We start from the raw sequence: 144,179 nt of genomic DNA on the forward strand, positions 1-144,179 counted from the left end.
AGCATAATATATGTCGATTTCGACAATTTTTCTGGCGTGCAATTCATTAAAACAACTCTTTTTTGAGTGCAATGTTAATTTATATGATAAATTTCTATACAGGGTGGTTAAAAGCGTATACGTATATAGAAATTTCCCAATTCCCCAACATAGAAATTTCGATTCCCATGAGCTTATTCCAGTGAATCTTCTTCATATGCACTAAAAAGAATAAATTAGTTAATAAATCATTAGAATATTTATGTTTTTTTGTATACTTATTTATACATGTATCCTTACACTTGCACTGTAATGTGCAAGTCCTGCGCGCCGGCATGAGCAACGTTGCGAATCACAGCCTGATTTAAATCCGCACCTTTCTAGCTCCCTGCAAGCTGTCCATATAGATGAAAGTGTTTACTCCCAGGCTTTATTGTGCTGCACCCAACCCCAAGAAGTTGGGGTCGGTGTGTCACACTGTAACATATCCAATTATCCATAACCCAATGACACCTTTCTCTTCCTAGTTGGATAGCGATTTTGTAAGCTGCAATGTAACATCGATTCTTTCCCAACCCAAATGAAATCCATAATTCTTCTAAACTCATAGCCTGGAGCTCATACAAAAAAGACACACACAAAACAACATCAGTGTCAACAGTTTGAACCAAAATATTTTTGGCTCCAAGTCTGACCATGTCCGAAACGTGCAACAAAATGCGTCCATCTGCCTCTTCCCATTTTAAACACGAGTTTCCGGCTAATACAGACTGGCAATTCTTTATTACTAAAATGTCACCAACATTTGTGATAATTTCCATCATAGAGCAGACTATCATAAACTCGTAATACTTTTATTACAGGTTCTTTTATTGTTTTAGGTACTTTGGCGAAAAAATTGAGCGATTTTTTGGGTAACTCTGCCAATAAAAGCGAACTATTTGCCTTGCTGGCGAAAAATCTTGTAAAATCATGGGATAATTTGGAATTTGTCACGAATGTTGGTGACAGTTTGGCCACAAAGAATTGCGAGTCTGCATTAGACGGAAAATCGTGTTTAAAATGGGAAGAGGCAGATGGACATGGATGGATGTTGCATGTTTCGGACATGGTCAGACTTGGAGCCAAAAATATTTTGATTCAAACTGTTGATACTGATGTTGTTATTTTGTGCGTGTCTTGTTTATGAGCTCCAGGCTATGGGTTTAGAAGAATTATGGATTTTATTTGGGTCGGGAAATCCACGTTACATTGCAGCTTACAAAATCGCTATCCAACTAAGACGAGAAAAGTGTATGGGCCTCCGAGGCTTTCATGCCTTCCCCGGTTGTGACAGTGTCTCCTTCTTTACCGGAAAAGGAAAAAAAGATGGAAAACATGGATGTCATGTGAGTCAGCAACAGATGCATTTACTTTTATGTCTTTTCCGAATGATCACATTTCAAGTCACATTCAAGCACTTCTTGAAGACTTTACATCAAAGATGTATGCTGCAACTACAGGAATCTCCAAAGTTGATCAGCATCGAAAGCACCTGTTCTGCAGCACTGAAAATAAGACGCTACACTTAATTCCTCCTAGCTCCGCAGCACTGTTACAACACTGCCTTCGTGCTGCATATCAAGCTGGCCAAATTTGGGGCAGATCATTGGATATATTACAGTGTGACCCACCGACCCCAACTTCTTGAGGTTGGGGGCAGCACAATAAAGCTTGGGAGCCACTTTGGTCAACACTTTCATCTTTATGGACAGCTTGCAGGGAGCTAGAAAAGTGCGGATGTAAATCCGGCTGTGATTCGCAACGTTGCTCATGCCGGCGGGCAGGACTGACTTACACATTACAGTGCAAGTGTAAGGATACATGTATAAATAAGTGTAATTTATTCTTTTTAGTGCATATGAAGAAGATTTACTGGAATAAGCTCATGGAAATCGAAATTTCTATATTGGACGTATACGTATACGCTTTTATCCACACTGTATACAAATTTATCATATAAATTAATATTGCACGCAAAAAAGAGTTGTATTAATGAATTGCTCGACAGAAAAATTGTCGAAATCGACATATATTATGCTAAAATCTGTTAATAACTAACAATTACAAATTGTCAATCGGCCATTTTGAAAATAAGGCGCCATTTTGAGTCAAACTCAAAAAATGGCCTTGCCCTCCGGGTCAAAAATCTTAGAATCACCTAAAATACGTGTGTACCAAATTTCATGCTTTTAGACCAATTTGCCGAATGATTGGATTAACGCGGCAGCTAATAGAAAAAGGAAAATATATCCTCTATTATAGATTTGTCTCCAATCTATAATAGAGGAATCACACTATCGCACCGGTATCAGTTCTAAAGCTTGATTTTCATGCATCCGTTGTGCGACGATATGGTGATACGATATTAATTTTATTGGTTGAATTGAAAGACTTCGATTGGTTAGAAAATTACGCAGTTTATAAATTTGTTGCATTTTTATGCCTCCGTTTATCGGATATACGATTTGCTTCTGGTTGGTGTCATTTTATATTTTCATTTCCATAACAATTTCGGTGTTTTACTTATAGTCTAAGAGCTATCAACGTTTTCGAGAGAAAATTTTAAGAATGCTGGTTCTTAAATCTTTTACTATGCTCTCCTGAACAGAGTGCGGAACGTCTGGCTTCCGGTAGACGTTGCGTTTAGTACTGCGCATCCCCCATATCTGTATTCAACATCAGTTCACTACTGCGTATCACAAATTCGCCCTGTATGTCAGGAACTAAGGAGGCTAGAACAAACCTATATCTAGCATATTTAGTTTCATAAAAAAGTAGCAAAATAAGGTGAAAATTTCATCCTTGTATCTCCACTCATACACAAGAAATATAACCAACGAAAATGGGATACCCTGTAGAGATGTGATGCGTAGTAGTGTACCACAGTAGTCTACCGGCAGGTAAGACGGGCCGCACTTTGGTCAAAAAAGTGTAGAGGATAACAAAAGAAAACCAGCTTTTTTAAAATTCTCGTTTTCGCGACGGTGCTAGCTCTTGTACTATTATATTTTTAAGGTTAGATTAAATTTGTCAAAAAACGTCAAAACGCCCGATATCGTACGATCTTTCTCCGTTGACGGGCTGTTACCAAGTTAAAGAGTTGGAGAAAATGGAAACAGATTCCCAGCCTCCATCTCACGAACCGGAGACAAGCTCTCCGACTGTGGTCGCCATGTATGATGAGCTATAGACTGTGTGATGAGTTATACCTCAAGAAAGAGCTATCCCACTCGTTCTACGTTCTACATCTTTCCACAAAAATAATTGATATCATACCAAAACCACCAGATTGACAGAGAAATTAGGTTGTGCAGCCCCAAAGTATTATTGTTTTACTAGATTTTGCCATTTTACAGAATAAAATATATTAAATTTTGGATAATACTCAAACATCTGGATATTGATAAAATAATGAAATATGATCAAAATTTCATTTCGATTGCCGAAAATGAATAATCTGATAAATATCAATCGACAAATCGCATCGATGCAAAACACAGTCGCAACTAACTTGTTTTGGTCGAACGCATTTAGTTCAAGTCAGCGGCATTAGTTTCAAGCGGGCAATCCTCGTCGATTTTATATTAAAAGGGTCCGTTAGGGCTTGGCCCAATTCAATTTTCAGTTAAACTGATTACTAACTTACCGAAATGTATCATATGACAAATTCAGATTAAATTTCAAACCTGTTTATAATTTTATTCCATTAAATTACCTTGAAGTCTGTCAAAGGAAAGGATGGGAAAGGATACCTGATAGCACGGAATATCTAGCTACGGGTAGCTCGATATTCTATGCTGATAGTTACAGTTGCTGTCTATTGTACGCTTTATTGGTTTCAAAAATTCTGTTTCTTACCTTGGTTATAATTTTCTGTTCCTTTTCTGATATTGAATAAAAAAATTAAGAATGGACACAATTTCCATCTACAGTGCATACAAAATAAACTTTTAGTCACGTGATTAAGCTTGACCGGCACAGCGTTGTCCACTTTTATATATTTTCTTTTAATAAAAATATTTCAGAAAACCAAAATAAATTAATTATAAATATATAAACAGTTATTATTTACATCAACAAAACTCACCTTCTTAACAGCACTTAAGGGACATAAAGAGTCATTACTACCGCTTTCCCGTTCAAAATATTCTAATAAGTTTGCAATGAGTTTTTGCATTGACTATTAACCAATCTTGTACACTTCGCACTAAAAGAGGTTCTAAAAAGAACAATGTTCGACTGCAAGGTCTGCTAGCATTTTCAGGCTTAAAGTATCACAACAATATTTTATTTAAACCAAAAACTCGTAATACAAAACTAAGGTCTCAAAACGAATGACAATGTCAGGAAATAGCATAGATAAATGAAACAAGTTTAGATTGGAAAGTGCCCATAAGGACAATGTAAACACTATTTGGCGCTATTCTTGCAACGGTCGCGGCCCAAAACTTTTGAAAATTTCGGAGCGGTTCGGCTTTTTCCGGAATTATATCGCCAAATATTGTTTATTCAAATTTACTATTATTTTCGTTTAATTTTATAAATAATATACAGTGTGTGGTATACAAGAAACTTTATTTTATATAAGGACGCATGTATGAAATACCTATGAAACATTGGAAACCGACGTTATGCCACGATCCACGATGGTTTTTGCAGTTCACAGTTCTCAGCACAGCTTTTTAAGTTTTTAATGCCACTTTTTCACAATTATCATCGGTTGGACTAAATAAAACTTGAATTAAACTCACAAGATAGCAATAATTACTTTGAAAATGGACGCTATAAACACTTTTCGGAATTTCTTTAATGAGAGCGGTTTAGATTTTGAAAGATTATAATGATTTTTGAAGATTCTGACTTTGACAAGAGAAAATTATTTCTGTTTTTATTTGCCGTTGTTCTTAGCGACCGCTATAGCAGCGCCAGATCACGTATAACGGTCGCGACCCAAAATAATTTCGCGACCGAAAATTTTTACGGGCTTTCCAATCTAAACTTGTTGCATTTATCTATGGGAAATAGGGAGTTTTTAGGCCCTCTAAATCTGTTCCGTTATACGTTATACAGAGCATGCGCATTGATACGGAAATAACCGAATACGTTAATAAGCGATAACGTACTACGCTAATTACGGACAAATATCGATAACGCTATTTGCCGGATCTATTCCAGTCCTTTAACAATTAATGAGGGATAAGTGTAAAGCAATGTGGTTTTAAGAATAGATCTATACTTAGGACGAGAGAGTGTGTACTTATGTTTTCATCAGATTAATGACATTATTTAAAATATTATTAAAAATGATCCTCCAAACATTAATTTGGCAACACCGCAAATGAATGCATCAACTGTCAAATGTCAAATCTCGCCAAATAGATAACGTGTTACGGATTGTATAAATTCAGCCGTGGCTAACGTCATATTCAAGGCCTGACTGTTTTGACAGTTCTACAGAAGTGGCCAAGAATTAGTAGTCGTAAACAATCCTATTGTTTGCATTAGCTTCGCAACTTTGAATAAGAAGACTAAGGAAGGAGCATATCAAAAATCTTAGGTACACCGCGATGGGCCTCAAATATGGCCGACTTAAATTCCGGTTTATCAGTGTCGTTCTAATTTTATTTAAAAAATGTAAAATTATGATGTAGGGTAGACGTGGGGTAGACTCAATAATTTGTTGTTTTATTTTACGTTGTGAATAAATGTTGGTAGTAATTAAATTGTTATAAAAATATATAATTCTAATAAAAATAGATAAGTTATAATAAGTATTTATTAACACAAACATCCGATACGCTACTGAAGCAGGTAAGTCAAATTAGCGTATCTAAATTCTTTGACATCTAATCTTTGACAGTAATAAATAAAAGCTAAAATGCAAGAAAAATATATAATTTAGTTAATTTAAGTGAATTTCATAAATGATCGGTTTACTACACGTAAGTATATTATATAGTCACTTACTAGCGAAAAGTTGTTCCATTATTTCACTCAGTTTTTGCCGAGATTTTACCGCACGCTACACAACCAACTATTTTAGAGTCTTTTTCGATAAATCGCGATAGTGTCACTGTTAATTTAAGTTCTGCCACAATTTCCATCTAGATTTACTACCTTTATACAACTATCAGTAGTAGAATAAATAATAAATAACATAAAATAAGCTCCATAAAGACTGACAAATCCACAAAATTTCAAATCAAATTCAAATGTGTCAAATGAATCGTCAAACAGAACTGTCAAGGATCCCCAACCTAGAGAGCTTTTATGGTGGCTTTTCCGTCCACCATGCATGAATACATGGATAGCATTATGCTCCTTCCTTAGTCTTCTTATTCAAAGCTTCGCAACAAATCTGTGTTTTTACGCGTTTCTATGGTAATAAAATTATACTAAATAATTTTGAGTGTACTCTGAGTGAATAGTGAACTATCTAGATCCGATTCATAACATCGTACCCGTGAAAAAAAACATACTTTCGGTAAAAATTATAGTAACACCGGCGATGCGGGCTGTGTGTCCAGGCTAGGAAAAAGTTGGGGAATTTATATAAAAACATAATTAATAGCGTTAGTGTTAGTGTATAGTGTTAAACCAACGTAAGTGACGTGTATTTTTAGGTAAAACAGTTTTGGTTTCTTTATTTTTTCTTTGTGAAATAAAAAATGCCGCGACATTGTTCTGTGTCTGTGCCTTGTAGCAGCAATTATAATAAGTACTCAGGATATGTCTACATTCTCTTTCCCAACAATATTAACTGTAACTAGGTGACTTCCAAAACCTACAGAAGATGCTGTGCCTACAATTTTTTCAAATAAACCCTCTTATATGACTGTGCATGTTCCCAAACATCCCGATGAAAGAAAACAAGATTTGGAAATTCAGGATGAAATAAATATTAAAAATCATTATTATTATTATGAAATATATATTATTATTATGAAATGGCAATATATTTTAAAGAAATTAGATGAATTGTACTTTATTTCAGTATTTTATATAAAAAAATGATATCTTTATCTTTTTATTTACGATATATGGAGATGGTTACTTGATGAACATCGAACTACAAATTACTTAATGATAATAGTTAATTCTACCTGATATATCCACATTTTTTAAATATGTTAGGCAAATTTTTACAATTATTTTTAATTAAACTTTAAAATGCATTCTGCCCTTATAATATACAATACATTTTCTTAACTTGTCGATAAAGTATAGTTTTCAAATTTTTTAATATTTGGAAACTTTATCACAAGGTATATTATTACTAGTTGCTAAATACTCGCTAACGCAATTTTAGGACATGCTTTTTATTATCTGGATTTTATTCTGTTCATCTTATGCTGTTGTTTATTTCATATTAATATTCGTGTTTTAGATCTAAATTTTAATGCTATTCAATTACTTTAACGCCATAAAAAGTTAATGTTATTTTTTAATACCTTTGTGTATAATATTTTTCATATTTATATCTGGCAAAACTATCAATAAATACTATTATTTATGCAAAAATTATATGCAGTACCATATGGCACAATACAAAAGCCGGACTATTGCGGTGACGCGACGCCACAAATCGATGTCTCTGGCCTGTATCTCATGTTGGTTATGATTCAGCATCAAAACGGTTTTCAGAGAACGACGTAATCCGTTATTTTGCTAAGAGTGTCCACAAGCACTGTAACGTATAACGTAGAGATAAGGTATAACAGCTTAAAAATGCAGAGGGCTTAAAAACTCTCTAATAATTAAATAAATGTGGCAACTTGACATTTTTTACCGCAGAGCTACCACCTGAATCCCTAGCGCGAAATTTAAATCCCTGTTAGTCAGCAGGGCGCCGAATATGTCAATGGTTGGCAACAAGGAATTTGAAAATCGCACTCTCGATTACGTAACTAAAAGTATAATTGATATAAAATATAGATTTAATACCTCTAAACAAGACCATTTGTAGAATAAATATAATCTCAGAAAAGTACAATACATAGATAAATGAAACAAGTTTAGATTGGAAAGTGCCCATAAGGATAATGTAAATACTATTTGGCGCTATTCTTACAACAACGGTTGCGACCCGAAGCTTATGATAATTTCGGAGCGGTTCGGCTTTTTCCGGAATTATGTCGCCAAATATTATTTATCCAAATTTATTATACTATTTTCTTTTAATTTTATAAATAAAATACTGTACGTTGCTAATAAGAAACTATATTTTATATAAGGACATGTTACAAAACACCTATGTAATATTGGCAAAACCAGCGTTATGCCACGATGGTTTTTGCAGTTCACAGTTCACACAGCTTTTTAAGTATTTTAATGCCACTTTTTCACAATTATCACGGGTTTGAAATAAAATTTAAATTAAACTCACAAGATAGCAATAATTACTTTGAAAATGGACGCTTTAAACACTTTTCGGTATTTTTTCAATGCGGGCGGTTTAAATTTTGAAAGATTTTATAATTTTTGAGATTCTCACTTTAACAAGAGAAAATTATTTCTGTTCTTGCTTGTGGTTGTTTCTAGCAACCGCTATGGCAGCGCCAGATTGCATATAACTTATGCGACCCAAAACAATTTTACGTTTTGGTGAGCTTTCCTATCTAATTTATTTCCTTTATCTACGGTACAATAAATCTGTCAAAGTCCCAATCAAATTCAAATATGTCAATTGAAACGTCAAACAGAACTTTAAAAAATTTGGGTTCATAAATTGTATAATTTTCTTTCTTAAGAACAGATTAGTATAACTTATTTTCTAATAAATATATGCAAGCATTGGCGTAACTACAGTGGTGCCCGAGGGTGCCGCCCCCCCCCCTATGTACTGCTGGGCACCCCCCAGGGAAATCTTGAATTATGACTATCTTGAATTATGACTCTTGGCTACGTATTAATTTTTATTTGCTTGTGATGTAGTAAAAATGACGTTTTCTAGTTTTGTTTAGTTAAAATTATTTTGTTGTGTTCAAAAAATGTGGTAATTTTTATTTTTTTAAAAAATTTGTAGGTATTTAAGTAATCTACATGGAACACGGTTTGATAACCAAGTCTATGAAATTTAATGATAAAGAAATTCATGTAGACGTTTTATTCAAAAAAAATGTGTTTTTTAATATTATTCTTCATTTTTTAAAGAACAAAAGACCTAGGCTCCCCTGGTCTCAACGTCATGCCCCCCCGTATAAATTGCTAGTTACGCTAATGTATGCAAAGCAACTTTTGAGAATAATACACAAACCTTATATGAAACACTGTGGTTTTCTATAATTTATCAATTTAAAAATTTCTACTTTTGTATGTCTTTTTCAGGAGGCAATATAAAAATTGGAACGGCTTCATAAATTTTATTCTCGAGAGGAACATTTTTAGAGAACATTTGCAGTTAGACTTAAAATTTTTAAATGGGAAAGGCAGTCAAGTAGAGTATAATAATTTTAGAGCATCACGAGAGTTTCTCTAAGTATATTACTACTAAAACAAACACTTAAAGAAACAAAATGCAGTCTCAATCCCATGCAAATTTTAAAAATGATGAATAAGTTTTCCCCATTTTATTTTACAGAAAAATATATTTTTCTTATTTTCTTTTTTGCAGCAGTGTGTTTACTACTCTACGAAATATATTTGACTTTCGTATGTCTACAGTGTAGTTTTTGTAACTTTTCATAGAAAATATAAAAAATATACTTTGTTTTTTTCTCAGGTAAGATTTCGACAGACGATGACAGAAAAAAGCACATAACGTCCATACCAATCCATTTATTTAACTAAAAAAAGTTTGTAATATTTTTAAATTAACTATGGATGGGTTTATATGTAAATCCGTCATGCGTGATCTCTTGTTGTTTTTAACCAGTTTTATTGGTTTATTTCAAAAACGACAGATCATAGTTCAATATTATTGGTTTAACGGAACGAGAACGACAAACGGACGCCGCACGGTGAGCTATTTTCCCAGTTTGGGTGGTCAAAAATATTCGAGGATAGTGAAGTAAATAACTTTGTTGGTTTTAACCAGAATTGAATGTAAGAGCCAAAATTTTTGCTGTTTTCAAAGATCTCAACTTTTTAAAACAAAAATGTCGAAAAAATAGGTTTTAATAAAAATATATATTCTTAAGAAAATTTGCAACTAAAAATTTAATCCGAACTTGAGGAAAACCACGAATCTTCATCTGATGAATTTTTTTCTTCACTATAACCTTCGTCGGAAGACGATTCGGTTGTAAGGGTTGTACTAGGTAACAGGCAAATTTTTGTGTATTCACCCTATAGCCACTAGAAATGACTTCAAGAATTACTTTAAACCGATGAATAAGAGATATATCAATTCCGGTAATTTTAGAGGAGACTTCTGGATCGGCAAAAAACCTGCGACTGGTGTTTCCATCGTTTGTATTTCCAAAACCTTGTTTTGGAATATCTACTAAAAGTCCAAGAGTTGTTTTAAAATTGTCCTGAATTTCAGCTTTCTTGTTTGTAACTATTTCTTTTTCGTGTTCAGTCTGAAGTCTCCATTTCTTTACGGGCAGTTTGTACGAAATATGAAGTAAACTTTCAAACAGCCTAATTCTTGCGTGTAAAACAGATAAGCCAAATTTAAACGATTCCGGATTGCTTTCTTTAGTAACATTCAGGTTGTTAAAATCCTTCGTTGTTGCTCCACAGATATAGCACTTCATAGTGGATGAATTTTCACAAGCAGCATTGCAGATTTTAGCATCAATTATTGTTAGTTGCAATACGTGTTTCACTGCAAGGGCTTTATCTTGTAAATAAATATTTGTTGGATTTAAGGAAGCAACAGCACTTTCTACGTAACAAATTTCGTCTCTAATTATGTTTCCTGTTTCTTTGATAAACCTTAATCTTATGGGTCGGCGATGCGTCGTGGCGATGATGGCGTGGGATTTTTCCAGATGACTTTGTTATTCAAATTTGAAATTAGTTGTAATGGGACAAAAGAACTTTGAAACAAATTTGCGTCTGAATCAGCGTCATTTTGAAATTTTTGTTTGTATTGCGCTTGCTGAGATCCATCACAGCCCCATTTGCAAAGAAGAATCGGAGAGCTACGTTCCTCTTCATTTAAAGTTAACAAAACCTCTTCTAAATATAAAGATAATCTTAAAACAGTTAAGTCCATTAAGCTTTGCAATTTAATTTCTGCACAGGTTTCCGTGCCTCTATAAGATTCTTTTTCTGGATAACACTTCTTTTTTTCTTGCAGCAATAAGCTGTAACATGGATAAATTTTGTTGGTTGAACTTTTGATAATTTCGTACTGTTTTCTAAAAAGACTAGCCTCAACAAACATGGATAATGCATTTAACGTTGAAAGTCGCTGTATATTTTTATTTGACGTATTAGAAAATGCTTGTTTATATTCTTTTGAACGATTTGGAATTGTGGTGATTTCTGCGAGCAGTTTAGATTCCGTTCTTTTGCCTTGTTCATTCAACTTCATTCGGGCAGCATAAGTAAGAGTTTCAGCATCAGTACTCTCTCGGATGTCCTTGGTTTTTCTTCGTTTGCCTCGTTCACGTAGCTTTGAAAATGTTTTTTGAGGTCTTCTGATTGGCCGTGTTATTCTCGGTATAGAAAATGTTCCCTCTAACCTAAAATTTTGCATTTTTATTTAGAAATATGTGTGTAGTTTTGTGACATTCTATCCACCTTTTTTTAAAATCGGCTTGCAAACGTGAAAAATTGTGCTTAATTTCTCTTTTTTGATCTTCAGAAAAAGCATCGTATATAAGAAGATAATTTTGCAAAAATGCCAATTTTTCGTCAAATACTTTCAAATTTTGTTGACTCATCAGATTAAAAAGTTGATTCCGGGTAAAGATCTTATCTCCAGCAGGTCCTTAAATGCAAAAATACCGAATTAGATGTACGTCACAAAAAATAATAAACTGCGCTAGTTTTTAAAAACTAGATTTTTTTCAAAAAGTGGCGGCATTTGGCGGCTACTTAATATCAAGTTTTGTAGAAGAGGAAAGGCTTTTTTTAAATGATCAAAGTTTTTTGTCGGGAAATGCAAGGAACCACATAACAACTTTAGGCGTTTAAAAAAAAAAGACATACAAAAAAGTGAATACCTTTCACTAGACGTAGCTTTGAAAAACCAACGAGATTCATTTGATTAAAATATGAAATAGTCCTATATTTACCTGCCTCGTCACAATCCATATTCACTTTTGGAAACAAATATATAAAAAATAAAATTTATTAATTTAAACTAAAGCAATTTTTAAGCGGAAAACACTCTGCTTGCGAAACAGACAAATTGGAACTAGTTCTAAATAAGAATACCTGTTTGTATGGCAAAAAGCAAGTTATTTTTAGATGCCTTATCTCCTGGGCTTCAAGATAACATTTTTTGTTGGTCATTAAAATTAATTTTTAAAAATAACCTTTTGGCCAGCTAAAATGAGCAAATATACCACCGTGCGCCGATGCTATGAACTCGACTTAAAATTTTTGAGAGTTGTCAAACTCTTGCCAAATTATTAAGTTATAGTTTTGTGTCAAATTATGTCAAATAGAAGTGATAAATATTTTACATTTTTGTCTTATTATGTATGTTTCATGTTTTTTAAAATTAAGTGGAGGAAAACTCAAAGGAGAAATTAAGTGTTGACCCAGACCATAGTTTACAGTTAATATTCGGTTCCCAGAGACAGTTTGCCAGGGATTATGGACAGAGAGTTGTATTAGCTACAAATAAAGTTTGTGTACTATCTTGTATATGATACCAAAAACAGGAGTATCTGTAAATTAGCAGCACCCGATAGGTAAATAATAATCATATTGATTAATAATTATCTTGATAAATGTAACAATAAATGCAGGAAGTTGCTTGAGCTTGAAACACGGCTTGAAAGCAGGAAATATTTTTATATCTTTTTTGGTATGTGGTGTTTTTTAAAATACACCCTTGGTTGTTTTGTATTAACACATATTGTAATTGTTTTTAATAAAATAACTGGATTAGATTTTTACAATTTTATGCAGTTTTTTTTTTCACAATATTTTGAAGTAATCACTTGTCACTCAAATTTTAAATATATTCATTTTCTGCTATGCGTTCCAATTGTACCAACTTATTTCTTTGTAAAATAAAATAAACTTATATTAAATAAAACTTATAATAAAATGACAGACACATCTATCACTGTTAAGGATCTTGTCATTGGACAGACTATAATTTCAAAATAATATTTGACAGATCCCTCTAGAAGAAAATCATAATAGATATGTCATATTGTGTTATAGATAGATAGATAGATAATAGTTTATTCATTCCAGTAAAAGAAATTACAAATAATGTTCATATGAACGTGGAACCCGTCTAAACAAAGAAAAACAAAATATAATATGCTATTGACTATGGGCAGAAAAAACTAACATAATTTCCTTAAATCTAGATATATCTTAGAAATATACAAATACATTTTTTTTTAATATTTAAATTAAAATCCACTTCCGACGGCTAGAGCCGCCTTTGAGCTATCTAAGAAAAAATCCTGCACTGAGTAAAACGCTTTATTTACTAAATACCCCCTTAAAGCGGACTTTAGTTTGTTTCTTGGCAAGTTTCTAATAGCCATGGGAAAAGAATTGTAAATTTTTACAGCATTAAATTTTACATTTTGTTGAATAAAGGTATAATTACATTTTTCTGATTTTAGATTTTTGTACAATCTTGTATCATGATTATGATCTCTATTGCATTGTAAAAATAAATCTTTGTTATCACTTACAAATAACACTGATTCCATGACATAAATACTAATAACAGTTAGGATATTTTTTGAGATAAATACACCTTTGCAGCTATCTTTCGAATGCATTCCATACATAGTTCGTATCAGCCTTTTTTGTAGTATCAATATCCTACTAATATCAGAAGAATTTCCCCAAAAGATAATTCCATATTTCAAGCGTGAATGTATATATGCATAATATGCACTCAATGCTGCTGTCTCGTTTATTTGGTCACGTATAACTTTCATTGCATAACAATATCTAGCAATATTTTTTGCTAAAAAATCTATGTGACATTTCCAGTCTAGTTTTTTGTCGATGTGTAAGCCCAGAAGCACTACCTCGTCTTTAGAAGTTAGATTGTGCCCTTTATATGGTATAGATATTTTATCGTTCGACCGGTTTGCAAACAGAAGAGTCTGTGTTTTGAATATTTAAAGTTAGATCATATGCATTGAAATATTCTGTTAGCGTATTAATATTATCGATCACTCTTTTCAATAATATTTCTTTGTCAGATTCGCTAAAAATCAGAGCAGTATCATCCGCGTACATGACCATATACTCAGATGAAATAGTGGGAAGTTCATTCGTGTATAGTATATACAATAGTGGTCCTAAAACCGATCCTTGTGGAACACCCTTTTTTATTGAAATTTCATTTGAGTACAACACTTTTCCATCCTTATCCACATCAAATACGCATTGTATATATAACTTGTGATTGTTATGTTTGTTTGATCAGGACCGCATTATTTTAAATTTTTGCCTAATTTCGTATTTTTCATTTTTTTTAATTTTTCATCACTCATGCCTCAAGAACGAATTCGTACAAACCATTCAAAATGGACAGTTTGCTTCATTTTACGGAGTTCTTTAAAAAGTTTCAAATAAATTTTTCTGTAAAATAAAATGGGAACAACTTATTCATCATTTTTAAAATTTACATGGGATTTCCTATGTCCAGATCGACGATACAACACACGGTATATTAATAAACGTTCATTGACCCAGTGTAAGTACATTATAAATAAATATCTTCTAATGAGGGTACAAAGACAAAATTGTTTGTTTCAAATCTTTTGTTCACTCATTAGAAAATATTTATTTAAAAATAGTTCTGTTTTTCAAAATCCATTAGATTAAACAGTTGCTATGAGATAATATATCAATATACTCTATTTTCGAAGATGATTTTTTTTAAATATTTTTCGATATTTTAATAAATAACTAGTCTAACCAAACTGAAAGAGAATCTTCAGGGCTATATCAACGTTCTTATACAAATAAAATCTCCATTATTAGTAGTTTATAAACTTTCTTAAAGAGCTAACCCTAATTTTCTAGCCCGCAACCAAAATCTAACATTAATTAAGCTTTGCCAAACTCTCACTAACTTAACAGGCTCTGCTTATAAAAACAAACTAACTTGCTGATAGATACAGAACACCGCAAGCTTTTACATTCAATTAGTTTCAGTACGCACACATCTTTATTCCAGTTTCTAAAACATGGATTTATATAGTGTATTTTAGTGTATTTTAGCATTATTGGAAATATCTAATATTTACTATACAGGATAAGTCTTAAATAAGTGTAAATATGTTTAGGGCTGGTAGATCTCGATAAAAGAAACATATTTTCTCTTTATCGTTTTTCAAATTAAGTCCAAAATAACCGAGTTATTCATGTTTGAAAATTAAAAAAAAATTAAATTAATATTATTAAAAAATTTTGAGTGCCACCGGACATTTTCTGTATTTGCATTCCTTAGTGCCGTAACTATAGTAATATCAGAGATTACCAAATCAGAGATTACCAAATTATACCGTAGGACAATTTGCGGTGAACAGGCGGTTTTAAATTTTTTTTTTAAATATACAGGAAAATTTAAATGAAAATGCACGATTTTCAAGATCTTTTTTTGCGAAAAGAAAACTCATAGACGTATTACTGGGGTCGAAATATACCACCCCTGAAAATATTTGTACTTATTTAAGACTCACTCTCTATAGGGTGATTCACTGCGATGACACGTTAGACGTTTATGGAGAACCGACGGTGATAGAATTTTTAGATTTTTACATAAAGGCACCTGCTCCATCTATCTAAAATATTTTCAGCATTACAATGTAGCCGCATCGTTTGAATAGTGGTAACATCTTACTTATTTGAAATGGAACACCCGGTATATTATTACATTTTTGTAAACTATTTTCATATCTCATAATTTTTCTATTATTACTAACCTATACCTATCTCTAATAATTTTTAAAATAAAAAATGAAACAAGTAGTGTAAAATTGACACAAACATGATTTGAATAAGCATTGGTAAAATCACGAATTGGACATTTTTAAAGTTGTAATTTGAGTTTTAACTTAACGAAGTGGTTTATTTTTTTGTGGTTTTTAACTTTTAAGTGGCTTTACTGAAGAATCCAGAAGGTTTAGATATAGCAACGTGATACATTTATAGATTAACATTATTTGTGTTTCAATTTGTTCATTCTGTTTATCCAACCAAAATAACACAATACCATGTGGTTGACAGCTGGATAACAGAGATTTTCATTTCCAAGCCAACTTGACGCCATTTTTTTTAGTCGTATAGTATTTCGTACATTAGAAATTTTAAATGCATTTATGTAAAATCCAGGCCCCAATTTAAGACAAAGCACTTTCAAAATTATTTCGAATTGCACTGATGAATTTTTAAATGTTCTATATCATTCGTACAGTTCAAGGAACATGCTCTGCAAATACAGTTAAATAAAAACTAAACTAAAGTTGCTTTTAATATCCTAATGTACCAAGAATCCCTTATTTTATTCATGCTATTTACGATTAAAGTATTGTTATATTCGAGACTTTGTCAAGCTAAACATTTCATTTATTAAAATATGTCCACAATGTCACCAGCCATAAACTTTGAAGCGCAGGTAATAAAATAACATGAGTATTTTCATACCTCGCTAGTAAACAACTTTATATATTATGGGGTTATTAAACTAATAGCTAAATCAATAGGAAATTTTTATTTTTCTGTTGTAGAGTCATAATAAATCATATTCGCTGACATGAAAAAAATATCCACTTCAGTTTTTTTGTTACTTTGATTCTATTTGACTATACTATTAAAGTTGTTTTTTATAGGCTTGGTGCATTCTTCGCCGGTGCTGCCACCATCTGATATATACAAATACATGGGTTTAAATAGCGAATACACGAAAAATTTATTATATAAGTATTCTAAAAGTGTTAGGAAGTATAATTTGTAAAAATTTTAAAAATAAAAATAAAAAAGTAAATATTTTGATATCTTCAGAAGGTCTAACTTGTTTTATAATTTATTATTTCAACTAAAAAAAACTTTTTAGATGAGTTCAACTACGGTATCGAGAATAGATATACGCACCGGTTTTGCTAGTGGGATCAAAATTGGGGCTATTTCGGCTATAACGAAATTTTTGAAGGTACATATCTATAATTATAGATATGTACCTTCTATAGATATGTACCTTCAAAAAGTCAGAAGATGTTCATAAAATATTCGATCACTAGTTGATTAAAAAAAGTGTAATGTTAATATTGCAAATTATATTTTATCCTCTCATAGTATACAGGGTGGTCCAAACTGTATTCCGGAAACTTCGGCAACATATTCTGCAGATTAAAATAAGTACAAAAGTTCGTATAAATGTATGTCCTTAAATGCTTAATTTCGGAGATACAGGGTGTAAAAATTTAATTTTTATTTAAATTTTATCCAAATAATTTAAGAAGTAACGTCAATATTTGGATGACAATTAATTGGTGTCTTTTTTGACACGAGAAATTTGATTTTCATGTCAATATGACTCCTACTTGTAGAGGGCGCCACCTACATATGCTTTAATTGGTTTGAAGAGTAATAACTTTTCATCCATATCTGTGTAAAACTACTGAGTAAAAAATATACTTTTACAACTTTTTCTACATAAAAAAGGTCTCTTGGTAAAAATCGCTACGAGTAATGGTTCTCGAAATATTTCAAATTGAAATTATTAATACCTGTCATCATTGACAAAATTAAACATGTTGACTAAATAGTTATTAGACTGAAATATTAAATTTGAAATCTTTTTGTGTCAAAAGTTCAACAAAAACTGTTTTATCATCATTTTTTCGCAGAAAAATTTATGATTAATTTAAAAAAATAAAAAATTATTATTTCAGTCAAATAACTCTATTCAACGTGTGCTAATTTTTTGTTAATGATATGTATTGACTATTTCCATTTTAAATATCTTGAGAACAGTTACTCGTAGCGATTTTTACCAAGAGATATTTTTTACGTAAAAGGTCATGAAAATATATATTTTTTAGTCAGTTGTTTTATACAGGTACGGACGAAAAGTTATTACTCTTCAAAACAGTCAAAATGCATGTAGGTGGCGCCCCTACAAATAGGAGTCATTTTGAGATCAAAATCAAATTTCTCGTGTCACAAAACTCTCAGACACCAATTTTCATCCAAATATTGACGTTACTTCAGAAATTATTTAGAAAAAATCGAAATGAAAATCAAACTTCTACAGCCTGTATCTCCGAAACTAAGTATTTTAGGACATACATTTATACGAACTTTTTTACTTATTTTTATCTGCAGAATATGCTGTCAAAGCTTCCGGAATACAGTTCGGACCACCCTGTATATGTCTAGTTTATTTTTGATTATGTAACGAGGCTTACTCAATTGTTTCGTCGAACTGCTTGAATTCATTTTTGCTTTTGATCAATTGATCGGTGTGAGAAACTATGAAGATATAAAATGTTGTTTCGGGAGAGTTGAATATCCGGGAAAGTTAAGTTATTTGTTATTGCATCCAATACAATGCCCTAATTACGCTCTCCTTTACGCGTTAACGTTTTAGGTGGCAATTTTATTAAAAATTCAAATTGTCTAATACCCGAAATAGCGTTACATCACACAAACCTCGTACCTGAGTGTTTTATAGTTTCAATAACAGCACTAGCAAAAATCTAAAATACTTTGATATAATGACAAAGCCACGAGTTCAATATTATTTAATTACGATCGACATGAACTGTAACCGGGACAGCGTGAAATACATAGCGAAAATTTCTGATTTCTGCCGTATATAGCTCTACGGTAGAATTTTTTTGAAATCAACTGAAATGCATCAAGCCTATAAGGTCTATTCACATATGTCTCATTACCTTTGTCGTACCATCTCAGTCTCACTCATTCAAAATCTGTGACCGTCATTTGTACACGATGTCCCATTTTGGTTGAAATTATACGGTATGTCATTTTTGGAAATAAATAGTTTTGTAGAAAAACGTTTGATTTAGTTTACCAAATTTTGAGTATAAATATGTTTAAGAAATTAAGACAGACAATCATGCGTATTACGTTTACATAACTTTCGGATAAATTCTTGAGAACATTTGGGCGAGGCTACATCCTCAATTTTTTATTTTTAAAGTTGGCAACCTAGGTACCCGGTGGCGTAGAGGTACAGGCTCTCGTCTACCAATCTCAAGGTAGTGGGTTCGAATCCTACACCAGGCATTTCATCAGCCGACTATTTTTATTAAAATAAAAATAGTTTGGGTACCTAGGTCGACTCAGCCTTAAATGAGTACTTGGGATTCACAATCCTGAGATAATAATAGGCGGTTGAAGCGTTGTGCCAGCCACATTACCTTCCTTGTATACCGAACGGCTCTAGTATGGCAAGCTGTACCTGCTACTCCCAAGGCGTTAAACGCTATATACGGGAGCTATTATTATTATAAGTTGGCAACCTTAATTTTATCTATACTTTTAATCTAGTATCTTTTTACAGGCTATAATTTATTAGAGAATTGTTTTTAGAAATCTATTAAATTACTAATACAACATACATCAATCAAGTTCTAGAATAGAGTGAAGTAATATTATAAATACAAGTTTTTATTTAAAATTTGCTAAATTTGAAATTCTAGTCTATTACACGAACTTTCTACAAAAAGCAATTAATCATGTCTGACCTAATTTTAAAATTGGTTCTTTTTTCTTTCGCTTGAATAGCCAAATTAAATCATAAAACTCCACTACTCAATTAGTTTTCAGACTATTTTTTAATTTTAATACTTAATTCAGGCCCTTACATTTGTTTTAGAATATAACATATGGGAACTTCAGATTAGTCTAAAAAAGACAGAATACTTATCTGTCAATTCCAACACTTGTTTTGAAGTATTCATTGATGATAACGTCCAGATTAAACAAGTAGACAAATTTAAATACCTTTGTGCTACTTTCAACAACGAGGGTTTGGGCAAAGAAGAAATACAAACCCGAATTCAGAAGAGCAAACAAATTATTGGATGTCTTAATAGCCTCTGGTGGGACCGAAAGTTGTCTGCAAGATATGCCTGTCTCTGTCTAGCCTGTCTCAAGCTATGGACTCTGGTGCAGATGCCTTAGACAAGGAAAGAAAGGGGACAGGTAACACGGCAGCTGAAAGTGAGGCAAGTTGTCACCACGCAAAATTCTCCAATGGTGTAGCATCAGAAATTAGCTTGTACCTAGACGGTACAAAATATTTATTAAAACGTAAACTAATATATCGTTCATTTTTGAGTAGTGCATATACAATTTTGTATTTTATAGTCTCACCTTTATAATATTAGAATATCTAAGTCGATAATACAAAATTTATTTAACAGTCACAGTCTTCTTATTCAAAGGTCAGAGTGGACTGATTATCAAGACAATTATTTATTTATTAACGTGTGTATAATGTATAATTAAATAATTATTTCTTCTTCTTGTTTGTTTCTTGTCTGTTTGGAAATGACCATTTCACAAATGAATATTAAAAATTACATTATTCATTGAATCCGTAAGCAAGTGTGAAGGGAATTGACTAGATTCATTATTATACCGTATAATCGAAAAAAAAACGACGTCCAGTTGGCTTGTAAATTACGATCGATGATATTCCCCATATAATTCTACATATAAAATGACATAAAAACTATACAAAACGACATCGAAAAAAGACGGCGTCAGCGATAGCTATGAAATGAAGATCGCTGTCATTTTATAAGTAAAATTATATGGGGAATGTCGTCGATCGTCATTTACAAGCCAACTGGACGTCGTTTTTTTTTCGACCATACGGTATAATAATGAGTCTAGCAATTCCCCTTCACACTTGCGTACGGATTCAATGAATAATGTAATTTTTAATATTTGTTACCTTCAATCATAAGAATTTCCTAATTTTCCACAAAAAAATAAACAATTCTAGAAGCTTTGTGTTATTTTATTTATTTTTAAATTTGTATTAATTACTCACTGAGACTATTATTATACACCTAAATTAGCAAATTTTTTGAAAGAATATTTAAAAAAATATATGTAGTAACAAGTAGCCCACCACAAGTTTGTCCACCCCCAGCAAATCTTAAGTAGGTAAATTTAAGTTATATGTAACAACTATACATATAGATTTTTTATCACTAGAATTTTAAATTTTTTTTATAGTTTACAATTATTTTACATATTTGATAACAATACTTTATACATTTTTTTACATGTAAAATATATAAAAAAAATGTTTATTGCAGAAATTGTATTTCTCTGATTATAATTCCCTACGCCACTGGAGAAATCCATGCTGAGTAGCATTATTTATAGTTTCAAACATTAATTATAATAAAGGATATTGAAAATACTACTTGGAATTAAAAAAAATAGTTTGGTTTGGATGTGGTACAAAACATATTAAAAGCAGTTTACATATTTTTACTGCTATAATGAAAAAATGTACATTTTATGACCACATAACAAAAGGTGTGTATCGATTTTTACCTGTGAAATGTAATTCCAGCCACTTTTTTCTCGCTTCGGCCTTTGCAGCCATACGCTGAACATCTCACCATACTAAACAATACAGTTTATAAATTTAAAACAAAACAGTTGTTACAAAAAACATAAAAATTCGCTCGGTGTCACCTCGAAATCTTGTCACCAAAGTATGGGCGCCGATCGAATTTTGGCCTCACAAACCGATCACGGGAGAATATGCGTGTTAGCCGTCCCCTCTCTTTCCTTGTCTAAGGCAGATGCGAAGCGCTTAATCCAAGTTGTTGAAATGGACTATCTTAGAAGAAGCGCACGATGGAAAAAAAGACAAACATCGAGGTCAGGCGTATCATGAATGCATCAGAGTACAACAGTACTAGATCGAATCGAAAAATCCAGCTTAAAGTGGTTTGGACATGTTCTGCGCATGCCGGAGAACAGGTAGCCAAAAAAAGTTTTTCAATGGGCTACCCAGGGTAGAAGAAAGAGAAGCAGACCTAGAAAATCCTGGAACGGAACGGTTAAGGAACAATGGAAGCTCGTAACCTAGAAGCTGATGACGCACTAAATCGAGACGTGTGACGTAGGGTAATGGGTAGGCAGCAATAGGCTGTAGTAGGAAATAAGTATCAAATACTTACACCAAATCCCGTTTATATATACATATACACACCGGACCACCGTAGTAGTAACATAGGCAGAACCGGACGAATTAGCGTATACCCGTCCGCCGGATAAAAACAGGCTAAAAAATGCGATAAAATAAAAATAAGTAGATATGTGAGAAGAATGTTTCAGAATTTGTATTTATTCGTGTTTTAATAGCCAAAACGAATACATAGATTCTCGCGACAGTTCTCGTGTAAATTTTATTTTTTAAGTAAAATAATGGATGTTTACGAAGTTCGTGAGAAAATTCAAATTGTAAAATGGTATTTCCAAAATTGGCCTTGTCGGGATATACAAACAATGTTTCCACAAACTTTTGTAAACAGGCCAATTCCATCTTTACCTACTATATCAGGAGTTATTTATAATTTGGAAACACATGGGTGCGTGACCCCACAAAAATACAAAAAGCCTGATGTGTTGATTAATGAAGAACAGGAGTTAAAGCAAGTGTTTATTTGTGCTACCGCGGATCAAAATCCCACGTTTTCAAGTTATCAAATTGCTGAGGTAACAGATTCTTCATCTAGCACGGTTAAAAGAGTCCTTAAAAAGAATGGATACCGATCGTATAAAGCGCGCAAAACTCAAGAAATTTTCCATGAAGACCAATTTCGGCGTATGGCGTTTTGTGAATCTGTAATGAAAAAGGCCAATTTAGATGAAAACTTTATTCGGCGTATAGTTTTCACAGACGAATCAAGTTTTCCTTTATTGAGTTGTCATAACCCTACACAAGTACGATATTGGGCTCGGGAAAATTTGCACAGATATTTTGAGGCACGCACGCAATATGCCTCAAAAGCTAAATGTTTGGGGTGGTTTTGTAGGGGAGCATATGATTGGTCCATTTTTTATAGAGGGTAATTTAACTGTTGCAAAGTATTTGGACTTGTCACAGCACAAGGAACAGGAAGGACTTGTTACAGCACAAGGAACATACTTTTCCCAACCGTTTAATTAGTGGACATGGAACTATTGTGTGGGCCGCTAGATCACCAGATCTTTCTCCCAATTATTTCGTTTTGTGGGGTTATGTAAAATCCAAAGTGTATGGTCATAATAGGGCTAATAATCTGAATGAGCTTCAAGTAAAAATACGAGAGGCTTTCCAAACTATTAGACCTAATATGTTAGCCAATGTCAGACGAGGATTTTACGACCCCCTAGGCTTCTGTCTATCACAAGAAGGTGGTCTTTTTGAACACTTGTTATAACTTTTTTTTTATGTAGAGTAATATTTTAGTTTTTTTTTTGGGTTCAGAGAATTTACTTATTTTTAGTTTTGGCTTGTAAACACACTCAAATAATAAATATTTAAGTATTTTTATTTTAAATGTTACCTTAAGTGAAGGTAAACACTTAAAATGAAAATAATAAATACTTGGCACTCCTCGCGTCGTATTCCTAGTCTGTCACGACCGACCCGTCCACAGACCCACCCAAGCACAGCGGCAACTGCGTACTGCCTGACCAGCCGAATAGCCGGCAGTGAATCTCGAGTACGAACGCAAATCGGGTAAACGCAAATTCGTCCGTTAACTTGCTATGTTACTAGTAGCTTGGTCTTCTCTGTATATATAGCCCTTAGAGTCGGCCGGCTGTGCAAAGTTTTTACTGAAATTACAGGCAACTAGATACATAATATGAGACCATCATCATCTTCAGCTTATTCAACCATTACCAATTATAGTGTAGCCCCTCTCACATATTTAGATACTATCTTGGTAGTTGGGCTCATTGTTGTCTATTGTTGGCTATGCCGTCCCCTTTTATCCCTGTTAATTCCTTAATATCGAGGTCCAAACTCAGGTTTGATCTTCTCCTAGGTTTCTTAATTCCTTGTGGTTACCATGCTGTAATTTTTGTGGTCCATCTGTTGTCCGTCCTTGGGTTTCCTTCCCATTACCACTAGGAGGATTTGATTCTGTGGATGATATCAATTGCTTGGGTCCTTTTGTCGTATCCACTCTATTCTTTTACGGTCTTTACTGGTTATTGCCAGCATATTTCGTTCCATTGGGCGTCCAGCAGTTTCCTTATAATGTCAGTTTTAGGTGTCCAAGTTGCGCATGCATAGGTCATGATTGGCAGTACACATTGGTGGAATGTTTTCTTCTTTAGATAAACTGGCATTCTAGATTGAAATATAATTGAGTTTCTTCCATAAGTACTCTATGTTAACTTCATTCTTCTGTTGATTTCTGGTAGTAGAGATCCCAAGCTGTGTATTACTTGCCCCAAATACATAAATTCTTCAACTATTTCCAGTGTTGTGTAATTTATTAGAATATCTTTTCTGTCTACTAGTTCGTTGTATATTACCTTAGTTTTTGCTACATTCATTTTTGACTTACTTTATTGCTTTAGTTCGTTAATTTGTGCTTGTAGTTCTTCAGGACTATTGGCAATTCGGACTATGTCATCAGCGAATCTTAGATGGTTAAGATATTCTCCCTATCTATTTTTAATCCTTTGTTAGCCAGTCCAGTTGACGGAAAATTTCTTCTAGTGTTGCTGTAAACAGCTTTGGGGATATCACATCATAGTAAAAACAATATGAATAGAGAAAAGGTTCTAATTCCTTCTAGTATTCTGCTCCTGTTGCTCTAGCCTCGATAATTTATTGATACGCTCGATTGGTTTTGACTCACTTCGTTGATTTCGCCACGCTTGGTTAGTACCAACCGAGTGATAAAAGCTCAAATTATAATTAATAGTTTAGTTTATAATCATCTGCAGATGATGCTAACATGGTTAGCGAAACGCGCGTCCAGTGTAAAAAGTAGAGTGTTTTGTTATATTAGGGTAAAGTGGGACTTTATTTTGCTATCGCAAAAACTGTTTTGTTTAATAAATTATAATATATTCTAACCCTTAATGTGTTTTAAATATGCTTTATCTTATAAAGGAAAAAATTGCGATTAAAAACTACTTGACCTTAATTACGCTTAGCCTCAATGGTCATTATTTTATATATTGTACTCAACTTGAAAGGATATTGACTATGTTATTTTTTAATTTACATTGAATATTATAGTAGTAAAGAAAATGTGTGTGCACTATGTTCGTATATCTAAAGTGAAACTTCTTACTAACAGCTATTAAAATTAAGGGATTTGAAGGACATGTTTGAAAAACTGACATATAATGCTGTTTTAATATGAATATTACACCGAAAATACACACGTCTATGCAAATGCCTAATAATGTTAACGCCCCTTAAAAATTATTTAAGAAAAGAAGGAATTTTGAACCTAATCAACAATTTGTGTTTTCGTGTTGTTTGTTTACATGTTGTGTTCATTATTTATAGTGATTTGCAGTAATTTTGATAAATTATACGAATATTCTCGTTTATTAATGGTTTGAAATAAATATGACAATGTCCTCCAATGAAAATGCGAGTTGCTTAACTCTAATAATTCTAATTCTGAGCTAGCAAATTAGCTAGATGCTTTATCTAGACCGTTATTCAGAAGCTACAAACCTATCGATGAAACTATGCATGAGAATTTATTTCCTAGCACACAACCAGAGGATATTGGTACACAGGTTAGGTTAGTTAACTTTAAATCAAATGTTTTTTGATGTTTCCGCAATCGTGCGATCCCTACCACTTTTCATCTCGCTAGCTCGAGTGTCACTGCCTTGAATGTTTACTCCCAGCGCGCGTAAAGAAGGTTCACTTCGAAAATACACATGGATTTTATCAATGGCGGCTTCATCAAACCATAAGTGCCCCCCCCAAAAAATATCAGAAGAAAATCAGAAAAAAACCTATTTAAATTATACTTTTTGTAAATCACTTTTCTTCATCCTAAGATATTCAAAACTATTCCGAAAAATCTTGAATTTGTCCAATTTTTGCTTGAGAATGTTTTATTTTACCCATTTTCTCTACTGCCAGTCAAAATTTCACTTTGTTCTTCGTTCCCGCTATACATACATACATACAGCCGCTACTCGCTGACGAGTATTCGACACACATAAAGAAGATGGTCACGGAACCTTTGGTGTTACATACTACATACCATTACTCAAGGCGTTTTCTTCCATGAGCTTTTATATGACTGAAAAGCCCGATACGTGATGTTATCTGCCTACCGCACTCCGGACATTCAAAAATCCCATTGCTTTGTTGCCTCTTTACTTTTTGGTTGTCGCTGTTAACTGAGTTTACAACTCTTCTCCATTGAGTTCTATTGTGAGCTGCTTTTTCCCACTCATTCTGCATGTTAAGTCCCTTTAAGTTTCCGTGGAAAATGTCCTTGTACCTTTTCAGTTGTCCACCCGGCCTCCTCTTACCAGCTCACCGTAAAGAGATTTTGGTATGCGGTTTTCTTGCATTCTGCATACGTGACCAGCCCACCTTAAGCGGGATTTTGTAACCATGACTTCAATACTCTCGCAGTTAGCTTTTTCAAGGACCGATACGTTTGAGACATGATAGAACCACCGGATTCTTAAGAGTTGTCTAAGTTGTCTCTGTTGCAACTTGTTTAATGCGTTCATGTGTCGGCGGTACGGCACCCAGGTTTCACTCCCATATAACAATGTGGGCATAATAATTGCTCGGTACACTGCAAGTTTTGTTTTTGTACTCAAGTCATGATTGTAGAAAACCCTGTCTTTTAATTTCCAGAATGCTCTTGAGGCGCTACGGCCTGTTCCGAAATCAAACTGCCAGGATAATTGAATTCCGCCACATATTCCAATAGTTCTTCTCCTATTTTTATAGCATTGTTATGATTCGTTCCCGTTCGTTCCCGCTATGTTTTGCACGTAAACTCCAAATGCCGCGGCTCGTGACGCCAACAAGGTATACTACGTATAGAAGGGTGTTTGGGAAGGCTTGAAAGGAAACAATGTTTTTGCGACGTTTCGCGACTTTATTGTCGCTTCTTCAGGCACTATAGGAGAAGCAGTTTTTTTAAAAAATATCAAAATAAGATTAACTACCCAAAACCACTTACCCAAAACATATATTAAGCCTTCCCAAACACCCACGATTTTTTTATCTGCATATTAACTACTGGGAACTAACAATAATCATAGAAGATATAATGTGTAAAGGTGCGATAGATATAGTTTATATTGGCCATTGACCGCGTCATTCATAAAAGGATTTCAGTTATATCGTTGGAAAAAATTCGCCGTTTGGGCAGTTTAGGTGTTTATAAAAACTCAAATTATAAGACAACCTAGGTTTTTGTATCGTTTATCGTGTATAATGTTTGGTTTAGTCAATATAAAGCAATATTTAAATTTTTAATATCGAAATAAATCCCATGTAGTTTTAGTTGTCGTAGCCGAGTGTTTGAGGTTTAGCGCGAAATTTGTGCAGGTAATAATTCATAATTTTCTGATTATGGATATGATGAACTGTGGTTGACTGACTCTGGAATAGATATTTAAAAATAGACAACATGGTGTTTAGTTTGTGAAATCGTGCGGTTAAAAGAAAACAATTGCTTAAATTTCGAAAAAGGTTTAGACAAAGAACGCCTCATTTACGTAAAATATAAAAAATGTGAAATTAAACTTTAAGAATGGTGTATGTGTATATATGCATTTATATTTTTGTGACATTATTATTTAAGTGTCTTTTAAATTCTACCGTGGAAAATTTGTGTAAAGAATATTAACTGGATTTTTAGTGAAATGGCACTAGACCACCTGTTTAAAAATTAGTAGGTTTCATTTTAACAGAATTTATATTTATTTTTAGATTTATTTTCCTTTAACTAAACGTAGTAAGTATGTACTGAGATGAACCGTCTATTTAAAAATAGACATATTTATTTAAATTCGAACCATTTATTTTTAAGACACTCTGTATACATAAACAAAATTATTGATTTTTAAAATATTATTCACAAACTAGGGAGAGGGAAATCAGGCGACGAACAAAGATGTTAAATAATAGCTTTTAGACTACCATTCGAGACGCATTGATGTTGTTTTGGTTCGTAAGTTTTGTGACCAAGAATGATATTAAAGGTAAAGTAAATGTTTTCTCATTATTTAAACTGTAAAAAATGTTTTCTCATTATTAACTAATGTTAACTAGAGCATATATTTAATTTTCCTGTTCTAATATTCTGTATTAAAGTTTTTCCTTATTTATGTCATCTGAGAATATATAAATATAACATGTGTATGCATTTAATGGAATCTATTTATGCTGTAAATAATTTCAGTTTAAAAGTAATCTAAATAAAATCGTTTACTGTTTCTTCGTGCCGATGTTTGTGCTTTGTGAGAATAAGGGCCTTGTTGAGTGTACTAACAATTTTCGACCGTGCATGGGCGTATATCTTAACTCGCAAAAGGGCAAACAAAAACAATAAATACAATAATTCATAGAATAATTTATAAAGATTCTAATATATATAATTTACAAAGATATTGGCACCAAAACCTTTAGCGTCGATTCCGCAACAAGGGACTTCGTACCTACCGGTGGGGACCCGTTAAACTAACAAAAAACTCTTCAGTTTTGAACGATATAAGCCCACGGCCACACAGAAAGCGTTTTTAGCGTTTTGCGTTTTTTGCGTCTCAAGCGCTTTTTGCGATTTTACCGTTTTAAGCGTTTTTTTTTTCGATTTGTGTCCATTAAAAACACGCAAAAGACGCGGCAGATCTGCAGTTTCTATCAAGATGTCGATTAGTAACGTCGCAAGCTCGTGGATTCCCGGCCCGTCCAACAATCAATCCTGTGAGAAAGAGATAGGCGAGATCGGCGCCGTTAGCGTTGAAGAGACGAAGATAAAAGATGCTGGGGTTGAATAATTGTGGACGGGCCGGGGCATATATTCGGAGACAAACACAATCTACTGCTAGTGCCCAGTGGTGTGTGTAAAAATAATAATTATTATTTGCCATTTATTTTACGATTTTTAGTTTATATGTGTATAGTTTTTTATGCTGTAGTGTTGTGGTTAGTACTTGTTATAATTATAATATAATATAATAAATAATTATAATTATATAATAGAATAGTAAATATTTCTAGTTTCTAATGCAATTTTAGGACATGATTTATGAAACATTTTAGAGTACGCGCGCTGGGAGTAAAAATTCAAAGCCGTGACATACGAGCTAGTGAGACGGCCCTGACACACGAGCTCGTTGTAACGAAACGTGTTAACAGCTTAGAAATACGTAGTGACGCGACGTGTATTTGTGAGCAGTCCACGTGTTTATCAAAAATATTGATATTTTAATACAAATTTTGTAAAAGTGAATCAAATTATTACGTGTAAAAAAACATTTGTTACACGTAAAAAACTATTTTTATTATTTTACGCGTATGAAACTATTTGTTACTGGTAGAAATCTATTTTTTACATGTATAAAACTATTTGTTACGTGTAAAAACTATTTGTTACACGTAAAAACCTAATTTTTACGCGTCAAAAACTTATTGTTTCAAAACAATTGGTGGTGTTTAGTTTGTGAAATCGTGCGGTTAAAAGGAAACAATTTCTTAAATTTCGAAAAAGGTTTAGACAAAGAACGCCGCATTGATTTAAAATATAAAAAATGTGAAATAAAACTTATAATGGTCTATGTGTATAAATGCATTTATATTTTTATGACATTATTATTTAAGTGTCTTTTAAATTCTACCGTGGAAAATTTGTGTAAGAATATTGACTGGATTTTTAGTGACATGGCACTAGACCACCTGTTTAAAAATGTAAAGGTAGGTTTCAAAATCGACGCAATATTTTGAGATATTGACCTTCCTACCATAGTGACCACGAGCTGCCACTGGATTTTATAATAAAAATATGGGATAAAAGGATAGATAAAAATTTTATATTTAAATTACTTTTTTAACAATTTTCTAAAGTAATTTTTAAAAATATTTTTATCTAGATAAAAAAATACGCCTAATTCACTTAATAATACAAACAAAACAATTTTATTTAATAATTACTCGTAAATAATAATTATTTGTAGGTTATAAAATTGATTTAAATAATATGATTCGTAATAATAAAGCCCGTTTAAATATCCATTTAGGATTATTGCATTATATGTACGTTGTTTTATGTAAATTTATTTAAATAATAAAATTTTCAAACCATACAAAATATAATTTCGATGTCATCGTTTTCATATTGTTTATTAATTTTGTGCTCTTTATTTGTTAGAAGCTAATTTTCGATATAAATGTTTCAGATATTCAAAAATAATTTATTATTGTAGTTATAAATAATAATCGGCTACAAATTCGTATGTATAGAGGGTTATTCACGGCCATGGCACGTTAGCATGTTATGGAGAGCCGCTGATTGGATTTTTTTTAAATTTGGATTTTTGCATAAATACGCCTGCTCCATCTGTCTAAATTATTTTCAGCATTACAGGTGCCGCTTCATACTAAAAGTGGTAGCATCTTTCTTATCTTAAATGGAACACCCGGTATATTATTATATTTTTCGAAACTACTTCCATATCTCAACATTTTTCTACCAACCTATACTTTTTTTTTTCGATGAGGAGGGAAAAAATCTTGCATAAGACACCCATAGTTGGATGGTGCTGGATTCTTACCGACTAAAAAAACCCTCTTCCAACTACCACTTTACACTGGAATCCGCTCGTGCATTGCTTCAGTGCAAAGGGTGTCTATAGATTTACTTCATGATGCTCGTTGTCTCTCTTCCCTCTCTTTACAACTTATTATATTTCGGACTATCCGCTATAGTAGCTTTCATTGTTCTTCCCCTTTAACTAGGTAAATCATAAATGCGGGTAAGTCAAAGTCTCTGTCGGTTTCTATACGGAATTGTTCCCTAAAGACCTGCCATCGTTCACACGCAAATAGTGTATGTTGAACATCATCATCTTGACCACAGTAGATGCATAATGCAGTATCAACCCTACGACCGCGACGATTGTATAAATATTTTCTAAAACACCCATGGCCAGACAATGCTTGACTCATGAAGTAATCGACTTCTCCATATTATCTGTTTAACCATACTTGTATGTCGGGTATAATCCTGTTAGTCCATCTGCCATATATTCCGTTATTCCATTTCTCTTGCCACTGTTGGAGGAATTTTGTCCTTGCTAGATTATTATCCATCTCATGGTATCTATTGTTGCGGATCCGTGCAATAGACACCGTAATTATTCATCGAACGTTCGAGAACAATCGAGTTCCACTGGAATGGAGGAGTACATACGAGAACATTCTAAACCTTCTCTATGCACCTAATGATCTAATGGACTATTCAAGAACTGTTTAGCTGTGGGTATATACGCCTGGGGCCTGAGGAGGACAGAAACAAATAGACGCGTACAGTCAGACCCGGCTTTGGTGATGGTTTTATTAATATGGTCCGCAAAATTCAATTTGGTATCCAGCCACACTCCTAAGTATTTTAAAGAATTACTTGGGTAAATTACAGTTTATTGTATATAAAACTACACCGGGATAGTTTTCTTTTTCTGGTCAGTAATACTGCTTCAGTTTTATGTGAAGCTACGGTTAACGATTATTCTTCATCCAGTTTACAACTACTTCCAGTTTTGTGTTATTTACTAGAATGTCTTTTCTATCTTCTGGTTCGTTGTACATTACTTTAGTCTTTGCTAAATTCATTTTGAGATGTACCTTATTTCTGTCTGTATTTAGTCCGTTAATTTTTGTTTGTAGTTCTTCTTTCTAGGACTATTGGCTATCTAGAAGATAGTTAACATATACTCCATCTATTTTTAAACCTTTGTTGGTCCAGTCTAGTTAACGGAAGACTTCTTTTAGTGTTGCTGTAAACAGCTTTGGGGATATTACGTCTCCCTGTCGTACTACTTTGTCAGTTGGGAACTCTGGGGTTGTTTTATATACACGGTAGTCCGAACTGTATTCCGGAAACGTCAGCTGTTCAGAAACATATTCTGCAGATAAAAATAAGTAAAAAAGTTCTTATTAATGTATGTCCTAAAATGCTTAGTTTCGGAGATACAGAGTGTAGAAGTTTCATTTTTATTTCGATTTTTTCCATATAATTTCTGAAGCAACGTCAATATTTGGATGAAAATTGGCGTCAGGGAGTTTTTTGACATGAGAAATTTGATTTCGATGTCAATATGGCTCCTACTTGTAGAGGGCGGCACCTACATAATTTTTACTGGTTTGAAGAGTAATAACTTTTCGTCCGTACCTGTATAAAACTAGTTAGTTAAAAAATATACATTTACGAAGTTTTTTACGTAAAAAAGGTCTCTTGGTAAAAATTGCTACGATTAATGGTTTTCGAGATATTTGGAATCGAAATTACCACTACTTGTAATTATTGACTTAAATTAAACATGTTGACTAAATAGAAATGGTTTTGTGCCAAAAGCTCAACAGAAACTGTTTTATCATCATTTTTTTGAAGAAAAATTTATTATAGTTTAAAAAAATAAAAAAATTCCCAAATTTCTCATTTCAGTCAAATAAATATCTACTCAACATACATATGTTAATTTTTAGTCAATAATGACATGTATTGACTATTTCCATTCTAAATATCTTGGGAACGGTTGCTCGTGGCGATTTTTACCGAGAGACAATTTTTACGTAGAAAATCGCGGAAATGTATATTTCTTCACTCAGTAGTTTTATAAGTTTTATACAGGTACGGACAAAAAGTTATTACCCGTCAAAACAGTTAAAACACATGTAGGTGGCGCCCCCTACAAATAGGAGTCATATTGACATCAAAATCAAATTTCTCATATCAAAAAACTCCCTGCCACCAATTTCCAAAGATTGACATTACTTCAGAAATTATTTAAAAAAATCGAAATAAAAATGAAACTTCTACATCCTGTATCTCCGAAACTAAGCATTTTAGGTCATACATTTATATGAACTTTTTTAAATATTTTTATCAGTAAAATATGCTGCTGAAGTTTCCGGAATACAGTTCGAACCACCCTGTATATTGTTTAAGCTTCTTCGTATATCTTGGCGAGAGTTTCTATGTAAGGCCTGTCAATACCTTGGTTCGCTAAGGTTTCTATTATTGCTTTAGGATATACCGTATGATCGAAAAAAAACGGCGTCCAGTTGGCTGGGAAATGACGATCGATGACATTTCCCCTTTAAATTTACATATAAAATGACAGCGATCTTCATTTCCCAGCCAACTGGACGCCGTTTTTTCTCGATCATACGGTATATCGAAAGCCTTCTCAAACTCTATAAAGGCTATGGTTAGTGGAAGTTCGTATTCTTTTGTTTGGCTGCTTGTTCTCGTGGTTTTGCAGCGTCTAGCGTGTTTTGTATTCTGTTGGTTATTATTTTTGTAAATATCTTGTATGTTACGGGTAATAGGCTTATTGATCTATAGTTTCTGATGTCTTTTTTGCTGTAGCTGTCTTTTTTATGAATTAGAATTATGTTGGCACTATTCTATTTTCTATGTTCCTTAATACATTTATTTTCAAACTAACTAGAGTAACTATTTTAGATATACGGCGATTACTTGGCGGTTTGCAAGTAGCTCGTCGAAATAATTTTTGTTTTTAATTAAACTCAAATTTAATCGTTCGCACCCACCTGGCCGACTTCGATAAAACGTTCTGATGAGTTTCGGGCGAAAATTTCATTAGGTCTTAGAGGTATCCGCCGTAGCAATTTAAGAACAACTCTCGGCACAGGAATTAGTAAAAGCTATGAGATATTAATTACTTTTTCATAGTCCGATAGAAGCGAAGTTCTTTAATTAAAGAAAAGGCGAGTAGCGAATAAAAGGAAAAAGAAAGAGAGCAAGAGAAAGAGAGAGAGAGAGAGAGATAAATTTCAACTCTACTTCTTGGAAAATGTAAGTTAGAAGAGGCTGGCACTCTAAAAAAAATGAATTCCCTTTCTCTCTACGTATCCTTTGTCTTTAATAGCAATTTAAAATTAACTTTTTTTGTGTAAGAATCTATTCTATTAGTAGAGGATCCCAAGTGAGGATTTTGGACTATCTTCTACGTCCCACTATAGTTAACTCGCATACACAACAATATTACCGTTTCTTGTACCTTAATTTAATTATTTTCAATTGTCAGCTAAACTAGAGACGTTTATTTTTACGGTTTATTTCAAAGTTTGATTGTTATTTGGTTCATTTTGTTAGAACGTTCTTAATAGTAATCAGAATACTAGATAAAGTAAGAATAAGTGAAATGAATACCAAGTTTTGTGCATTTTGGTGAAGGTTGTTTATTCTGTTATAATCTAATAATATTTACTAGAGATTTAAAATTTGTTTAAAAAATAGATTCAAATATTTTTATTTATGAAAATATGTATTCCGGGTGCGTCTCAAAAGAGGCTCACCCCTATAACTTTTTTATTTTTTTAGCTAAAGAAACAAGATTTGGTATGTTAGTATATATTTTCTGTTTCACCGAAAATGACTACAACTTTTAATTTTTAAACGGCACCCTCCGTATTTTTATACTTTATTCGATAGAAAATAACACTCTGAATAGAATGACATATCATACGTCAACTTTTGACATTTTCGCATATGGTTTATTTGAAATTATAACTCGCGGTTCGTAACGAAAATTTGACTCGAAATACCAAGTGTGTTGTATAAAATTATTCGTAAAAAAATGCTTTTTCCAAATATGCTAATGAGCCACTCTCGTTCCATTTGAAAAAATTGACATATGATTAAAAATACGATTTGAGCATTTTTTAACTGGCCAGGATAAGACACTAAAAAGATTAGACGATCAAATCTATTTTTCCAAGGCTTCTTGATTAAGAATTATTGTTTTTGACATAGTCATGGCACTCTAGATTGATTTTAAAATACGATTTTTATTAAGCGAGATTCTCAAAAGTTGACATATGATATGCCATTCTATTCAGAATGTCATTTTCTATCCAATAAAGTAAAAAAATACCGAGGGTACCATTTAAAAATCAAAAGTTGTAGTCATTTCCGGTGAAACAGGAAGTGACCAAAAACAATTGAATATGTCAGTCAATCCTAATTTATGTCATATACTAATATACCAAATCTCGTTTTTTTTATCTGAAAAAATAAAATATTTATAGGGGTGAGCCACTTTTGAGACGCACCCGGTATGATACTTTAATAAAAAAAAATTGATAAGCTACTAGATCTTAATTTTCACTGTATTTTATTCAGAATGAACGCTAGTCAAACCATCTAGAAAGATTTTTATCTACTAATTTTGAATTCAAATATTATATTTTGTATATTTTGAGACAACCATGAATTAAATTTTTCTACTGAGGAAAAGTCCATGTAATTTGTTTTAACACTAATATTATGATCCCGTTTAAAATGTTCATGTAAGTCATCTTTAAACCTACTGACAAAATCACACATAGAACATTTTTTCCATTTTTTTCTAATATGTTGTATAGGACTATTGGTATTATTTAAACCATCACTTAAAACAGCTCTATTATTATCCCTCAATCAAGGATATTAAGATCAAATTTTCCATTCTTAAAGAGGACAAAGAAAGACACAGTCAAAGTGTACGCACCAGGGGCGCCGGGTTTTATAAAACCTCGTGGGTGCTCATCAGATATAAGTAAATGTATCAAATTTCCAGATTGTTACATTTGTTGTATTTAACACTTTTTTACATATGTAGTATGTAAAAAAGTGTTTATGTATTTTTTACAATCCTATGGAGTATAATTTGAGTTATGTAGAAGTAATTTTTTAGTGCAGATACCAATTTGAGAATATACCGTATGATGAAAAAAACGGCGTCAGCGATGGCTGTGAAATAAAGATCGTATTCATATGTCATTTTATATGTAAATTTATATCGGAAATGTCATTGATCGTCATTTCCTAGCCAACTAAAAGCAGTTTTTTTTCGATCATACGATATTAATGATACCCATTACAATCGTGTAAGGACAGATACTAAAACATACAGATACTGTAGTTTATATAAAAATACAAAATGAATGAAGTTAGATATTGCTGAGAAGATAGTGGAAGGATATTCGGGATTGGACAGCTTAGGATTTCGATCGACAAATTTATCCATCAAAACTAAAAATTATCGAAAATAAACACAACATACTTCAGGTTTTTTGTTACCGATTCTGAACAATATCTGGCAGCTTTCTAGGACGGAGCGTTAGGACGGTTCAGAATCCAATAGCCAAATCAATTTTTGGCCTTCTTAAAGTAGTTGAAAATTCGCTTCCAATTTATAACAATTACAATTATAGTCTATCCAGCGACAAGATCCTTGACAGTGATAGATGTGTCTGTCATTTTAATTTCAAAGTAGTTTATTTTATTTTACAAAGAAATAAGTTGGTACAACTGGAACGCATGAAAATGAATATCTGTTAATATATTTAAAATTTGCCTGACAAATGATTACTTCAAAATATTGTGAAAAAACTGTATAAAACTGAAAAAATGTAATCGAGTTATTTTATTTAACAAAAAACGGTATGTGATAATGCAAAACAAACAAGAACAAGACACCACATACCAAAAAAGTATAAAAAGAACGATTTCTTACTTTCAAGCTTCATGAAACTTCCCGCATTTATGATTATATTTATCAATATAACTTATATACATATAGAAATTTGTAATATTCGACAGGAATAAATAAAACAACATAAATAAAACAAACTATTTTAGTAATAATAACACTTACCAAATTTTATACCTTAAAGGTTGATTAATTAACTTTAATCTTAATTTTTTTAAACCAGTACCTTTTGACATTATTTTTTCTGCAGTACCAAAAATCTGCAAAATCTTATATTATTTACCTATCGTGTGATGTCGATATTTTACAGCTACTCCAGTTTTTAGTATGTTTAGTATGATCCTTCTACCATATACGAGATGCACTTATATACGACGAGATGGTATACAAACTTTATCGATGGTAACTTTATTGGTGTATAAGACGTTCTGCCTGGGCAGCGAGTATTAACCATAAACTGTGCTCTGGGTCTACAGTTAATTTTCACTCGATTTTTCCTCCACTTGACTTCAAAAGACACAAAACACACGTAATAATTCGAATCAAAATGCATCATCTTCCAAAACGCAGGGTATTTGACAAAAGTTGACACAAGATTATAACCTATAATTTGGCAAGACTTTGACAAGCGTCAAAAATAACAAAAATCTAAAGGCGAGTTCATACGCATCGGCGTCCGTTTGTCGTTCATCGTTCCGTCAAACCAATAAAATTGAAATACGATCTGTCATTTTTTAAATAAACCAATAAAACTGGTTAAAAACAACAAGACACGACGCATGACGGATTTATATTTAAACCCATCCATAGTTAACTTAAAAATTATTAGAAACTTTTTTTAATAAAATAAATAGCTTGGTATGGGACGTCATCTGCTTTTCTTCTGTCATCATCTGTCGAAATCTTACCTGAGAAAAAAAAACAGAGTATATCATAGATAGATAGATAGATAGATAGATATATAAACTCTAATCTCTAAAAACTTTTAGAGCCCACACAGAGTCAGATTAGCTCAGACTCAGTTTAACACAGAGGAACTGTGCTGTCCAGTTTGGCGTAGGTTAACCTGTACTACACCCTGCCGCCTAGTTTTATAGTATAGTTTTATCTACAATGAACTGTAACGCACTCACTTCACATTTTTTTCTAAGTGAAAATGGCCTCTCGAGATACAGTTCTGTTTTGCATTTTGCTGGCTGATGCAATAAAGAAAAGGCAGAAAAGCAACGATTAGTTAATAGAAACAAATGGACCAAAGATTGGCTACTTAAAGGAAATAATTATTCCCATGTCAATTTCCTTGCCGATTTAAAAGTTGCAAAACAGGATTGGTTAACTACCTATGAATGGACGAGAGAACTTAGAATTTATTTCTTCGAAAAACTACAGTAATCATACTGTCACAGTTATACTGTGGTACTTTTTCATGAGTGCATCGCGCATCGTGCATTTTCCAAAGGACTTTCTACAATTTTTGAGCGACCTCTTGCCTTGCAGTGGATATGTGTCGCTTAAAGTTGCTAAACTGGTTAATTTTGGCGCTTATGTTCGTGGGTGCTCCGCACCCACTGTTTTCCTCTCGTGGGTGCTCTAGCATGAAACTGAACGAGCACCGACGCAGTCGGCGCCCCTGGTACGCACCATCATTACTAATATCCTGAATGACAATGACTACTTGACTCTGCCTCGCTTTTTTGTTAATTTAGTCAATTCCTTGTATCACTTGTGCATATGATTTTAAAAGCCGTGCTAAACTCTTCTTTGCACTAAAATCTTTATTACAAAATTCGCCGGTATATGCATATATTATCTATTTTAGTTTTTAAATGTATATATTTTTCTTATGAAAACTGCGGTATATATATTTTCTCTATTCTTAGCTATATTATTATGAATTTTGCAAAACCAACAAATGCAACGCAGTGAAGGATAACCATGTATAACGAAGCATTTAAAACTATTTTAAAACTACTTCAAAAAATGGCTTTAAAGAATTTTTGCATTTTGTTCAAGACCAAACGATAACCTACTTGAAATATCTTTAAAATATTTTCTCAAAAGCTAAACTTAGAGGGACTTCAACTAACGAATTACCTACAACTGAATAACTTCTTTTATTTTAACATAAACGAGCTTTTAAACTATTTATAGAGACTATTAACATGCACTCTTAAACAAGTTTTTTTTTACTAAAAAAAGTGTTATAAAAATTACTTTTTTAATGGCGCGGCGCTTACTGCCAGTTGGCCTTAAGAAGGTTGTAATATATTTTTATATTGAGTAAAAATTATTTTTAAATGGTGTACTTTAAAATTCCAGAAAAAAATATTTTTTTGGAAATATATTTGTGTATCTAGGAATGTTTCTATCCCTTTTTAACCTGTCTCTAATTTGTATTAGTTATATTACTAACTAGTTATTATTAGTGTAGTGTTAATTTTTGACAAGTTTTGTGCGAATTTTATTTAATTGCCCTAATTATCATACGGTAGTGAGTTGTGCAGCGTACGGTAGATTTTGGTCAAAATTCGAAGGAAGTATGGAAATAATTTTTTGGTAAATAACTATACAGGGTGTAACGTTTTTAGTTCGTTACATGTCTTTTTTATATATAATATATGATGTCTGGCCTATCATCACCGGATTCCCTCTCGTTCAGGCCGGATAGTATATTTGACGCGTAATTTTTACGTTCCCTGGTCGCCAACTCTGTTATCGTTCGACACAACCCTGTTATTGCTCTGAGGAGGCGCTGTCAACATCGCTTCTGTCAACTGTCTCCCTGCTTAACCTCACTTTGTTTTGACGCTCTGTTGTATCCCAGCTTTTGGAAATGGTGATTATTTAAGTCTTGCTGTATAATTTGAATCAGCTGCTATTTCGAGGCTACAGGTAAAGATGAGTTATTATCTTTTATAGATTCGATATTATTATTGAATATTTTTAGGGTAGAGTTACGGATGTCCCAACTTGTATTTGTGTTTTGCTGGCACGTTGACGTCCCTTTTCTTTTTGTCCTCCAGAATGTCACATGGAAGAAAGGACATGTTGTTTATTATTTATTGAGCCCTCGGAAGTATTTCGAGGTAGGTTTATTTTGTTTATTAGACCTTGTTTGGTTTTAAACAAGAGTTTCATATTTTTAGGGTCCAAGGTACGGACTATTTCCAAGATACGGACTGTGTCCAAGGTACGGACTGTGTCCAAGGTACGGACTATTTCCAAGATACGGGGAGTGTCTTATGTACAGACATTATCTTATGTACAGATGTCCTGTGGACGAGTGTCCCCAATAAGAACGATTTTTTTTACATCTAAGTGCCACAGCGTGGATGTAGATTGAGTCCCATGCTGCTTCACTCCCATTTCTAAGCCTAGTCAGTAGCTACGGCTGTAAGGATTCATGGTGTCCTCAATCTGGCCCCTTTTGTTGTTTTGACCAACAGGATCGCCGACAGACAGTACAGAGATGCTAGACCACCTCACGCTGCTACTGTTTGAAGCAAGGTTACATAAAAGAACAGCTAAGTGTATATTTAAGTTCTAGTTTTACATTTAACATCTAAAATATTTTCAGTCTTAAACAGTAACGTACATTTTAAATAATATCGTACAGACTATATTTAGTGGTTAGATTATTAAGAACATTTCTGTCGATGCAGTAGTTACAATGTGATTTAGATTTTAGGTTTCATTATATTACGCCTTGTAATAGTATTACTTTCTATAGATATTATTATTGCGCTATATTAACAGATGAATAACGAGACATAGATTCTAGAATCTACAGGTTGCAACACATCAGATTTAACACCGCATAAAATTTAACAATTTAAATAAAGTAATGCTACTTTTCTTATATTTTCTATAACGTTACACGCATTGTATTTTTTCATAGTCTTTTCATAGAACAGATTTAATATTATTTACATACATAGTTTTACTCAACAAATAACCACTATAATAATTACTAAAATTGTACAATGCTATTTACCATCAGAATTCATCATGAATAAATATAGTCATTAGTTTTAAGTATTATACAACTGTGTTTTCTTTCTCTGTACATGCCTGGCGCCCAATATCTATTTTTTTGTTTATTATTCTTAATTAGTTTTCTTTCCAGTGAAATACCTTATCCACGACTGCTCTCCGATGAAAAGCTGCCGTTCGCAGTGGTAGTTGTTTAAAAAACGCTACAAGGGTGCTACAAATTCGAGGTACGAGCATTGGTATCTCGGTAACCGCAATAGATACGAACATGGTTAAATTGGGACAAAGTTGCGCTTTGGGATGTTCACCCAGATGCCATAAAAAAAGTTTTAAAAATTTCAAGGATTGCTGAGTTTTTTGGAAAAACGGATTTTTTTGAAAATCAATTTTATTTATTTCTGTCGTTACTTTTTAGAAAATCGAGAAACTAATTACACATTTTTCATTATGGCTATCTGATCTGAATATCTGAGATCTGAGTATTTTTAGATTTTCCAATTAGCTGATAATTTGTGAGATACAGGGGCCAACTCATTTCTTTTAAATATAGACCTACATTTTTTATTTTAGATTTTGAAAGAACTCGATCTCCTGAATACAACGATATGTCATACTTAATATTTTTTTGGTTTCGGACATTTGAACACAATTTGTTTAAACCAATTTCAAGGCTGTGTTTTTTTTAATATCTAATCTATTCATTATTACAATACTGATAAGCTTTCAAACTTAACAATGAAGTGGGGTAAAACATTGAATATGGAAAATCAAATACAATAAAATAATAAAACTAATTTAAAATAAATAATATAAATATAATATAATATAATATAAACAATCAAATCATTTCCCCGGAAGATGGATTGGAAATGGTAGAGTAGTATAATGGCCAACGAGGTTCCTGGACCTCACCAAAGGGAGGGGGGACATTATTTGAAGTCATTTGTAAAAGTGAAATTAATACATCTCAACATTTACAATAAAGAGTAGAAAATGCATGGAAGTATTAGAAGAAAGTTCAAAGAGTTATAAATAAAATTGAACGAAAAATAAATTTGTAGAATAGGGAGGATGGTAACCCTTTCGAACATGTAGAGCATTAGAAACTATAGTTTGTAGAAGTTGATTTATTTATAATAACTATATACGATTAATATTATGATAATATGCATAATTTTAATCGCACACAGATTTCAAATTCACAATAAAAAAAAATTAAAAATAATATCTTTAAATTGCTGACCTGGATATTATTTATTTGAATCTTCCAATTGGCTCGATTTTCCTTATTCAATGTTAATTAGCGCTCATCAATATTGTTGCGATGAATATAATCCGATTAAATAGTTTAAAAAACCAGAGTCGGACTTGACATCATTAATAAAATTTATTGACAATTTAAAACAAAACATCCAGTTGGAAACAAATTCATCTATTTTTACGTTTTAAGTACAATTTATTATGATTTATTATGTTTAAATCATTATGTTCCTTCCTTAATCTTTTTATACAAAACTTAAAACTAAATCAGTCAGGAAGGAATTTGTTTATCTCATCTCTAAGTTAACAGTGAATATATATAGTCTATCTTGTTAGTGCTAATATCGACAGTACACCAAAATGGTCGGCAATTTCTAGTTCGAGATTTAAAGTAAGGTGTCGATAGTATTCTCGCCGAAGAAAATCATCGATCACAATTAGAAAAGGACGTCCATTGCATTGTTGCCAAACCTGAGCGGGTCAATGTTTAGCGATTTATCTTCTTTCTTCCAGCCATTAATTGGGGACAATGGAGGAGGGATTCCTAGACTAGGCGCTTCTCTTATTAATAAGAGGAAAGGAGGGAGAAATAGGGATAACAAATGGATCTAGATACCGGCGTACATTTTTTATATTTTAATTGCTTCGCTGAGATTGGCTAATTGTTTTACGAAACAATAATAAAATTTTGTTTTCTATAGGAAATTTATATCTTAAAATAGGTATTTCATATCTATACTAATATATAAAATCCTTAAGTGACTGACATACTGATTAATCACGATCCTGCTCAAACCACTCAACGTAAGAAGCTCAATTTTGGCATACAGGTTGATTCTAGGATGTAGAGGTTCGATAAGAAGGGATTTTTCGAAATTCCAGTTCCAAGAGGGTGAAACCACCCCTCAAATATTACAATATTTGTTATTGAAAAAACGGCCAAGTTTCCGAAAAAACGCTTAAACACGTATGTTTTATTTTGTTTTTTTACATATTTTAAGATTTTTTAAAAATGTATACAGGGTGTTTCGAAAAATCTGGTAATTGATTAATCACGATCTTGCTTAAAGCGCTTGACGTAAATAGCTGATTTTTGGAAAACAGATTGACTTTAGGGTGTAGAGGTTCGATAAGAAGGGATTCGAAACTCGAATTCTAAGGGGGTGAAACTATCCCTAAAATATTAAAATATTTTTTTATTTAAAAACCGGTGAGTTTTTCGGAAAAACTCTTAAACACGTATATTTTATTTTCTTGTTTTACATATTTTAAGATTTTTTATAAATTTATACAGGGTGTTTCATAAAATATGACCATTGAGTAATCACGATTCTGCTTAAACTGCTTGACGTTTAAAGCTGATTTTTGGCAAACGGATTGACTGTGGGGTGTAGAGGTTCGATAAAGAGGGGTTTCTCGAATCTCAAATTCCAAGAGGATGAAAACGCCCCTCAAATATTACAATATTTGTTATTTAAAAAACGGTTAGTCTTTCGTTTTTTTACATATTTTGTTTTTTTTTTAAAAATCATACAGGGTGTTCCAAAAAGTTGGGTAATTTCTTAACCACGATTCTGCTTAAACTGTTTGACGTAAAAAGCTTATTTTTGGCAAACGGATTTTTCGAAAGTCAAATTCCAACGAGATGAAACTACCCCTCAAATATTACCAAGTTATATAATAATATCGCCATATTGTTTTTTCTCATGCTGACATAAATTTGAGAAAATTTTATCCAGTTTGTATGTTAATGGAAATTTTTGCTTTCTTTATCATCACCATTACAAATTATTAATTCGACGCGAACGAAGTCGCTGGTACACGCTAGTAACATATAATACTTTATCATTTATGTAGCATTAGAACATCACTGCATACCACTTAAACCTATTACTAGTTCAAGGGATATCTAGCAGTTTTTTTATGCATAGAATTTGTTAAAGAAAATATAGTCCTATTACTCTGGGTACCAGTCCAGCAAGGGATGAAAAAGGCAATGAAAAAGCATACGATCTAGCTAGAAAAGGAGCGAATACTCCACTAACTCGACCAGAACCATTCTGTTAGGTTAGGTTAGGAAAGAACCTGGTAGACTCCATGCGTAACCTGGAATGTGAATCCTCCAACCATCTAAGACATTCAAAGGAATTTCTCAGGATTAATGACCGAGAAAAATACAAGATGCTGTCTCCTCAGTAAACAACTCAGTAAATTGAAACTAAGAGTCAATAGTAAATGTGGATACTGTAGGGAAAATGGAGGAACAATCACTCGTGCCATAACTTTGATACGACTGATATCGGACATGGAGAACTAACCTCCATAAAACCATCTTAGATAACTTAAAGTGGCCGGAAACCTGATTAGTCTACAAGGAACCTTGTGGTAAGTAACTATACAGGGTGCTACAAATTCGGGATACGAGCACTGGTATCTCGGTAACCGCAATAGATACGAACATGGTTAAATTGGGACAAAGTTGCGCTTTGAGATGTTAACCCAGATGCCATCAAAAAAGTTTCAAGGATTGCTGAGTTTTTTGGAAAAATGCATTTTTTGCAATTTTTTTGAAAATTAATTTTATTTTTTCCTAGAGAGAATTAACCTCTGTATAACCATCTCAGATAACTTAAAGTGGCCAGTAACCTGATTAGTCTACAAATTCAATTCAAAGACCGATTCTAGACGTGAGTATTGTCAGTTTCGTCCCTAATGGGATATTGCAATATTACTTAATTTGCAACCGTACAGGGTGGGTCAAATTCGACGCTTTTAGATGGAAACACCCTTTTCTATAGGAGATAGACGAAAACTAATATCGGTGTCTGAAGCTCAATTTTCATCAAAAACATGGTGGTGAAAACCGCACATCAATATCTGTTACCGTTTCGGAGTTATAGTGTTTTTAAAAAATGTGCATTTTTAACAAATCGCTGTAACTTTTTTGCTATGGAGAATTTTCTATTTCTATGAAAACATTTCCAAAGCACCTTTTTACGTAGAATTTAATGGTTTAAGTATATTTTTTTTTTAAATTAATAATTTAAGAGTTATCAACAAAAAAAATGATTTTTTATTTGGGACACCCTCTATATTTTTAATTAACTGAAAAGAATTTAAAATTACCTTTCCAAAAATATAGCACACTTGATATTTTGTTATAATCCCCTTCGAAATACAGAATTTTTAAAAGTTCGCCACTTTTAACTAGTAGGCGTTGGACCCCTTATTGATGATATTCCCTTAATGGAAGTCGAAAACATATTTTTCCAGCAAGACGACGGACGCACCGCCTCTGAACGCTGAAGCTATAAGCAAATTTTTGCAGCCAATTTCAAGAATAATTGAATAGCTAACCAAGATCCCAGCCGTTGGCCGTCGCCTGACTTAGTGCCCATAGATCTAATCCTATGGATATATTTGCGGAAGAATAAAGATTCCTTATTCTTCCGTTTAATCTAGACAAGAATAATTAGAAATACTTAGCAGTTATGAGAGAGTATCTTTCACCCCCACTGAGTTAATGAATTCCGCGAGAAAAGTTCAAAAACTGCGCCGTCTGTCCATAACAGAAGACGGTTGATATGTCGGACACCTATTGTAGCAAAATCTTATGTCTTGGTTTGCTATTTATTTTTATTGTTATTAGATATAGTGTAAATGTGTTGATGTTGGTTAAATATATTTTAAATTGTCATAAATTTCTGCATCTCTCATAGCAAATATTATTTTCGTTTTAATTGATGCTCACATCTAGAATTTTTTTGCATTACAGCCGGTGCCGTTCAAAGCCTACTTATTTAAAGCGGGCGAATTTTTATATACTCTATATCTCGAAGAGGAATCGAGGAAAATATCAAGTATGTTATATTAATCAAGTATGTTATATTTTTGGAAAGGTAATTTTAAATCCTTTTCAATAAATTAAAAATATATGGGGTGTCCCATATAAAAAATCAAATTTTCTGTTGATAATTCTTAAATTATTAATTTTAAAAAAAGTATACTTAAACCATTAAATTCTACGTAAAAAGGTGCGTTGGAAATGTTTTCATAAAAATACAAAATTTTCCATAGCAAAAAAGTTATGGCGATTTGTTAAAATTGCATATTTTTGGAAAAACAACCAGTAACTCCGAAACGGTAACAGATATCGATATGCAGTTTTCGCTATCATATTTTTGACAAAAATTGAGCTCCAGACACCGATATTAGTTTTTGTCTATCTCCTATAGAAAAGGGTGTTTCCATTTAAAAGCGTCGAATTTGACCCACCCTGTACATTGTATGAGAGGGGGAAGGTTAATCATCACGACCTTGTAGATTCTTTTGTCTCTTCCTTTCTTAAGTTATAACTCATCATATAGCCTGAGGGCTTTGACAAAACCCAGTCTCTCAAACGGTTTTACCGAAGGTAGTTCTCCATCTCCGATATCAGTTGTACTAAAGTTCATATCACGAATGGTCGTAGTCTAGGTTATGGTCTGGGCACTAAGTGGTGAGGTGTTTTTGTATTGGTGTTAAGTTTTTTCCCCCATTTTCCCCACAGATGCTGCATTCGCCATTGTTTCTTAGCTTCAATCTACTGAAGTACTCATTGAGGAGACAGAGTCCTGTTAAAAACCCCAAAAATCCGAAGATTGTTCTCATTTAAATCTAAAAAAGGGAATTTTTCTTTTGACTGTTATGTCTAAAACGAGATCTAGAATGACCTCCATTGCTGCTGTTGAGCAGGTTCTCATGGGTCCTGTAAAGCAGTTCATTTACAGTGAAACTTACTTAATTATTAGCCAGTCATTTACTTAATTTACTAGTCTATTGAAAGTATAGGTCCAACAATTTCAAAATCAGTCTTTGAATTAAATTCAAGTAGAATCAACTAATTTGATTACCGAATATTATTAAAATAATGCCAAATCAGTATACAATAATTTAATGCCAATTTATATTACTTATGAAAAATAATATTATGTTAAGAAGTCATGTTTTAAAAAATCGTTACAAGTCAGAGTCAGGGTAGTATTCAGGCGTGACCGATTTGAAAATCCAGAAATAATTACAACCTTTTAAACTCCACAAAGACCGCCGAACAGAATAAGGTTGGAAAAGTTTTCTATTGCCCTTTAGGGCGTTTTACATCATTCGCTTACGGGGAGAAAACCTGACGCGGAGTTAAGCGAATTACAACAAAGTTGGTTCTCATTTTACTAATAGCCATTCCGAAGAAACCTTTGACGAGCACCAAGAACGAGGTGAATGAAAGTCTCTTTTAAATTTTTTAAATACAAAAGTTTCCGGATTTGTTTTCTTTAATTATTCGTCTTGAAAGTAGGATTTAGTCGAAATAAAACCAAACGGTGTTAATTAAATTAAAAATTACACTTTATTTCATTATTCAAGGATACAGAGTAATAATTGGTATTCATTACCCTCACAAATACAGTCTCCTTCGCGCATAAAAGAGCCTCTCCTATAGCGATCTCTCATCATATATCGCTCTTATGGTTCCTGTGTTCCAACAGAATAATACTCCCATTATTCATTTTACCTTCCAGGCAACTATTCAAAAATATTTCATTAGCGGTGAGGGATCAAAACATCTTCTGCTAACACTACGCAAAGCGTCTCTTCACATTTTAGATGTAGAACCACTTCTTCTCCATTTATTTTCAAAATTTCCTCTTTGAAGTTCAGTTCAAAACATCTGCTGGTAATAATGTTCATTCCGCAAATAACTTCATCCTCGATATCTGTTATTAACACTCAATGTTGAAACTGGTGCTTCCGAGAACAAAATTAAGGTTTGCTTCTCCATGGACGACAGCGGAGCAGTAGGTACGTATTCATTGAGCTGTTTTAACCTTCTTCAATGATTTAAAAATATCCGGCCGTTTTAGTCGCACCTGTATCCAACAATAATCCTATCTTAGTCCAGAGCCAGTACTGTTAAAAACAAATGTCTAACCTGCAGGTCAATAAAAGCCCGAATCTAGATCAGAGAAAAACAAAATGTTCACTGAAGGAACAGGCAGGGGACATAGCAAGTCCTTCATCCAGGGACCTAATTCTAAACCTACAAAGGAACTGCTAATGCTTAGCAGGAATAAAGTGCGAATTACAACAAGTCTCTTGACATGATATATGACTGTTAAGTGCTGCCTGAATAAGCTCAACCTGTATCAAGGAAGTCTTTGATGCAGGCTCTGCGATAAAGATCCTGGAACAGCCACATAATGTGTTACTGCGAGGCTCTGGATAGACAAGCGACATAGCTTCTATTTGAGAAAGTCAGAGTAACAATGGGGGAACTATGCTCTCATCCTATCAAGGACCTGCACAAGTTGGTGCTGGGTACAGAAATAAGAGAGTGAGTGCAGACATAGAAAGGGAAAAACGCAATAAAAGAAACAAAAAAACAGGGAGACTGCTGTATTGCATTCTATTATTCTGGGTGCCGGGCTACAGCGGTATCCAAGGCAACGAAAAAGCCGATGAGCTAGCTAGGCAAAGATCATCGGCATCCTATCTTGGTCCAGAGACAGTACTGGGAATACCCAAATGTATGGCCCGTGGTGCACTAAAACTTTGGATCAGGGAAAAGTAGAATTTCCACTGGAGAAACCGACACAGACACAGTAAGGCCTTTATCCAAGGACCTAGCTCTAAAACCACAAAAGGACTGTTAATGCTTAGCAGGATTGAAGTGCGAATTACAACAGGCCTCTTGACAGGACACATGGCTGTCAAGTGTTACCTGAACAAGCTCAATCTCTATCAAGGAAGTCTTTGCTACAGACTTTGCGATAAAGATCCTGAAACAGCGGAGCACATAATATGTCACTGCGAGGCTCTGGATCGCAAGCGACACTTTTAATTTGGAAAAGCTGGGCTAGAACCGCAGGAACTATACTCCAATCCTATCAAGGACCTGCATAAGTTAGTGCAGGGCACAGGGATAGGAGAATGGGTGCAGATATAGAAGGGGGACAAACACAATAGGCCTCACAGGTCGCAGTGTTTCCGGCAGAGGACGGCCTCTTGTTGAAAAAAAAATTGCATTCTGAAAAGTTTAACCAATTCTTGGTATTAATCCATCAAAGAATCATTAATCTTGCTTTTTTCGGATGCTTTTTAACTATTTTTATTTACATTGTCGATTTAAGTTAGCCAAAAATAAAAATAAAATCTACTTGAAACGCTCATTAAATTGAAGGTTAAGGATACGGTAAGGACCAACCTCCGTTTCTGATGGAATTTCAAATTATGTCATAAATAAACATACTTCGCAATTTTAAACTACCCTCATTTGCAATTCTAATTTCTGATGTTTAGGGCTAACTACTCTCTGCTTACAGGTATGTATATAGGGCCTAATAGAAATCCATCAAGGCTTATTAAAATAGTGAATATATACAGAGTCTAAAAAGCTTCCTGTTCGGCTTTTCCCTACATGTTTTATACAAAGCTATCCAAAATGATTGAAATATTCTTGATACCAATAATTATACTCTAGTTACGTAATCGAGGGCGCGATTTTCAAATTCATGGATAATAGTCCAGGCCGGACTGACTAACTTGAATTTAAATTTCAATTATAAATTTGAATCTCTTATCAAAAAATACCCAGACACCAATTTTCATCAAATTTCGATGTTATTTCAAAAATTATTTGGAAAAAATCGAAATACAAATGAAACTTCTACACCTTGTATAGTGTGACCAACGGATGTGTAGCTACGGGGTATCGGCAGGGGAACGCAGTTGTAAACAAGACACGCCCATTTTCATTCATAAAATAGGCATGGGCGTACGGTGTTTTATGAAAATAATGTGTATCATAAATATAATATTCAGATTAATAATTTTTTTTTCAAAAAACTTTATCCTGTTTGAATCGTTACTGTTGAGTTAGCAGATAAACACACTAAAAGCTTTTATTAAAGCTCCCTTAAATATTTTGAATAATTTTATTATTATGTGTTGTTAATATAATAGAAGAAATAATTACAGCTGGGGGTTGGAACCTTTGGTGTTACACAGAAAAATAAAACACTAAATCAGCACAATACACCAAAACACTTTTACTTTTACACTGGGCGCACGTTTCGCTAACCATGTTAACATCATCAGCAGATGATCAAGACTGAGTCTTGAGGTATATTTATTTATATATCTGTACTAACTATATTTTTTTCTACAATACATAATTTTAGATATAACTATTTCCAGCAAAAAAAAATCTTGAAAATATTTAACTTTGGAAGCGCAAACAAAACATAATTTTACTCACCAGTAGATCCAATATTGCCTATTACACCAGATATGGTATCGCTCCGCCAGCACTTTTTAAAGGTTAAGTCATTGTATTCCCATGTTTCATCCAAATAGATAATACTTGGCGATATTTCGAATTTTGCGTATATATTTATATCTCTCTCTGCAATATAATGGGCCGCTCCATTAATATTTATCTGTTATTTTGACATTTACGCCAAAAAAATCCATTTGATTTTAATAACCCCCTAAGCGTGTCTCTGCCAAAGGAAAATTCGATTCTTCCTGCAGATTTTGCAAAAGCTTTCTAATTGTGGGACTCAAATTTCTGACCACTTGGAAATCAAAGTCGTCGAGCTCACGTAGCCGTTTCTTTTCAGGGCTGGATATCATTTTATCGGGGTTAGTTTTCAATCTTTTTTTATCTTCTATGTGAATTTTTTTATAGCCGATACGCTAACTCCGGTATAAAGAGATATCCGCTCAAGTTTACGTTTAAGCGGCAACTTAAGCGAACTCTCTGTAGCTTCTTCGTCGCAAATCCTGTTATGAATACAAGGAAATAAACCAAATGAGATTTCATCCACGTTTATTTACATTTATTTTAGTTTAGCTAAAATATTTAGGTAAAATGTGTGCTTTTTATTTTAGCCAATATTTAATTTTAGTATTCTAATAATTACATTATTATTATTCTACTTACCTATATAAATTAGCTATTAGTTCTCTTGTCCTGGCTATGTAGCGTCTTACCCTTAACAAATTTATTCATTTTAAAACACAAATATACGATCAAACTTAATATTAATAATTAAAAACTACGAACGAAAAACATTATAACAAGATAACAAAACAATTTTTAACTATTAAATATACGAAATTTTAACTATTAAATATACGAAATTTTAACTATTAAATATACGAAAAATATAGGAATAAAGTTTAGGATAACCGGTATAAAATAATGAAAGAAAGTAATAATGATCAAAAGAATGACACCGCCACTGGATATTTCAATAGTATTCAATATTTCTACTCTTTACAGAAGTAACCATGAAGTTGGGGATAAGGCTAGCGAATAGGAAAGGCGTAAAAGCCATGGCAACCGCGTGGTAACAAATCCTGTGACGTACTCTCGCCAATCATGTTCGATGAATAGGCGGCCATGCGCGGCGATGCCGGTTTGCCAATAATATCGTTGAAATATCTTCACCTTTCGTAATGAGCAGATTATACAAAATGAAAGAAATAAGTTATTAAATAAAACATATTCAACAATATGAACTACGTTAAAATTCCTTAGTAATATACGTCAGAATATATGCTAAACACATTATATATAATAAAAATATATTAAATTTATAGTTCATGTCTGGCAATTTTGCAATTTTATAGATAAACGTGGCAATATCGATTTTTTTTTCTCGCATTGCTTCCGTAGCTTCAGATCCGCTGGTCAAACAGTATCTCCAAAACGAAGCATTTTAAGATATAAATTTATACCAGCTTCTTTACTTCCCGAACACAATTCGGACCACTCTGTATTATGAAACACATATATATTTTTTGTTAATAAAAAGTGGCAAATGATTAACAAAAAAATATCTAAATATTTCGAATCTGCTTTACTGAGAGAATAATTCAAACAGTATCAGTAAAATACCCTTCAAAAGACAGACAGAAAAGTAATAAATAATATAGCAACGAACCAAGAAGGTTGAGTTCTGGAATAAATAATACATGATATAGGAAAATAATCCTTATAAAAGAAAATATTTTGCGGCACGTGGCGCTCGAGTAGACCGGGTCAACGGCATAGGAATCTTAAATCACACCTTCCCCTTCATATAATAGAAACCAACAGAAAATAAATTGGTTAAATTGGGGTGAAAATAAGGACCTTATTTTTTTATATTTTCCCTCTTCCCTTACGAATAAAAAAAATAAAGAGGTAATGAAAAATAAAGAGGTTATGAATGTATTACAATAATTTCCGTCAAATGTAGGCTAGTCTCCATATTATACAGTATGTCCGCGGAGTGTCTTTACAGAAGGACATACTTTTTTTTATTATTGACATTTTGACAAAAACGCATTCTTCATAAAAGAATTTGCTTGTTCTGAAATGGTTAATCCCGTTTTTAATTTTCCAAATTTCCATACCGTTTTACAGAAAAATAAAAAAAAACATAAAAATATGGTTGAATCAAAAGGCGTTCCTATAATAATATAATTTAGATTTTATTATTTGATAAATGGTTATTTAGGCAGTTTGATTTAGGAAAAGGCAAATATCTGACGACGTCATTTTAATTCTAATTATTTTTTAATATCTCTGAAACTATAGAAATAGATTTACTCATATCTTAGGATTATGTAAAGTTATCTAAAAGGAAGCCAAAAATGCAATAATATACAGGGTGTTCCATTCAAAAAAAAATCATCCAGATCCACTCACACTTTTTTGAGCTACCCTAAAGAAATGAATTTTTTTTTCGGAAATACATCTTACTTAGGTACATACCTAAGCCCACGGCCACACAGAAAGCGTTTTGCGTTTTTGCGTCTCAAGCGCTTTTTGCGATTTTACCGTTTTAAGCGCTTTTTTCGATTTGTGTCCAATAAAAAACACGCAGAAGACGCGGCAGGTCTGCAGTTTCTATCAAGATGTCAATTAGTAATGTCGCAAGCTCGTGGATTTCCGGCCCGTTCAACAATCAATCCTGTGAGAAAGAGATAGGCGAGATCGGCGCTGTTAGCGTTGAAGAGATGAAGATAAAAGATGCTTGGATTGAATTGTGGACGGGCCGGGGCATATATTCGGCGACAAACACAATCTACTGCTAGTGCCAGTGGTGAGTGTAAAAATAATAATTATTATTTACCACTCATTTTACGAATTTTAGTTTATATGTGTATAGTTTTTTTATGTTGTATTATTGTGGTTACTTGTTGTAATTATAATATAATATAATAAAGAATTATAATTATATAATAGATTAGTAAATATGTATATATTACTAATTGCTAACGCAATTTTAGGACATGATTTATGAAACGTTTTGGTGTGAAACTTCTTTACGCGCGCTGGGAGTAAACATTCAAGGCCGTGACATACGAGCTAGCGAGACGGACGCAGCCCTGACACACGAGCTAGTTGTAACGAAACGTGTTAACGGCTTAGAAATACGTAGTGACGCGACGTGTATTTGTGAGCAGTCCACGTGTATATCAAAAATATTGATATTTTAATATAAATTTTGTAAACGTGAATCAAATAATTACGTGTAAAAAACCATTTGTTACACGTAAAAAACTATTTTTATTATTTTACGCCAATAAAACTGTTATACATAAAAAACTATTTTTACGCGTATAAAACTTATTGTTTCTGCTAAAAACTTTTTTACACAAAAAAAATTCCGTGTAAATAACTATTTATTTCACGTAAAAAACTAATTTTTACGCGTCAAAAACTTATTGTTTCTGCTAAAAACTTTTTTACACAAAAAAACATTACGTGTAAATAACTATTTGTTTCACGTAAAAAACTAATTTTTACGCGTCAAAAACTTATTGTTTCTGCTAAAAACTTTTTTACACAAAAAAACATTACGTGTAAATAACTATTTGTTACAAGTAAAAAACTAATTTTTACGCGTCAATAACTTATTGTTTCTGGTAAAAAACTTTTTTACAGGAAAAAAAAAATTACTTGTAAAAAACTATTTGTTACACGTAAAAAACTATTTTTAGGCGTCAAAAACTATTTGTTTTTGTTAAAAAACCTTTTATACGCAGAAAAAGACACTTTTTACGCATAAAAACTATTTTTTACGCCTAAAAAAATATTTTTTTAATTTATTACTTTTTCAACATTTCAAACATTTTCTTCAAATTTTTGAATTTAATAGAATCTTTCTGAACAGTAGATGTTATCATAAAAACATTTTTAGATAATATCCTAAAATGAAAAAAAAATGCATACTATGTATTTAATTTATTTTTATTGTATTATTAAATATTACGTCCGCCTATGACGGGGTCTCATAGAAAACACTAAAGACGCTACAGAAAACAAATTGATTTGTTTTCATTTGCGTTTTTTGCGAGACACGTCGAACGCTAGACGCTTTTGGTGGGGCTACTCCCATATAATCCTGATATTTTGTTTTAGACGCAAAAGACGCTTCACGCTAAAAACGCAAAAAAACGCTTTCTGTGTGGCCGTGCACTTAGGTTTGCATTTAAACTAAATTCTTAAGTTTTTTATTCTAGGAGCTACAGATGCCCGACGCACTATTGCCGGACCCTGTATAAAATTGTATTTTTTTCTTACAAATTTTTACCAACAAATTTTCCTACGAATTCCGATCCAATCTTATCTCAACTCACCTGTTTTAGCAGCTGGCGATGTCATCGACGGTGCAGCCGTCGAAGTTGGCTCCTGGGTGGTCAGATCGCAGCATTCTCGCTCGGGGAACTCGCTGGCCAACGTCCACCCGCCAAGGGCCAGCAGGAAGCACACGATCGTGCCCGCACCGAACATGCCCATCCACCGTGACCCGCTTTAATTTGTACCCGTTTGTTTTTTTCTATGTTTTTTTAATTTACATTTCGCACAGCGGGAAAAAGGCTCCCGTAAATGTGTTGTGTCTGCGAAAATATATTTTGAAAAGTTACTTGTTATGCTTTGGACGGTATTTGTTTTTTTTTCAATTTTAATGCATGTACGATGGTCCATAAATTTATAAACAAATAATTTTTAAATTAACCAATATTCTTAAATCTGTTAAGAAATTAAATATTGTCCTACAGTTATAAGATTTAATATCATAATAAGTTACAGTACAATCTGTTCAATCGAAACAGCTAATTGTAACGACCTATTCCGATTAGCAAATACATATATACACTATATCGGGTGCGTCTCAAAAGTGGCTCAACCCTATAACGTTTTTATTTTTTCAGATAAAAAACGAGATTTGGTATGTTAGTATATGAAATAAATTAGGATTGATTGACATTTAGAATTGTTTTTGGTCACTTCCTGTTTCACCGGAAATGACTACAACTTTTGATTTTTAAATTGGACCCTTTGTATTTTTATTCAATAGAAAATGACATTCTGAATAGAATGACATATCATATGTCAACTTTTGACATTCTCGCTTAAAAAAAATCAATCTAGAGTGCCATTGCTATGTTAAAAACACTAATTCTTAATCAAGAAGCCTTGGAAAAATAGATATGATGGTCTAATGCTTTTAGTGTCTTGTCCTAGCCGGTTAAAAAAATCCCAAATCGTATTTTTAATCATATCTCAATTTTTTCAAATGGAATTAGGGTGGCTCATTAGCATATTTGGAAAAAGCATTTTTTTACGAATAATTTCATACCACACACTTGTTATTTTGAGTCAAATTTTCGTTACGAACCGCACGTTATAATTTCAAATAAACCATATGCGAAAATGTCAAAAGTTGACATGTGATATGTCATTCTATTCAGAATGTCATTTTCTATCGAATAAAGTAAAAAAATACCGAGGGTGCTATTTAAAAATCAAAAGTTGTAGCCATTTCCGGTGAAACAGGAAGTGAAACAATTGAAAAAACAATTCTAAACGTCAATCAATCCTAATTTATTTCATATGCTAACATAAAAAATCTCGTTTTTTTAACTGAAAAAATAAAAAAGTTATAGGGGTGAGTCACTTTTGAGACGCACCCGGTATTTGATATGAATTAAACTTTTAGTTAGGTAATCGAGGGCGCGATTTTTAAATTCATTGTTGCCAACCATATTCAGGTTGACTAACTGGAATTTAAATTTCGCGCTGGGGATTCATGTGGCAGCTCTTCTGTAAAAAATGTAAGTTGCCACATTTATTTATTTATTTCCTGACATTGTCATTCGTTTTGACATTTTAGTATGATTAGTTTAGACTTTTTTGTATTACAAGTTTTTGGTTTAAATAAATAGTGTTGTGATACTTGACGTAAAACTTGTCAACAATGAACACTAATTATAGAAAGATTAAAAAAAGATTTTGAACTTTTCGGGTTCTCAAATTTTAAACTACACCATTTAAAACATCATTATTCCTCAATACAAAAATAAATTACAGCGTTTTAAGGCCATCTGGCAAGAAGCTCCATTAAAAAGTAAAAAAAAGTACGGGCCAAAAAGATTACGTCTAAAGCTTGACCTTGCCAAAATTATCATCGATTGTCATTCCCCAGCCATCTTTGACGCCGTTTTTTTTCGATCATATGGTATATAAATCTACTGCTTAATAAAGACAATCAATAAATACTTTTTACACCTGAAAGTAGCATGTTTTATTAAAAATACTGATTACATAATAATGAAGATAAAACACTTCTCTACGAAGTTTTACACCGTGTAACATATTTCTGTCCGTGTTAAATGCTTTTTACGTCCCGGAAAACGTCTATTTTTCAAAGCTTCGTACCACCTTGTCAAAGAAAATAATTCGAAATTACTCGGATGGGCTTTTATCCAGCCGGCTTTATCGGGAAATGCGGGGGTGGGAAAATAATCGGCGCTTTTTTCCCGATAAAAATAAATCGGTTCCCGTAATAATTTAGTAGGTCTTTAACCAATGGGAATATATACTGTTATATTTTTGTCATTTAGTATATGAAATATTACTTTTTCCATAGCAACTGTTAAAATTGCCTTATATCTATCAAAAATAGTACTTTAACAGCAAGGGTAGATTAAATGATACTTTAACAGCGAGGATAGGTTAAAAACTTTATTTCTTCTCGCACGTTTTTTTAATTGCTTCCATTTTTGAAAATTTTTGTATTCCTTTTTAACGTTCTGTTAAAAAAATCAACGTCAACGGTTTCTTGTAGACGTATCTGTTTTAAAAAAAGTAAAGTGTTCTCGAATAGTTGAATTTAAATATTTTAAATAGTTTTTTTCTTTATTCATTGTATTTTTTTTGCTTCCGAGGACGGAAAGAGATAAACTTTCCGAAAAGTTAAGCATTTTTTTCTTTGTTAGGCAAATTTTTATTACTGTAAACATAACTTCTGACAAGCAGTGTCCGTTTAGATTTAACGCAGAAGTGTTTACAAAAAATAACTACTTTATTTTGTAGATTTTTCCTGCAGTGCAGTGGCGAAATACCCATAAAGGATTTTTTTTTGGAGAGATGAATCCGCCACATAGGTATAGACATTTTATACTTGTTCTAGACAGTTTTCGAAAGATCGCATTTAGGAGACGGTTGATATTGAACATATGCACTAATCAACAGAATAAATTACAATAGGAAAATGCAAATGACAAACCACTAGTTGATCACCAGATGCACGTTTAAATATCTTACTCTTATACAGAGAAATCTGTGACCCTATATAAAACTGTTTATGACTTTTTATAAATATTAAGTTTTGTCTGTAAACTTATGGACATATCGTACTACGTATTGAATTCTCTATTTCTTAAGTTAATACGCATTAGTATTTTTCATATTTTAGTAGTGCCGCTAGAAGTTCTATTAAAGATAAACCTTGATATTTATTTTGGCTATTGTAAAATTTAATATTGCATAAAGGACATTAAGTAACAGAAAATTTCTAAAATATATAACCTTCTAGTGTTCTTTAGCACTTAATGACGATTTTTAATATTTAATGTGTTTAATATCAGTCAGTACATCACAAGTACATGCGAGAGGTCCCCAACGCTCTGTATACACTAAGGCATTGAAAGAAGAAGGTAGATACTAAGTCATAATGATTATAAATGACATAAGTTAGATGATACTTGATACAAAAGTGGCTCACCACTATAACTTTTTTACTTTTTCAGATAAAAAAACGAGATTTTGTATGTTAGTATATGACATAAATTTGGATTGATTGACGTATTCAATTGTTTTCAGTCACTTCCTGTTTCACCGGAAATGACTATAACTTTTGATTTTTAAATGGCACCCTCGGTATTTTTTTACTTTATTCGATAGAAAATGACACTCTGAATCATATGTCAACTTTTGACATTTTCGCATATTGTTTATTTAAAATTGTAACATGCGGTTTATTTACGGTCATCAAAATGCCAAGTGTGTGGTATCAAATTATTCGTAAAAAAAGCTTTTTTCAAATATGCTAATGAGCCACCCTCGTCCCATTTGAAAAAAATGAGTCATAATTAAAAATACGATTTGGGCATCTTTTATCCAGCCAGGACAAGACACGAAAAACATTAGACGATCAAATCTATTTTTCCAAGGCTCTTTGATTAAAAATTAGTGTTTTTAGCACAGTCGTGGCACTCTAGATTGAAATTTAAAATAAAAATATTTTTAAAGCGAAAATGTCAAACGTTGTCGTTTTATTCAGAGTGTTATTTTCTATCGAATAAAGTAAAAAAATACCATTTTAGGGTGCCATTTAAGAATCAAAAGTTGTAGTCATATCCGGTGAAAGAGGATGTAACCAAAAATAATTGATTACATCAGTCAATCCAAATTTATGTCATAAACTAACATACCAAATCTCGTTATTTTATCTGAAAAAATAAAAAAGTTATAGGGGGTAAGCCACTTTTGAGATGCACCCGGTATATTACAGTTGGGGGTTGGAACCTTTGATGTTACAGCAGCAAAATAAAACACTAGTTCACCACAATAGACCAAAACACTTTCATTTGCACTGGACGCGCGTTTCGCTAACCATGTTAACATCATCAGCAGATGATTACAACTAAACGCGCGTCCAGTGCAAAAGTAAAAGTGTTTTGGTGTATTATTGTGGTGGATTAGTGTTTTATTTTGCTGTTGTAACACCAAATCCGGTGGTTCCATCATGTCTCAAACGTATCGGTCCTTGAAAAAGCTAACTGCGAGAGTATTGAAGTCATGGTTACAAAATCCCATTTAAGATGGGCTGGTCACGTATGCAGAATGCAAGAAAACCGCATACCAAAATCTCTGCTTTACGGTGAGCTTGTAGATGGTAAGAGGAGACCGGGTGGACAACTGAAAAGGTACAAGGACATTTTCCACGAACACTTAAAGGGGATTAACATGCAGAATGAGTGGGAAGAAGCACCTCACAATAGAATTCAATGGAGAAGAATTGTAAACTCAGTTAACAGCGACAACCAAAAAGTAAATAGGCAACAAAGCAATGAGATTTTTGAATATCCGGAGTGCGGTAGGCAGATAACATCACGTATCGTGCTTTTCAGTCACAGAAAAGCTCATGAAAGAAAACGCCTTGAGTAATGGTAGTATGTATGTAGTATGTAACACCAAAGGTTCCAACCCTCAACTGACTGTAATGATTATTTCATATTAAAGAAGAATAAAATACAATCGAAGCTAAATAGAAACAAAAATTAAATAAAAAAAACTGGACTTAATCCTTTCACACCACATAAACATTATAGATAACATCTACTTTAACGATACTAGAAAAGCTTTCATATAATCCGATTTCATGTCATAAACAGTCCATTGTATTGGGAAATCTTGAGCCCACCTATTTACATATTTAATATGTGCCATGGCCGACAGGGCCGGGTATAAGAAAAAGGCCATAAAATCGATAAGCCAATAAAAGATCGGGCTGTAATAGCGCCAGAAAAGTTTTATTATTAGGACAGGAATAGAAATTTAATTTTCGAGACACAAAAGACTGGGATCTAATGTGTGTCGAGTAGATTGCGGTATTAGGAGGATCTCTTTTATTTTCTTTTATTTTTGGGGGGTTTCTTTGCCGTGTGGTCTGACCTTTATACTTGTATTCGTATAGTCTAATTTTATATTGCAAAATACTTAACGCCCATATACGGGCTGAAGCAGAATTTGTGTTGTTAGATGCCATTTTTTGGGGGGAACGAATTTGGCACCAGCGACAATTAGCAAATTTTGATAGTTTGTTGTGTGTAGTGAACTTTGTATAAGCTTTATTACAATGGTGATTTATTCAGCTTTCAATTGTAAAAGCCGCAACGATAAGAAAGAGCCAGGAATCACGTTTCAGAGGTAAATAAACAGTCCCCTCCACCTTTTTAGCGTTTTCTTATTAAATTTGATAATTTTTTTTTCTGATATTATATGTACATGGTATGTCTAATTTAAAATGTTTTATTTTTTAGCCCTATTTCCTTAATTTTTTTAGCAAATTGTTATATAAATACATCAACTCTAATTCGTAAACTCAGTTTATTATAAACTTTAGTATTGTATAGTTATTTTTCACCAAATATAAGACTATATTTCTAGTAAGGAACAGAAATTGAAGCCAAATTTTTGAGATGGAACTATACAAAATCCACATAAGTCTGTCCTTTTTTGAATCCGTTTGCCTAATACGTAAGCATGTATCAGCTTCTCAAGAAAGGCCATCTCACACTTATCCACTCAGGAACGCGGAGCAAAAACCTTTATCTACCTACCCTACGCTCAGAGTTAGTTAAAAGTTCAATATCATACAACTCGAAAAAACCGCATCGCACCTACCATTTGGAATCAAATCCATAACATCATTTTCTTCATTTCGCAAAGCATTGAAATCTTATTTACTAGACAAGGTTTTCTATGCCGTAAATGACTTATATTTTGATAATCGAATTTGATCTTGTTAACACTCTAATATTTGCTATTACTATATTTACTATAAACTTACTAAATATTTTTGAATCTTATTTTTATTTTTTTTTATTCTTTGACATTGTAAACATTTATAAATGTTTATTTTAAACAATATGACTGACAATGTAATTTGTATACTTGTTTTGTATTCTCTCTAATTGTAAAATTTTTTGACAATAAAGGCATTTATTTATTTATTCGTTCAGAGCTTTGAACTACGCAAGCGTGAAAAGTGCTTCGCGATTAGTTGATTTATTTTATACTAACCAATAGTATAAATAAGTATAAATAGTTTTTTTGAGTTTCTATCTACCACGTAAATCAATTTAGCGTCTGACTATTCGCGCTTTTACTTATAAATTTAAATTTAATCTCTGACATATTTAAACAAAAATAAGAAACGCATAGATATATCTATATGTCATGAATATCTAAAGAGGTTAATTATTGTATAACAGCTAGAAATACTGCCATACCAATATAAAAATAATATATTATATGTTATTAATATTTATAGTGCGCGGGCAGGTGACAGCGTTCAGCGATGGAGTAGAGGGAAAAGATCGTTTAATTTGGCACGAAAATCCTGTTGAACCAAAAGGATAGACTTATGCAAGATTAATATTCCTATTTCTTTTCCTTGATTTCACTTTCCACTCATTGTGTAAATGCGGTACTAGCAATATAGTCTTATAGGTAATATACTTGTTTTTTACCCTATTTTTAAAACATCCTGTGAAATAATTTCGAGAGCAAGTTTTCCTAAAACATTATGTTTCGGACAGAACCATGTCTCCTGAATATTTTGTTTTATGTATATGATGGTCGCCAGAAGCCGAAAGGTCAGAATCGACATTTAATCACACAGAGTCATAGAGCAGAAAAAGTGGCCATAAAAATGTGTTTTTCATTTTAAGTTATCTTAATAAATAAAGCCAGGAAGCAATAGAAAACAAAATTGAAAATTCCGGTTTTTTTTTCGAATATATTCGGAAGTATTCGGAATTTTTCAAAATGCAATTCATTTTATTGAGCATCAAATTGCGCAACTTTGCCTCCATTTAACCGATCCTTTATCTCTTACGGTTTCCGAAATCCCAGTAATGAGCTTCGAATTCGAGCCACCCTGTACACTTAGTTATTACTGTTATTTTTTTTTAATATGCTTAGTTCTGTTGTTTTATAATATTTATTAAAACCAAGCCTGTATCGCGTTACTTTTTAACATTTTTTAAATTTTAATATAATAAAGTTCTAATCAGTGTTGATATTACCAAAATAGTCACCAAACCCACCTAGTAATATTAAAAAATAATATCATAAAATAATAATAGTTGAAAAAATTGCAAATTTTTGGTAACAAGTTCATTTTGCTCTTAAAAATTAACCAAGGCATGTGTCGACATGAGCCAAAAAAGAAAATGCTTAGGAGGCATGGCTCTGATCGCAAAATAATGTTTTAAGAAAAGTTACTCACGAAATTATTGCACAGGGTGTTTTATAGTTAGGGTAAAAAACAACCCTTCAATTAAATCTGTATAATAAGCCAAATACTAAAGTTCATAAAAAACTGAGAATTAAAAAGTTGATAGATTTATATAGTTTGCTAAAAAATGTATGAAAATAGCTTGACGAAAAAATTTTCCGTTGCGTTTTTTGGCATCCCCAGAGTATTGTTTATTATATTCAATTTTCTATTAAATTACAGAAATATTTATTTCGTTAAACTATTTGATATATTTATTATTAGTAGTAATCTAACGTCTTTGCACTCAAACGCTTATAAACTTTAATGTGCTTAGTAACAGTCCATTTAACCAGAGCATTCCCCAGAGATTTTCCAAGCTTAGTCGGAATGTAGGTATATTTACAATATTGAATTATAAACAAACATTAGAGGATCTTGGTGTTACGGTATGCAAACAACCGTGAAATGAAACTTAACGGATTTGCTACAACACCGAAAACTATCCACGTCCTTTTAATTAAGGTTCTACACTAATCTGCTTATTTCCAGGGTAAAATTCTGGAAAATATTAGAGATAAACAATTTCGTTAGAGTTTAATATATTTAATAATGTATACAGAGTGTTAGGGATTAGGTTTTTTGCGATTTTTTTTAATTCTATTATTTTCTGGATTTATTTTTGAAAAAGCTAGCTGCGAGAGCGTTTAATTCAAACAAGAAATCCGCCTTCTTTGCGGTGAAGTTGTAGACGGTAAGAGGAAACCACGTAGACAACTCAAAATGTACAAGGATATTTTCCACGAAAACTTAAAGGGGATAAACATGCAGAATCAGTGGGAAGAAGCAGAGCACAATAGAACACAACGGAGAAGAATTGTAAACTCAGTTAACAACGACAACCAAAAAGTAAAGAGGCAACAAAGCAATGAGATTTCTGAATGTCTGGAGTGCGGTAGACAGGCAACATTACGCATCGGGCTTTTCAGTCACAGAAAAGCTCATGAAAGGAAACGCCTTGCGTAACCATCTTCTGATGCGTGTCAAATACTCGTCAGCGAGTGATGACAGTAGTAGTGGTAGTTAAAAAACATAATATCTTGATTATATGGCAACATAAGTAGTAGAATAAATTTGCAAGAAAGAAAAGTATGTGGTTCTCAAGATTTAAGTAAAAAATAATTTATTTTGAATTTTGAAAGTAAAATAACTCGGTTATTTTGGACTTATTTATAAAACGGCAAAGATAAAATATGTTTCTTTTATTGAAACCCACCAGCCCTGAAAATATTTGCATTTATTTGAGACTCACCCTGTATATATTTTTACCAACTTCAAATCTAGAATGTCAATTTATCTGAAGAAGAAAACATTCAATGTGCACTACCAGTTGACAAAATATTCAAGTAATAATAGATATCATTCTAAAATCAAATCTCTCAAGTGACAATGAGCAGGACACCTGGCAAGAATGACGGACAACAGATGGACAACAAAAATTACAGCATGGTACCCACGAGAAATTAAAAGACCCAGAAGAAGTCCAAACCTAAGATGTGACCATGATATTAGGAAATTAGCTAGTATAACTTGGACCAGCATAGCCAATAATGGGTCCAATTACAGGGAGATTATCTTATTATTATAGATCCTAATCCTAGATTTCGAAATTCTCCAACTTATGGACTAGCGTAGAGAACACAAATGTCGAGATGCTATAGCGTATAAACGTTGCAATAAGGAAATTAATAAAGCAATAATCACAGCTAAAGAAAAGTGGATTTCAGAGAAGTGCGTGGAATTAGAGGAGTTACAAAAGAAACACGACTCATTAACATTACACAAAAAAATAAAAGAATTAACTGGACCAGCACAACGTTTTTGTCCTCTAACAATTAGTAACTCAGACGGTACACTGTGTTCAACCGTACAAGAAAAAATACAAGTATGGGAACAACAAATGAAAGAACTTTATAATGACTATAGAGAAGAACCAACAGTAAGACCAACGGTTGATAAAGGACCAGAAATTCTCAATAGTGAAGTATTGCAGGCAATTAAACAACTTAAAAACAACAAATGTCCAGGCCCTGACAATATATATCCAGAAATATTTACGTAGAGAGAACGTAGGTATATTGACTAGGCTTTTTAACAAGATCTATGATAGAGGAAAAGTACCTGATGACTGGCTTCACTCAACTTTTGTACCGCTTCCGAAAAAAACATCAGCTCGACATCTCAGTGACTACAGACTTATTAGTTTAATGAGTCACAATACATAACAGAATTTATAAGAAGTGTGAGCAAGAAAGCAGCTATGAACAGTTTGGGTTTAAGAGTGGATTAGGAACACGAGAGGCCTTATTTTGTTTACAATTGATGGCGCAGAAGTGTACAGACCAACAAAAACCAATGCATGTGTGTTTCGTAGATTTCTAAAAAGCATTCGATAGAGTCAAACATACGAGACTTATCGAAATGTTGTATGAGTTGGGAGTTGACAGCAAAGATGTAACACTTCTGAAAAATATATATTGGCAACAAACAGCCCACATGAAAGTTGAAAAGGACAATTCCAATCCAGTCAATATACAGAGAGGAGTAAGACAGGGATGTGTGCTGTCTCCTTCGTTATTTAATGTTTATTCTGAGACGATTTTTCGGGAAGCTTTCTCTTCAACAGATTGCGGTAATAAAGTCAACGGCGAAGTCATTTACAACATTAGATTTGCCGATGATACAGTTCTTATAGCCAACTCTGATACTGGTCTCCAGAGTTTAGTGGAACGACTTGAAGGCTCCTGTAAGAAATACGGGATGAAGATCAATTCTTCTAAAACTAAAGTCATGGTATTTGGAAAGAACCAAAATGTACCAATTCCTATTAAAATAGAGGGCAATACCTTAGAACAGGTCTACAAGTTCAAATATTTGGGTTCCTGGATAGTTAACACCTTGAACAACTACGTGGAAATAAAAACCAGAATAAAACAAGCGAGAAATGCATTTTTAAAAATGAAGAATGTCTTCCAGAACCCCAGATTGGACCTTGAGTTGAGAACTAGGCTCGTTAAGTGTTATGTTTGGTCAATACCATTATACGAAGCAGAAACATGGATACTGAAAGTTCAAGAGATGAATCGCCTCGAATCGTTCGAAACATGGATATATCGCAGAATGCTTAAAATTCCATGGACAGCCCAGATCACAAATACCGAAGTCTACAACAGAATAGGCAGAGAAAGAGAATTGCTCAATATAATACAAATAAGAAAAACATCATACTTAGGGCATATATTGAGGAATAAAACATACCACGTCTTACAATTGATAGTTAAGGGTAAGATTGAAGGAAAGAGAGGTCTCGGCAGGAAGAAACTATCTTGGTTGAGAAACATCAGAAACTGGACTCACCTGACTTTTGAAGAACTCATAAGGAAAGCCGAGAATCGTGAAGATTTTGCCAATGTGATCGCCAACCTCCACGAAAGAGACGGCACGTAAAGAAGAAGAAGAATCCTAGATTATAAATTATTAATTTACAAATATTTAAAGTTTCAAAGCAGCATTGTTTGTTTCATGTTACATTAAATATTAATCTAATTCTCCAAATAATTTTTCACTAACCCTGATAAAATATTAAGTTATATATTTTATAAACAACCTGACTGATAAAGAATAAAAATACGACAAAACACAGTTTAAGCATAAAAAATACGTAGTCTCTAATGCCAATTTTTTACCCTCTACGTAGGTACTTTAATACTGCTATTAATACTTCAAAAATTACTCTGAGCGTCTTTAAAAATTGCCCTGTAACTCTTTTTAAAACTAAAACTCAAGCACTAAACTTTAATAGTTCTACCAACGAGTAATACGAAACGCTTCTTTACTTCCTGGTTTTAGTAAATAATTATTAACTATTAACCTAAAAGGAAGTGAGTTTTGTTCAAACTTAGTCTGTTAATTATAGTAGGTTTATTACGTTACGTAAACTTTATTTCCGAGTATTTTATTGCTAATGTTTTTAAGCTTGATTAGTTCAATTTTCTTTAATATCAAGGCAGATTAAATAGATACTTCCTTACGGCACTACTTATGGATAGATGACTTGCACTGTCTACTTCTAGAACCTTTACTTACGATTAGTTATTGATTTGTAATCAGAAATTAATTCTGATTTTCTTTAAATATGATTTAAATACAACCCTTCTAAGCATAGTTTAATGGCTAAGATTGTCATTCCCCAGTCGTCTTTGACGCCTTTTTATTCTATCGTGTAATATATTGATAAATTTTAGCTTAATAGGTTAATACAATAAAAATAATACAAAAAATTTCGCATCTAGTGGCAAAATACACAGAAGTTTTTCAAGAATTTGTAACTAATTCTTAATGATTAACAATAAATATTTTTTGCTTTTCTACTTTCTACTTTGATTTCGTATAGATGTACGTCCTAAAATGCTTAGTTTCGGAGATACAGGGTGTAGAAGTTTCATTTTTATTTCGATTTTTTCCAAATAATTTCTTAAGTAACGTTAATATTTGGATGAAAATAGGTGTCTGGGAGTTTTTTCATATGAGAAATTTGATTTTAATGTCAACAGTACTCTTATTTGTAGGGGCCCCACCTACATTTGTTTTAACTGCTTTGAAGAGTAATAACTTTTCGTCCGTACCTGTATAAAACTACTGAGTGAGAAAATATACATCTCCGTCACTTTTTACGTAATAAATGTCTCTTGCTAAAAATCGCTACGAGCAACCGTTCTCAAGATAATTAGAATGGAAATAATATGAAGAATGGATAGTTAATACATGTCATTATTGACAAAAAATAAAGACGTTGAGTAGATAATTATTTGACTGAAATAATTAATTTGGGAAATTTTTATTTTTTTAAATTAATCATAAATTTTTCTGCGGAAAAATGATGATAAAACAGTTTCTGTTGAACTTTTGGCACAAAAACATTTCAAATTTATGATTTCTACCTAATAACTATTTAGTCAACATGTTTAATTTATGTTAGTAATGACAGATAATGATAATTTTGAGTCCAAATATCTCGAGAACCACTACTCATAGGAAATGTCGTGAATGTATATTTTTCGGACCACCCTGTATATTTTTCAATTCTATATCTTTATTTGATTTTCTATTTATATTAACTTATAAAAAAATTAAATATAAATATTTGATATTTTATTTTGACAGTGCACTTTACTAGTTTAAATTTTAACCGCACTGCCCACAAGACTTCCGGAGTAAATTTAGAATTGCGGTCAAATACTCTACGTCAATCGATTTACTATGGAAATAATTGAGTAACTGGTGGTATAACTAGTTTATTAATAAGTTGATTCGAGCTGACATCCTTTACTACTAGCCACCCCATTTTTTACTACCAATCTTATAAAATATGATTCTGATGATAAAAACAATTAATGCGCTCATTCATAATAATTTTATTATTTAACGCCACTAAATCCCAATATAAAGAACCACTTAAATAAGAGCAAATAGTTTAAGGCGTAGTAGATTTAGGTAAAATATACATAATATTTTAATAAATAAATAAACAAAATAAAATAAAAATATTTTAATAAATCCATGACCGTAATAAGAAAAAGTTGATAATAGCAGTTCAAATACAAAATGTCGGTTTATAATGAATATGATCATACCATCTTGTAGATGGTGTTATCGCATTTTAAATCTATGTATAAAGTGTACCAATATGTATTTAAATAGAGCGATAGAATAATAAAAATAAAATCGCAAATACTAGGAGTGTTGAAAATTATAAAAAATTTTAACTTTGCATAATTGGATAATTTGTGATTCGCAAGTAATATTTTTTTCAAATAAAAAAACATAAAATCTACTGTTTTTTTTTGTCAATAGACATTTTCTTCACATATACTCGTTTACACCGTGAATTATAAAATACAAATAAAACATGAAAAATTAAAAAGTATTATTTATTTTAACTCAGCATAATTGCGCAGTATATGATTACAGTGTCTTAATATCCACCTCTTATAATATATCTATAATAAGAAAACAATTTAAAGATAATTTTTAGAAAAATATATATTTTTTTTAATAAATATTAATTTTAAACTATGTATATGTTACGGTTACGGTATAAGTCCGATGTCCGTTTAATGTCGACATTAACATGTTAATGTTTGGGTTAGGTTATGTTTTTGATTGTTTTGTTGTGTGTTATTCTCGAGATTATCTGGGTAACGTAATCGACATTAACCGGACATCGGACCTTAACCGTAACATATAATATATAGAAAAGTCAGCATAACTGTAGCAGTATATCGATTACTTATCATGCAGATCTCTGATAAAATAGTAAATGTGTGTATTCATATACATTTCCTGTAGTATATCTATTACAATTGGAGGTTGAAACTTTTGGTGTTACACAGCAAAATAAAACTTATTATTTGCTGTGATCTATGATAAAAAAACAATTTTTAGAAAAATATAATTTAGTTTTTTTTGCATTACTCTTTAAAGCTATAAAGTTATTTTTTTCACACTCAGTCATTTACATTAGTTGATACTTAGTCATTTACATTCCGTATTGAATGTAAAAAATATTAAACAAGTATTTTTTAACTTAACATAATTGCGCAGTATATGATCTGATAATATTTTCTTCTGTACATTGTGCGGTTTTACTATTGCACTTTAGTGATAGTATTTTATAGTATATCGATTACCTACAGTACAGATATCTTATAAAATATTAAATAATATAATGTGTATTAATACACACTTCTTTAAGTATATCTATGATAAAAACCATTTAAGAAAATATTTTTAGAAAAACGATTTAGTTATTTAGAACGCGGTTTTAAAGCTACAAAGATTTTTTTCTTACTTCATCATTTATATTACTACTTACTTAGTCATTTACATCCTCTAGAATAGATATAAAAAATATTTTAAAAATAAAATAGTATTATGTAACTTAGCATAATTGCGCAGTATACGATTCTCCGATAGTATTTATCATATACAGGGTGTCCCAGAAATAAGTGCAAGTATTTTAAGGGGTGGTAGATCGCGATAAAAGAAACATATTTTCTCTTTATCGTTTTTCAAGTAAGTTCAAAATAACGGAGTTATTTTAAAAATAAAAACACTAAATCACCACAATACATCAAAACACTTTTACACTAGACGCGCGTTTCGCTAACCATGTTAGCATCATCAGGAGATGATTATAAACTTTATGAAAAACTATGAGTTTATAATCATCTGCTGATGATGCTAACATGGTTAGCGAAACGCGCGTCCAGTGTAAAAGTAAAAGTGTTTTGGTGTATTGTGGTGATTTAGTGTTTTTATTTTGCTGTGTAACACCAAATCCAACCCTCAACTGTAATATTGGAGTTATTTTACTTTGAAAATTCTCAAAAAAAATGATTTTTTGCTAAAATTTTGAGAACCACTGGATCTTTTCTGGATTTTCTTTCTTGTAAATTTAATCTACTACCTATGTTGCCATATATGTTTCTGGTTTGGTTTGGGGTAAATACTATCTGGGGTTGAACTGTACAGTTCAACCCCAGTTAGTATTACCAGTTAAAAGGTAGTATTACCAGTTAAAATACTTGCACTTATTTCTCGGACACCCTGTGTATTGGGCAGTTTTACTATTACACGTTTAGTGATAGTAGGTATGTTATAGTATATCGATTAGCCTGAGCCATAATTGTCTGACAAAATAGTAAGTAATAATGTGTATTAATAAACATTACCTAAAGTATATTTCTGGTAAGAAAAACGTCAAAAAAAAATACTTTAAGAAAAAGTACTTTTTATGTCAATATTTAAGGTTATAAAACAAATGTTTTAATGCATTTTTCTTTACATCCTCTATAGAATAAAAAAATATTATAAAAAAAGAAATGTTTTTTTTTAACTTGCATAATTGCGCAGTATATGATTCTGCGGTAGTATATTTCTATACATCGGACAGTTTTACTATTACACCTTTAGTGATAGTATTTTATAGTATATCGATTATCTATAGTTACAAGTTTCTTACAAAATATCAGACATCTATACATTACCTAAAGTATATAAAAATAACTTTCTTATATCAATTTAAAACCATAAACCTAACGTTAATTTTAGAAAGATTTAATTATTTTTTTATTTATTCAAAAAATATATTTTCGCCACACAATTTTCTCTAAATCCTTAATCTTTTATTAGCCCTTAGTCTTACATCCCACCCCCAGTGCAAGCCACCTATCCCTCGACCTTGCGAGCGACGATGCGTTTTACCTGGATTCGCGCCACTCGACTCAAACCGACGACGGGCGCTCGGAAGCCAGTGGCGGCGCGGCGTGGACGCGTCACGCGGTTCGGGCGCCAAGAAACTGAAGCGAGGAGGAAGAGAGCGTCGCGACGGCGGCCGGGGTGCGCCTTGGGTCACGACGCCGGCCACGAGGTCGATGTGGCCCAGTGGGAAAGTATAAGGGAAGTCGAGGAAAAATTATAAAAACATAGGTAAGTTATATAAATTACGTACGTAACAGTTACGTATCTGCGTTTTATTCATGCTACCAATTACATACATGTTTCGAAACTGTTACTTTTATGTGTCAAGAATACGTGGAAAGTGAGGCACGGTGACACAACGCATTTTAGGCAAAAAATCGGAATTCTGTCAATGCATGTGTGACCTAATATAGAAATAAGACACTTATCACTCCTTTTTATACTTCATATTTCTTTTTTTTGCCAAGAAAATTATTCTCTCACACATCGTTGTTGCAAAGGATACACATCATAGTATTTTATTTTTTACTAAATGGGCTACACATAAAAATTTATTAACTTCTGTATTTTAACAGTAAGCTAGGCGTATTAAATCTGAATTGTTCCTGCTGAAGTAGTCCAATAGTTACATTTGCCAAAAAAAATTTCATATAGTTTTTTGATAGATTAAAGATAACAACGAGGGCCACAAAACAAATATTGTTTAACAAAAATACTTTTTAATAAATTAGTTTTTATAAAAAAATTAAATATTCCGATTTATGGTTAATAAAAGTTGTAAAATTTATTGTCTCACATTGATTAATAACAGTATTTTTTTGTAGCTAAATCTGTGTACTTTTCAATTTTTTCATTTTATTTCGTTTGAATATTGGTATCATTCGGTATGAATATGTCTATTAAATAGGTGATTTGTTCTTTCTTGCTTTACATGTAATTGTTTTATCAGTGCGGATTGCTATGTCCTAATAAAGTTTGTAATTATTTGTATCTATAACAGTAGTTGATGAATATTTGGAGTATGGTGTTACGTCTGTGGTGAATTTATAATGTGTTTGTGAGTGCTTGATGTATAATCTTGCCTGCCATATTATGTCTTTCTGTATATTCTGTACTTGCTAAAATTTGACATCCGCTGATTATATGGTCGTTGGTTTCCTTAAATTGGTGGCATTTTCTACGGCATTCTTTTCTACATGCATTTTTTCTACATGTATCTGTCTGTACGATTGGGTCTTTTATAATATATTTTAGGTAACTGCGCATTGCTATGACCTGATCCTGCACTGCCAAGATAAATTCTTCTGTCTCCGGGAAAACATTTCCGATTTCTAGCCATTTTTTGTCAGAAAGTTCTTTTGATATGTGTTCGTGTTGTATATTATATCTGTATTTTCCATGTAGTTGTTTCGTTGTCCAAGTATTAATTTTATCTGTCATATTTTGTGTAGAAGTAAATGCGTCTGCTGGATGATTAGTTAGAGATAAATCTAGGGGTGTGTAACTTTTATCTGCAAAGCTGATAAAACTGCTTGGTGAAGGCATGTTCGCTTACTCGTAAAGAATTTACGGAGCTGCTGAATTTGATTTGTATGTAGTTCTCGGATATCTATCATACTTCTACCTCCTTTTTTCTACTTATTGTAAGACGTTCTTTACAAGATTTGGAGTGAAGTTTTCTGTATTTGGTGAGCTCTGCTCTGGTGAGGATGTGGATACTCTCAAGGTATATTATTATTAATACAAAAAATATTTCGAAAAATAAAAATATTTTTAAGTTCAGCATAAATGTCCTATACAGGGTGTCCCAGAAATAAGTGCAGATATTTTAACTGGTAGTATAGTTCAACCCAGAAACATGCCTAGGAGGTTTCTTTCGCGAAAAAAAATTTTGAAAATTCGAAATTTTTTTGAAAATTTTTTTGGAAATTTTTTTAGTTTTTAGTTAAAACACATAATTTCTTGATAATATGGAGACATAGGTACTTGATTAAATTTATAAGAAAGAAAATCCAGAAAAGATTCAGTGGTTCTCAAAATTTTAGCAAAAATCATTTTTTTGGAAATTTTCAAAGTAAAATAACTCCGTTATTTTGAACTTAATTGAAAAACGATAAAGAGAAAATATGTTTCTTTTATTGATATCTACCACCCCTTAAAATACTTGCACTTATTTCTGGGACACCCTGTATATAACTTTCCGAAAGTATTTTTTCTCTACATTATGCAGTTGTAGTATTAGATATTTAGTGATAATATGTTTTAGTATATCAATTAGCTGTCTAAATTTCTGACAAATTAATGGAGAATAATGTGTATTAATATACATTTTTTAATTTAATTTAATAATGTTTTATTTATCTTATATATGTTACGGTTAAGGTCCGATGTCCGGTTAATATCGACATTACGCGGTTAATCTCGAGAATAACACATAACCAAACCCAAACATTAACCTGCTTATGTCGACATTAATCGGACATCGGACTTTAACCGTAAGATACCTAAGATAAATAAAACATGATTAAACTACGATAAAAGTACAACGGTACGAGGGTCACAGGAGTAACTAAAAGGCAGATAAAATGCCTAAATATGGCTCATCAAGCCTAATCACTGCATACCTGATGCAGAGAATTAATTGAATAAACGACAAAAAACATTTTATGTTGTTGCAAGAGACTGACAAATTTGAGGTTATGACAATGATAGGTCATTGACTATATGGAAGAATGTTCAAGTTTCTAAAACTTATTGAAAAGAATATAACTAAAGTAAACCTAAGAATCAGAAGAGAGTCACAATAGATCTGAAAAAGTCGCAGTGCAACTGGCGATAGTCGCCTCGAAAAAACTAAAATCTAAACTAATTATAAAAATACTCATCTCATAAAAAATCAATTTTTAAAATTTTCATTTTTTAGTTTTTCCCTCTTTTATCTTATTCTCTCCCACTGCCATCCTCAAAACAACACGTACTCAAGCGCCCTGACGACCTCAAGGTTTTCCTACGACTGGACTTTCCACTTTAAAATGTACCAGAAACTTACTTGGGCCGCTTCTTCTCCGCTGATGCCACTACTATACGTATCTTAGGACTTAACAAATAAAAAACGGCAGCAGCGGTCAGCTGTAAATTCTAAAGTGCCTCGGACGGGGTAACATAGGTAAAAATTTAGTAGAACTGGAAACAATGTTTTATATGGCTCGCCGAGAGTATGGTTTATGACTGTATGGCAATAAAAAAATGCATACAAAGGTATATACGACATAGTTAAACACATTTCATATTTCGTACTGTAAAATTCTGGTTATTTTTTTTGGAATATGAAATCTGTGTTTAAAAGTTTGTCAAAGGCAAAAAATAAATAGATATTTAAGTTTGTTAGATAAATTGGTAGATTGGTCTTGCACAAAAAGCAAAACCAAGAGCAAGACTGACCAGTGAAAGACTTCCGCGAAGATCAGGCATGCAAATCGTTTTTTCCACGTGTTTATATGATATTAAAAATTACTTATTTGTTCAAAAGTATTGTTTTAATTTATTACAAATAGCGATTTCCAAACAATTGCATAAAATTTTAAAGTAAGAAATGCTGCTACAATACTATACAGGGTGAATCATAGATAAGTGCAAATATTTTCAGGGCTGCTAAATCTCGATAAAATAATTTTCACTTTACCGCATTTCAAATAAGTCCAAAATAAACTAGCTATTTCACCATACGTAAAAATTTCAAAAAAAATTGATTTTTCGCTTAAATTTTAAGAACCACTGCAATCTTTTCTGGGTTTTCTTTCTTGTAAATTTAATCTTCTACCTATGTATGTTGCCATATTATGAAGATATTATTATACTTTTTAACTAAAAAATTCCAAAAAATGTTTCGTAAAATTTCCCAAAACTTTTTTTCGCGAAAAGAAACCTCATAGATGTGTTTCTGGGGTTAAAATATACTACCCCTAAAATTATTTGCACTTCTTTAAGACCCTGTATAATGTTACATGTTATAAAATCTCATCAAGCTTCATTTTCTAACCTAAATGAGGCTGTTTTAGTTCTATCGTACAGTATATATTATTATAAATAAGTGTTTTAATTTTAATGCATTACGTCTGGGAGTTTTTTGACATGAGAAAATTGATTTTGATGTCAATATGACTCCAATTTGTAGGGGGCGCCACCTACATGTATTTTAACTGTTTTGAAGTGTAATAACTTTGCGTTCGTACCTGTATAAAACCAGTGAGTGAAAAAATATACATCTCCGCTATTTCTCACGTAAAAAATGTCTCTTGGTAAAAATCGCTACGAGCAACCGTTCTCAAGATATTTAGAATGAAATAGTCAAGACATGTAATTATTGACAGAAAATAAACATGTTGAGTAGATAGTTATTTGACTAAAATGATAAATTTCGAAACTTTTATATTAATCATAAATATCTCTTCGAAAAAATGATAATAAAAGAGTCTCTGTTGAACTTTTGGCACAAAAACATTTCAAATTTACGATTTCAGTCTAATAACTATTTAGTCAACATGTTTAATTTATGTCAATGATGACAGGTATTGATAATTTCGATTCCAAATATCTCGAGAATTATTAATTGTAACGATTGTTACCGAGAGACTTTTTTACGTAAAAAACGTCGTAAATGTATATTTCTTCACCCAGTTGTTTTATACAGGTACAGACGAAAAGTTATTACTCTTCAAACCAGTTAAAAAATATGTAGGTGGCGCCCTCTACAAGTAGGAGTCATATTGACATCAAAATCAAATTTCTCATGTCAAAAAACTGCCAGACACCAATTTTCATCCAAATATTGACGTTACTTCAGAAATTATTTAGAAAAAATCGAAATAATAATGAACCTTCTACACCCTGTATCTCCCAAACTAAGCATTTATACGAACTTTTTTACTTATTTTTATCTGCAGAATATGCCAAACCAAAGTTTCCGGAATACAGTGCGGACCACCCTGTATATCTAAAAATATATGAACAAAAGATGTTATCGTGGGGACTATAATAAAAAAAGAAGAATGAAATTATTGGGCAACCCGTACAGTAAGATTAACCATGAAACATGGCTAAAATACGACTACCCGTAGACACTTAGTGTTTCTGCCTTCCGGCTTCATCAATACGGGAGGAATCAGCAACGCGATGAACTAGCGATCCTGAAAAAATAAAAAGGGGAAGCCAACGAGGCACTAGGCACTATTTGCAACCTGCAGTAGCTCACAATTCGCAAGCCTTACTACCAAAAAACCGCTGCGGGGGTACTTCAACATACCTCGCCGCTATCACCTTGGCCCAGAGGAAACAATAAATAAAAGATGTTATCGTGGGGACTATAATAAAAGAGAAGAATGAAATTGTACTACTGCTTACCAGGTTGCAACCTGGTTAGCTACTGCTTAACCAGGGTGCAAATGGTGCCTAGTGCCTCGTTTGCTTCCCCCTAGAAGCACTAAGTGTCTACGGGTAGTCGTATTTTAGCTATGGTTCATGGTTGATCTTACTGTAGGTTACCCAATAATTTCATTCTTCTTTTTTATTATAGTCCCCACGATAACATCTTTTGTTTATTGTTTTCTCTGGGCCAAGGTGATAGCGGCGAGGTATGTTGATGTACCTCCACAGCGGTTTTTTGGTAATAACGCTTGCGAATTATGAGCCACTGCTTAACCAGGTTGCAAATGGTGCCTAGTGCCTCGTTTGCTTCCCCTTTTTATTTTTACAGGATCGCTAGTTCATCGTTGCTGATTTCTCCCGTATTGATGAAGCCGGAAGGCAGAAAGACTAAGTGTCTACGGGTAGTCGTATTTTAGCCATGTTTCATGGTTAATCTTACTGTAGGTTGCTCAATAATTGCATTCTTCTTTTTTTTAAATATATGTATATACAGGGTGGTCCGAACTGTATTCCGGAAATTTTGGCAGCATACAATATATTCTGAAGATAAAAATAAGTAAAAAAGTTCGTATAAATGTGCCCTAAAATGATTAGTTTTGGAGATACAGGGTATAGAAATTTCGTTTTTATTTCGATTTTTTCCAAATAATTTCTTTAATATTAAGATAAAAATTGGTGTCGCGGAGTTTTTTCTACATGAGAAATTTGATGTTGATATCAATTGACTCCTACTTGTAGGGCGCGTTACGTACATATATTTTAGCTGGTTTGAAGAAGAATAACTTTTCGTCCGTACCTGTATAAAACTACCGAGTAAAAAATATATATTTGCGACATTTTTTAGGTAAAAAATGTAAAAATCGCCACAAGTAATTGTTCTCGAGATATATGGTATCGAAATTATCAATATCTATCATTGACATAAATTATTAAACATGTAGCGTTTTTTTTATAAACATTACCACTGCGAACGGCAGCTTTTCATCGGAGAGCAGTCGTGGATAAGGTATTTCACTGGAAAGAAAACTAATTAATAACAATAAACAAAAAAAAATAGATATTGGGCGCCAGGCATGTACAGAGAAAGAAAACACAGTTGTATATTACTTAAAACTAATGACTATATTTATTCATGATGTTCTTTGCTGGTACATGACATTGTAGAGTTCTAGTGAATATATAGTGGTTATATGTCAAAGAAAGTAGTGTTAAGAGTTGTACTAAATATCTATAAAAGTAATACCATTTCAAGACGTAATGTAATGAAACCTAAGATCTAAATCATATTTTAAATATTAAATCGACATAAATTAATGTTCTTAACAATCCAACCACTAAACATAGTCTGTACGATATTACTTAAGATGCACGTTATTGTTTAAGACTGAAAATGTTTTAGATGTTAAACGTAAAACTAGAACTTAAATCTACACTTAGCTGTTCTTTATGTAATCTTGCTTCAAACAGTAACAGCGTGAGGTGGGCTCGCATCTCTGTACTCTGCCATCCAATACAACAAAAGGGGGCCAGAATGAGGACACCATGAATTGATACGGCCGTAACTACTGACTAGACTGAGAAATGGGAACGAAGCAGCATGGGGCTTACGCTGCATCCATACTGTGGCAATATGGGGACACTACCCGTACCTTGGAACACTTCTAGGACCTTGGATAATGCCCGAACCTTAGAATCAATACATAGATATGGGACACCTGCCCATACCTTGGACACAGTCCGTCCATAAGATAACGGTACAGGGGAACACTACCCGTACCTTGAAACACTACTAGGACCTTGGATAATGTCCGTAACTTGGACCATAACCTTGGACACAATCCGTCCATAAGACCCTAAAAATACGAAACTCTTATTTAAAACCAAACAAGGTCTAATAGACAAAATAAACCTACCTCGAAATACTTCCGAGGGCTCAATAATAAACAAAGAAACTGTCCTTTCTTCCATGTAAAATTCTGGAGGATAAAAGCAAAAGAACACCAATGTGCCAGCAAAAGACAAATACGAGTTAAGGTGGGTCAATCCAAAACTCTACCCTAAAAATATTCAATAATAATAACGAATCTAATAAAGATAATATCTCATCTTTACCTTTTCCTGCCTTAGAAATGGCAGCTGATTCAGATTTTGCAGCAAGATTTAAATTATTACCATTTCTAAAAGCCGGGTGAACAAAAGTGAGGTTAAGCATCGGAGAGCGACCTCACCTTGGAGCGATGTTGACAGCGCCTCCACAGAGCAGTGAAACGATAACAGGGTTGGCGACTAGGGAACGTAAAAATTACGCCAAGCGTGCCAAATAAATTATCAGGTCTGAACGATACGGAATCCGATGACGATACGCCAGACATCATATAAATCATATATAAAAAATACTTGTAACGAACTGAAAACGTTACAAACATGTTGACTAAATATTTCCCAGTAAGCATTTTATTCCTTTAAGGGAAATGTTATATCATCATTTTTTCGAAGAAAAATTTATGATTAATTTAAAAAATAAAAAGTTCCCAAATTTATCATTTCAATCAAATGACTATCTACTCGACATGTTTATTTTTTGTCAATAATGACATGTATTGACTACTTCTTTTTGACTTCTTCTTTTTAAGAGACATTTTTTACGTAAAAAATTACGTAAATTACGAAAAGTTATTACTCTTCAAAAAACAGTTAAAACACATGTAGGCGGCGCCCCCTACAAATAGAAGTCATATTGACATCAAAATCAAATTTATCTTAAAAAAACTTCCAGACACCAGTGTTTATCCAATTATTGACGATACTGCAGAAATTATTTGGAAAAAATTGAAATAGAAATGAAACTTCTACACCCTGTACCTCCAAAACTAAGCAATTTATAACATACATTTATATGAACTTTTTTACTTAATTTATATCTGCAAGATATACTGAAGAAGTTTCCGGAATACAGTTCGGACCACTTTATATAAAAAATATTTAGAATATATTTTTTAATTTTCCTGTTTAAAATTGAACAAGTGCATTCTTAAAGATTTAATTTAAGTTCATAAATAGTCAGTGTAAATGCAATAATCAAAACCTAAGGCGACATCTGCCAGATATCCGTTGGAACACGCTTGTCTGTTGTACAGTTAGCCGGTCTGGAAAATCAATACTAAAGCTTCTCTCCGTCAGAACTTCCTCCTTCTGACGGCAGATGGCTCAATTATTGTTATATTAAAATTTTGTTTTCTGATTTAAGTTTCTAATATAATATATTTAAAACCTAATAAGTTTTAGAAAGTGATTTTTAAAAGTATCTCTATTAGGAATACTTGTTTAAAGCTAAAAATATTTTCTTATTTTTTTAATACTTTTTTCATAGTTGCTTATTTTAAGACACAGTAATCTACGATTCTACACTAAAATTACCATTTTAAAAGTATTTTTCAGGAATAATAAAATGAAATATATAAAAAATTATATTAGTTTATAATATTACTATGACATTTATTTCTTAAAAAAAACATTTTTTTTAAAGAAATACTGTAATAATTATGTTTCCATTCTATTGTCAACTATATATACAGGGTGTCCCAGGCTGAGCGTGCATTAGAAGTTTCTAAAGAACTACAATATCTAGATCGGAGATTTCTTGCACATCATTGTTTCACAACGAAATCTATCGATTAAAAATATTTTTAATATGACGGCACTTCCGGAAATACCGGAAGTTGACAGCAACTTTCTTATTTTAAATGGTGCCCCCATTTTTTATTACACACTTAAATTCTCTGTAAAATTCTATGAATTTTGATATTAAACATTCTATACCTAACATTAACCGTTTTTGAGCAAAAAAATATTGAAAATTTTTGCACGAAAAAAACTGCCTGTTAAAAATATGTGTATAGCCTAAACGTCAAATTTAGTGATTACCACAGCTACTGTGCTATAAAGAGAAGACATGTAGCTATCTATTTCATAAATTAAGTTGTTCGAATGTCATAGAATAATGACAGCAGCTATCATGGAATTGAGCGATTAAAAAATTATCATAAATCATTTTTTTCAAATGGGAACCCACGTTTTTTATTTCACCAGTGAAAAGGCTTTACAATTCGTTACTTTTTGACCATACTTGTTCCTATACCTAAAATACATTCTTTTTAAAAGATTTAGTTTTAAAGCGTATATTTTTCTTGATTTTAACAAGTAGCCTTTAAACGTCAAATGATGTAAAACAATGTTATATGGCCATGTCATATTGTGACACTTTGTTCAAAAAGTAGTATGTTAACGTTCATCATTTCCAAGCCAACTTTGCGCTGTTTTCTTTTCGATCATAGTATTTATAATATAGGAAATTCAAATAATTCGTTTTCTGACATATGGAAATAAATTGCCTGAGTGTTTCACAATTAATGTAATGTAAGGAAACTAGTTGAAATCAAGAAAAATATACGTTTTCAAACTAAATCTAAAATAATTTTTTAGGTATTTTTTAAACCATTTATTTTAGGTATAGGAATATTTATACTTAAAAAGTAAATAATTGAGAAAACTTTTTACCAGTGAAATGGAAAAAGTGGGTTTCCATTTGAAAAACATGATTTATGATGATTTTTTAATCGCTCAATTCCATGACAGCTACCAATATTACAACTGACACTTGTACAATTCAATTTTTGAAATAGATAGCCAGATGTCTTCTCTTTATGTTACAGTGGTTGTTGTAATCACTAAATTTGACGTTTGGGCTATACACATTTTTTTGACAGGCAGTTTTTTTCGTCCAAAAATTTTCAACATTTTTTTTCTCAAAAACGGTTAATGTTAAGTTAATATCAAAACTCATAAAATTTTACAGAGAATTTAAGTATGTAATAAAAATTGGGGATATCCACTTAAAATAAGAAAGTTGCTGTCAACTTCCGGTATTTCCGGAAGTACCGCCATATTGAAAATATTTTTAATCGGTAGATCTCGTTGTGAAACAGTAATGTGCAAAAAATTTCCGATCTAGATATTTTAGTTGTCTAGAAACTTCTAATGCACGCTCAGCCTGGGACACCCTGTATATATCTAATTATCTAAAGGTAACAAGAACATAACATAATTTGGGCAAATATGATTCGTATTTCTATATAAAAATTGCAAAACTAATCATTCCCATTTATTCGACTCTGTGGATAGCATGTTTTATCTAGGCCTTTTGTCGTATCATTCTATTTTTTTGCACACTTTTTTCTTCTGGTTATCCCCAGCATATTTCGTCCCATTGAACGTTTGTGCGACCTGCAGTTTTCTTATGATGTCCGTTTTAAGTGTTCAGAATTCGTATGCATAGGTCATGACTGGTAGTACACATTGATCGAATGTTTTCTTCTTTAGATAAAGTTGCATTCTATATTTAAATATGATTGAGTTTCTTCCATAAGTACGCCATGCTAACTTAACCCTTCTGTTCATTTTTGGTACTAGAGATACCGAGCTGTGTATTAGTTGTATTTTTAAAATCATAATATTTAAGGAGAATTTATACAAAAAATGTTTAATATCAAATTTGCTCGAATAATACAAAGGATTTTACTCAGAAGAAAAATATGAGAATATAGCATAATTTGGGCAAATATGATTTTCATTTCTATATAAAAATTGCAAAAATTTACTGCATTTACTGCAAAAATTTTGCATTCCCATTTATTGACTCTGTGGATGGCATTTTTTATCTGAGGTAATATTTATGTATAATGTAGTATATTCCTAGACCTCTAGTTTTTCCAGAAACAGTAACTAGAGATTTCATTGCGTCAGAATTATAAAAATAAAAATAATTTTACACCAGAACAATATTAATTGAAATCATGGTTTTAACTGGAAGAACATAATAAAAACGAATTTTATGGAGTGGTAATTTATATTTTATTAGCCAAGGCTACACTTCAAATTTATAATAAAACTAGAGTTATGACCTGAAAACCCAGAGTAAGTGCAACAAATTATTGCACGTGCGTGAAAATTAGTTTAAGATGGAGTATGATTAGTATTTTAGAACACGAAAAGAACGTGGTTGTGCTAGAATTTAAAATCTAGATGAAATGCAATCCAGTTATAATAATTATTTAGTGTAACACGGAATTTTTTCATGTTGTTTAAGACATAATGCCTAGTTATACAGGGTCGCTTATATGTATGGGAACGGTCGATTTTTATGTAAAATATACGAGGTACCGCAAAAACTTATATTTAAAAGTTATAGAGTTTTTAAATGTCTATTAGCGAGTAACAAATTTATGTATCAGTCATAAAGTCGGCCAATCAAAGTTTAATTTATTTAAATAGAACCCCCTGTATATGATTGCCATATTTCAATTCTAAGCAAAAGTCGAGATGCACACAATGTACATCAAACCAATCGTTTCCGATTTATTGACTTTTGAAAATATCACTTAACCAATTTGATTTAATTAATTTCAATGTGTTCGGTTTCATTTAAGGATGCAATTCTATGGAAACTGTGATACTTAATAATATTTGACATTAGCTTTCAAATTAGAATTTATAGATGTATGAAATGAGATTATCAAGTCTGGAAATTATCCAAAATGTTTGTTTAACATTTCATCATCAAAACTTCATGATTCGGAAATGGATGAATTTAGGTACATTTTCTGTATTACGATTATTACTTAAAATTGAAGAAAGAATTGAAATATGTAATAATATACAGAAGGTTGGCATTTAAAAAATCAATTTTGATGTGCCATAACTTTATGACCGACCTTGTATACTTAAATTTACTACTAACTACTAGACATTCAAAAACCCTATAACTTTTGTATTTAACTTTTTGCGGTACCTATACTATAGTATTATATATTTTACCTAATAATTGAGACTTGTGTCTAGCCCCAGCAGGCAACTATTAAGCCCGACCAATCACGTTAGAGTTTTTGACCAAACAGAAATGAATTAACACCCTTCAAATAACCACTACTAAAATAATACTACCTCATACTTTGATGATTTTGAGTCTAAAAATGTATTTTAAATAATTTCTAGATTTAAACGGCAATAACTTGTTTAATTTAAATGGAACGCCCTGTATATTTTAAGAGAATCAGATGCACAACTTAATTGTCTATCAAATTGTATTACACCATTTTTTACCGATCCCTTAAGGTGTTACTTTTTACCACACTGTCTAATACACATACAAAATTCAGTTTTTTAGTATTTGGAGCAATTATTATTATTCAACGCAAACAGTCAATTAATGTAGTTTGAATACTGGAATCATATTAATAGGCCCTCTTTAACAAATATTTAAACAATTTTTTTTATTTTTTAATAAAATAATCGAACTATATCGACAATATTAGTATCTGTAATCTTTGAAAATTTGGAACATCTTTAAAAATAATCTAAAATGTCAGTATTCCATGGGTATATCGATAAATGAGTTCTAAATTAAAAGAAAATGCATTTTCTACGAAAACTTGAAGAGATAGGTAGAAAATGATATAATACGTTTTGATAGACAATTAAATTATGCATCTGATTCTCGTAAAATATACAGGGTGTTTCATTTAAATTAAACAAGTTATTGCCGTTTAAAGCTAGTAATTATATAAAATAAATTTTTAGACACTCTGTATAAGGTAGTATAATTTTTATTATTGCAACACGAAACTCAGTAAATAGAAATACTTCAGTACAATATTTCGTTTTAAAAACTTATATACGCTTAGAGAAATGAAGCATTAAAATTATTATTGTATTTTGACAAAAACGTAAAATATTTCAAAAACGGTAAGGTTTATCTGCGATAAACCTTAATCAAATTTACCTTTATTTTACTAAAAAAAACTAAAAATGTAATAATATAAAGGGTGTTTCATTTAAAAAAATACAACTTTTTTTATTTATTTGGAACACTCTGTATCTTATAAAAATATTTTTAAATTGTAGCTCTAATAGTCCTTCAACGAACCCAAAACTTACGATTTGTAAAAATCTAATCGTTTAGCTACAATACTCCGTATCGTATGTGGTGAACAACCCTGATAGCGGGGTTCATGGCAATATGGTTTATTAGACGTTTATGGAGTAAAATTAATAAAATAAATGCACCTTAATAAATGCACCTTTTCCATATATCTAAAATATTATATCAGCGTTACAGGATTGCCGGATCATTTGACAAGTAGTAGCATCTTTGTTATTTTAAACAAAACACCCAGTATATTATTACATTTTTAGAAACTAGGTACTTTCATATCTCATAAATGTTCTATTATGATACTAATCTATATCTATCTCTTATAGTTTTCGATACAAAATATAGTTTTCTATACAAAAACAAAAAAAATTGACAATAACATGATCTTCAGCATTGGTTAAATCATAAATTCGGCATATTAAAAGCTGAATTTGGTTTATAGGTTAAGAAAAGCCGACATATTCGATCTGTTTAAATCAACCGACTGGATATCAAACAGGGAGATCAAAATAAATATTTATTTCCGTTAGGTATAAAACCGCTCAAATCAATGATATCTTTCATTCTCTGAAAATGAAATGTTTCATGTCATATAAAATTCTTCAAACTTATGTCAAACCGCATAAACAAAAAAATATATATGTATACATGCATCCAATTTCCCGGCTTCAATATTATTACACCACATTTTTCACCGGGGGAAACGGGGTAGAGAAATATTACAAGGCATTTTTCCTCTTTTGCGGCTTCCTGTCGGCAAGACTGTTCGCACAATTCCCACGGACAATAAACTTTATTATTATTAATGATAGCCGCACACTCGACTGGGCCCAACTGACGTTCGTTTTTTGCAAATCTCCAGAGCACCGTATTATAACGTCATTAGAGCGGTTGGAACGGCTAAGGAACTGCTGTGAAATGTGTCCCTTGTGTGGACCCTTATTTTAAACTTATCCCTTGTTTCGTATTTGACCAAAATTTTGAGAAATTACAGAAATTTTGTCTTCTGTAATTAGTATTTTTTTGAGTAAAATATTGTTCTTTATAATTGTTCTTTAAAAGTCCTAGATTATAGCCTTTTTAGCCAAATACTACTACTACTACTACTACTATTACTCGCTGACGAGTATTTGACACGCACCAGAAGATGGTTACGGAAGGCGTTTCCTTTCATGAGCTTTTCTGTGACTGAAAAGTCCGATACGTGATGTTCTCTCTTCCGCACTCCGGACATTCAAAAATATAATTAGGGGAACAGTGGGCATGAAAGAGTCAGTTTTAAAAAAAGGGATAAATAAATAAAAAAGTTTGTCTACTACACCAACTTTTTTATTCTTTATTCATTTATGTAACCAATGACTTGGGATATTTTCCAAAATTGACAATATTTTTAGACTTGTAATAATTTATAAAAATAACGATATTCGACTCTTTCATAACACATAAGCTTTGAAAAAACCACCTAAAGTTATGAAACAGCCAGATTTTTCTTACAGATCTGGAATTCTACTTTAAGAGAGACAGGCATTGTTTATTAATTATATTACGACACAATTTTACATCTTATAGAATTACAAAACATTTTATATAGTGCAAGCTCTCGATGAGATGAAACATTGCAAACTTACTGCAAACTAATATAGCGTTAATTATTTCTTATGTAAACTATGTAAATTGAAAAAAACAAAACGAAAAAATTCAAACGATTTACGAGTCTTTAGTTTTGCTGGTTACAATTAATATAAATTACGAGTGTCTAATTAACATGAGTGTTACGATGAATCCAGTGCCATCGACATCTACAGTATAAAAAAAAAAGATCTATTTTAATCAAATATTCAATAAAATTATTAAATTATTTACATAGTTAATTAACATAGGTCTTTTCAAACTGAATTAAAAATAGGCTTTCAAAGAGTAAGTTATAATGAAACTGGCTTTTTCATCACACTGCTGCCCGACTCTTTCAAAACGTATCCGCTCAAGAAACATAATCTCGAAAATTAATATAAAGTTAGAGGTTTGCTGACAAAAGATGTATGTTGGAATGTAGAATGTTTAGGAGGGGAGTTAATCACCTCGACCTTATAGATCTATTGTGTGTAGCCTAGAATGTAGAATAAAGATGTATGTTACTATAAGGCCTAATATATTTATAAAGTTACACTATCATGTAACTATTAGATTTGTATAAAAAAAAGTTAAAAAAAAACAAATAAAATTAACTCAAAAACTTACTTTTTGGCGACAAGATATTCAAAACGTCGTATCAGCGCTTTTCATTTCCACTAAACTGTCAAATGTTTGTGGACGACACCTAGCAAGTGTTACTATCGTAAAATATTAAGACCTACACGATACATTCAAAAACTACCGCGGAAATGATAACGGCTCTTTCAAAACTTGTTTCTTTCATGCCACTTCTCCCCTACCTTGTTGCCTTTTTACTTTTTGGTTGTCGTTGTTAACTGAATTTACAATTCTTCTCAATTCTGATTCTGTATGTTTATCCCCTTCTTTAAGTTTTCGTGGAAAATATTTTTTTATCTTTTGAGTTGTCTAGCCGGTTTCCTGTTACCATCTACAAGCTCGCCGTAAAGAAGTGATTTTGGTGGGCGGTTTTCGTGCATCCTGCATACGTGACCAGCCATCTTAAGCCAGATTTAGTAATCATGACTTTAGCTCTCGCAGATTGTCCAAAAACCATAGCTCGTAGCTTGTTCAAGAACCGATACGTTTGAGACAAGGGAAACCCGTTTGATTCTTAACAATTGTCGAAAGTGTCTCTGTTGCAAGTTATTTAATGGGTTTATGTGCTGGCGGTACAGCACCCAGGTTTCGTTTTCATATACCATGGTGGGGATTATTATTGCTAAGTACACTGCAAGTTTCGTTTTTGTGCTCAAGTCATGATTATAGAAAATCCTGTCTTTAATTTTCCAGGATGCTATTGAGGCGCTCTAACTCTGTGCTGAATCTCTAGAGTCGATATTGGCCTTTTCCGAAATCAAAGTGCCGAGATCATTGAATTCCGCTACATATTCCAATAGTTCCCAGATTTTTATGGCATTGTTAGGATATTCCGAGAGAGTGCACATGATTTCATGATCGATGTTCAGTTTAAGTCCCAAAACATCGTATGTTCGGCATTTCTTGTAATTATTGTTTTAACGTTTTGTGATGAATTTTAGACGTGGGTTTGCTCTGCTTAACTCCTGTATTTGTTAGAATGGGATCGATGAGTATAGTGGGTTTTACACACTGTAAGAAATTTGTTGAGTATTCCGAACTTTTTCATAATTGCCCAAAGTGCATCTTTGTTTACAAAGTCGAAGGCTTTTGTTAGGTCGATGAATGCAACATAAAGTTTACTCTACTGCTCTTTTACTTTTTCCTGTATTTGACAAACAAAGAATATGGAATCAACGATACCGCTGTTGGTTCGAAAGCCCGTTTGCAATTTTGGGAGGATTTTTTCTATATGTGGTTGCAGGCAGTTTGACTTAATTTTTGCAAGAAGTTTTCCTCCGATAGCCAATAGTGAAATTCCCCAGTTGTTTCCTCAATCAGATGCACTTCCTTTGTTCTTAAATATATTGACTATCTTCGCGTTACGAAGGTCCTGAGGTAGCTCTTCGCTTTCCTATATGGCATCGAAGAGAGCCTTAAGGTGACCATTAAGTTCATTACTTGCACACATATAGCAAAAAATAAATTAAACGTTTAATCAAAGAACACAATATATAGGGTGGGCCGAACTGTATTCCCGAAACTTCTGCAGCATGTTCTGCAGATAAAAATAAGTAAAAAAGTATAAATGTATGTCCTAAAATGCTTAGTTTCGAAAATACAGGATGTAGAAGTTTTATTTTTATTTCGATTTTTTCCAAATAATTTCAGAAGTAACGTATAAATGTATAAATTTAATGTATAAATTTAAATTATACAGACTGGTGCTAGCAAGGCGGCTTCAAGAATAAGTGCCTGATAAAGGCCACTATGTTGGAGCGAAACGTCGCATAAAAAAATCTTTCAATTTATTTAAAAAAACCTCATACCCAAGAAAAAGTAAAAAAAAATATATGGATATTATCTAAAGGTTTAAGAAGTAAGAAACAATTAAACTATCTTGAGAACGGTTGATCATAGCGATTTTTACCAAGAGACATTTTTTACGTAAAAAATCACCGAAAAGTATATTTTTTCACTCAATAGTTTTATACAGGTACGAACGAAAAGTTATTACCCTTCAAAACAGTTAAAACATAATATGTAGTTGGCGTCCTCTATAAATATAAGTCATATTGACATCAAAATCAAATTTTTTATGTTAAAAATCACCAAGACACCAATATTCATCGAAATATTGAGGTTACTTCAGAAATTATTTGGAAAAAAATCGAAATAAAAATGAAACTTCTACACCCTGTACCTTCGAAACTAAGCATTTTCGGACATACATTTATACGAACTATTTTAACTTTTTTTATCTGCAGAATACGCTACCGAAGTTTCCGGAATACAGTTCGGACCACCCTGTATTGATGTACTAGAGTTTTAATGATAGTAAACAAATTTTAATTGACAATTTTTTGTATTTCCGAGGAAAAAACTAAAACTAATATAACCCGGCGGCGGCGCCTGGCTGCATCGCAATTGGTCGGGTTCGAGTAATCAAAGCGAATGTGAATAGTGGAGCATCGCTACGTACGCCGCCGCTTTTTTTGAGTTGATTGAGTCGATTAAAACGAGGGGGCGGTTATTTAATTAAACGTAAACCGGTGAAGTTTTACACTCGGCTAAGCACCGTTGCCCGCCGATCGTTGCGCAAAATATTATTTATAGTTTGCCGAGCTTCGATTTAAAATTAAACTCTTCTCTCCGTTATTTATAGGGGAAAACTTTTAACCTTTGCACATTTTTCATTTTTTTATTAACATACTAGAGGTAGATGCAAATTGTATCCCTCCCCCATATAATGAGAGGAGTTAAATCGGCTCAACTTTCGTTTAGCTGAAATCTGTTATACAGGGTGTCCCAGAAATAAGTGCAAATATTTTAACTGGTAGTATAGTTCAACCCCAAACACGCCTATGAGGTTTTTTTTGCAAAAAAAAATGTTGAAAATTTAAAATTTTTCTTGACATTTTCTGGGAAATTTGAAAAAACTTTTTAATGCTACTTGTTTATTCACCTGAGATTTCCCTACGGTGTATCTAAACCTTGCAGTGTTGCAACCTCCTATGTTATCGACATTCTACATAGTTCTACATTTATAAATTCATAGACAAATTTCTACTCAAAAAATTAGGAATGGTAAATTTAATCTTTTATCAGTGCTCATTATTAATAATTATAGAAAAAAAACACATTAATTATTTTTAGTACTTACCCTTTCAATGAAAACTTAACAAAAACCACCGAAAATTAACTAAAACATTACGTTTATGACGTTTACGAAAATCTTTGTTATGCTGCAAAATAACTTTATTTTGGAATAAATTTAATAAAATGATTCATATTATTCACAATCAGGTCACAAAAAGAAATTCTAAAATGTTTATCGTAATTTAGAATTCAATTCAAGAAATTTAGAAAACAGCCCAACGAATAATCGATTCATTTTTGTTTTGTTTGTTTTCTTTCATGTTTCTCTGTTTTATTTGAACCACTGTTTTACAAAACACCTTGAAAAGCGCACATTACTTTGAATACCTTTCTGAATGAATAAATGTTGAGAATTATTGTCTCTTATCGCCACTTTACGAACTACTTTCAATCTAAGAAAATACATGTTTCACTCAACAATTTTAAATAGGTATTTTGTTTTTTCGCTATTTCTCAATTCCATCGACAGCCTAACCGTCAGCCAAGAGCGCCGCGTGTGAACTGGTCTTTTGAGTCACCGGTCGCCGCGCCGTCGTGGCGGGCTTGCGTCAGACCACGATGTTAAGCAACGTTGCCGTAGTTACAACAATTTCAAATTCAAGACATTCGAAGCAATCAAATTCATATTAAATTTTAAAAATAAAACAGAGAAACATGAAAGGAAACAAACAAAACAAAAATGAATTGATTATTCGTCGGGCTGTTTTCGATGTATTGAATTCTGAATTACGATAAACATTTTAGATATTTCTTTTTTGTAACCTTATCAATAACCAATTCATTTGTGTTTTGTTTGTTTTCTTTCATGTTTTTCTGTTTTATTTTTAAAATTTAATAAGAATTTGATTTCTTCGAGTGTCATGAATTTGAAATTGTTGAAACTACGGCAACCTCGCATGACGCAAGCTCGACAGGGCGGCGCGACAATGGAGCAATTACCAGTGATGCGCGGGTCTCTTGGCCGACGCGATGGTTGGGCTGTTGATGGAATTGTCGAAATACATAGAAAAAATAGCGAAAAAACAAAATACGTATTTAAAATTTTTGAGCGAAACATGTATTTTCTTAGATTGAAAGTAGTTCGGAAAGTGGCGGTAAGAGGCAATAATTCTCAACATTTATTCATTCAGAAAGGTATTCAAAGTAATGTGTGCTTTTCAAGGTGTTTTGTAAATCAGCGGTTCAAATTGTGATGAGGCCTATATGAAAATAATGTGTTAAAAATAGGGACTGTTATTTTAGTAGTTATTATAATAGCATGTACAAGTAAAGCAGCACAGTGAAGTGTATTTTAGTTAAGTGTATATCGAAAAAGAGAACTGTCACAGTTACATCGATCTGTCATAAGTATCTTTTTTAATGTTGGGTAAGTTTTTTAATTTAACTTTTTTAACACATTATTAAACATTTAACTTTTAATTTATTTTATGTAATAATATTACAATCTTAAAAATGTAATGCATCTCTGCAAACTCCTCAGGTGTTGTGATTTTATGACTTACTTTTAACATATACTTTCTTGTCCCTATGGCAACACAGTGCATCGAATTAACTGAAATCCGGGCTTGATCCGGGTAATTGGATGTAGTTGGCGATATCGGCCGGCGGTTCTCAAAATGTTGCGATTATTTTTTTAAATTTTCAAAGTTAAATAAATCGGTTATTTTCAATTTATTTTAAAAATGGTAAAGGGAAAATATGTTTATTTTGACCAGATCTACCACCCCTTAAAATATCTGCACTCATTTCTGGGACACCCTGTATAAAAAATGACTTTATATATGCGTTCTAGAAGGCGTTTGGAGTATAAATATACAAAAATTTTCCTGCGGTAATGCGTCATTTTCATTTTTCGGACTTTAGTATAGCCGAAATCTGTTACATCAAAACTAGTCTTCGGGGTGTGTCTTAGACATTTTTCTAAACATAAAAACACAAAAAAGTGTCTGCGGAAATTTTTTTTTATATTTTACATAAAAAATGCTTTGACTTTAGAATAACCGAAAGAAAAATAAAAACAAAACTTTTAAACATATTAAACCCTTATAATAGACACCTTATGTTATGTCCAAGAATCCAAAACTGAAATAAAATACCGGGTGTTTTCCATAAGAAAAAATATAACTTTGGTATGGATCTTTGTTCTTACACACCCTGTACATTTTAAAATAATTTTAAATTATGCACATTGCCTTTCTACATATACCCATAAAATATTTCGTTTCTATATCTTTCCGTTTTCGTATAATCAACCGTGGCGAATGAGGTTCGCCACCCTGTATATTCTCGTACTTTTGTGCTTAGATGTAAAAGTGAGTGTTTCATTTTATGTCTAGGCGGTTTAATAACGTTTTTATATTATCAATCACGTCGCAGAAATTAGTACTTTTGTGACGTTTGAGAAAAAAAATTAATTATTAAATTCTGGGACTTCATTTTTTAGTTTTATTACTGTTTCATACTATCTTTAATTTGTTTTTGTAACTAACAGCCCGAAATTCAGAAGAATAAAAACAATTCTTCCAACACACTAATATACTTTTTCACTGACTTTTTGTCGTGTGATAAGGTAGTATAAAAAGTTGCTAATAGCGGCATCTTGTCAGTTTCCCTCTAAAGCACCCAGCTCAGAGAGATAAAATAAGTCCCAATTCTGCGAGCCGGAAATGTTGCAACATCTCGCATTGAAATAGTAAAAAAGAGCAATTGAGTATAAAAAAGTGAAAGAACTATTTCTAGGACTAGTAATATAAAAAACGTAATTATTTTTTATATTACGTTCTTATTTCATTTGTTTCAAACTAAACCCAAAGTAATTATGAATATGTGAATAAAAGTAAAAAAATATATTAAGGAAACAAAATTAAATTAATTATAAATATACAAACAGTTATTTTTTACATCAATAAAACTCCAAAACCAAACCAAACAAACCTTTTTAACAGCACTTAAGGGACATAAAGGACCATTACTACCACTTTCCCGTTCAAAATATTCTTATAAAGTAGCGATGAGTTTTTTACGGCTCTTAAGCTATCTTGTACACCTCGCACTAAAAGAGGTTCTGAAAAGAACAATGTTCGACTGCAAGGTCGGCTAATAAACATTTTTAAGCTTAAAGGTATCACAACACTATTTATTCAAAACAAAAACTCGTAATATAAAACTAAAATCTTAAAACGAATGACAATGTCAGGAAATAAATAATTAAATGTGGCAACTTGACATTTTTTACAGCAGAGCTACCACCTCAATCTCCAGCGGGTAATTTAAATTCCAGTTAGTCAGCTCGGCGCCGAATATATCCATGTTGGCATGGTACAAAGAATACAAGGTATGATCGATAGCGGCTCCAATTTCGTTCAGTTCGCGCATACCACCTGTGACGTTAACAGGAGATCTGCATTTTTTGTATTTTTTAGGGTTATGGTTAAGAATTGTTTATTTTTTCTGACTTTTTAGTTCGTTTAATTTAATACTTACTAAAATCCGCAGTTCCCAAAATATATTTAAAAATAAAAGACAAAAATCCAAAATATTAATTATCTATTAACATGGATTTGAGTAATAGGTAAGAACACTAAATTTATTTCTACCTATATTCGGTATAAAATTGTTTATTAGCCACAGCCAGAAATAAACATTGAAGGAGAGGAAATCTACGTGGATACCAACAAAATAAAGACCGCTCTAATGTCTTTAAAGAATGGAAGAGCATGTGGCCCAGAGGGAGTATATGCGGAACTCATAAAATCTGGAAGCAAAAAACTGTTTAGAATGTTAACAAACATAGTTAACCAGTGCTTAAATGGTCATCCAGTACCTGAACAGTGGAAAAAGATATCTCCTCTATATATAAAAAGGGCTCAAGGAAGGATCCCAATAACTACAGGGGAATTTCGGTCACGAGCACTATGAGTCGCCTCTATGGAAGGATACTGAGGAACTTAATTGAAGAGGAATACTCCAACTACGAAGAAGAAGAGCAGAATGGTTTCAGAGGCGGAAGATCATGTACAGATAATATCTTTGCGTTGAAACAGATCATCGAGAAGAAATCTGCAATGAACCAGGAAGTTCATATAACATTCATCGATCTACAAAAAGCATATGATACAGTACCAATAATAAAATTATGGGAAGTATTGCACGAACCAAGAATTAACGCAGCTCTGATAAAAGCTGTACAAAATCTTTACCATGGAGGAAAATCACAAATAAAAACGGTCAACGGTCTCTCAGAGGAAATTTCTATCACTAAAGGGCTCCGACAGTGTTGCTGTATATCCCCAACACTATTTAAAATTTATATTACCAAGGCCTTATATCTATGGAAAAGAAAATGTAACGGAATGGGTATAGAACTAAATGACATATGCCTATACACCTTGCAATTTGCAGACGACCAGGCCATAATTGCAAACGACAAAGATGACATGGAATATATGGTGCAGAAAATAATTGAAGAATACGCTAAATGGGGTCTCACAGTAAATACAGAAAAAACAAAACACCTTCCAATTGGATCCAATACAGAAAATCTTATTTTGGACAATAATACGGAAATTAGGGCATGTGAAGATTACAGGTACCTGGGATCGATATTTACAGGAGATGGAACGGACGATAGAGAAATAAACAACAGAGTAATAGAGGCACGAAGAGTTATCAGATGCATAAATGGCATTCTATGGAGTACTGAAATTACAAAAAACAGGAAATATAATATATACGAGACACTAGTTAATAGCATATTACTCTATGGATGTGAAACATGGCGACTCACTGAAAGGAATAAAAAGAAATTAGAGACAACAGAAATGGACGCGATTAGAAGAGCAATGAGAATTTCACGGAGGGATAAGATCAGAAATGAAGACATTAGACAACAGATGGGAATAGAGGGAACAATAGTAAATGATATAGAACAAAAACAATTAATATGGTACGGCCACGATCAGAGAATGCACAATGAAAGAATTCCAAAACAAGTCATTCATTGGATACCACCTGGTAAACGAAAGAGAGGACGTCCCAAGAAAACATGGATGGAAGGAATAAGAAGGTCGATGAACGAGAAAAATCTGACCGAAGATCAATGGGAAAATCGCACAGGGTGGAAGTTAGGCATCGGACAACGTCGTAGGACGTTCTGACCCGAATTTATATATATATATAATTGTTTATTAGGTTTTTAGTTTCCGATGTTTATGGGGACAGAGATGAGGATATCTATGGAAAAGTAACCACAAGAGGAATTGTTACATCATTTAAAAAATGTTGGGAAGTTGATTGTTTCCCATCGAAAAGTAGAAAATGCCAATGCAGATGAATGTATTGTAATTGTAATAGAAGTAATTCCAAGGGTAAAGTTTATTATAATTAATGACCTGTGCTTCTTTTTATATGTAGATGTTTCAGGTTTTGAGAATAAATCGGTTGAACGAAACCCGAAATTTAGAGGAAGTACTTGCATACCCAGTATATGCCCATCAAGGATTATAACTCAAATTTCCTTTAATGGTAGACAATTATTCAATACAAATTAACTTTTTTTAAGTGACTGAAATATTAAATAGTTTACAATATGGTATATCACTGTAAAAATATATTAGTTTTAGGTACAATTAGGGCCCGATACATTTCAAAAAGTAGAATATTATTTTATATTAAATGAGGTACTGTACCAACAATCAATTTATATTAATACCGGAGATTAAAAAATACCAGAATAAATAGTTCTTTTTTTATACTACAAAAATAAACTATAGAATACAACAGTATTTAAAAAATTAAATAAAAAAGTTATGTCCCGGCCGAAATTCGAACTCCGGTCTCTCGCTTCCTAGCCTGACTCTTCACGCACTGCTCCAAAGTAACTTGCTTAGCGATAGTTCAATGACGGTATATAAACAAAAAAACAGGTTCATTACAATATCTTGACGATTTGAATTGGCGCGCGGAGCGTGCTGACCAATAACGCCTATTATCACCTGTGACGTAGCGACCAACCTGCGCAATATCATACCTTGTTTGGCAACATTAAATTTAAAAATCACGCCCTCAATTACGTAACCATAAGTTTATTTGATGTCAAATAAAAATAAAGAGTATACATACATTATACATACGACACAGAAGCGTAAAAAAGGCATTAAGTAATTTCTGCATTAAGTTCATCAGACAGAAAGAAACAAGAAACGGCCAACCGAGGACCGGTTTCGGGGATTTATTCCTAACACCAGGCCGATTTTGCTGGAGCCTTTCATTTGACAAACAAAACTCAGAAATCGCACTTGAGTACCAGAGGTACTGCTACAAAATGGCGAGAACTAGATAATCTCGCCATCTAGCAACAGTCGCGCATATCGTAGGAATCCTACCACCAAATAAAACCAGCGACCTACTAGAAAATCATCAGATTTTTCAGTAGGTGGTTGCCTTGGCGCGCGCAGTGATGAGATGTTCTGGTGTTTCCCGATTTTCCCCACAAAATCTACATTCGGCGTTGTTTCTTAGATTCAATCTGCTGAGGTGTTTGTTGAGGAGACAGTGTCCTGTTAAAAACCCCGTGACAATCCGAAGATTGTTCTTACTTATTATTCTTCAAATTTGTTGATTTTTCTGCCCCGAGGACTTTATTTTCTTTGCCTCATTTGTTCAGCTTCTCTATACATTCATTGATCAATTTCGAATTGATGGTTTGAATGGAATGAGTTGATCGCTCTTAAGGCTACTTGACTATCGGTTAAAATGATTATTACTTGTTTCCAATAGTTCCTATATGCCGAGTCCAGACCAAGACGACAACAAGTAAACAGGATTTTGAGACAAAAAAAATACAAACTTGCGACAACATATGGGCAATTCTAACAAGAAAAACTTCTGCAAGGACAAAAGTACAACAAAGTCAAAAGTTTAGTTTGGTTTGTTCTGGTGTGGCTGCAACCTAACTAAACCTAACCACGTCAAAAGTTTAGTTGTTGAGAATGAGGTTTATTAACCATGTGTGACTTCACTGGCCTCCTACTGTTGGCAGCACACGCCATCCACACTGCGCCGACAACTTGTCGTAAAATATACGAACAAAACATAAACACTTTGATCTTTATCGACTCGAAACAGGACATTGAAAAGTCTCCGAATTTTGAAACAAAACAAAAATGAAACAAAAATGTCGCAGGAATGTATTGGATTTGTCGCAATTTTGTCGTAAAATCTGAATGTTTCTGTCTTGTCGTTGTCTTGTCTGCTTGGTCTGAAGCTCGCATTGGATAAGTTGTACGCATCTTTCAACAGCATAGATTGAACAGCTGAAATTAAAATTAATGTTTAATCCTTTACTACTTTATGTTCTTCTAATTTTTATACTCATATAGCTTCGATTTTTGAGCTATATATAGATTTTATATGTAGAGTTTATTCTAGTATAAACTCTAGATATAAGTTCTAGAATAAACTATACATATAAAATATTTTACTCTTATTTGCAAGGGTGTCCTACTTTTTCTTTTCGTTGTCTAAATCGACAGGAGACGTTAGCAAATTTCCTGTTCGCAATACTGAAAAGTTTTATCGTCTTCTAACTTCGATCAAGAAAGGACTGGACAAGACATTGCTGTTAGCAACATTTTATTTGGGTTTTTAGTCCAATAAAAAGAGAGTGAAAAAGTATGTTGCTATTTAGAGAAAAATGTTCTGTTTCTCTCACAGTTTCACTATAAATTATTTGTTTTAAAAAGTAAAGGTAAAACATATTTAATATTGTTTTCTAAAATTATTTATTTTTTTCACGAGTTAGTTTTAATATCTACTTAATTACTTAGTCTACTTATTTGTCTAGTGTGTTCTCATAATCCAGGAAATTATGATCTACGGTTTTATTTTTATTTTTTTAAATCTTACCGTTGCTTTAAATCAAAGCGTTTTTTTTATTTCGAAGTGTCACTCTGTATAAATTAATATATTTATATCGTTTTCCATTTTCTAAATTTGAAAACTGTGTTATATTCAAAATGACAAACACATTTATGTTTTGGGACAGTGATAACATCTGTTGAGTGCATCGTCCAAAACAGTTTAGTTTTTTAAAACAAATACAAAGAAGGTCTGATTGAAGTTCTTTTACTATAAGATAATTATTATAATTATCTAATAGTGATCTTTAATAAATATGCACATTTTATGAGATGATTCTTTTTTAAAATATGTAATAAAATAATTAAATTTGTAATGGTAGTCTTCTTAACTAGTTGGTAAATCTACTTTAATCAAAGCATTTAAAAATATATAGTTAATTAACGTTTAATTAAACCAAATACACTTAACAGAGTTGATACTTGTGCACAAACTTTTTCCGTCCCAATTATAACTTTAATAAATATGGATATTTAAATGGTAAAGTTTTAAATGATTTGGCAACTCGATTTAGGGAGTTTAGATATTTTCGGAAGAAAAATACTATTGATGTATGTCGTCAAAATATTAAAATCTCTGGTAAATCTGGTTAATTTATTTAATGAATGCTAGGGATAACTTAATATAATAATAATTAAACTTAAATGTTTAATTTGAAAAAAATGATTTGCATGTCATATTCTATGGTTCATTGTGACAATAGAAATAAAATCAAAAATCGAATGAATTTTGTTTAATTCAGTACTATCACAAAGCGATTTCCAAGCGAGTGAAATCTTTTAATTAGCCCAAATAAATCCTTTCAGATGAAAAACAAACAACCTACGATTTTTAGAATGAGAAAATTTAAATTAAACGTAAATTTTCTCGTTTTTTTGTTGTTTTTTCCCGTGTTTCCCATTCCAGCTTGTTTGATATTTTTTAAACCGTATGTTATAGACTTGGTGCATTCTCCGCCGGTGCTGCCACCATCGGAGAATATCGTAAACAACTGGTATATACAAATACACCGGTTTAAATAGTAAGTATACGAACAATTTATTATATAATTATTCTAAAAGTGTTAGGAAGTATAATTTGTGAAAATTCTAAAAATAAAAATAAAAAAGCAAATATTTTGATATTTTCAGAAAGTCTAACTTATAATTAGTATTATAATTTATTATTCCAGCTAAAAAAACTTTTTAGATGAATTCAACTACGGTAGCGACCACAGTTTTACGCACCGGTTTTGCTAGTGAGGTCATAATTGGGGCTATTTCGGTTATAAGGAAAATTTTTAAAGGTACATAATTATAATTTTAGAAGATGTTCATAAAACATTTAATTACTAGTTGATTAAAAAAAACATACCAGTAATATTGCAAATTATATTTTATACTCACTTAGTATACAGGTTGTTAACTAGACGGTTACTTATTGGGGAACAGAATGGCAACACTGCCTACATTCCAAATGAGTATTAATAAGCTAACAGCGCTTTCAGATGGAGCGGACCGTCGCGTCGGCGACGGACCGTCCGTCGTGATTTTTCAAGATTTCTAAACCAAACTCCGTCGAACGGAGCATACGCGCCCATGTGAACTTGTTCATATAAACTCATGGTACCATAGACAAACTAACAAAAGCAAGACGCGTCAACGCTGTACTGCAAAACGGTAACAAGTTTGATAAGAGTTTATTACCGCGCTTGCGTCAACTGGCCTTTTAGACGAGGACGGTTTACTTATGGATTGTGTATTTTGTAGTAGCCTTTTAGACAAGGATGTTTAATTAAAAAGCGTTTATTAAAATCAAATAAATTTATTTCCATCGGTAAAATAAACAATAATTTCTGGACATAACAGATATAAAAACAAAAGTTAAATAAACGAAAACGTATTTCTCTTATTAAAATAACAAAAAAGATGATAAAAAAAACAGTTATGGTAAACGAAATAAAAGCATTATTCTTCAAAAGGTACAAAAAAATAATTATGTATATTATAATATTAATAATAGGAACAACAAGAAACATCTTAAAAATATAAAACTTTTTCAAATATAAAACAAAAACATAAACTTCACATTTTCACAAGAATTTGCAAAAATATTAACATTTCGAGTCTATTATAAAATATAAAGCACGAAAATTCAAATCATAAAAAGATTAAAAAGATAAAGATTCTTATAACTTACAGTCAATTTGTAGGACCTTCGTTTTGTCTACGTTAGCGATGTAATCACAATAATATGTAAATCACAGTAATTATTATGTTCTTCATAAATGTAAAATGTATTAAATTATTTGTTTTCGTTTTGTACGCTAATAAAATAATAGTAATAACCAAACAAAACGCAAAATCAGGAATTCAACAGTTCGTTCAAGGATGGTTCAAGGCAAAAACGTGTTTCGTTTTATTTAGGTTAGGTTTGACGAGTGCGACTGCGCGATGATTTCTGACTCAACTGGCCAGCGCAAAAACAATAATTCGACTTCCTCAAACCTTTGAAAAGTCTTGCTTTTGTTAGTTTGTCTATGCATGGTACTTGCTCGAAGTCGCGGACGCTCCGCTCCATCTGAAAGCGCTGTAAGCTGCCGACTCGTTCCGTCGATCCGTCTCTCGACGAGCCGGCCGAGGTTGGCATATTTCAACCATAAAGCTCTTGCCGCAAATAAAAAACAAATTAACAACCTGTATGTTTATTTAATTTTTTGATTATGTAACGAGCACTTTGCTTACTCACTTGTTTCGTCGAACAGCTTGAATCCATTTTTACTTTTGATCAAATCGGTGTGGGAAACTATGAAGCTAAAAAATGTTGTTTCGGGAGAGTTGAATATCCGGGAAAGTTGAGTTATTGAATGTTATTGCACCCAACAACGCCCTAATTACGCTCTCCTGTACGCATTAATATATTTTGGACAATTTTATTAAAATTTGAAATTGTCAGAACATAACACCACGGCTAGTTCAGATTCTTTTTCACTTATTTTTTACTACCCGAAACAGCGTTACATCACACAAACCTCGTACCTGAGTGTTATATGGTTTCAATAACTGCACTAGCAAGTAACTAAAATACTTAAATATTATGACAAAGCCACGATTTCAATATTATTTTAATGCGATCAACGTGAACTGTAACCGGGACGACGCGCGACGTAAAATACATAGCGAAAAAATCTGATTTCTGCCGTATACAGCGCTGCGGTCGGCTTTTTTTTTGAAATCAACTGAAATGCACCAAGCATATATATTTTATTTAATTTTTACTAACATTTTAATTAATTTTATTATACAGGGTGGTCCGAATTCTAAGCTGAAAGCTTTGACAACGTAGTCTGCAGATTAAAATAATTAAAAAAGTTTGTATAAATTATTTTCTGCTAAAAAAATTAAAACAAAATATTTTTTTATGTTTAGATTTATCGAATATAAAAGAAAAACTAAAATTTAAATTAAACGTTAGATACAAATTTGTTTTTTTATTGCTCTCCCTTTTTTTGTTCTGCCGGAAAACCTAAATAAAACGCATGTTATAAATTCAGCCAGATAACAGCGGCCATTTTAAATCGATGTCAGTAATTTGAACTTTTCACGGTGCTCGGAATCTCTCAGATAACTTCAATCTGTTTTGAGACAACTCGAAAAACTTTGCTTGGTGTTGGTCCTGTTTAAATTATTTTTCTGTCAGAATGACTGATTTTTTACATTTTTTTTATATAAAACTAAACATTTTCATAAAATGTTTTGCGTTTAAAGTAAATAATAATTGTTAAAATGCATAATTTAAAAGAGCGTGATTTTCAGTTTTTGAAGTAAAACTTCTTTGCGCTCGAAGGGAGTAAAAATAATTGAAGGCCGGGACGGAAAAGTTTTTGTTAGTCTAGCAGGTTCCCACCCGCAGGTACCAAGGCTCTGGTTTCGAGGCTCAAAACTAAAGTTGAAGGTTTGGTGCAAATATCTTTAGTCTATGAGTTAATTGTATTTATTGTTTATAGTTTTTTTTTGCTAAGATATTGCCCAGTCACGATCGAAAAATGCTCAACAATACATTCAACAAGGCCCTTATTGTCACACTAACTAAAAACATCGACACGAATGGACAGTAAACGATTGTATTTAGATTAATTTTAAACTGAAACTAAAATTATTCACAGCATAAATCGATCCATTAAATACATAGATACACATGTTATATGATACCTTTATCAGATCAAATAAATAAGGAAAAGCTTTAGCACAAAATATTTCAACAGGAAAACAAAATAATATGATTTAGTTAATATTACTTAAATAATGAGGAAACATTTACTTTACCTTTAATATCAGTCTTTGTCACTATGACCAAACTTACAAACCAAAATAGCACCAATGTGTCTCGAACGGTAGACTAAAAACTAGTATCTGTTTGTTCCAACCAGCATTTCGGGATCGTTTCGAAATCGTACTCGAATCGGTTTTCTTACACTTTGTTAGCATGCGCGGACTTCGAATAGTTTCGTGACGGTGCAAAAAGTATCAACGTTGGAACGCTTTGTGGATTGTTTTCGGGACTGTCAAAAGTGTCAAGCGTGCGTATATCGATCGTTTTTTTTTGTTTAGAATTTCATAACATAACCTGTATTTTTGTTTGCAATTTGCAATAATAATAATTATTATTCTTGAAATGGAGAATCAGAATCCAGTAATTGTTGGTGAGTGTTGTTTCAACTGTCTTTTATGATCCTGTTATGCGTAGTTTCCTGTTATTTCATTGCATTACATTATTTTATAAATAAACATTATTTTATAAATAAAAAAATTATTTAAAATTTCCGAACGATTTACTCCACACAAACTTACAAGCAAAAGTATAACGCACACGTATTCGAATTCGTAAAAAATTACCAAGACAGAAGCATCAGCCAGACGCCAGACCAGAATCAGCTGTTAAAAATCGATAATCCCTGCCAATATGCTTTAATGCGCAAATCAACCCAAACAGTTCTCAATTTGGACTATGTACCGAAATTACCTTTCTGGTTGGTACGCAAATAGGATCGTCCGATAACCGTCAAATCGGTTGGAACACATTTGAATTACTGCGCACGAGCGTGATCGTTCGGTGACGGTTCTACGGCGCCGGCGGGTTGGAACAAAGAATACATATCATCTCTGTTCGTTGTCTGATTTCCATCTCCCTAGTTTGCGAATAATTAAATATTGCTTTTTTCTTTGCTTTTATGAGATCTAACATATTGCTGCAGAGTCCGATTTACAGAATGTTTCAGAATCTTAATCGAATTTCCACTGCAGTAGATGTATTTCATGACAGTCTCCCCACTATTCTCAAAACATTCTGTGATATTACTGGCCATCCCGTTTAGTCTGTGTTAGTTAATTAATTTTTATATTTTATTTTTGTATTTTAGAGTAGTATTTAATACCTGTTGTAATTATGTATTATTTTTTATTCTTATTTGTACTATGTAATGTACTAACTATGCAATGTACTAACCTAGGAGTTATTATTGACAAGCATCTGAGATGGGATAGACACGTGTATAAAGTTGCAAAATCAGTTAGAATTTTGATTTATAAGTTTTATCTATTGAGAGAATTTATGAACAAATCTCTGTTGATCCTAATATATAGATCATTTGTTGAGTCTATTCTGAGATATGGCATTCTCGTGTGGGGAAATGCATCCAAAACAGTTTTAAGGCCTTTGAACATCCTACAAAATTATATATTAAAAGTAATATTTAGAAAACCGAAGTTATTTCACACTGAGTGGCTATATTCGGAGACTGTCCCCAATCTTCATGGGAACTATGCTACCATCTTTATTTATTAAGGACCTGCACAAGTTGGTGCATGGTACAAGGATAGGAGAGTGAATGCACACATAGAAAGAAAAAAAAATACCCTGTTTTTTTTTTCTCAGGGAATATTTGGACAGACGATGACAGAAGAAAAGCAGATGCCGTCCATACCAATCCATTTATTTTACTAAAAATATTATTTCTAACATTTTTTAGTTAACTATGGATGGTTTTACATATAAATCCGTCATGACGTCGTCTCTTGTTGTTTTTATCCAGATTTATTGGTTTATTTCAAAAATAAACGATCATATTTCAATATTATTGGTTTGACTTAATATTTTTGAGAGTTGTCAGGATTAAAGTTATTTAACTAACTTTTAAGGTATAAAATTCAGTAAGTGTTATTATTAATAAAATATTTTGTTTTATTTATGTTGTGCTTTATTTATTTCTTTGCAATGTTAATTTTTTTATTTGTGTATAATTTATATTGATAAATGTAATAATAAATGCAGAAAGTTGCTTGAACTTGAAAGTAAGCAACCTTTTTTTATTTTTTAGTGTATGGTATGTATGTATGTAGTGTATAATGTTTAAAATACACCCTTGCTTGGTTTGCATTAACGCATACCCTATTTTTTTTAATAAAATAACTCGATTAGATTTTTTTAGTTTTATACAGTTTTTTTTTCACAATATTTTTGGTCATTTCTAACCTAAATTTTAAATATATTAATTTTCTGCTATGCGTTCCAATTGCATCAAATTATATCTTTGCAAAATAAAATAAAATACTTTGAAATTAAAATGACAGACTTCTATCACCGTCAATAATTTTGTCGTTGGACAGTCTATAGGCTCCTTAATATTAAAAAAACTGCACAGAACATAGAATTATTTTTTGAAAAAAAGAATTTAATACTTAGGCTCTTAGACCAATTATTCTAGATTAAAAGTTCATCATTAAAATTAATGAAAACTTGTCTGGCAAGGCAAATTCATTTTTTCCATTAAAATGGAAACAGCTATTACCCAAAATAGGCCTCGTATAATGCTTTTCAATAGACATAAAAAGCGTTTCCTTTCGAGACCCATTTTCAAAGTAAATACAATTTAGCCAGTTAAAGACCGCGGTATTTCATAAGCCTCCTTTACCTTCGGTGTGGAAAATTATAGTAAAGACGTTCTTCTTCGACTGCTTTTCTACTAATTTAATTACAAGGTCTTTGCTGATGAAATTGGCTATTTAGCATTTCAATTTGAAATATGGTACTAATTAAATATGTATTTGAATTAAATGTTCCTTGGAAACACATATAAATAATAAATAACGCTTTATTGTACAAAAAGCCAAAATAGCTTCATCGACAAAGCGTTTACAAAACAAACAAAAGCACAAAAAATATAAAAATAATAAAAAAATATCATACAATACAACTCTTATAATTCAAAAAAAATTACTACATTAATACATGGACATTACAGAAGACAAAAAAGAGCGTATCAATAAAATGTTATAATAGGAAAATTGTAAATGGGCATAATCATTTAAAAGTCATAATATATTAAATACTAGACTTTTAACCAGTGTGTGAGATGATCAAAATTTTAAAATTCAAAATTGTTCATAATTACATACATACATACCATATACCGCCATTACTCGCTGACGAGTATTTGACACGCATCAGAAGATGGTCACGCAAGGCCTTTTCTTTCATGAGCTTTTCTGTGACTGAAAAGCCCGATACGTGATGTTATCTGTCTACCTCACTCCAGACATTCAAAAATCTCATTACTTTGTTGCCTCTTTACTTTTTGGTTGTCGCTCTTAACTGACTTTACAATTCTTCTCCATCCGTTCTATTGTGAGCTGTCTCTTCCCACTCATGTGGGAATGTTCATAATTAAACATTAACATGTCGTATAGAACAAGCAAGAAATACATTTCAGAAGTTCAAGTCCCTTCTCTCAAATAGTTCACTAAACATCAAAATACGGGAGAAGTTTACAAAGTGTTATGTGTGGTCGATTCTTTTGTATGGATGTGAGACGTGGACACTTAATAAAGAAACAATAAATAAAATCAAAGCATTTGAAATGTGGACATACAGAAGAATGCTTAGAATATCTTTATCGACCACCAGAACCAGAAATGAAGAAGTTCTTCGAAGAATGGAGCACGACAGACAACTTCTGAGTATTATCAAGCAACGAAAACTTGAATACCTTGGCCATATAACCAGAGGACCTCGATATGAATTTCTCCGACTGATCCTTAACGGAAAAATCGAAGGAAAGCAGTGGATTGGGCGCAAGAGGCTTTCGTGGTTGTGGAACTTGCGGCAATGGACAGGCTTGAATACTCCATGTAGCGCAAGATCGAGAGTGTTACAAAGATGTTGTTAACATGGCAGTCGTTAACGTTCACTAGGAACATGACACTGGAAGAAGAAACAATAACAAAAAGTCGTTTACCGCATATAGGGCTCTCTCCAGTATAATTTCAGAGCTTTGCGAAATGCGGGAAAGAATGAAAGCAACTTGATATTCAAAGGCAGATGATTGTACATTTTTTTGGCATTGTACAGTATTGAGCCTTTAACTAGTTCTGAGCTCGGGGTTGGCAGATAAAGATCGTGCTCCGCATTCCTAAGTGGATAGTTGTGAGATGGCCTTTCGGGAATAGCAGATATGTGGTTGCGGATTAAGCAAACGGGTTCATAAACGAATAAAAAAGGAAGAGTCAGTATTTTGAAATTTTTAAAGAAATTCTGGCAGTGAGTTCTACTGTTCAGTCCCAATAAGTTCGAAAATACGATCAAACTTTGTCGCGCAGCAGGTACCCCAGAATGGAATGGCATAGCGAAGATGCGACTCAAAAAGGGTATAATAGACTATTCTAGAGGTTGATAAGTTAAGTTCCTCAGAAACTGATCTTAGCGCAAAACAGGCAGCGATTAGTTACTTTGATAAAGCTTCGATGTGCAAGTCCCAGTTTAACGAGTTGTCTATATAAATCCGGACTTTTCAATTCGCAATAAAAATAAAATATAAAAGTGTAAATAAAAAGGGCAGAAAAGCATTTCTTGAAAAAACATTCTTGAAAAATTCATCTAAGCTTCATTTTCATGCATCCGTTATCCGACGATACGATGATACGATATTAATTTTATTGGTTGAATTTAGACTTCGATTTGTTAGAAAATTACGTTGTTTTTTAACCAAACCAAAGCCAACTGTACGCCTTTTTTTGATCATACTGTATTTTTAGAGATGGTATATTTCGATCCCCGCAACACGCATATGAGTTTTTCTGCGACAGAAAAAAATGAAAATTATAACAATCTATAGCGGTATAATAACAGCTACAAATTTGATAATAAAGCAAATATCGGACTAGGTATCTGAAAAACAGACATAACGAACCGAGGCTCTATTTGCCCTCTAACTTAGTCAGTCACACGGAAGGCCTATACGTACATACATACTAATTGGCGACTGTTTAATTTATCGCTAATTATTGGAACGTTATTAAGGACCGGTTTTAACTCGATTTTCGAACGCATGGATAGTTGTTGAGTAGTGCGTACGTATACAAAGAGTGTCATTTTCTTTGTCTTGAAGGCATTGTCTTTTAAGGAAACAAAATAAATTTTATATACTCCACGAGTACAAAGAACTGTAAGAAATATACACATATGTTCGTGTAATATGGTAAATAAAATTTTATATAATCTAATTATAAATACACTCACCGGCACGAAAAACCTTCAAGGGTCACCTTCAAATTTTAATGTATTTTAAAGTTTTATACAGGGTGAGTTTTCTACGATATCCTCTATGCTTATCTTGGAAACTACTGGAGATAGAGAGTCGTTAAATGGGGAAAGAATTGCAGTTTTGTGTGGTTAAACAGGTCAAACAATTTCACTTAGTTAGCCATGAAAACAAGTTCAATCGTCGTTGCTCTCAGAAATATAACTGTCACATTCAAACTTTGCAAATGAAAATAAACAATGATTGTAAATATGAATTTTTCAAATGAAAAGCGCGTATAATTGGTTCAAGTTTTCTTGACTATACATTTTCGAGAATACATTGACCGGTGACCGTTACATACGCTTTACAGAGAACAGTTTTCAAAACAGGTTAGAAAAGTTAAATTTAGAGATTCGCGCATCAATAGAGTGGTTCCAACATGTCTTTGATTATGACATTCCCTCCCCCATAATGAAAGAAATGCTAAAAATTATTTACATCATAATTATAAAAACTCAAAGATAGAAAGAAGGGTCATTGCATGGGCCTCCTCGATCACCCGACCTATCCATTTTAGAGTTTTTTTATGCGGTATGGTTAACAGCAAGGTTTACACAAGAACTTATGAGTTAAGAGAGGCACTTTAAGAGGCGGCATGGGAGAAATTTAATAAAGTCGACCGGTCGTTTTGTGAGAAAAGCTAGTAGGTAATTCAGTTTTAAAAAGATGCATTTATGTACTCAAAACAGTGGCGGATTTTTTTAACATTTTCTAAAATAACTTAAAGTGTATGTAGTGAAATAATTTTTTTAAGTTTTAGTTTGTGTAATGGAAATTGTAAAGAACCGTTTATTAAAATAATCTGTCTGTTCTTTTATAAGTTATAAATCATAATAGAATAAGAATACCATGCCAACTAAGTGAAATTAGTCAAGAAAGATAATAATTGGCTCAGGAATTTTTCGAAAAAAAAAATATTATAGCTTATATTGCTGAAAAGCTTAGAAAATGGCGCTTTTTATGAAGTCATGACCAACTATGGTTTCCATTTAAAAAAATATATGTTTGTGTCATATCTCAAAAATGACAGACTTTAGAAAAATAAACGGAGAATGCAATCTCATTAAGGATGTGATTATCTACAACTTTCATCTGAAAACTTTTTGTCTAAAATAGATTTTAATGGAATAAGGGACAATTTTTAAAATAACCGAAATTTGTTTTTTTCGATTATAGCTTATATTACTGAAAATGAAATCATGGCCAACTATGGTTTTCATTTAAAAAAACATATATTTGTGTCATATCTCAAAAATAACAGGTTTTAGAAAAAAAACGGAGAACACAATCTCATTAAGGATGTGATTATCTACAATTTTTATCTGAAAACTTTTTGTCTAAAATAGATTTTTATGAAATTAGGAACAATTTTTAAAATAGCCGAAATTTGTTTTTTTTAAATATCTAGTAAGCCATGAACTTTTTTAAAAATCTGAAAGGCTATTTATGACCCCAATTCTTTCCCCCATATAACGAACTCTCTATCTCCAGTAGTTTCCGAGATACCCATAAAGAACATCGTAGAAAACTCACCCTGTATATTGTGTTCTAGTGGACCGATTTTGGTAATCTTTTAAGCAATTTGTAACTAGATTATTGGAGTTTTTAATATCTCTTTCTTAACTAAAAATGAAAGTTCCCATCTGTCAATTATATAATAATAGATAATTATTAATAAATTATATTAATATTATATTAATATTAGATAATTTACCTAGATTTTTAAATTCTTTGCTGTCTTAACATATTCCACAAGGTGTTTCAAACTTTCACCAAAATATCAAAATTTTGTTTTCCCTCGTATAATTGACAGATGGAAACTTTCATTTTTAATTTAAAAAGAAGTACTAAAAAGTCAAGTAATTTAGCTACAAATTGTTTAAAAAATAATCAAAATCGGCCCACTAGAACAAAATCTATCAAACTTCAAAATACGTGAAAATTTTAAAGTGTTCATTTTTCGTGCCGGTGAGTGTAAAATGATAGAAAAAAGTGATATTTTTTTGAGAATTAAATATATTATTCTACTGATGTTATTTATTAATTTATTTCAGACCTGATTGTATTATATCAATATTGATTTTTTTGGAATTAAATTATTTTCCCATCATATGTACCTAAATAAAAGTAAATGAAATATTTATACCATCCGATCCGGCAGGTTTTAACCTAATAGCCACAATTTCAAGTACGTTTCTCGCATTTCATTTATGGCATTAATATAATGTGTTTTTGATTTATATAGACCTGGAAAAATAAAGAAAAAAAATACATACCTGGAATCACTTGGAACTTTTTTTTATTACCTTAATAAATGTAAGGGTTTCATTCTGGTCATAATCCTAATAAATTAGTTGATTTTTATCGAATATAATAGATGGTATAGCTAGTTCCAATTGGTAAACAAATAGAGGTTTTACTTTAATTTTTTTGTTAAAAAATTGTAATAGATAATAATATTAATATGCATTTATAAATTTATTAATTATAAAATATTGTTAACCATATTTAATTTAAATCAACTAAATATACAATTAACAATAATAGTAGCAAGAGATGACATATTCTGATACAACTACCTCTAAATAAAACCAATTACAGAATATACAGGGTGGCCCAGAAATAAGTGCAAGTATTTTAAAGGGCGATAGGTCTGGTCAAAAGAAATATCTTTTCTCTTTACGATTATTAAAATAAATTGAAAATAACCGAGTTATTTAGCTTTGAAATTTTAAAAAAATAATGGCAACATGTTGAGAACTGCTGCGCTGGCGATAACCGACTTTTAAGGACTTTTCAGTTTATTGGACGCTCTGTGTTGCTAGATGGTCAAAAGAAATATATTTATGAAGAAATAGATAGCAAAACTCCACAGTATTCAAAGGGTTTTGCCAAGATACGTTACTAAAGTTGTGTTAGCACACAAAATGGAAATACAAAAAACTTACCCACAATATCAAAACAAATATACTGATGGCAGATCGAGGTAACATCGGATACAATTCTTTGTTTCATTTTTATAAATAAAATTTATTTCAATGCACTGCTTGACTACATGTTATTGTAATAACTGCTATAGCAACAGTGTCCATTTCTAAGAGTTTATTTCATGAAGTTCCAAAACTACTGATTTACAAAACATATCGACAATCGCACACTACTTTGTATACTTAAAAACTGGAAAATGATAAGAATGGAAAAAATACTTAAAAGACTGTTTTTTTATTAAAACTACTTCGTAATATGGAAATGTTAAAAAGATTTAATTTTTCAGTATATGTAGCTGAAAACAAAACTAAAAATAAATATTAATTATTAAGGTGTTTTTTTTCTAGAATTATTACTTATAGACACTTATAAAATTAAAATATTAATACTCGTAATTTGTGTAGAAATTTAAAATTACAGTGATTATATATGATGAATATGGATAATGTAGGAGGTGGCAGCACTGCAAGGTTTAGATACACCGTAAAGAAATTTCAGGTGAATAAACAAGTGGCACTAAAAAGTTTTTTTAAATTTTCCGGAAAATGTCAAGAAAAATATAATTTTTTTTATAAAACTCATAAGCGTCTTTTTGGATTCGAAATACAGGGTGGTCCGAACTGTTTTTCGGAAACTTGGGCATCATATTCTTCAGATAAAAATAAGTAAAAAAGTTCGTATAAATGTATGTCCTAAAATGCTTAATTTCAGAGAAACAGTGTAGAAGTTTCATTTTTATTTCGATTTTTTCCAAATAATTTCGAAAGTAACGTCAATATTTGGATGAAAATTGGTGTCTGGGAGTTTTTTGACATGAGAAATTTGATTTTGGTGTCAATATGACTTCTATTTATAGGGGACGCCACCTACATGTCTTTTAGAAAAAGAAATACACATTTTCGTGATTTTTTACGTAAAAAATGTCTCTTGGTAAAAATCGCTGCGAGCAACTGTTCTAAAGATATTTAGAATGGAAATACTCAATACATGTCATTATTGACAAAAAATAAACATGTTGAGTAGTTATTTCACTGAAATGATAAATTTCGAAACTTTTTATTTTTTTGAAATAATCATAAATTTGTCTTCGAAAAAACTATGATAAATCAGTTTCTGTTAAACTTTTGACACAAAATAATTTCAAATTTATGATTTCAGTGTAATAACTATTTAGTCAACATCTTTAATTTATGTCAGTAATGACAGGTATTGATAATTTCGATTCCAAATATCTCGAGAACCCTTACCCGTAGCGATTTTTACCAGAGACCTTTTTACCTAAAAAAAGTCGTAAATGTATATTTTTTTAGTCAGTAGTTTTATACAGGTACGGATGAAAAGTTATTACTCTTCAAACCAGTTAAAAAATAAGTAGATGACGCTCTCTACAAGTAGGAATCATATTGAAATCAAAATCAAATTTCTCATGTCAAAAAACTCCCATATACCAATTTTCATCCAAATATTGACGTTGCTTTAGAAATTATTTGAAAAAATCGAAATATTCTAATCCAGTTTCTGGAATATAGTTCGAACCACCCTGTATACTACCAGTTAAAATACTTGCACTTATTTCTGAGAGACCCTATATATTAAATAGCATAACATAAGGTCAAAAAAATATTATATAATAACATAATGTGTCAATTGAAACGTCAAACAGAACTATCAAAAGTAGGGATTCGTGATGTCAATTCCGTCCATAATCCGTCTATGGTCCATGTATGGTCCGTCTCTGCATGAATACATGGAGAGCATTATATTCTTTACAGTCAATATTCCAAATACCAAATAAGCAAAAAAACAAATTTTCTATTAAGATATTCGTGCGGTTTCTTTAAAGCCTTCGTTCAACATACACAAAATTAATGTAGAGTCCCTGAAATACAGTCTTTTTTCTCTAAAAATTCAATTTTAATGAGATAATATTTCGTGCTAATAATTGTTCTGCCTGGGCCCTGCTTTATCCAAGCGCTCGCCAATTTCGGGCCCGGCGAGTGTGCCGTTTGCATTGTCAGAACCGGGGCGGAATTCTTCGTAAATTTTAAATTTTATACAGTCGGTAATGATGCGCCCGCACGAGAAATTGTGGCGCATAACGGCAAAAGGCCCGATTCGTCAACGGACGAACATGATTTAGGATATTCTGTCTCGTTCCGCGTCTTTGTACGTTTAAATGGGCAGACGTTCAAGAAAATGGTTCTTTTGTTGTAAAACGATGTCGTTTGATTAAGAAGAGTTCATAAAAATTACTAGTTACTTAAATAAGCTTTATTTTTATTTAATTTAATTTCTGTATTCTTCTGTTAGTTCTAGAGTTAGTTGTTACTCTATAGAGTTACTTGCATTGTAGAATGATTTAATCACCGCGACCTTATTGGTCTTATTGATCTATTGTGCCCTTTCTTGAGTTATAACTCATCATAGAGTCTCAGGGCTTCGATAAAAGCCAGTATCTGAGACGGCTTTACAGAGGTTGGTTCTCCACCTTCGATATCAGTCGTACAAAAGTTTATAACACGACTGGTTGTTGTCTCGGCGCACTCAATGATGAGGTGTTCTGGTGTTTCCCATTTTCTCTACAGAATCTGCATTCGCCATTGTTTCTTAGATTCAATCTACTGAGGTGTTCATTAAGGAGACAATGTCCTGTTGAATACCCCGTGACAGTCCGAAGATTTTTCTTATCTAAATCAAGGAAAATCTTTTATTTTTCTCAGTCATAAGTCCTGAAAAATTTCTTCGAGTGTCTTAGACCGGTTTGATTTCCACTTGGAAATAAGAACGGTTCTGCTTCAGTTAGTGGAGTGTTCGCTCCTTTTCTAGCTAGGTCGTTTACTTTTTCATTACGTTCTATCCCTTGGGAGTTGGCCTACAGAGTAGGAGGACTAATTTGTTGAGCTTCTCTATGCATTCTTTGACCAAGTTCGAATTGATTGTTACTGAGATTATTGCTCTTAAGTCTGCTTGTCTATCGGATAAGATAACTATTTCTTGTTTCCAATAGTTCCTATCTAAGATAAATTGTAAGCATCTTTAGATAGCGTAGATTTATATCTGAAAGATGCTGTGGTAGGTGCCAAAAGACTCCGTAGTTCGGAGTATTTAGTGTACGGCCCAAATACTCCTATCCCTGTCCATGCTTTAGTTTTGTAAGTATCCATATACCACGTTGTGGTATAGTTTTTAACTGCTGAGCAAGTTCTCTCGATTCTCTCGTTCACTCGTTTCTCTCTTCCAGTTGTTTTTGTTGCTCAGTGCTAGAGTGAGGTATTTTTCAAAGTTGTGCATTTTTTGTATATCATCCATTAGGAGTTGGAGGAGTCCAATTTTCCTTTTGAAGGTCTTTAAAGCTCCTGAGCTGATAATTTTCCCAGTGATATTTCCGTCAGTGACTATTCTAATCATTGTCGCATTGGCATATCTACCAATGACAATGTGCGATGGTCTTAGGTCTAGATTGACCTCCACTGCTAATGCTGGGCAGGTTCTCATTGCTCCTGTGACGCAGGTGCATGCCAGTCTCTGCGTTTTGCACAGGTTTTGTCTTGCTGTACGTTGCTTTAGTTTTGTGCCACAAACAACTACTCCATAAGTAATCGTGGGTCTTACTATCATGGTATACATCCAGTGCAAAATGTTAGGGGTGCGTCCCCATCTATTTTCCGCCAGTCTTCTGAGTATCATGAGAGCCTTTGTTGCTTTGCTGGTAATGTCCTTATGGAGGGAGTTTAATCTCCGGGGGTATTCCCAGATATTTGACTTCCTTTTATGACCGTATTTCTTTTCTATCTAATTAGACTCTTTTCAGAGTTTTCAGAACAAAAAGAGTTAAATGCATGCATGCCATTATTTAATTTATAACTTTTCAACAGATAAGCTCTTTCTCATAATGTGTTTTCACAAAAAAATATTTACTCCAAAAAATTTCTGAATAATTTTCTGAATATTCCTTTATCTACTGTAGATCTTAAAAAGTTAAGTAGTTCATAGTTAATCGATTGGTAAATAATACCATCAATAATTTACCCAATCGATTTCTTCCTTTCTTTCTTTCTTTAACGCGACAAAGTAACATGAAACCATTTAGATTATTTACTTAATAATTAACTTTTTGTTAAGCAGCAGAAGTCGAAGATAATAGCTAATGCTAAAAATATTATTACAAATATAAAAAATAACTGGCCTCATATATTTAACACAATACCTTACGTATTTGCAGTTACCGTTCGAAAAATGATTATTCTATTAAATAAATTTATGAACAGAAAAGCTTCAAAAAGAATGTCAATAAAACTTTATTATTTAATTAAATTTTATTTAATTGTTTTATCTATTTATTTGTAACATAAATAAAATAATGTTTATATAAAGTTTGTTTTGTTTATTTCACGTGTATGTCAAGGGTTCTATAAATATTTTATGTACCTTTCAAAATTATCAGAAAATATTATGGCAAAATATAAAAAAGCATATTCCGAGTTTACAGATTTCATAAAAAAAATTCTACTAGTTGATTCAAAATGGCGACAGTGCGTAAAAGGCCTGTAAGGAGTACTGTAAGAAGCCTGGATCATATTACGTAGATACGTAAATAATAAATGGAAACTATCGCAAACATATCAACGATTTACATTTGTCTTCTTTCTTTGTTGCACACGCGGTGCTTCTACTGTGTCTATCTTTGTCGGGGAACCATCGTCCACCCGCCAAGTTTAAATATTAATTTTAAAAATTCATATTTGTAAATGGCACTATTTGAACAATAAATTGAATGTTTACTGTCAAAAAATATTAAATTATAAAAAAAAAACATTTAGCCACTCATAAATATCAATGTTCTTAGGAAATCTAACCAGAAAGTATGCCCCCCCACCGTGTGGTTTAATATAAATAAAAATACAACTGAATACCTTACTTACCTATAAAAAGATAATTCAGGGTCCCTTATATTAGAACTTCGCACGTGTCTCACGGCCTTGAATTTTTACTCCCAATGCGGGTAAAGAAGTTTCTCTTCAAAAGAAAATTAACACATTGCACAGGAATAAATATAACGCAACATAAATAAAACGAAATATTTTATTAATAATAACACTTACTGAATTTTGTACCTTGAAAGTTGGTTAATTAACTTTAATCTTTTTTTTTTAAACCAGTATTTTTTTACATCTCTCTGCAGTACTAAAATTTATTATTTACCTGCCGTGTGTTGCTATTTAACAAATACTTCAGTTTTTGGTACTATATACGAGATGGTATACAAACTTTATTCGTGGCTAATACAACTCCGGCAAAGTGTGCCTGTGGGCACCGAATATTAATAATAATTGTAAACTATGGTCTGAATCAACACTTAATTTTTCCTCGAGTTTTCCTCCACTTAATTTTAAAAAACACGAAACACGCATAATTACACAGTCCAAAATGCAAAATGCGAAATATTTATCATTTCTATTTAACATAACTTAACACAAAATTATAACCTTGTAGTGTAACAACCCAAATTCGTCAACAAAGTTGAAGAGGTAATATTTTGGCCAACTGTATAACAAGAAATTTAAAAGAAAGAAAGGAACCTACGTTGTGTTAAATATTTTTTATTATGATTACCTCAGATGCGCCTCGACAGAGGCAATATTTTGGGAAATTTGAGGAGAATAGGTTATGTAAATAAAACGCTAAATTTGTAAATGGCCCTACTTATTTTATTAAATGAAATGAAAGGAGTCCCGTACTCTGCCTGGAATTCACATGTAAAAGAGCACGGCAGAGAAAACCATGATCACTATTCCAGAGAATCTAACTATGCTGTCCTGAACTTTAATAAAAGAGAAATAATAATATAGAAACTGTCCTCATACCTAGGTTTATAGTTTAATACATTCAAAACATGCCACATTTATATCGTTCAAAACTGAAGAGGTTTTTGTTAGTTTAACGGGTCCCCACCCGTAGGTACGAAGTCCCTTGTTGCGGAATCGACGCTAAAGTTGAAGGTTTGGCGCCAATATCTTATAATTCAATAAATTGTAAGTTATTCTATGAATTATTTTATTTATTGTTTTTGTTTGCCTTTTTGCGAGCTAAGATATTCGCCCATGCAAGGTCGAAAATTGTTAGTACACTCAACAAGGCTCTTATGCTCACAAATCACAAACATCGGCACTAAGAAACAGTAAACAATTTTATTTAGATTACTTTTAAACTGAAATTATTTACAGCATAAATAGATTCCATTAAATGCATACACATGTTATATATTGTCTTTGTCAGATCAAATGAATAAGGAAAAGCTTTAGAACAGAATTACAACAAGAAAACAAAATAATATGATTTAGTTAACATTAGTTAAATAATGAGAAAACATTTACTTTACCTTTAATAACATTCTTTGTCACAGAACTCAAGAACCAAAAATAATATTAAATGCGTCTCGAACGGTAGTTTAGAAGCTATTATCTAACAAATATCACCTCTGTTCGTCGCCTGATTTCCCTCTCCCTAGTTTGTGAATAATATTTTTAAAAATCAATAACTTTGTTTATGTATACAGAGTGTCTCAAAAATGAATGTTTTGAATTTAAATAAATATGTCTATTTTTAAATAGGCGGTTCATCTCAACCTATAATTTGGCAAGTGTTTGACAACTCAAAAATATTAAGTCGAGTTTATAGGCATTGGGGTCCGTTTGCCGTTCATCGTTGAGTCAAACCAATAATATTGAAATATGATCTGTAATTATTTGAAATAAACCAATAAATCTGGTTAAAAACAAGAAGAGACGATGCATGATGGATTTATATACAGATTGTTAACTGGACGGTTACTTATTGGGGAACAGAATGGCAACACTGATGCGTCGCGTCGTCTCTCCGGGCCGAGGTTGCCGTATTTCAACCATAAAGCTCTTGCCGCGAATAATAAACAAATTAACAACCTGTATAAACCCATACATATTTAACTTAAAAACTATTAGACACTTTTTTTAGTGAAATAAATGGATTGGTATATTTTTTCTGTCTTCGTCTGTCGAAATATTACCTGAGAAAAAAAAACAGAGTAACCTAACCTCCATATATTATGTAATTTCAAGTAACTTAAGCAGTTAACTGGACTCGTATAAATGTACCATTAAAAAACTAAAACGACACAATATTTGGTTTATTTTGTCACGTGTCAGCGAACTACGCGTCACACTCACTGCAAGCCAAATGGCCCGTGGATAATTTAAATCTATTTAATAATTTAATTTGCTGCACTAAGCTAGAACAAGGACTATTATTATTTGTACCGAAATAGAACGATGGAGCTATCTATGGGACTGATTGTTTAATTTTGTTTTGGCGTGGGACGTGGTTGCATACCACGTGCCACAACGGTGCTATACTGAATGGAATGTTCATTAATATGCAATAAAACTGGAATAGGTAACGATTCTACCTGTATAGTGATGCTAATAATTGTTTAGTTAGTGTCTATGGAAGAAACTTTGTCATAAATTGTTATCTAATTAATTACCCATCAACATTTATCCATTCTCTGCCACCATCGGAGAATATCGTAAACAACAGTTTTGAGAAACACCCCCGGTATATGTTGTTGGTTATGAAACTTAAGTAGTAAAACATTTTTTGGCAGTTTTTTGGCAATTATATTTTAGCTTCAATTACTGGAAATTTGGTTGCTTGAAACGGACCATTTATAAGGCGACATTCAAGCAATTTGGTTGTCAATCAATTTTTTAGAAATTAATCGAAAATATCCGACACTCTCCATTCACGTACTAAATAATAAAAATAGTCGAACAACCCGTTGCTGACGTCCACTGATTGGGCGATCCATGAAAATGCATGAATTATTTTTGGTCGTATATATTCTTTGTATTTCGATACATTTTTATCAACCAACCATATCATATCGCTCCTGAGATTTTGTCCCGCTAGAATAACCATCCGCCGCACTGTGGAGCCCTGGTCCCTGCGTGACGCAAGCATCCATGGTGACTACGATAGCGGCGCACAGTGGGCAAAAATCCAGAAGTATGTTGCAAAAATTCTATTTTTGTACGATTTTATTCAAATTTGGTAAAAACATTCTATGCCAGTAGCCCGTGAATCCAGTTAGTTTTGGCTGACTTGAGAGTGGGTGGGGGTGGCGGGGGGATTTATAAAATGGGGAAAAATCATATTTTGACTAATACAACTACCAAAATGCGGTAAGAATATTTTACATTTCTCTTAATTCTACGATTTTTTGCAGAACCAAGATGAAACAGACAAATATTGAGCAATTATTACTCCTCCGGCATATACAGGGTTTGTTTTATATATTGACATCCTCTGTATCTTTTTTATTCGACGTTTTCGAAAAAAGTGTCTTGAATAAAAGTTTAATGGTCTCGACTACATTTTTCAAGACAGTCTTCTTTGCATATACAGGGTGCCTTAGAAATCATGTGCGTGGCCCAACTTTCTTATTTCAAATTAGTACTCAATTTTTTATTACTACTTTTATGTAGCATAGCCTATACCTAATTTGAAATAAGATAGTTGAACCACGCCCAGACTTTTTGAAGTGCTTTGTATATGCGAAATAGATTTTTTTGGCAAATTTATTCAAAACCACTTTCATTTGAGACAGTTTTCGGAAACGTCAAATAAAAGAGATAAAGGGGTGTCAATGTATAAAAGAAAACCTTAAGTATACTAATTCAATCGAACTTTTATTCAAGATTGTTTGTCATTTGAATAAGTTGGGTTTCTAATAATACCAGACAATATGTGAACAATATTTTATTATCATATTTTAAATAAGTAACAATATTCTGAGAATTAAACAATGACGATTTAGAAAATATAGATATAAGATAGAATATAGAGCTTATACGTATTAAAAATACCTAAAAATACCTAAATTTTATTTTACCACCTACTATTTACTGATATTTTGTTTTATAACAGCTGGAAGCAATGGTCACGAAGTGCACATTTTTAAATCTGAAAGAAAAATCCATTTCATTTAATTTAAAAAATTAGGTGCTGTCAAAATTTGCCAATTTGTCAAAAAATGTCATTTGACATTTATGACATACCTCTTCGGAAATCTTGCGAAAAATGACGTAACTTTATATTTCAAGTTCTTCTCTAGCTCTAGCTACTATAAAAATTAATTTATGAGAAATATCCACATAAAGGATCTTACTATACACATATGCATGGAGGCTTACGCTTTCAATAAATTTAATGTTGCGATTTTTTGGGATTTTTTGACTTAACTTTTCTAAGATAGAATATATGCCACTATCAAAAAAACCCTTAAATAATTATATTCTGCTTTGACCTTTACCTAGTTTTTATCCAAAAATCAAAATAAAAGATACTTTTTACTTACCTTGACATTAAATTTACCGCAACCGGGAATCTACGTAAAACACGTTATGACAATTTCACAATAATTATTGACAGCAAGCTAAGGTCGTCCGATTCAATTGTCGTGTACTGTGTCACTTGAATGCAACGCCTACTATTTAAAAATTGTAGAAAAAAGGCAGTTATTGGACACAAATTAACTGAAAATGTAGGTTTTGCGCAAAGTTCGTTTTATAGCCCCTCGAAAGAGACTCCGAATATGTCTTTTGTTAGTTTTATATGGTTTCCTCTTAACTAATATGTTTCCAATCTAATATTATTACCATAAATGCTAACTGTGGATGTTATTTTTGCAACTTGGTTTGAACATATTGCCTACTGTGCGGCGATTTGACGCGATCGAACAGTCCTTTAGAATATATACAGTCCTTGGCACTAACCTGGAGATCTTTCGATAATTTGATCGAAAGAGACGAGATCGCTCAATCGGATTGCTGCGTTTATCGCCTAGTGAATGGCAGCCTTTAAGAATAATGTATTTTAATTAGTAGAATATTGTGCAATTTTCAAGTTATTATAATTATTATAAAAATAAAGAAGTCTAATATTAATACACTCACTGTAAAAATGTTGATAAGTAATTGATTAGATATCAATTTATAACAAAGCAGTTGAATAGGTACTTCCACAGAGACTATAACTACAATAACTTTATACTCTAATACAATAAGTTTTACATAAGATTTCATTTTTTTGTAGTGGAGGGATATTTTTTATGGAAGTATTTTATTACAATGTCTTTAAAAATTATAGTGTAAAATAAGCGTAATATACCAAAAAATACATCATGTAAACTAATCTGTTTGTATTAAAAATCCGTAGGTTTTATTACTGTTTACAAGTTAGATTTAAACTTTCCAAACAAAATGTAAACTTTTTAGTCTATGTTACTACCGAATATAAAACATCATAGTTTAGAATTGTTTGGAATTTATTAGTTACCAGATTTTATAGGGGTATTTTATTACTACTACGAACTTCAAGTTTAAAAATATGCTACGAAAATACAGTATAGTGAATTTATTATAAGACGCTTTAAATGAAACACTTTATCATAGACTTCGTGGCTTTATATTTTATTCTCACTTTAGTTAAAGTCTGAGGTTGGAGTAAATAGGGACGTTTAGTGTAAAATTGTAATTTTCTAGGAAGTTCTAAAGAAGAAAATATTTTTTATTTTTGAAGATTTATTATGTCATAAGATTGCAGAAATAGTGTAATGATTCTATAGTATTTTAGGAGTGTTTTAAATATTTGTGAAATACTTTTGATTCATTTAAATTTAAATTCTATCAAAAACATAGAATGTAAAAAATGCCCATTCTTGCAACACAATTCCTCCGCTATAAAAAGTTGTGAGATCCCATGTAAAACCAGTCAGTTAATCTTATTTAATTTCTCTATAAGCATTTATTCAACAATTTTGTTATAAATTGTTACTATCAACATTAGACATCTTTATTCTGCAATAATTATAATGACTTGCCAATTGCACAGCACCATTAGTATAAAAGAATAATCCACCAAAATTCGATTATTAAGAAAAAAATTTAAAAAATACAACTTAAAAAAAGTTTTTTTTAGTTAATATAGAATCATATCGAGCAATTGCCAAGTAATTATAATTATTACTGAAATAAAGATGTCAAATATTGATACTAAAATTTATAACAAAATTGTTGAATAGGTGCTTCAATAAAAATGTCTTCTTCTTTTTCTTCGTACGTTAGGATGTTTTCCTAAGAACAGATGAGATGATGAAGACCAACTTTCATACCATCTTATAAGTAGACGTCGCGGCCCGGCGGTCGATGCGTGTTGGGTCTTTTCTCCTTAGCAATTTTCGCTAACGGTCGTTTGGCATCCTGTCCACATGGCCTCTCTACTCTCTTCTCCTGGTTCTTGCCCATCTTACTACATCCTGTACTTCACATGTTTCTCCTTATATCCTCACTTTTTTTCCGGTCATATAAGGTATATCATGTAATTGATCTAAGTGTTCGCATTTTTGTTGTTCTTAGGAGCCGTTTTGTTGTTGTGTTCTCTGCTCTAGTCCATAGATAAAAAGAAAATAATCTTCTATTGCTCTAGTCTCTATCGAATATGTCATAACCGGTCTCACGCAAGCCTTATAAATTCAACTTTGCTTCTGACGCTCATATATTTATTTCGCCAAATTATTTTCATTAAATATCCTGATATTAATGATGCCTTTATTTTTTGGATTTTTACTTCCTCTTTGGGATTCCTAGTGCTTGTTATATTTGCCCCTAGATATTTAAATGACATCACTTGTTCTAGATTGCGAGTTTGCATCTTCTAGGCTTTCTAGATATTGTAAGGGATTTTGTTTATTTTTTCACGGATATTTGCATGTTAAATAGTTTTGCCGTTTGTTGGAACTTATATAGAAGCTTTTGTAAGGTTATCGTCTTCAGATATACTGCATCGTCAGCATAGCATATTATTTTATTTCTTTATCTCCCAGTCGATATCCTCCCCCAATAAAAATGTAAATGGTTTTACATCATCTTTTTGTAGTAGAAAAATTGCATTACAAAAATTTCTATATTCTATGTTTTTGGAAGGTTCTCATTTTTTTGTAGGCTTTCTTCCTAATTTTTTTTTCGGGTAATATATATCTTTTAAAATAATATTAGGAGATTAAGAAGTTTGACTAGCAATAATTCGTAAACCTTGAACTATTGTTGTTATATTGATATATAAATAGAACATCTAATATGATTAATTCTACTTTGAATGTGGTAGACAATGATTGCATGGGTAGCATTTGGAAATATGAGTGATATTTTCAAGGATAAAACTAAAGCATTGCGCTTTTTCCAATGGGGTTCTTTGTGGACAACCCGGGCTTCCGAACAATGTATGTTGTGGGGTTTAGATCACACATGATCTGCAATGCCCGACTTCATTGTTTCACCTCCTTGTGTATGTTTTTTATGTTCGTCAAGTCGTACATGTAGAGGACGTTTTGTCTTTCCAATATTCGATTCACCGCACTCGCAAGGTACCTGGTAGATGAACTCTTTCTCTTGTTTTGATGATTCCTGTTTTGTTTTTGTTACTTCTTAGAGTAATCCCAGACTTAAAAACAGTTTTCATTTTATACTGCTTGGCTATTCGCCCGATCTTCTCCGATGTTCCTTTGGCATGTGGAATCGGCAAAAAAGATGCGCACCAATGAGTCAGTCTTACAATTTCATATATTCGAGGGATTTTGCAGAGTAACGATAACCATTCTGAAGCTAAATAAATAAAGACAATGGAAGTTCGATTTTTTTTTAGTTTTGATTAGTTCTAGTTTTCTAACTTTTTGGCTCCTGGAAAGTCGGTTACCGGTAGCGGCTACATACTCGACTTTAAATTCACCGTTTTCCATTTAATGAATAATGGAATTAGAGAATTTTTATTTTTTCTTTCCATTATAGGCTAAACACTATCTCGCCAAAAAAAAACTCATTTATTTTTTGTTAATTCTCATTTCAGTAATATTCTAGGAAGAAATAAAAGTAATGAATAGATTAAAAAACACAACAAGGTTTATTAAAACGGACATTTTCACTTAATAAGAATGAAAAACTTTCTTAATTTTTTCCATTTAGTTCCTTCACCAACTTAAGAGTTTTTGTTATTTCTCTGGGTCTCAAATTTAATTCTACTTATATATTTCTTAAGTAAACTAAATATTTCTTAATTGTTTCACCGAGCTGTAACAAACTTTTGTTTTAATTTTGCGATTTAGCTCTGAAAGATATTGAATTAAATATAATTTTTAAAGTTTTTTTTTTTATTTTGACCTGGGATTACGTTTCGAACTTATTAAAACTTTTTAAATAATACATGGTTTAACACAACTTCTGTTATACATTATTATATTCAATTTGTCTGCTTTTGATAAAAAGTATTCATAGTTTTTGTTCACCTTTCAAGTATGATTAGAAAAAACGGCGGCAAAGACATATAATTTTAGCGAGGTCAATCTCTAGACGTCATTTATTAAAACTTGACATAAAACTTGTTAAAATTAACACTAATTATAGAAAGATTAAAATAGGATAATTCTATCCCATTTTAACCCTCAAGCCCAGGCGCGTCCGGTATTTTGTACCGCAATTTTACTAATTTCGTTAAAACAAAATATCCATTGGACGTAGGGCGGTGGTGCCATTAATTATTCTTATTTAGGGATATTTGACACCCTGGGTCGTAGTAGTTGCGTATCCAGCGATTTTGGTTCAGTAGCAATTCTGTCGTAAACCTGGCAACTACAGAAGTTGCGGTACTCCGCGCCGGTACGCACCCGGTTATGTAAGTAAAATAGTTTACATCATATTATTTAATTATTTTGTTTTATTTGGTGTAATTTTAAATTGTTAATCAATTATTTCGATTGCGTTGGTAATAATCTGTTAAATACATATATTATGTTTATAACCTGTAGTAATTACGGAAAGAGTCAGTATGCAAACCCTTCCGAGAGATTTCCAAGTTTTCGTGGCTAAATATGCTCCAGAACTAAAGGTACCAGTTAGAGACAATAAGAAGCGAGTTGGTCCCTGCCATCCTGTGAAACCCATAAAAATACTTGTTTTTGCAACTAATGCAACAAATTTGTTCGCAAAAACTACAGTGATAGACTAGTCAATTGTATTACCGGTAGATATCTACCTATAAAAGAAGATTTAGACATTTAGATGATAGTTCTATCTTCTTCCAGTGGTTAAAAACATTTTTTTGAATATTTAAAAGGTTCCGTTTGGTTTATTTTATTATAATATGTTCGGTACGAATTAGTTTTTGTGAGTTGGCAAAGTTATATTTTGAATACTAAAAATGTTTGGTTCGGTTCCATTTTTTATAATACGTTTAAGTTTTTTTTATGTGCTAGTAAAGTTAATCTGTATTAAAAATATTGCTTGTGTTATTGTTTGTCATACTAAATTTGACAATAAAATGTTTTAAATTACAAAGTACTGAAAAATATAAATGCGGTCATTTTACAGCCACATAAATCCATTTTTTTCAAATTTTAAACTACACTATTTAAAAATCATTTTACTCAATATAAAATAAATTACAAGGTTCTTAGGGCCAACTGGCAGTAAGCGTCATTAAAGAACAAAGAAAGGGCTAAGTAATGTTATCTAGGGCTTGATATCGCCAAAATTATCATCGAATTTCATTCCTCAGCCGTCTTTGACGCCGTTTTTTTTTTCGACCGTATTGTATAATTTATAGAGTAGAATATTATTTCGAAGATTGCGATACATTTAACGTATAAATTTTTAATGCCAGCTGTTACTAAATTATTTCTAAAAATATCGACAACTAAAAACTTTGCTCTATTTTTGTCTTCATGGATATTTCTGTCTCCTTAAAATATTTATTGCTCATAATATACAAATATTGTTTTATTGGGCTTTAGTTAGAACTACCTAGTAATTGGGGACTTTATAGGAAATATACCATGACGCCAATTCTTGTTTTTTAAGATATGCAATGTTTCATTCAATTTAGTTTTACGGCCACAGCTCCAGGACTATCCGGCCGGGTGATAGAATATCTATCCTTTTTTCTTCTTTAATCTAAGACAAGAGAAGCTCGTAAAAGCGTCCGACTCAGAGTCGTTTCTCTTGAATATTTGTATAGTTTTTAAATTTAACAAAAAAATTCTTATATCAATCCGAAAGCTTCTCCCACGCTGGTAGCGTCCGGCTACATAGGGCCTGGTTACCCCTGTGACAACGTGAAAAAAGGTTGTTTTTAAAAATATTATCAATCTGACCTTCTCTTCTCCCACGCTGGTAGCATCCGGCTACATAGGGCCTGGTTACCCCCGTGACAACGTGAAAAAAGATTTTCTTTAAATGTATTTTACAAAAATATGTATCTGAATGAGACACGAACTCAATTTAACACTTTTGCACCAAAAAATAATAGACTTTTATAAAACGATTACAATTGTATTTTCAGAATAACAACTTGGACTCCCGAACAATCAGCCATCAGACAACATACGATGCTGCCTCGACGACAGACCGAACGGAAGTATATGCAATGTTTAATGATCCTAATATGTTTTGTGTTATAATTGTTGAAGAAATATGATACACCGTACTCATAAAAATTTGATAAAATTAAATACAGAATTATTAAAAGAAAACTATAAAATTATTATGCTTTTTAGTAGGTTGTTGTGATTTTAAATATGACATATATCTGGTTTTCGTAGTTCAAAACATATTTAAGTCTTTCGGAAATTAAATATATTTAAGGTTTAGTTCAGCTAATGTTGCTAATATTTAAAAAAATTAAAAATTTTATCAAGATATTTTTACACTAAAAAATATTCGAGCTAAATATTGTTGCAACTTTTTTAAAGAAAAGTCTGGGATAGAGAAAAGGAGGGAAAAATCGGGGGTCTCACACTAATAGTCTGGGATATTGCAACATTGCAAAATTTTAATTTAAAAGAAAACTTTGACATTATTGACATTTTTATTTTCATTTAATTCAACAAAAACAGGCCTAACTAATTGCAATTTATATCAAATGACTACAAATTGATAAGTTGATAAGGTTTCCTTGTATTGAAGCTTGCTATTCTATTTTTACACGGCTTTTTTAATTATTTAATTTTTTTAATTTTAATTAATTTATTAAATTTAAGTTAATTTATTTAATTTTAATCTATAAAAGAGAAATTTTAAGTCTAGTAATTTTTGTACGTTTCATAAGTAAAGGACAATCATACTTGCACTAATTATGTTAAACTCTCAAAATTGCAAGGAGGAAGGAAATTATAAAAATCGAAAAAAAATTTAGATTTTAATCCCCTGTAGCTACGAAACAAAGCAAAATCAAAAAAGTCAGTAGCGCATATTTTTTTTTTAGAAAATGTTTTCAATGATAGCCCATATAAACGTCCTTGTTAAACTAAAACATAGTAGCATTTATATTAACTTTTATCCTCGAAATTTCATTTTCAACTTTGAACAAAATTATAATAAATCCAAAAAAAAATAAGTCTTTTACCCTCTATAGCTACGAAACAAAGCAAAATCAAACCTATACAGAGCGAGTCTTAAATAAGTGTATGTAGTTGATCTCGATAAAAGAAACATATTTTCTCTTCGTCGTTTTACAAATAAATCCAAAATATCCGAGTTATTTTACTCCAAAAAAAATATTTTTTTCCTAAAATTTTGAGAACCACTGGATTTTTTCTGGATTTTTTCTTGTAAATTTAATCTTTTACTATGTACAAAAAAAAGTTTCAATCTAGATATTTTACTTCTCTAGAAACTTCTAATATGCATTAGAAGGTTCTCTTAACTCAGCCAGTGATACCCTGTATACAAATAGAAGCAAGGCATATTCTTTTATTTATGGCTCACAATTCCTATTGAATATGCAACGGGTGAGTTAATATTTGTTCCAATTTTCAGCGTTACAAATTATACATCGGTTGTTGTGTTTGTTCAAGAACATAATATTCGCTTACTTTATGCAGTTCCGTTCTGCGTTCCCGTATTTCTGCAAACTAATGAATACGTTCGATGTGTTTCAGCAACTAACATAGTAGTAAAAGCCGTTTAAATATGCATGTTTGATGCTCAAGCAGTAATATTCGTTGCAGAAATCTGATACATAATTATGTTATTCTGTTTTATTCAGCAGATTCATAAAAGCTTCAAGAATTTTAAAATTTAGATTTTTTCCCAGTCTTTTATAACTTACCGTTTTGCTCAATATAAAAATAAATTACAACGTTCTTAAGACCAATTGGAGGTAAATTCCATTAAAAGATAATGAAGAGTACGGACTAAGTAAATGACGTCTAGGGCCAAAATAGCCAAAATTATTATCATCGATTTTATTATCGATTTTCACTTTCCAGCTGTCTTTAACGCCTTTTTTTAAGTGAAACTTCTTTACGCACATTGGGAGTAAAAATTCAAGGCCGTGACACACCATTCGGGGTACATCTACCCCTTTGTAAAACAATTTAACCCGGTTATCTCGTGATAATCTACCCCTATGATAAATAAGCATGTGGCAACACTGGTTAACGATCTGTGCCATACGCGGCTAAGAAAATCACTATAATAAACTTGAATCTGTGCCAACCTTGATCTCATGTATATTCTCATCGATAGGTTTGTAACTTCTGGATAACGATCTAGGTAAAGCATCTAGCTCATTTGCCAGCTCGAAATTAGAATTTACAGTTAGTAACTCGCATTTTCATTGGAGAACACTGTCATATCTATTTTAAACCAATAATCAACGAGAATACTCCTATAATTTAATAAAATTACGTTAAATCACTATAAATAATGAATTGTTTGTAATTGAGCTGTAATTTCTGTATTATATCCGGTAAATGATGGAGTTAAACAATTGTGATTGATCAAATCAAGATATTTTTGTTGATGTTTGCTGAAGACCATTCTGAGAATTCGAATAATGAATTAAATCACAGAACATCACCCTTTAGAACTTCGTCTGTCATGTTAAGAAATGAAAGTAAATAATAAAGCGCCTCTCGTATTTGTTCGCATTCTAAAAATTTCAATTAATGCCTGTATATTATATTTTTATATTATTTTTTAAATTTACATTTTTTTAATTGTAAAGTAATATATTTCATTTAAATGGAATATATTACATCACAATTATGTCAATTACAGGATTACAAGCTTGTTTTCTAACATTTTTTAAATAAAACGACTTACAAAATTTCAATATATGTATATTTTTCGTAGGTATAAAAAAAGTAAAATATAAATTGGACAAACACTTACTTACATTGCAATAAAACTTCCACTTTTAGTTTTGCAATCCAAACGCAATATTTCTATTTCACAAATAAAAATATTCGACAACACTAAAATCACTGAAACTTCCGCGGCTGACAACGAAAATATAGCGGCACTTTTTGTTTTGAACCTGCATATCAATATTACGCTGTACCATTACGCTTTTGTTTTTGAAATAATATAAAATATCTAATTATAACTTGTAAATTTTAATATTTTGAGATGATTTTAATTATTTCTGACAATAACTTTTTGTTATCAAGATAACATTTTAGACGGCAACTGACATATACATATGTCATAATATTTGAATTTTAAATATGTATGTAAAACATTGAAAATGTTTCTGTTATCCTATATAAGGGAGCCCAAATCGAATTAAAATGCTACATTTGCCACACCATGACGTCATATATACAATGGTATAGGAAATCTCGGCGCAGCGGCGACAGTCGGCCAGCGCGCGCAAAAACCATTACATCGCTAATTGTTTATTGATATATCTTTATTAGTTTAAAAGCAAAAAATATGGGGTTTGCTTTGATACCTTGTCAAGACATGAGCGAAACTTTTAAATTGTTTCTTTTTTTCATTTAGGCCTTCGTTTTTCGTTAAATGAAAGTTATATTAAAAAAAAATCTCTATTTTTAAACCAAATTTTCGCATGATTGAAATGATTATTCATGTTTAAAGTTTTTTTTTGGTCATAAGCGCTAATGGAAATGTTTTTTTGTAAATAATTATAAAAAATTACTCCCTACGAAGACTTTATTCTGTACTGGATCAAAAAATAAGTATTTGTTTTCTCTATACGGTGGTATTAATATATCGATTTTTGATGATAGTGCCTTTTTACCCTGTTTAATTTTGTACTACTTTCGGAATAAGGGTCCCCATATCATGTACTGTGATGTACTGTACTTCCATCCCTGAAAAATTCAGCTTGTGACACCGAAGTGAGAGGTAACGTCAAAATAAGCTTTAATCTACCTACATCATCATAGGTAGGTGTAGGTACTCTAGGTAAATTCTACCTAGACAGTAGCTGAACTAGCTGACAGTAGTAATTAATTTGTTATCCGATAAGTAGTTGTCATTATATAAGTTTAATCGTCTTATACCTCCTATAACGGTAGGTTTTGGATTTTTCCTGATTGGTTTGTTAAACAAAAATATACTGGGCATATAAATGTCTGTTACAGGTTAATTCGTTAAAGAAATATGTTACACACATATTATTTTAATAATAATAGTATAATAGTAATGGCTATATTATGTTATAACACATTATTGAATTAACAATTGAAAACAGTATTGAATGTACTTATTTTAACCAATGCATTGTTTTGTTTTTTTAATCTCACAAATAAGAAATATTTTATAGTTTTTATTATAAAAAACAGTGATTATACAATTTATTTACACCCCTTACACTGTTTTCTGTAAGGGGTGTAACCAGGAGTATATTTCGTAACCTTTTACGATATAAGAGGGCACAAAGTGTTTTATTACTTAATGCTTAAAATTTAATAATATATTTGTACATAAAATAAAATAGACTAGAAAGTCAATTAATTAATATTGACGTAATTACTAAATAAGTACAAGATTTTTTTTCTAATTATTTTAGTGTATTTTTAGTCACCGAATTATAAAGGAGAGATATCCAACCATTGCATTATTTTACTCACAAATAAATGTTTTATGGTTTTTATTATAAAACAACGATTAATTTATTATACACCCCTTAACCCAAACACTCCAAGGAGGATATTTCGTGACCCCGTATTTAAAGTGGACAAGGTTTATTAGTCAATGTTTTAATTACCCAGCGTCTTTAATAAAAATCTAATGTAATTTTTCATAGAAATGATCTGACATGAAAAGCAAATTTTATCAAAAAACTTTTTGATTATCTACAAGGAGTAAACCGCTGACAAATGTCTGTATACTAATGCCAAAGTAATGCCAAAAATAAATACCAAAATTTCTCATATAATGCCCCACTAATGCCAAGCTGATTCCAATATAATACCACTAATACCACGAATAATATGTAACACATTTGTTTCACGAATTAACCTGTAACAATACTGGTAGGTACGTGCACAGATTTTTTCCTAGGTAACTTAAAAGTCGTTAAAAAGTCTAATTATATTTAAAGAAGATATAATTCCAACAAATTACATTATAAGGCCAATAATGCACAAGTAATACCATTAAAATTTTAGCGTTTTTAACTTGTGTAACATATTTCTTTAACGAATTAACCTGTAACAATAGTGGTAGGTACGCGCACAGATTTTTTCGCTAGGTAACTTATTAAGTCGTTAAACAGGCCTATAAAAGCTATAACAACATAGGTAACTAATATTTATAATTTAATTCGAGTTTTAATCTCAAATAATAAATGTTTTTACTGGTGTATTTCTGAAGTGTTCATTATTAAAAGTAGATATTCTTCAAGTTATGCGAAGTAATAAGTAATGTTTCCGGTGAGACCGCGTATATGTCACCGGATTCTGGTTAGTATAAAGACTTTTTTCTATAGAAAGAGTTTTTTCTATATTTTTCTTTCAAAATAAGACTAATTTCTTCTTATTCTTTTAAATATTACAGTGTTTCTTTTTCCTAAAATGTTATACTTAATTTTCGCTTAAAATTAAAAAATCACCAAATGGAGGAAAATATACTTTATTGAATAAAGTTTATAAAAATCATTTTACCATAACAAAAAAGTAAAAACATGTCATGGCGGAAGATACTCAGGTGGCATTTCACATATTTATCTATTAAAATCGAGATTAAGATAATAAACTTGCGTAATATGTTATAAATGAGATAAAAAGTTTCAGAATCGATTAATACGCAATACGCTACGCAGTCAACTTGCTCCTCTGCGCGGATGAGCGTCTTCAGACTCCTCCATCAGCCAGGGTCACGACGCGACGCCGCACGCCTCCGAAGAGGAATCGGCCTACGTTTGGCTAAACAGGCTGGACACTGTGGACTACGATATTGGCGAGTCTGAATATTTATAAAAATTTGCAAAGTAAAATATGTTGGAAAAATAATTAATCCATACATATATAAAACCTCAAAGGTTTTTTTTGTTGCATCCATCCCGCCGAAACCGCTTCACCAATCTTGATGATTCTTTTTTTGAATGAAATGTATATATGTGTAGATTTGTTATGAAGTATTTTTATAGTGCTTAATGGCTATTTCTTTGTGTAAAACGACTAAATACTAAAACATACCTGAAAACACCTACACACAATACCTCCAGAAATAAATTATTTGTCATTGTCAGTGGTGTGTCAGTTAGATTATATTTTAAGTTTTTAGATATTTTAGGAGTGAGTTCATACCGCCAGGTTTAGATACATAAATATTAGCACAAAGGTTCGTTTAAACGCCATTAGTGAATTAGCTACACAAAGCGATTTTAGGAAATTCATCCTCTTAGAGAGTAAAATTATGTCGGAACAGTTTGCTGTATGAAAATTCCTTACTATTTGGTCTAGAAAAATGAAATCCTACAAAAATAATTAGAAGAAATTTTTGAAATTCATCAACCAAATGGGTAAAGTTAGTAAAAATTTATATAAAACTTGGTGACCTCTGGATTATACACATAAAAATTGGCACAAAGATAAAGCAAATTTATGAAATTTATACACTTAGGGAGTAGAAAAGGGAATGGAAGTTTGCTGTACGAAAATGCAATACTATAACATTATAAACCAGACAGTATAAAATTTTATACCAGGGTTTATTTAGTGACATCATAACGAAATATATCTTCCTCAATTATCATTCAAAGAATAAAAAATAAACTATAAAGAGAGTATTAGTGCTCTTAATAAATAAAAAGGAGATGAAAAATAAAAAACATCTATGCTAACTAGCTCTCAATAAATTAGTAAAAAATCATTTAAATCAATGCATGAACGATTCGAGGTATAACGCGAACGTAGTCGCGGGAAAAAGCTAGTAATTTATTAAATTATTTTATTTAACTGATTAATTTTCATTGAAAAGGAATTTTTGTAATTCGCAACTATATTAGTTAAAAACTAAGAAACTCATATCAAATTTAAGTTTTGCGATTTTGACTTATAGTTTTTACAAAATCTGAACACATTTTAAAAGAAAAAAAGCTTTTGATAATATTTGTGTATATTGACTACAAGTTGTATAACATAAATTTCTACGACCGGTCTACCTAGTGGTCTACAGCATCGCCTTGTGGTGCAAACGTGGGCCTGTTAATCTGTGACGTGACGCACAACAGCCAAGAAAAACAAAGCATGGCCAAGAATTTAGTAATTTAAAAAAATCTTTTAGATACAGTAGTAGGTATTAAAAAAGTTTTGTGTTTAAATGGGGTTTGCCTTTAACAGTTAAAAAATTATATCGTAAAGTGTAACTTTCCGTAAGAATTCTTTATCTGTCATTGATCATGATCTGTCATCATGTTAACCTGATGTTTTGTATGTTATTTTGTTTTTTTCGAGGTTTTTTTGTTTGCTTGTTTTACGGATAGGTGCGATCGCATAATTATTATTGATGTTTTATTTAATGTTAACACTACTACTTTTTCAGTGAATCTTTAAATCTGTTGTTTTTTTTTAAGTTCGTTATTTAAACATATGTATATAATACACTCATATTAACACTAATCATATTTATACGTTTTTATTCATCATTTTCAATGCCCCCCGGTTGCATCTTTGTAAAGGACTGTGAATTTTTAAATTAATATAATGCAACTTTATATTAAGAAAATATTTATACATTTACAAAATACAACAAGGTCTAATAATATAGTTTGAAAACAATGTATATTGAATTAAAATTAAAAAAGTTAAGCGCGACCCCTTGTGTCAAAATTAGATGATTAAATTTTCGCAATTTTTACGCCATTTCATGACCGGTGGCGCCTCTAGTGTTTGTTCGGGCGGTTGGTCTTTTACTCCCGTTTATGGCCATTAAAGAAAAAGTTTTAAAGGGGGATGTTTGGTGAATTGAATAATGACAAGACAAGTGACATATGTCTAAAAAAGACAGATTTAGAGTGACAATTTGGTTACGTAAAATTTAGAGTGACACGGCTATCTGGTCGGGTAATAGAATTATGTTTTTATATAGAAAATTAAAAAAACATTATAAAATTATAAAGTTAGAATTGTATACGGTTTTATATTAACTCTAATTTTTTCATAAAGCATTCATAAAAAAAATATATATCCTTCAAATCCTTCAATTTAATAGCTGTTAGTAAGAAGTTTCACTTCAAATATGCGCACATAGTGCACACCCAATTTTTTGTAAATTTTCTTCCATTGGCGAAAATCCCAGAAATATTCTCAAAAAATAAACCTGTCACAAAGTTATAGACATAGTCATGACGTACTATTGTAAAACTTGGACATTAAAACAACTTTAATCAATAATACGTTTAAAAACTGATGTTATCTCAAAAATAAACATAATTAAATTTTCATAGTATGTAATTATTTAATAAGACATTTTAAGTAAAACAAAAAGATTCTGTTTGGTATAGATCTATAACTACATTTTCAATTATATTATTTGTATAGAAAGTAAGTAAACAAGGAAATAATACAATCATTCCCATTTTGCGTGACTGAATCTTATTGATTCTTCGAGATTTTGAAATCCGTGTTTAAAACGTTCTATTATAATGGATAGTTCCTGTTTAATCACAGATATCGATAACCTAAAAATTACTTTACAAAAACGATACTGTTTTAGATGACAGTCTAATATAGTCTGGGATATTGCAACATTGCAACATTTTAATTTAAAAGAGAACTTTGATATTATTGACATTTTTATTTTCGTTTAATTCAACAAAAGCAGGCCTAACTAATAATAATTTATCAAATGACTACAAATTGATAAGTTGATAAGATTTTCTTGTATTGAAGCTTGATATTCTATTTTTTGCACCGGTTTTTATTTATTTAATTTTTTTAATTTTAATTAATTTATTAAATTTAGGTTAATTTATTCAATTTTAATCTATAAAAGAGAAATTTTAAGTCTCTTGTACGTTTCATAAGTAAAGGTCAATCATAGTTGCATAAATTATGGTAAACTGTCAAAATTGCAAAAGACAATATATGCAATCTATTACCTAATTACTATGTTTTAGCAAAATTTCTAGTTAAAAAAGACCTTCGATTTGTATTATTCTAACATACATTATATTAAAATAATCTGTACATTTTTGAGGTTTGTTAATTTCTTGAAAAACTAGGTACTGCTGCCTTGCCAATAAATAAATGTAATGTAATTTTAACAGAATATCAAGAATTTTTAATAGACGCGTCTCTACTAAAAAAATCCAAAATCTTAGGTTCTGCTTAATCCAACTTAAAGCAGAACTCAAGATCCTGGAAGACTCCATTTGTGACATGGCATGGGAATCATCCAACGGTCTAAGACGCTCAAAGGAATTTCCCAGGACTTAAGACCGAGAAAAATCAAAGATTTTCCATGATTCAAGTAAGAAAAATCTTCGGATTGTCATGGTGTTTTTAACAGGACACTGTCTCCTCAATGAACACCTCAGTAGATTGAAGCTAAGAAAAAAGGGCAAATTATGTGAGGAAAATGGAGAAACACCATAACACTTTATCACTGAGTGCGCGGGGATGACAGCCATTCATGCCATAAACTTTGGTACGACTGATATCGGAGATGGAGAACTAACCTTTGTAGAATGTAGAATGTTTAGGAGGGGAGTTAATCACCGCGACCTTACAGATCTGTTCCCCTTTCTTGAGTGTGTTCCCCTTTCTTGAGTTATAACGAGTTATAACTCATCATACAGTCTCAGGGCTTTAACAAAAGCCAGTATCTGAGACGGCTCCACAGAGGCCAGCTCTCCATCCTCGACATCAGCCGTACCAAAGTTCATGGCACGAATGGTCGTCGTCTCGGTGCACTCTGTGATAAGATGTTCTGGTGTTTCCCCAGTTTCCTAACAGAATCTGCATTCACCGTTGTTTCTCAGCTTCAGCCTACAGAGGTGTTCGTTGAGGAGACAGTTTCCTGTTAGAAACCTCGTAACAATCCGAAGATTATTTTTACTCAAATCAAGGAAAACCTATGATTTTTCTCGGTCATAAGCTCTGAGGAACTTTTTCGAGTGTCTTAGACAGTTGGAGGACACCCATTCCAAGTTACGGATGGAGTCTTCCAGATTCTTCAGTTCCGCTTTCAGTTGGTTCCCGTTTGGAAAACAGAACGGTTCTGGTCCAGTTAGTGTTGTATTCGCTCCTTTTCTAGCTAGATCATTTGCTTTTTCATTGCCTTCTATCCCTTGGTGAGCAGGCACCCAGAGCAGAGTAGGACTTTATTTTCTTTGCCTAATTTGTTGAGCTTCTCTAGGTATTCTTTGACCAACTTCGAATTGATAGGTACTGAGTTGATCGCGTTTAGTGCTGCTTGATTGTCGGATAGGATGGCAATTTCCTGTTTTCGATAGTTCCTATCTACGATAAATTGTACGCATCTTTCGATAGCGTAAATTTCTGCCTGAAGGATACTAGGGTGGGTTTTTTAACAAAAGCCAGTATCTAAGACGGCTCCACAGAGGTAAGCTAATTTCTGTAAACTCAACCTATTTTTCCAAATATTGGTTTTTATCAAAGCCTTGAGATTGTATGATGAATTATAACTCAAGAAAGGACAACACAAAAGTATATACAGTCTGATTAACTTCCCCCAACAATCTAGAATCTACAATATTATGTCTGTTAAACCAATTTGTTTTATCAAATGACAAGCTAGTTTCTGTTTAGATTCTACGCAGTGATGTATACAAAAAATAACTTTTTTATTTTTGAGATTTTACTGTTAGTGGCAAAAAAAACAGGCTTTTTCCAAGAAATTATTATTTTATTTTAACTAAACTCGACTGGCTCTTTCAAGCTCTATCATCTCTATATAACTCTTCAGCAGCTTTCTTGTATTATTAAAATGCTCAGCTCTTTAGAAAGCGCAACATTTCTCCGACTGAAGCGTAATGATTTCTGTATAGATAGCACAGACCGGACCTGAGGGATTTTCTTGCTATATTTTCTCGTCTAGCCGGCTCTGGTATGTTTTACATAAATTCGCGATAGTACATAATAAAGAAAAGATTCTCAACCTTGTTTTTATCCATAACGAGAATGATCTTGTTATAAATTTTTAGCCACTGAATTTTTTAAAAACTTGATATTAAATTATTTAAAATAAAAAAATAAATGTAAATTATTTTGTTTTACTGTTATATTACCAAATAATATCTATTGCAATTATAACGGGATAAAGACTAAGCATTAGATTGTAGATTGTAGGAGGGGGGAACATCATAAAATCTCAGGACTTTGATAAAAACCAGTATGTGAGACGGTTTTACAGAGGTTAAGTATCCGTCTCTAAATCAGTTGTACCAAAGTTTATGGCACGAATGTATGTGTGTGTGTGTGTGTGTGTGTGGTTGTCGTCTCGGCGCACTCAGTGATGATTTGTTCTGGTGTGTCCCCATTTTCCCCACAGAATTTTCAGTTGCTTTAGTTGTTTATTAGCTTCAATCTACTGAGGTGTTCGTTGAGGAGACAGTTTCTTAAATATTGTTCTTACTTAAATCAAGGAAAATCCTTGATTTTTCTCGGTCATAAGTTCTGAGAAATTTCTTCGAATATTTTAAACTGTTAAAGGACTATCATTCCAAGTAACGGATGGAGTCTTCCACGTTCTTGAGCTCCGATTTTAGTTAGATTCAACTTGGGGTAAACTATCTTATATAATTCCTATATAAGATAAGCTGTACGCATCATTATATAGATTAGATTTCTGCCTGAAGGAGATTGAAGTAGGGGCCTCATTGGATCGGAGTATTTAGTTTTCAGACTAAATACTCCTATCTCTGTTCCTGCTTTGATTTTGGAAGCATCAGTATATTACGTTATAGTATGATCTTTAACTAGACGGATTAAGACAGAGGGATCCACTAACTCCAGTACTGTTTAGTATAGTTTTAGAAAAAGTTACAAAAGATAAGGGAATCAACAGAGAAGGCCTTCTGTAAACAAAAAGACACCAATGCTTAGCCTTTGCAGATGATTTAGTTATCTTAGCAAGAGATCGGAAAGTGCTGATATCGATGACATGAAAGATTAGATGAAAGACTAGAAGATCAAGCGCAAAAAGTATGTTTAGAATTTAATGAGCTTTTTTTATAAATAAATTTTTACATTTTTTTACATTTACATAAAAAAGTTTATGGAGTAGTCAGATAGGGATTTTGAGAAGGAAGATGTCTACAAATAAATTCTGAGAGAGGGAAACTATACAAGTTTGAGGAAGTAGATACATTCACACATAATCTAGAAACCGTATTTCTAAGGAAACCAAGTGTAACTCAGGAAACTGTGGCAAGAATAATGGTAGGAAATAGATGTGTTAGAAGATTATACAGAAGATTATTAAGAGTAAGAACATTTCTAAAAGTTTAAAAATCAGAATGTACCAAACAATTATGCGACCAATAGTACTGTATGTAGGTGAAACGTGGACGTTCAACGCAACGTAAAGTTCGAGGCTAGAGATTTGGGAAAGAAAAATACTGAGAAAGATTTTTGGAGGAAAAAAGATAGACAACATATGGACCAGAAGGACAAATGAAGAAGTAAAACAATTATATCGGGCACCGAGTATAACGGGAGTAGCAAGAGCTAGTCTTTGTCCGAAATGGTTAGGACACATTTAAAGAATGGCTGAAGCAAAAGTTCCTGGTATGATAATGAAACGTGAAATAGGTGGAAAAAAAGGAGGCGTAGACCGAGAACCAGATGGAAAAAAGATATTGAAGAGGACTTGAGAAAGATAAGAGTGGATGGGTGGAGAATAAAGGCGAAAGAAAGAAACAAATGGAGAAAAATAACCAATGAAGCCTCATGGCCTTTTAGGTTTTTAGAGCTATTATATATATGATCTTTAATCTGCTGAGCAAAGGTTTCTCTCTTCCAATTCTTTTTATTGCTCAATACTACAGTGAGCTGTTCCTCAAAGTCGTGCATTCACTGTATGTCATCCACTGGAAGTTGGAAGAGTGGAATTTTCTTTTTGAGGGTGTTCCAAGCTCATGCTTTTTAAGTTCATGCCAAACTAATTTTAAGAAATTTCTTCGAGGAAGTTTTTTAAATATATTTTTTAATTTCTGATAAAAAGAGCATGTATAGAAAAAACTGATTACTCCAATGGATTGTGCTTAGTAAAAAGTAGCTTAAGAATATTTTAACATAATTTTATTATTCTGCGAAATAAAAAAGTTGTAGTCAATTTGTTACAAACGTAGAAAAGTTCGAATAGACTCTGTATCTCGGTTTGCAATGAATATCGACAGGCTGCTAATACCAATAAACAAGGCTCAGAAATCGAATCCATGACATGATCAACCTATGTCAGATTTGCTCTTATCTAGTCAGGAAATAGATTTTCTCTCTTAAATCACTCCAATTTCCACTACTCTGTACATGTACAATTACTGAAGAACCTCCACTGGATACATAGTATACTAACGCTGTCGCTTATCAAATTGTGTTGGCATAACAATTAGTAAAAATAAAATATAGAGTTTATTCTGACAAATTTTGAATAAAGAAAAATAATTTATGCAGTATAACCAATTCTAGCAGAGAACATCGGTTTGGGATTTTGCCAAAACACTGGTAGAACATCCGCATTATACGATCTACACAACGTTTTCTTTTGTTACGAATATTTTAGCAGTTATAGGGTCAAACCTAGATTACTATAATTAAGAAACTAGTACTAATTAATTTTAAAATATTTAAAATGTGTTCCTTAGTGGAGGGATGATTCTTGAATCTATTCTAAGAAAAAAAATCATATGAGTGTATACCCTAAACACTTTAAATTTTGAGATACAGGGTGGTAAAATTATCTAAAAAAGCACTTTTTGCATAATTGCTCTGATGTTATTATAGATATCTTTACGAAACTTTATACACGTCTGCTATACATCAAAATACCTATTTAATATACCGGGTGGCTTACTAAGAATGGACGCCGGCTGTATCTCAGAAACTACTTAGCGTATAACCTTGGGAAAAAATTCTGGTAAGTAAATCGACTAAGAAAAATCGCTGAAAATTATTTTCAAGCTCGAAAAATGTCTGTATATAAAAATGTATCTGTGATGGCCTATCAGGACACAGGATTTTTCTCAAAAATATACAGGTGACGAAGTATTTTAAATATTGCTAAAGTAATCAATGGGAAATTTGTAATTTTTATGGTATACCGTATTTTGCTCTATCTCATAAAATAAAGTGGTGAGGGAAGGTTAAACTTGATTTTATTAAAATAAGGATAACTCTGGTTTAGGTTAGCCGATTTAAACAAACTAGAGCTTGTTTAAAAGAACTTTTTTTCCTTAATGATCTCCAGTATTAATTTTGTTTCCATAGATTTCTTCATGATAGCTAGAGGGCGCTGTTTGACATGATAACAGATATTGCGTGTTCGCATAAAAAATTAAATAACCGGCTATGTTTCTTTTTGCACAGTTAAATAGAGCACAAGATTTCCAAAATATTAGCGTAAACCGCAAATTTCTATCTTCTCTCTAACTGGAGATATTAAGAGAACAAATCATGTTAGGCTGCCGCTTAGGATTATATGGTCTAAAAATTATAGTAGGTAGTAGGCTAAAAGGAAACAAAAAGAGGTAGGAAATTTGTTACGGCAAAATATCAAATCGTTTAAGTTTAGTTTTCATACATCCGAATTTCGGACATTTTCCTAAAAAATGACGTCATAAATTTTTAAACGTGTTTATGTAACAGTATCGTCTATCCATGTATTTTTTACGAATTCCTTGTAAAATTATACTTAGGTAGTCCCCAGATTAAAATGTCCGAAATTCGAATAATCAATAATTTTATTAAAATTTCAAGGAATTTTGTGCCGTCATATTGTTTTTAACAGAAAACGGCCGAATTTCGTATGGCCAAAAACTAGGGGTTTATTTCATATATAACGCCATTTAGTTATTAATCCAAGTTCGTCCTTAATTTTACTTGTTTGCATGTTTTACCTGTTGTTTGTGTTATTTATTATTATATTATAAAGTTTATGTTATGTTATGTCACTTTTCATCTAGCACCAAATCGTGCGAATCTTAACAATATGCACTTCTGGTCCAAATCTACACTTGACGCAAGTAGTTCAGCACCAAGACCGTTGGTCGGTAAATGTTTGGGCAGGAATTCTAGGATGGCGAATGATTGGACATTTTTAATCATCTGAATGAAATGAACTATCCAAAATTTCTAAGAGATGAAAAAAATTGTCAATTTTGTTAGGGGATCCATCATGATGAAATTGCATTTGTTGCAATTTCATCAGCATGATGGTGCAGTTGTGCAGCTTATTTTGCTATAAATGTGTGGAGCTTCTTGAATACCACATGTGGATACCACTTACTTTAGTAGATAGAGAGCTGGAGCCGCACATTTCCATGCCATCTAGGTTATCAGTTCAGTATGCCTGGGTTTTATTTATTGGGTCGAATCAAGAACGAACATGGATAAATAACAACTAAATGGCATTAAAATGAAATTAAATATATGTTTTGATATTTTGGTGTAACCAATTTACCTCTTTTTGTTTCCTAGCCTACTACTATAAGTTTTAGACCTTATAATCCTAAGCGACAGCCTAACATGATTTATTTTTATAATATCTACCATTAGAGAGAAGATAGAAAGTTGCGGTTTGAGCTGATATTTTAGAAACGTTGTGCTCTCTTTTAACTGTGCAAAAGATATCATCTAATTATAGATATCAGAGATTACGTTATTATTATGAAAAAAGTTTTTTAGAAAATTTTACCACCCTGTATCTTAAAAGTTAAGACGTTTAGGATATACAATAGGTTAATTAATAAATATCTGCGTGTTATTAAACAACACCCTGTATAGATAATAGCGTTTAGTTGAATTATAAACGTTCAGCTAGCTAGTTTTTTATTTAAAAACTTTTGAGTATAGTAATTTCTTACTAATTAATAATGTTAATAAAATTTCAAAGTTGATATATTTAATAAAAAGACTCGGTTTTAAAATTTAAAACCAATTAAAAAGGGACCCAGTAAAAGCCCTATAATTTTAATTAGAGCATTTTGCTAAAAAAAATCTAAAAGTTTAATTTCTAGTTGATTAAAGCAAGGAATGAGACAAGCTTTTAGGGACATATTAATTAAATTTACGTTATGTAACTGTTTTGGTCACAAATAATTATTTATTTCAAATAATGCGAGTATGAATCAGTGTGTGGATTGGTAAATATAATCAAAATTATCAAACTAAAAAAATAACTAAATCAAATTAAATTTAAAGTTTTACAAATTAAATAGTTTCGCTCTAGTTATTACTAAATTTAACACTGGGTTAATGATATAATTAAAATATCAATTAGTTGTAATTTAATTAATAATTTAACTTAATTTATTTAATAACTAGCTAACTTCGTATCACCTAAACAGTGAAGTAAAGTGAAGCTGACCAAATGAGGTCAACTTCACTTTATAAGGAGTTTCAAACCTAATTTGTTTAAAAATTAATTTTCTGTTTATTTTTTTCAGGAATTTTTGCGATATTTTAATAGTTATTCTGCTATTAGGATCGGAGACGAATCCAAAAAATCCGAGATCATTAAAATCGGTCCAGACATTCTTGAGTTATAATAATTGATATAAATAACCCGACTTTCTTTTATTTATTTAGATTTTGGCCTTCTAAAAATAATCACAATTTTTTTAAAAATTTAGTTAAAGTTAGATATCAAAAAAATACTAGCTTAAAACTTTTTGTGATAAAACTTTATATTCCAGCCGGCCATATACTAACATTATATTTTGACATTTCTATCTAAAATTAATATGAAAAAATAGTTTATATTTTTCAATTTTGTTTTATTCGAACCCGTTTAAGATATCTATATTTTTAATATGTAAAGCCAAACCGCCCTAAATTCTCATGTTTCGCGCAGAATGTGTCAAATCGTCGAAACAAATTTGGGTCTGCTAAAATTCTCTTCAATAAATAACAGTAGCGGCTCCTGAATTTTGAAGGAGAGTGGGAACAACCTTCCCAAGAAAAAAAAATAAAAAAAACTGATCTACAACCTATTTTTTGTACCTACAGTGTATCCTTCTAGGTGTTCATACTATAAATAATGTCAGTATTTAATCCTATAAAGTTCAACATAAAAATACCATCATGGCACTCAATTATACCAGGTGCGTCTCAAAAGTGGCTCTTCCCTATAACTTTTTTATATTTTTAGATAAAAATAAACGAGATTTGGTATGTTAGTATATAACATAAATTGGGATTGATTGACGTATTCAATTGTTTTCGGTCACTTCGGTTTCACCGGAAATGACTACAACTTTTGATTTTTAAATGGCACCTTCGGTATTTGTTTACCTTATTCGATAGAAAATGACATTCAGAATAGAATGACATATCAAATGTCAACTTTTGACATTCTCGCTTAATAAAAAATCGTATTTTAAAATTCAATCTAGAGTGCTATGGCTATGTTAAAAACACTAATTCTTAATCAAGGAGTCTTAGAAAAATAGATTTGATCGTCTAATGTTTTTAGTGTCCTACCAGTTAGAAAATGCTCAAATCGTAAAAATACGATCATATCTCAATTTTTTCAAATGAAATGAGGGTGGCTCATTAGCATATTTGGAAAAAGCATTTTTTACGAATAATTTGATACTACACACTTGGTACTATTTCGAGTCAAATTTTTGTTACGAACCGCAAGTTATAATTTCAAATAAACCATATGCGAAAATGTCCAAAGTTGTCATATGATATGTCTTTCTATTCACGTGTTATTTTCTATCGAATAAAATAAAAAATACCGAGGGTGCTATTTAAAAATCAAAAGTTGTAGTCATTTCCGGTAAAACAGGAAGTGGCCGAATACAATTGAATCAATCGCCAATCAATCCTAATTTATGTCATATACCTACTAATATACCAAATCTTGTTTTTTTAACTGAAAAAATAAAAAAGTTATAGGGGTGAGCCACTTTTGAGACGCACCCGGTATACTTATTTCTTTCATTTTTTCATAACAATTAGATGGGTACGTCTATCTGTGCTCTTTAGAACCAGCTGCCACTGGTATATAAATTATACACAGTGTCTCAAATACAAGGATACACACTACTCATCTAGAACACTAGAAAAAATACCAAGCTAATTAAATTAAGGAAAAGTTACACCCTGCTGAACCTTACAACGTCATTTTTTTGAAATCTAAAAAAAAATATTACTTTTGTATATATTTGTGGAAAAACAAATCTTCCTGATTTAGTTTTTATGTTTTGCTCATTCTAATTAAGACGATATGACAATACAAATTTTACAATCCTATTGCTACTTTTATTGCTCTACAAGATTATGTTATTAGATTTTCAATCTGTGTTTTTTTCTTACTACATCATCAAAGTATGATACACCAGCAAATTATCTCTAAATACATCAGGCGAGTACCAGGGCGACAGTCTTGGAAAACACACCACTATTTTCCAAGCTGAGCTATATGCGATTGAAACCTGTGTGCAACTGCAATACACCGGGAAAACAATAAGCAAATTTTCGGATAGTCAAGCCGCGTTGAAAGCACTTGAG

Source organism: Sitophilus oryzae, unplaced genomic scaffold (genome assembly GCF_002938485.1).
Source record: "Sitophilus oryzae breed Bouriz unplaced genomic scaffold, Soryzae_2.0 scaffold_1624_pilon_pilon, whole genome shotgun sequence".
NCBI classification, from domain to species: Eukaryota; Metazoa; Arthropoda; class Insecta; order Coleoptera; family Curculionidae; genus Sitophilus; species Sitophilus oryzae.